Consider the following 144,179-nt stretch of genomic DNA (forward strand, 5'->3'; position numbering starts at 1 on the left):
ATTTCCTGTGATCACACAAGGGTTACTGTGGAGAAGGCCAGGAAGGCAGATACTGTTCATCACACTATTTAATCCTCACAATGATATTATGAGGAAGACAAAAAGAGAGAGGAAGAAACTGAAGCTCAGAAAGGCTTTGCAACTTGCCCAAGGCCACACAGCTAGTAGGTATTGGAGTTAGAACTCAAAGCAGTTGATTTCAGAAACTATGCTCTTGAAGGCCTAGACAGATCTCATTCAGGCTTGCCAAGTGTCCCGAAAGCACTTGGGAAAAAACACTTGTATATAGCACATGCTCAATAAATGTTTGTTGAATGAATGAATAATTGATTTCAGGAACTTACAAAATTTTTGAAAGTTTGTAACTACAATAATGTGGTACAGTTAACTGTTTCTAGTCAATCAACAGCCCTGTATCCCTATTTTATACAGAACACTTCTTTAAGCACTTAATACTCAACAAATTTCTCCCCAGAGAATACCACGTGTTGGAGCATTTTTGGTCCATGTCTTTATCCATCTGACACACAAGCAACAGAGTGTATGTGAGGCAATTGGGAAGTGTTCAGCCTGTTGCAGTCATCTGTATTTATTTACACAGCTGTTCTTCCCCCTGTTTAAGCAGAAGACTGTGGCCCAGAAATCAGAGATGGAAATAAAATTAGGGGGCTTTTTGAAGACTGCTGTGCAGTATCCTGCATCCTGAGCTCCCAGCAGGGATGTGGGGTCCAGGGACTTTCAAAGTCTTCCTTTGTGCTGTGTTAAGGGCACTGGTAGAAAGTGAATAGTGCTGAGAGCTTGGGGCTGTGGGAGAGGTTATTATAAAGTACCGATGTCCTGCTGTGAGGGCTGAATGTGTTCCCTTCTTCAGGGCTCTTATCTGTAGCCCTTAGATAGAAAGGGAATAGAACAGGACGCCTGAACTGTTCTAGGGTTGTCTTCAGTCCTCCCCTGGGAAAACTTTTAGCAATAAACACAAATCAAGAGGAAACTAAAGAATGATTTTTTTTAAAAAGGTCTTCAAACAGCCCGGCTTTATTTTTTCAAGTGGGGGGACAAAAAGAAGAAATTAGAGCCAACTTTCTTTCTAATTAAGTTCCTTGGACCTCCCAAAATACAACACAGATGCTGTGATGAACCTCTTCAGTGGAGTGTGCTTGAACTTGGTGGCACTTAGAGAATGATTTTTGAAACCAAAAATTTTTTTAAAAAAACAGAACAAAAACAAAACACACACAGAGAAAGACTATAAAAGCTTGCTGTAATCATGACTTGCATTAATTCTTTGGGACGTTGTGCAATAAAGCTGAATTCTTTTTCATTAGTACACTCAAAATAAATTCATTTTCTTTCTGTTCCAATACTTATATACATTTAAGATTATTCTTTCTCTTCCTGTGTGCACCCATCATATTGATATTAACATATCAATTTAAAAGTAAGCATTATTTTTTTTCAGAATATATGTTTGGAAATAATGTCCATGCCCTGGAATTCCACAGGGCCACATATCCCAGGTGTAAGTTTCAGGGTTAGGAGGGCTGAAATGGACCTACCAGCTAGATGACATGTGGATTAGAAGGAGCAAGGCAACCATTCATGAAACTTGCTTGACCCACTGCTGGTCAGTTTTAGTGCAGCCAAATCCCGTGGGATAAGAGTAGCTTGTGTATCTACCTCTAGCTGTGGATGATCAGCCCCGGATAATTCTAGTTTCAAGTTCGGCAAACCAGAGAGGACGCTGGTCTCTCCCTTCCAGATGCAGAGTCTGCTGCAGTAATCCTATGGATACCCTCAAGGACATGAATGGGACACTACACATGGGACCTATGCATGCAAGTGGCTTAGTATCACTTCAGAGCTAATTAAATTGAGGTTAAAAAAAAAAAGTTATACAGAGCCAGCCCATGTGGTAGATGCCAAGAAAGATGGATGATGCTATTCTGAAACAAGGACCACTGGAAAGGGTTGAACTCAATGTCTGAATTCCAACTGGAAGCAGTTGAAGGATAGATTGAGGATTATTTGTCTGTGAAATTGTATTTGTAAATCATTTCAAGGAGAAAAAAACAAAACAATGGAGAAATGTATGCTTACTATTTTCTCTCACGTTTGTGTTGGGATGAGAGAATAAAACAAAATATTAAAGTAATTAATGTAAGGAATCTGTTGAAGCCACAAAAAGCTTTGCATATGGAAGGAACTCAGAAGATGAAGGTTTGTTTCTGGGTCTCTTCTTAATAAATCTGTATGTTATGTCTCTTATCTGAAAAAGTGGGGCAATAATTTACTCCACCAGCGTCAAGTTATTAGGGAAGCCGCAGTTTCCTTCCCTGTGGAAGAGAAGCTCTTGAGGCCTCTTTCCAATATCTCACTTACTCATCTAGGGGTTAGGAGTAGTAGCTCCTGACTGGCAAATTTTGGAAGAATAAAGAAGACATTCTTGGCTCAATTCTTTCCTTCTTTTTGGAAGTGAGTAGTCCACAAGGAGCAGTGAAGTTGCTCCCAGACTGCTCCCTCTCCACGGGGCTGTCCCCAGACCATTGCTGCCTGTGACAGTGACGGGCAGCCACGGGGCATGGGGGGGGGGGGCGGCGCTATATCTACCTAATTCTGTGGTTCCATTTACAAGCCCATTTGGAGGTCATACTTAGTTATCCAACTCAACTTTGATCCCTAATGAAGGTTATATATTGATTTCCCAAATGTCTGATTCTTTATCCTTTTTCTTGGTTCATAACTTGGACAGAGAAAAGAAATATTATACATTGGATTCCCTGGAAAACTCAGCAAAATATTGGAATTTAATGAGGTATTGGAGGCCAGGCGTGGGGGCTCACACCTATAATCCTAGCACTCTGGGAGGCTGAGGCTGGAGGATCACTTGAGCTCAGGAGTTTGAGACCAGCCTCAACAAGAGCAAGACCTTGTCTCTACTAAAAATAGAAAGAAATTAGCTAGACAACTAAAAGTGGAAAAAATTAGCGGGCATGGTGGTGCAGGCCTGTAATCCCAGCTACTTGGGAGGCTGAGGCAGGAGGATTGCTTGAGCCTGGGAGTTTGAGGTTGCTGTGAGCTAGGCTGACGCCACGGCACTCTAGCCTGGGCAACAGAGTGAGACTCTGTCTCAAAGATAAAAAAAAAAAAAATTAAAAACTTTAATCAGAGAAAAAAGACCAAAATTTCCCAATACATAGAGTTTCCATAAGCCAATAAGAAAGAGACTAACACCTCAATAGATAAAGGATATGAACCAGAAATGGCTCTTGAGGATATGAAAAGATGTCCGGTATTTATCAGAAGAAATATGTCTATAAAACTATAATACTTGCCATTTTTTGCCTATTAAATTGGCAAAACTAAAGAATCTACATAAAACAATGCATGAAGGAACCAGCAATATCAATACACTATTGGTGGGAGTATAAATTGATACCTCCTCTACTGAGAATAATTTGATCATATCAATCAAAATTAAAAATGTACATACCCTTTGGCCAAGAAATTCCTCTTCTAGAATTTATTTACATAGGTGCAATATAGTTGTGAGCTGCATAACAATGTTTTAGTCAATGACAGACCACGTTACAACAGTGGTCCCATAAAATTTTAATGGAGCTGAAAAATTCCTGCCGTCTAGTGAGGTCCTGATGATCCTCAGCCCGCGCAGGCCTAGGCTAATGTGTGAGTATCTTAGTTTTTAACCAAAAAATGTTTAAGGTAAAAAATAAACAGAAAATCTTTAATAGAAAATGTTTATAAGGATATAAATAGGGATATAAAGAAAGAAAATATTTTTATATAACTGTACAATGTGTTTGTGTTTTAAGCTGAATGTTATTACAAATTAAAAAGTTTTTAAAAAATTAAAGATTTATAAAGTAAAAAAGTTACAGCAAGCTCAGGTTAATTTATCATTGGAGAAAGAAAACTATTTTTTATAAATTTAGTGTAGCCTAAGTAAGTGTACAGTGTTTATAAAGTCTACAGTAGTATACAGTAATGTCCAGGGTCTTCACATTCACCCACTAACTCACTGTCTCACCCAGAACAACTTACACTCCTGCAAGCTCTATTCATGATAAGTGCCCTATATGCCTATACCATTTTTTATCTTTTATGCTGTATTTTTACTGTATTTTTTCTATGTTTAGATACACAAATACTTACCATTGTGTTACAGTTGCCTATGGTATTCAGTACAGAGACATGCTATACAGGTTTGTAGCCTAGGAGCAATAGGCTATACCATACAGCCTAGGTGTAGTAGGCTACACCATCTAGGTTTCTGTAAGTATACTCCATAATGTTTCAACAAAAACTAAATCATCTAACAGTGCATTTCTTAGAATGTATCCCCATCGTTAAGTGACACGTGACTGTGTGTATAAGGTATTATTCACTGTTTATGATAGCAAAAGATTGAAAACCATATAAATGTTCCTCATTGGGGAACTGGTTAAATAAATTATGATATATCGCATTTAGAATATAAGCTCCTTGAGGGAAAAGATTTTTGTTTGTTTTGTTCACTGACACATCAGAGCTTAGGAAAATGCCTCACATATAATATGATTTTAATAAATATTTGTTGAATATATCTATACAAGATACTTTTACATGGCAGTAAAAGAGAATGAAGAATCTTTTCAAATACAGACATGGAATGATGTCCAAAATTTATTATGAAGGGAAAAACAGAAAGGTGAAAAACAACGAGTATAATATAATCTTGGGTGTGTGTATACAGTACATGTATTTGTTTACAATGCATAAAATGTCTCTGTAAGGATGCAAAAGAAACTAATTACATTGATTACATCCAGAGAGGGAAAATGAGCAGTTGGGTCTGGGGATTGGGTGCGAGTAGTAAAGAAACTATTTACGACATAACATTTTGTGTCTTTGAATTTTGAACCATGTGAATATATTAACCATTCAAAACAGAAATAAAATATAAGTTATCAAAAATAAAAATAGTTCGCTCTCTTGATGGTGGTGATAGTTTCATGGGTGTATATATATGTCAAAACTTATCAAATCAGACACTTTAAATATGTATAGTTTATTGTACACCAGTTATAGTACAATAAAGCTACTTAAAAAATGGTAAGTGAGGAAAAGATTGACTACCCAATTATAATGTTGGGATATTTGGCTGTCATTTTAGGAATACAAATAGAAAAGTTAGATCCTTATATCACAGCAGACATAAAAACAAATTCCAATTGGATTAAAGTACAAGATGAAAAACAAAACAAGCCAGCCATAACAGCACACACTGTAGTTCCAGTTACTCAGAAGGCTAAGGTGGGAGGATCACTTGAGTTCAGGAGTTCAAGGCCAACCTGAGCAGAATACGGAGACCCCCCCCCATCTCTAAAAAAAAAAAAAAAAAAAAAAAAAACAGATAAAATAAAATTTAAAAGAGGAAAACAAAACAAAAGCCCTATACAAATGTTAGAAGAAAATATTGGAGAGTTACAGTATGCATTTATAACTTTTTAATGGGAAAGCCCTTTCCAGGAAATACTGAAAATCTGGAAGCCATAGAGAAAAAGTAATAATAGCATACTACACCACCTAAAACCTCTGACAAGAAAATACACCATGTCATTGACCAAAGCATCAAGATAGCCAGGATCATTACACTATCTGTAAGAGAGGTGTGGTGCCAAGAAGTGGAAGGTGCATGAAAAGAACAAAGAACAGAGAACACAAGTTCAGAGATAGCAGGGTCCTCCGCCTTTCTGCACCATTGTCCCCTACCAAAATCTGCTGAAGCCCCTTCTCCGAATTCAATGAAATTCGTAAGTACATAAAGCAAATGCAAAAGATTACAGAAGAAACCAGTGACCTGGAAATATAGGTATATGTATATGTGCTTCATTACTAACACAGTAAATAATAGCAGCGAGTCTAAGAACTGCTGCAATTCTGAAATAGTGATGAGCACAGATGATGTTGGGAGATATCTGAAACAATTGTAAGGTGATACGAAAATATCTGTGATTTCTATTGATGACAAAGTCCAGGTACTGCTAAAACGAATGTAATTTGCTGCCTCTACCCATATTGAAGGAATTGCTGCATTTCAATTAAAATGAAATAAAATGAAAATAAAGATGTAATGTTTTTCCCATTCAAATTCACAGACTCCTGAGTTCTATCCACAGACCCGGTGAGGGGCTTCTCCAACCTCAGGTTCAGTGTTCCAGGGAAAGATCTTGGTGCAACCTGCAAAGTGCAAAATGCAAAGTCTAATCAGGTGGTGTAGCCCCCCTGGGGCTTACTTAAAGTTAGGTAAAGAAACAAAACCCCTGGGAGTTGAGTTATGTGACCCTCCAGCCCTCAACCCTTCAAATTCATGGCAGACAGAGACTCTAAAGAGCATCATCCTTTGCAGGGCAGTGTGGGGTGAGGCGCAGCACCAGTGTCCTGCTCCACAAATCACACTCAGCCAAAATCTGCAGACAGTGGGCCACACTGACTAGCTGAAAACAGAATCCTAAAACACCCCCTTGGGAAAGCAATCCCAAAATTGTTTGGATGACATAATTATTTTCTTAGCAGATAAGTATCTATAATCCTGCGAATATTTAGAATTAAATGCAGAGATGAAGTAAATCAAACCCATGGTACTCTATGCTTGTGCTAAGTTTGGAAAGACTCTGAGACTATTTGGTATTTTAAGATCTTGTAATATTTAAGATAATTTGGCATATTAGGTACCACTTCTGTATTTTCCTCCCTTACCTCACTGTTTCCCTTCTCATTCCCCAGTATCTTCTCCACCTCCAGACATTGGACAACCCACTGGGTCCACTCCTTGATTACCTCTTCTCCAGCTATTCACACCCTCGTGGGAACACTATCTGTATGTTGATACAACACATCTAATCTCAAACCAGACCTCTCTTCTGAATTCATTCTTTCCTATCTAACAGCCTATTCAACATTTCCCCTCGATTGTCTCAAATTTTGATTTACTGCCCTGACCACGCCCCTCACAAGTCTGTTCCTGGTCTTCCCCAAATCAGTAAATTACAACTACATTCCTGCAGGGGTGCAGGCCAAAAACTGTGGTGTGATTCTTTCTCAGCCAGTAAACGCTTATAAGAATTTGGCTAACAAAATGAGGCAAAATAATAGAGATTGGATAGATATAATTTCAGCCTCTGCAATAGTGTTTGGTGTACTAACATGCATAATGTCAAATAAAACAACTTTGACTATTTAAGTTTTAGCTATTCCATCCCACTTTGGTTATGAATCTTCGCCATCTCTGTGCATTCTCACGCTCCCTTGGCGTGCTCATGCACAGCTTTAAATTCCATGTGTGTGACAAGTCTCAAGTGAAGAGCTCCAGCTTCATCTCTTTCTAGAATGCTGTTGCCACCTGGATGTCTCCATTTGGAGAGCCGAGAATTCAAAGCAGAGCTCTTCATTCCCCTGCACTTAACCTGCCCTGAGTCCTCCAACTCATTTCAGTCAAACTGTATTTACCCAGTTGCTCAAGCCTAAAATCTTAGTTTCACCTTTCATGACTCTCTTTTCTGAGTTTGTCCAATTTTTCAGCAAACCCTGACAGTTCTTCTTTTAAACTGTACCCCCAAATTGTACTACTTCTCACCGCCTGTATGGCTAATCACCCTAATTCAAGCCACCATCATCTCTCACTGGGGCTTTTCCAGTGGCCTCCTAGCTAGTTTCTCACCCTGCTAACCATTCTCCATGATGCTGCCTGAGTTAGCCTTTTTAAAAAGCCGTTTCACTCCTCTGCATGAGGCCCTTGCAATGGCTTCCTGTCTCACTCTGAGCCAGATCCAAAGTCCCTTCCTGAAGCAGTGTGCATTTATTTGTTTAGGGTCTGTCTCCCCCTCACTAGAATGTAAGTTCCACAAGACCGAAGAGCTCCTCTCCTCTGTTCACCACTTTATCCACAGCACCTTAAACAGTGCTGGGCACAGAGTGGGCATCAACAGATAATTGTTGCACAAAAAGAGAATGAACTGCTCCATGTGGCGTGAGGGCTGGGAGTGTAAAGCAGTGCAGGAAAGAGGGCAACGCTGACATTTTATTCTATTTTTTCTGCTCTTTTGCAAAGAGAAGATGTTTTGAAGACCTAAGTCTTCAAAAATCTTAAAGGAAAGAATTGACTTAAAGTTGTTAAGTCCAAGCTCTATATACCAACTGACTGAGCTCTAGAATAAGATAGCAAAATCGGTGGGGCCAAGGTGAGTAGGGCTGAGGAATTTGAAAATGTTAAATCAATGTTAAGAGGAAGATCGGTTAGGAGCCACTCTCTCATCTGTACTGACTTCGTAATGAGAATCAAATCCCAGCTTTAGCTGGAGCCTGTTTCCAGTCTTTTGAAGAACATCTGTGCCCTTGCCCACCACTCTCTTCTCTTGTTTGTTCTTTTCTCTTTTCTCATCCTAATAACTTCAATTTCAATTCATACAGTCAATGTGCATTTCTTAATCTGCAGGCAGCTTCGAGTGCGTCAAAGCATGCCTGAAGGAGGGGACTTCTTGCATAAAGCCTCAACGTCTCAAAATAAAGATTAAAATTGAGAGAACAGTTCAAAATGACCAACAAGAAAGCAGTGAATTCTGCCCACCTAGGAGCTCCAGGCCCCAAGGATTTGTGGATTTGTGATAATTTTTTCTGTCTATGATAAGGAGTTGGCAAGACCAGACATTCCTGGTGGGTAAAAGAAATGCCAGAGAGGCAGCTCCCAGACTAACAGTAAGCATCCCCTTGGACAGGACCAGTTCTGGGGGTGTGGGATTTGCTGGGTGCCAGGTTATGGTAATGAGTTTGCAGTAAAAGGCTGGTTGAGGGAGTCAACCTGGAATAAATTTACCCCTCAGCAGGCCTCCTTTCCCTAGTGCCCCTCCCACATACTTTCATGGAGAAGTAAGCCCCAGGCTGGGATTAGATTGCAAGCACATTTTAATCACTAAACTTATTCATAACAATAGGCTCAATAGGCCTCACTTGATGGTCCCAATTTCCTGGAAGAATTTGAAAGCAGAACTAGAAAAGAAAAGAAAAAAAAAAACCCAAACTCTGAGTCCTTTTGGATTTGGAGGAGGGAAAACGCAAGTTCAAGCAGCGCTCTAGAAGGGAGGATTCCAGCTACCGTGTCCAGCTTTCAAGGGGTGAGTTCTGTCTTAAATATTAAATTTGAAAAACATACCAGAATCTAAAACGGATTCTGATTATCTGATAAAATTATTCACTCTCTTCTACATCTGGTGAAAGATCCTTTTTCTAGTTTTTTCTGTCTGCTTGGTAAATGTTAGCGATTATTATTTATCCCATGGTGAATCTATTACCCATGAGACAGGTCTTCCTCTAATAAAATAGAAGAAAAACCAGGGTTTTGGCCAGAGAATGGATGGAAGTATGTGGGGGTCTTCCTCTTCCTGCTAATAGATATTCTAGAATACGGAAGGATGTTGGCCACCTGGGGATCACTCCCGTGGTGTCTTTGTCACATTGGCTATATTCCTGTTGGCTCATGGAGACTGGGTAGTTCTTAGAAGATCTTGAGGCTGATTTCATTGCGGTTGGTGTTATTGCTTGTTTTTCTGGTTACTAGAAAAAAGCCTTTTGCAGCCCTCAAAGTGCATTAATACAAAGCTACCTGTGCTTGTGAAAGTCACACCGAAATACTTTTTTTCAATGCATGAGATGCCGTGGCTGCCTTGTCGAGAGAAAGCACTCTGCTTTCTTCGCACTCCTCGATTTGTCTAGAACGTGAGATGTTCTCTCTCTCTTCGGTCTTTTCTCTCACCTCTTGTCGTGGGTAAGCAGCCAGTCTGTTGCTGGGTCCCCTCATAGGGCTCTGTGTCTTGTTCCTGCCATTTCTTCCACCTGGCAGGGCTCTTCCTAGCTATTCCCCACTCTAGAAAAAACTTCCCCATCTTTAGACTCCTTTCCGAAGAGCTGCCTCTTCCGTGAAACTCTCCCTTTTTCCACACAGGGGGAATTCATCTCTCTCCTGTCTGCCTGGGGGATTTTAATTTTAATCTCTCTCATTAGGTCTCACTCTGTCATATATTTCATCGTGCACGTGTTTTCCCTACCATAGGGTAAGATCCTTGAGGGCTACGACCGTTCTGCCCCCCTTCACGTATTTGCCGCCTTCCCTGCAGGCCTTCAGACGTGGTGGGAATCTGTAGAATTCCGAGGGCAGAGTTTTAACCGGGACTGTTAGTCCCAGCAAAGCAGAATTGTGTGGCGCTCAGAATTGTGGCCTGAGGTTTGAATGCTGAAGGCCTGGGGTGGAATCCCAGTCCAACCACTTAACCAGCTTGCGACCTTGGCGGTTGCTAATTCTCTCAGAATCTCAATTCCTTCACGGGCAAAGCGGGAATAATAAAATTTAGTAACAATAGGATTGTTGTGACAAGTAAATGAAGCAAATATAAAGCACTTGGCACAGTGCCTGACACATACAAAAGACTTAAAAAATGGTAGCTATTTTTATTATTGCTACTATTACCATTAGCATTAACCTTCTGTGCGGGGACCAAAATATTCTTACCACATGTTAATCTATTTGAATAAATCGGGAGTGACTGGGCTGCAGAGGGGACTTCGCTGGCCCTGCCTATTCCATCCTCGTCCGAGGACTCCTCTATAAGAAGCAGTCACTTTAGAACAGTGCTGTCCGGTAGAAACACGATGTGAGTCACACAGGTCATTTACATTTTTCTGCTGTCACATTAAAAGAAACAAAAAGAAAGATGTGAAATGAATTTTAACATATTTACTTAACTCAATATAGCCGAATATTGTCATTATAATATGCAATCAATGTAAATAATTACTAAAGAGATATTTTACATTCTGAGGGGACCGGTTTTCAAACTCCAGTGTATACCTTACACATAAAACAGCACATCTCAATTCCTCCTGGCCCTATCCAAGGGCTGATTGGTTCATTACATGTATCTCATGGCTACGCTATTGGGCAGCACAGATTTATAACATAGGATTTGAACATATGTGCCTGATAAATGAATTATATCGTACCAAGCTTTCACTGAATGTAGTTGGTATTGTAGGACCATGCGTGTCTCTGAAAATGATTAGGACTGGGAGAACCAACAGTAGGTTGTGGTCTGGACTCTGCCATTCACTTGGTGGACTTTGGGCAAACCATTTCATTTGGCTGTTTTATTTCTCACATCTGTCCTGGGGCTTAGCTAGGTCACTAGGCCATAAAAAATGGGACCAACCTCTTCAATCCAGTCCGTCTCATTACTACCCCCCACCCAGGCCTCAGCCTGAGACCTGAAACACAACCCCCTCCCCGCCTCCCCCCCCTCCCGCACATTCTTCCTGTGGTTGAATTTGTTACAACAAGCTGTGTTTCTAGAAGATTTATTCATTGAGATATCTCTAGTGCTGTGGGGTTCTTAGAGTTTACTTCCTGCCTTGAGTTTTCTCCCCAGAGGTAATTCCAGTTTAAGGAAACTTTATTTGTAGGATTCGAGTACTTAGAGTCACCCCATCCAGTCATTTCCATACCTTGCCCTGGCAACCTGGCACACCCCGGGGTCCAGATGCTGGGGGTGGATAAGAGAAGGCTCCCGCCCCACTTCAGGCTTATAACTGACACGTCATATTTGTTTCTTCTTGAGATTTCTTTGAACAAAGGGTTGAAAAGATCTGAAACTCAGATCTCACCTCATCCTTTCCCTCTATGTGGGAGGGGAGGACCTCCCACAATCCTGCATTTGCCTAAACTCACACAGCCCGGGTGTCCTTGCCCCTAGTCTCGGTGCATTTTCCTCTAATGCCCTGTTACCTACCCAGGTGTCACCTGTTAATATTAAGAGATTTTTGAAGAACTTAACTGGACTTCATAGATACAGCTCTCATTGAAATAAGTTGGTATGAGTGAACTGGTCGCCAGCATTAACTTTATTTCAGCGAGTGTGACCCTCCCTTCATGGGGAGGCGGCTGGGTGAGGAGGGGGCTTGCCTGTGCCTCTTCTGCGACCCAGAATGAACCGCCTCGTGAGGCAATAGCAATTCCCCTGGCCGGCATCCCGAAGGCTTTGCTCCTGGTCTTTCAGCTCAGAATCAGTCCATGGGCGCGGCACTAGCAGGAGATGGACCTTGACTGAGGAGCACAGCCCAAGTCTTGCACATTTTAATGCATGAACTAACTTTATTCTAACCTTAGTCCCAGATTTCTACAAGAGCATCCAATGATCAAAAATTATTTCAGCCGCTAAGGTTGATTTGTGCTCAAGGCCCAGATGGTTTCCACCATTCACCCTGTTCTCTTAACTCAGAGCTGCATTTTCTGTTGCTTAAAAAATTTGCATATTTTCTCAGTGCCTGTTTCTGACTTACAATAAACAATGCCCAGACCTCCTGCCAAAAAAATGTCCAAATTGGAAATAGTTGCTATAATAGTCGTTTTGTGATGGCAACTTTGAGCTGTGTGCTTTTAAATTATAATTACTTTTTTTCCTTACAAAAGATGTGTATCTGTCTTGATTGCTGTAATTATGATTCTATACCAGCAAGCAGTTATAAAAGATTCATGTCATCACTGTGCTTCATAAAACCTGTGCCCTTCAATAAGTTTCCTTTGGTGGCTGTATTATGTTTGTGTTTAATTTGTGGCAGAGAAACCTAATGAGAAGCCATTAATCATTGAGTGTGTATAAAAATTTGTGTCCTTAACTAAATAGACCAAAGTGGATACAGCAAGCCTTTTATTGGCATGACATGATTTAGAATTGGGAAAGCAACTTGAGAAAAATAATCTAGTCTAACCTAATTTTATGGATGACATTCAAAATTGGGGGTGGATGGGGGAGTACGTGGTTTGGTGACTGCAAATATAATGAGATCAGGGACTCAAGTTCTAAACCTGAACTTGGCACTAAGGAATTATAGCACAAGCCGACTTGACTTGACTTCCTCATTCATCCTTGTTTTCCAACTGTGGTGGGTAGAATCCATGGACTGAGGAGGTGCCTTAGGGGCCTGCATAAGAGGAAGGGGACACTGAGGTAGGCTCTGACTTCCACCCACTACTTATTCAATTAGGGCAGCCCCACTTGGATCTATTTTATATAGTAATGATTAGAAAAGGAACTTAGGGCCTTTTTTTTTTTTTTTTTTTTTTTTGCCTTTTTTAAGTTTGATATTTAATGATGTTCTTTCTCCAAGTCTTAGAATTGGAGATGGATAGATGAACTCTCTTATATCTGTGACTATGTCGTGTCCACTTATTCATGCAACAACTCTTTACTGAGCACCTTCTGTTTTGGTTCCTGGGTACATGATAGTTATCAACACAAGCCCTGCTCTCAAAGAGTCTAGTCTAGAGAGGAGAACTGCAGCACAGAGTGGAGGTGATTCTGGAAATTTAAACCCAGGGGCCTTGGAAGCACACGGGAGAGGCAACCGGTCCTGTTGGATTTGGAGAGTGGGAGGTGTTTAGAGTTGACTTCCTGGAAGAAATAACAGATGGGGAGGACTTCCTTTTAATGTTCTTTACTTTCTTTCCTAACTGCCTTTAATAAAAGCTACTGGGGACTTCTTTTGGAGAAGATGGGGAAAGATGAGGCATCAAAGTTCCGAGAACTGTTAAGAACTCTTGGTCTTGTCTGACTGTAATGCTGGGCAAATTGCTTAACTTCTACTGATCTATTTCCATTTCAACATCTGGGTATACAGGCTGAGTAATAATAGAATGTACCTCAACAGATTATCATGAAGATTGAATTAGATAATGTGTGTAAAAGTACTTATAAAACCATAGGGTCCTATAAAATGTTGACCATTTTTGTTGCTAACACTGTGCTGATGGCTTTGATTACAATTAACTACAAGATCTTTCCGAACTAAACCAAGATTCTGGTCCCCTGATGTTGAACAACTGTGGAAAAAATGTCACTTTTCAATATAAATCATAATAACAATAACACTTGTGAAGTCTTCATTGTAAAGCAGACTTTCTTTGGCTTTAGAATGGGGCAAATGTGTTTGATTTTTTAAGTCACCATTATGTTCACCTCTTAGCTAATTTGTGGTAAAATGTTTAGTATGACGTCTCATTGTTTGGGGATCTATGTAGGGGCCCCTCTTGCTTGTCTTTTACCTTGTGTTGGGGTTCCCAGGCCTCTGCCCTTGCTCAGACCTCTTCTTAAGCCCCATGAGAGATCAAAACAGAACTTGCTAGAGGCACGTGCTGGCGACTAAAATGAGTGAAGCAGGCAGGCCAAGTAAGTGGTCTGGAGAGTACACATGTCGTCTAAAGAGTGACCTTGACTCAGTGTGAGCCCATCCCTTGAAGGACCTCAACATTGAGGGATGGTCTGTATTTTTCAACAGAATCTAGTTTTTTAATGTGAATGTGAACTATCCCAGTTTGCAAATACTTCTCCTCCCCCTTGGCTTCCAAAGCCAAGTCTTATTTACTCAAAGGATTTACACTCTACCTACAATTAAAGTCAATCCTGTGCTTAAATCCTGTGGTCCCCATTGCCTAGGAATAGAGTTCACGTTCTTTAATTTTGTGGTGTGGGCCCTCCCTGCCTATTCTTCAGCTTGAACCCCTACCGCTCCCTGCCTTGCTGCAGCATGCCTGCCACGTGCTAGACGCTGTGTCCACAGTGGGGACCCAACCACAGCTGTGTCCCTCAAGTTGCTGCCAGTCTTATCGGCAGATTACCTTGTAAATGGGCCTGAGTGCAGAGTTCCCACAGCTCTCTGTGGGGCCTTCCCACAGCCCGCTGCCTAATGATTATACATGTGTATTTGTGAGCTCCTCGTGGAAAGGAACTGGTGTTTGGAGCACAATGGTTGCTCAAGGTTTGTTGCATGAATGAATGAATATGATAAATGTTAATTGTAGTTCACTTCTCTGTCATTGGATTTTTCAGGCTTCATATGATTTTAAAATAAAACCCAATCAGTTAAAAATCCAACTAACCAGAATCCGTCACAGTTTTCTATTGTTTTGCTTTTTACCTTCACATTTAAGAAGGGAAAAAATTAAGACAAAATGAAAGACTCCCTACCACAAGTACCATTTCTATTACTCCTGCCTCCAGCACATCTGAGTCAGCTCCTGTTCATTGTCTTAACATTCTACAGTTTTCAAATTGTAGAAGAATTGACACTCCTTATGATGATCCTAAAAAGCAAGCTATTTAAATAAACATGACAAAAATCCCTCATGAAATTAAAAATAAAAGTGGAAAATATTTTTAAAAGGTTAAAAGTTTTTCTAATTCATTTTCTAATGGGGATGCTTCATTTAAGGATGGGTTGGATATGGTTGTTTCTTGTTAGACTGACATTTTTTTTTCCCAAAAGAAAGAATTTATCTACAACATATTTAATCATAGAATTTTCAAAGAAAAATCTTGGCAGATTTTTCAAAAAGAGCAGCATTTGCCACAGGTGTTTGTTTTTGTTGTTTTCATTTTAGAATACCAACATTAATATGATTCCCTAACTCTATGTCCCTCACCCCAAGTAGCTTTAAATTAAATATAGCATTCACAGGTTTGTTCACAATTTATTGATGTGTCATTTTTTAGTGTTTCTGTGATAGAAAAAAATGTTTTAAAGCTCAAGGATCTTACCTATGAAGTAGGAGAAAAAAGGTAGAAATATGTGTTGAGTAAACCCAGGTGGCCCCCAGGGCACTACTGATAGTTTTTCTAAAAGAGAAAGTGGCGCTTAAAAGAGGTAATTCCCAATATTTCCCCGTGACTGAAACCTTGTAATTCAGATGAACCCTGAACTGAGACTCTTTGCATCTCATTTTCTCATTAGGTTTTATTACAGCCAACAAAACTTTCAGTGGTAAATTACTTCCCTTCTCAACGGAACACCAAAGTCCCATAATGTCTGCACAAACTGAAATAATGAAATGGTTTTTACGCAAGCTTTAGGGATTAGAGAGGAGGGAAAGGAAAAAAAGAAGGGCACCAGGGTCTTCTCTATGCTAAACAAAGTGTGGTTTTCCAGCCCTTTTTCTTGACTACTAAAAAAAGAAAAAAGAATAACAAAGCGAAATGCCACTGGGCTTGAAACCCTATTTAAAATCATCAGATTCCTCTTTCAAGTTCCCTTGAAATACAAGTCATTTACACACACATATACACACACAAGTGAACAAATTACACCTAAACCCATGCCTCAGATAAGACATGGTATAGTAAATAAACACGTTAAAAAAGTAGTCATGGTGCTAAGACCTGCCCCATCCACCTAGGCCAAAGGTGCCAATATAAAGTTTTGTTCTGTAAGTTGAAAAGCATTTTGTTTCACACCCTTGTATTATGCCATCCATTTAAAAGAGTTACTTAATGTTTACTGTGTATCAGGTATAGACAGGTTCTTGCCCCTAAAGAACTTATAATTTAGTAGAGAAGCCAAAATGTAACATGATTTTAAAAAGGATGTAGTAGAAGACTGCAGTGTAATTAAGTGTTAAACAATGTGGCACAAATGTTAAGTGACCTAGGAGATCACAGGAAGGGAAAGATGGCTGAGGGCTGGGACTGTCAAGAGTATGTATTTTCAATAAACTCTTAAAGCGATGCCAAATTAGAAAGTTGTTATAATTGCTGCTAATTTGTGATTTTAAAGTATTTACATGACTCACTACTGCTTTCCAACCAATTGCTGTTCAAAAGGACATGCATGGAACCGTTGAAGCTGGCAGGAGACATTGCTTTATAATCTCCAGGGATTTGCTAATGAAGGGAAAAAAGGTATACTTTCGTGTTGGATAACAGACCAAGAATTGAGCAGATTTTGCATGGGGAATATGAAACTTAGTGAACAAGAAATCAGAATTCAGGCTGTGATTTTGGTAAGAGTTTTTTTTCTAATGAACTATTTTCTTCCTGATACACAAGTTCTAAGTTTTATGGTTGAGTCAGGCTCAAAAAATAACTTTTAATTTTTTAATATATATTTTCATAATTTATTTCCCTTTTAAGAAAAGTGGACTAGAAGTGCAAGTTATATTTTCAAGGCAATGAAAATTTTCTAACTCCTAAAAATGGTCTGTGTGTTTGGGTTGGGGAGAGGAGACATTTAGCATCCTTTAAAATTGAGGCAGCTGAACTGCGACTTAGCTTTTGAAATTACCAAACCTCAAGTGTACATTTGCACCCTTGGTCTTAAAATGCTATTCACTTTACAGTTTGGTAGAAATCCTGGTCTCTTTTTATGTTTCTTACTTTTTCAGTCTTTGCCACACAGGCAGTGTGATCTAAATTAGATTTGTTATAGTAAAGCTTAAACTGCTAAAATAAAGACATGTCTTATCTTGTGTTTTGAGTAACTTTAGACAAGTTTTGAAAATCGTAGTTAGCAGTTTTTTCTCCATACTTGATTGCATTCAGGGTCTTCTCAAGAAACGTCAGTCATTTCCCCACTTCTTAAAAAAGGGGACTTTTCCATAACAGTTGTGCAACCAGGCAAAAGAGCACACTCTCGGGTTCCTTTAAGGGGAAGAAACCTGCAATAATGTAAGGTAATTAAATTTAGCCTTAGTAAAGTCTTTGAAACGTTCTAATCAAGACTTCCAGCTTTCCGAGTGTGTGCACTTTATTTTTCAATTCTTCCTGGACCCGATTTTGCATTTCTAATGAAAGCGAACTGACAAAGCGTGAAAGTGGTCTAAGGAGCAAAACAAAGCCAGCAAGTATGCTTCTGGTGTGCCAGGATTAATCAATATTCCTGAAACCTCGGGCTTCCCCCCTCCTACCCCGTGCTGTTTTCATTTCCCCACTCCCCCTTTCCCGGGCACAGACTCCGCCCCTTTTCTTAAGTTGCCGTGATAGTAACTTGCAGTTTCAGAGCACATGCATAGTGTCAGGCTAGCCTGCCCCGCGCGCTGCGCTTGCACTCCGTGGTACCTGCCGGGGGAATTCACCGTGTCAGTGCTTGGTATCTTCCACCCGTCCCCAAATCAGAAAAGGTAAGTGTGTGTTCCTGCCGCGTCCGATTTCTGGTTCCACTTCTCGCCAGTGTACAGTGTAATCTTGTTTCCCAAGCAGAGGAGTAGCGAGAGTCAAAGCTAGCCATTTTGGTAGATAAAGTCCGCGCTAGTAAGTTACTGTCGTGAGCGTGTGTTGTCTCGTATTTACTCCGGTCCTCTCTTACCTTGGACTTGAGCCCATTCAGGGTGGGCTGGGGCAGATTGTGGTCAGAGATCTAGTGAAGAATCGAGGCTGAGCTGATCAGCTTTAAAAGTGGCAAAGAGAATCAGAGCTATTAGGAAAAAAATCTGGTCTCTTCCGTCTCTCCTTCTCCACTTCTCCCTAAGCTTTTGATCTGGTGTGAAGTCTTAAACAACTTGTAGTGTTATTACCGTTGACCCCCAACCTGCAATTTTATTTAAAAGTCGAACTGTTAAGGCAAGTCTTTTTTTTCCACCCTGGGGTTTGCCAAACGCCTGCGAGGAGTCCCTCGGTTTCCAGTTACCGGCCCCGCAGGCGCACACGCTGGCTGCTCGCGCCGCCAGCCCCACTCGGCCACAGCGCGGCCGATCTTCCCCAGATTGATCGTGGAAAAGACCGTGGATTAGAACTCCTGTAAAGCAGCCGAAGCAATCCCTTGATTTTTCAGAACAGCCGATTTCCACCAAGGAAAAAGATTTACTTGAACGTCTTTGAATTAACCTAAGAGCGCTTTAAAGAAACCAGAAACCACACACTGTAATGTTCGGAATGAAAATTGGCTTCATCTCCTCATCGCTCCTAGAAATCCTAAATTTTAAAATACTGAGAAGTCAGTGATAGTTTCCTCAGAAGACTCCAGTTTGTTTGCCCCCAAAGACAAATGCTCCTTGGTACTTATACTCGTAATAAAAATGAAAATGAATTATGATTTCAGATCATTTATAGATGTGCCAGAGCACTTTGCTTATTTCATCAAAAAAATTGAAAAATTACCCTGTAAAATTAGTCAAATGTATTTCCCATGTCCTGTGGGCACTTGTGTTCTTTTTATGATCATATTTACTAATTGAAATTATCATGTTTTTTTCTCAATCGAGAAAATAGCCAGTTACCTTACTACATGTAACAGAAAGTCTCAACCATCGCATATCAAAATATTAATCCCTTTTATTGACCTGGGTATGCCTTTAGCCATGTATACAACATAATTTATCAAGTGATTACTGAGCACTTCCTGTGCATTCAATTCTATTGAACACTAATTGAGTGCGTACATTGTGCGAGGCACTCAGCTGGGTTCTGGGGAGCAGGGTGGGGATAGGGGGGCTCAGTCACACCTAGCTTTGAGGAACCCTGTTATAGCCTCATTGGAGGCGGGAGGACAAATTTTTTTAAAAAGAGACAGCACAAGTTTCTGCTCATATATTCTGAATTAATGCACGTTTCTCACACGTGCTCTAGTAAAATATGCACATCGTAGCCTTGAAGCCTGGTCTTGTGGCTGTCCAGTCCTTGATTTCCTACTGAGAGTATACAGTTTGCCAAGAGCTTGCCTGGTATGGGGCAGCACTGATTTTTCACCCCTGGAAGCTGTAATTCTTGTCTCTTTTTCTCTTATTCTAGTTGTGTTCTCGAACACCAAAGAGGAGGTCTGGCTTTCTGGGAGTGATTCCGAGACCCTGAGACACAAAGAAGAGACGCTCGGAGAAAAGTAAAATATGACTAAAAGCAATGGAGAAGAGCCCAAAATGGGGGGCAGGATGGAGCGATTCCAGCAAGGAGTCCGTAAACGCACACTGTTGGCCAAGAAGAAAGTACAGAACATCACAAAGGAGGATGTTAAAAGTTACCTGTTTCGGAATGCTTTTGTGCTGCTCACTGTCACAGCTGTCATTGTGGGTGAGTCATTTGATAAAAAACAAAAAAACTGTATCTTGTTTCTCTGGGGCATCTGGCTGCCTTGGGAACATTATCAGATGGACTGATTGAAGATATCAAAATGATAGCCCAGGCTTTCCTCTGAACTTGAAAATTTTTTTTCTATAAAATGACAGTTTGTTGGCATATTGGGAACAATAAATGGTAAACACATGGGAATCTGAAAAAAGCATTATTAGGCATTATGCAAATCAATTGCTTGTGTAAGGAAGTGAAATAAATCAAATGTTTTCCCATTTCATGTGAGGAAAAAGGAGTGATAATTTAAGCATTAGGCATGAGCAGTTAAATAGTAACAAAAGCAGGTATGCTAGATTTGGCCAAAATGTAATTATTATACAATGTCACTTTCCCTTAAAACTAATTTATACAATGAGTACACCAAAAATGTGTCCCTAATAGTAATTATATTCTAACTGATGCTGACTTGGTGCTAAGTAGCAATGCTTAAACATAGAGGCCAAATCTTTTATGTGTTTACACTCTCACTCAGCAACTGGAAAGGTAAATTGGGGAAAAATGTTAACACAGATCTCTTTCATTCATTGCCCCGCAGAGCCTGCCATAACCAGCTATACCTTTTTTGAAACATTTCAGTCTCTTACCAATTTACCATGGTTGACAGCAATCTATACTAATAAAATATTTTTATTTAGTTTATTGGTATCTGAAGTCATAGTTTATTACTTATGGGTAGCATTGATCTTACTTTAAAAGATAACTGAAAGAACTACTTATTTGGAATTTTTGACCAAACCAATATAGAAATCCTGAAGTTGGCAAACATAAGCCAATGCCAAGTTGTAAAAAATGCTCTAACTTGAATTTCCACCAATTTGTCACAAAAAAGGCATTCATGTGTAGCTTTAATCTCTACCTTAGAGTTTGTCAAGATTTCCATCAACTCTACAAAGGTAATGACTCAATAAAGATTTAGAAAATTCTGTAGTATGTAAATATAATTATAACTTTGTCCAAGAAAATAGAATTCCTAAATGGCAGACAAATAGAAATACAGCAGGAGCGTTTGCATAAGACTTTAGATATATCCCATTTCAACATCTTTGGCTCCTTTTGAGTAATTGTTCGTGACTAATTCAGTTAATTTTAGAGATATTCAAAGAGCATGTGTCCTGACTGATCCACAGAGGTAATGGCTTTCTATAGTAGGTTCCTAGGTTTGAACATATTCCTAGAAGTATTTCAGTACCATGTCTTTGTTGTGGAAGTGAATGCAAAAATGTAATATGCTCGCCTCATTTTTTGCTCTAAATCACAGTCAGCGTCAAACCAAGCAATGGCTGCATAATAACAATAGTAAATTTTATATAGTACTATTCCAGCTACTTTCTAGGTGTTTTGCATATATTAGCTCACTTAATCTTCAAACAAACCAAGAAGTGAGTAAGAAGGGATGATTACTACGATGGTCCTCGTTTTATAGATGAAACTGACTATGGGGAGATCAAGCAACCTGCCCAAAGTCACAACACTAGTAAATGCTAGAGCAGAAAGTCTAGTGCCAGAGGCCCTAACCACTGTACCATCCTTCCTCTCTGCTCTGCTGACCAGTTGACGTCTTGTGAGAGATGCCAGGAAGAGATATTCTCCCATGTGTTGGTGGGGGCCAATTAGCTAGCAGTGCTAGATGTATTCACATAGCATTGTCATTTTACTACATAATTTACCCAGTTTAACTCAGCAGAAAATCTACAATTCTATGAACGAGTAAGCCACTTCCCTCTCATCCATTTAACAAATACCCATTTATTTTGTAATGCTAGGTGTATGATAATAGAGCTCAGTAATACTGGAGTACGTTTGAAAAAGATGCAGAAATGCTTACTAAAAATGGTATTATAAACACCAGAAAGGTTTGATTTCTAAGACAGAAATGTTTCCATTAAAGAATAGAGGAATGGAAAGTAATAAAATCTGAACGTGGAAGGCAGATTGACGGAGAAGTTAGTTTCTAAGCGATTAGTACAAAGAAATAATATAGCTAATAAAAGGAAGATAATGCCAGGATTTAAGAGTCCATTTTCTCTAGAAGTTCTGGGATCACTTCCTCACCCACTGAGGCTTTTCCTAAGATTTGTGAGAACTGCAATAAAAGTTGGCTGAGCTAGGGTAGATAAGTTGGCCCGATGCCCTCCTGGTTGGCTTTACTAATGGAAACTTAGGAGGTAGAAGCACCAAGAAGAAGGCACTAACAAAGAAACACATAAAAAAAGCTCATTGACAGTCAGAGAGACCACTGAGTCTACACTAAAGACTTGGAATAACAAATAGACAACTTAGTAACAAACAGATGTAGGAGCGAAGGAAGAACCCTTCAGTTATCTGTTGGTGCATCTTCCACTGAGGGCCCAGTGGACATAAAGGCGCTATTTAGCTTGTCACTGGGTTGCATGTCTACATCAGCCCTAAAAGAAATAACAGGAAAAGTGTATGTCTGGACACCAACTCTAATTTATTTGCTGTAGCATACGAAAAAATGGGAAAGATGCTAGCAAGGAAGAAGGAAATAGTTATTTCCCCAAAGATGAGAAGAACTCTAGCTATTACCTAGTTTTCAGATTCTTAGGTTTTGATTGTTTTTAATTAAAAAAAATACACTGGGAAAATCTATGTATTGGGGTGAATTTTTTGTTCAATCTATTTCGTTTTGTCTTTTTGAAATAAAATGTATGTGCATTTAGTATGTGAAAGTGAAAACTAGAAAAATATTATGGAGCATGGGTAGAGACATGTGAGTTTATATATTCAGAATAAAGCTGAGAATTATAAATATTTCAGAATTAACTCCTCTCTACGAGTAGAAGTATAGAACCACTTGTGCTATTTTATGTCATTTCTAAGCAATGTCAAAGTCTGAATGTGCCATGCTACAAAAGCCCATGTAACAAGAGCAGATTAGCAACCTGAGAGAACACAGTACCAAGCTCCAAGTCCCGTTAAGAGGGTTCATCATGAAAGCATTAGCTAATGTCTTCCAGGGCTGTTGCAGACATCCCTCTAACAAAAACCACACTGAGAAGAGTGGTTACTGTCTTTCTTCCTCCAGAAAGCACTTTCTCATTTCAAATGGGGTGGTAAGTTGTATTAGAGTGACCTCAGACATCTCCCTGAAAGAAAGGGAAAGTCTTTGTCAGGTTCAAGTCACACAATGCTGACTCTTTTCATGTCTGGGGAATCAATCGCACAATAAAAATAAAATCGCATACCAAAGAATTATGAAGAAATGGGTTGTAAGATCAGCTGCAAGGCATAGAAATCTGTAAATAGAATTGCATAGAACTGGATCATGGTTTTGCCTGAAGGAGTTTACAAACACAGTAACGAGCACCTTTTTCTGATGCTGGTCTTGCCACACACACACACACACACACACACACACACACGCGCTCGCGCGCGCACACACATATAGAGTTTACATCTGAGTTTTCCTTTATATGGGTTTCAGAGAAATTAGTGACTTCTCAGGGAAAAAAAACATACTGATTAAATTTTTATAAAGCATCCCTCCCACCCTGTTGTCCCATGCTCTTTGGCAATAAATTTAAATTGCACTAAAATTCAGTGCAATTCCATAATATCTCTATAAAGATATACAAGAAACTGGTCAATGTGGCTGTTTCCTGGGATAGGAGCTGGGTCTCTGAGGAATGGGGCAAAAGAAATACTACTTTCCTCTGAATAAGTTTTTGCATAGTTTGAATGTTTCTTTACCTCATTCATATATTCTCTACTAAATAAGTTCAATTATTTTTTTAAAAAATTCAGTGCTATTCACCAATTTAACAAATATCGAATGTCATGTATCTTGCCTTGTGTTATACAATGGAGATTCTCTGTTCTCAGGTAATTTAGTAAAAGACATAAATGAAAAATAAGATGAGAAAGGAACATATAATGATCAGAGACGGTAATAGAGACGTTTATAATTAACTCTAAACTTTTTTTTTAATGAGATCATATTATACATACTGTTTTATAGACTATATGGCATCTTTCTGTGTTGGTACTTTAGAGATTCCATTTCCTCATTAACAGAAGCATTGGGAGCCCTAGATGGGCCATATATGAAAAAAAAGAGTGTGACTTTTGATGAAGGACAGACCTGGATTGATATGCCAGCTGAGTGATTGACATTTAACAGCTGTGTGATCCAAAAGAAGGCATTTAACTGCTCTGAGCCTCGGTTTCCCTATCTGTCGTTATAACTATCACATATATTGCTAACCTTAATAGCTAACACTCACACTGTATGCCACGCACTGTTGTAAGTATTTAAGTATATTAACTTTAATTCTCACAACATCCTAGGGAGGGAGGTATTTTTATTACTCTCATTGTACAGATGGGGAAACGAAGCTCAGATCCTTATCTCAGGGTTGATGCATACTGAGCGGAATTCGAATCCACTCCTCTGGCTCCAGGTTCATAGTCTTATCTACCACACTGTTCTGGGTCTTGGTCCCTGCCCTCAGGGACTTCCCATTCTGATTTTATTACAGCAATTAGCTATGAGTCTGCCCTGAAGTAGGACAGGAAAGATGGAATGGAAGGGTTGAATTGCAAAGTCACTGGTGAGAGTTGGAGGTTGATTTAATGAGAGAAGGTGGACTGCAGGCTGACTGGCCAGCTTCCGAAGAGAGGCTGATGGTGCCACCGGTGAATGTAGAAAACAGGAGGAAGATTGGGGTGGGGGGTGAATGAGGCTAGTGAGTGCAGTTTGGACCTGCTGAGTTTAAGAGGCGAGACACCACACAGGTGGCTACCTGATGGAAGAGGCTCACTCTAAGTAAAGGTTTGGAAGATATTCCTGTGATCTCCAGACTGAGAGAGGATGGTACTGTTTTTGAATTTTAAGTGAATAATGATCAGTGAATAAGGTTATCCTATTGCAGAAGCTATTCAGTGTGAGTCCGTTCTCGGAACAGTTTCGAGGACTGTAGGGCCTTCGTGCCTGAAAGTAGTAATCTTCCAGAGATGCCACAGTGGTGTTCCGCACCTTGGACACATACGCACTGTCTAGCTGAGTTAGCTAATTCATTCAAATGGGTTAATCGATGTGGTTTACTATCAGCTACTGGGCTAAACCAACTGGTAGTAGGACCACTAGCCAATTGCTTGAATTAGAGGAGTTGACATCTTCTCAACTTCCTGGACCCCCGACAGTGGGACATCTCCACACAGGTTGAAAAACAGGAATCCAATGAATGGCGGACAGATTTCCAAGTTAAGACTTATGGTTTCTTCAACACTTCCTGGAAATGCGAAGGGAGAGAGGTGCTTCAGGAAGCCCTGAGGCAAGCCCTCCTCTGGTGTCACCAGAGCTCAGCTGTGCTGTCACTCAGCGGAGGCTCCCAGGGCAGAGGAGTGGGAGGGAAGGAAGCTGTGGGTTTGCAGCGCCTTGCTCTGCAGACGCAACACAGGGACAGGGTCTGATGAGGGAGGGCCTGATTTCACTCGGCTTCATCTTCTCCAGGAAGCACAAATACAGAAGAATTGTCAGGGCTGGTGATGGCAAATACCTGACACATGCTCACAGCGCACATGAATCCTGGCCCTCTCCCACCTTCTCAAAAAGCACCGCAGGGAGCTGCCTCCTATTGCGAGGTGGAGATCAGAGCTATGGGCTCTGGAGTCAGACAGCCTCGTTTATGTCCCACTTGCAGAGGTGAGCCTCTGTTTGTTCATGTGAAAAATAGGATGCTTATGAAAACTCTCTGCCGAGATCTATAGCCCAGTCCTGCCATGTACAAGCCATGTCACCTTAAATGATTTCCTTAAATGCTTGGCAGGTAAAGTTTCCGTAGAAATTGTAAACCCCTCATCTTTATGTACATCTCTGATAATGGCATCGAGCTGTTGATAAAATATGCACTGATTGATGACGCTGACCTGCCGGAGAACACAAGACCCAGGGATTTGGGGAGGATGGGGACAGGGATAGGAAATGATGTTCACGTGCTTTAGGTTTAGGAGAAGTGGCTTCTGTTTCCTTAGCTAGGGAAGAGAGCCAAGAGAGTTGTAGGAAGAGACTTAATAGTTGCAAAGGGCTTTGAGAGGCAGAAATGAAAGCCTCAGAGTAAGTGATCCGGTCATTATCTGTCCCTGGCCTACCTGGCCTCCTGAGCAGACCCAAGAGTAATCCCCAGGCAGCTGTTATCACAGTAGAGCCTGTCAATGACAATGGAGGGAGCGCCTGACAGTAGATCCTCCCTCACGAAAACGGGGACTTGCTAAGAAATGTTTTTAATAAAACACTCAAGAGTGTATTTTTTTGTTCATACTACTCGGGGCTGATCTGAGGGTTCACCACCTCCCTCGTTTCTCCTTTTCCCCAGCTTTAGTGCGTGCTGCCTGTTAACTGCCACCCCTATCAGTAGGGACTGGAGAGACGAGGGGTGCTGGAACCGTGAGAGAATGTGGCTTGTGTCCAAGAGAGTACAAGTTATTTTGAAGCAGAGCGTAGAAGGTTTAATGTTCTAAGAGTATCTTTAGATTTTATTTTGCTCTATTTTTCTTCCTGTGAATTCAGCTATTGAGAAAACCGAGCAGGCAATTTCAACTTTCTCTTTCAAGTAGGTAATCAAATAAGCAGGTGTGTTCAAAACAATTGCCTACAATAATAATGCCTTTCATTTTTGTGGTGTTGCAGTTTATGAAACACTTTCCATTGCAGTCTCTGTGGCATGTAAGTCCAGGCCAGTCTACCCTTCTTCTGATCTGTATCTGCAGATGTCTGGGATGCAACTGAGGAAGCATCCAAAGGTCCTGGGTACAGACCTGGCTCTGCCGTCAACGAACTTTCTTTCTGATTTAAGACAAATCTCTGGGCCCCGTATTTCCTCATCAGCAAAGTAAATTTGGACTAATGTCTGCTTCTAACTCCAAAATTCTATAATTTTAAGTGTAGTTTGCCTTCCTGTAAAGTATCAGAGTATGTGGACTAAGGAACACAGGTATTTGGTTTTGGGATTTTTTTTCCATCCCATGACCATTGCTTGGACCTCTTCCCTAGATTGATGGTTCCCCAACCCACTGTGGCCGCCCTCTCCAATCCAACAAGCATCTCTCCCCTTGACTTCTTGAAGGCCGTCAAGCCCCTGGCCTGAGTCCGACGACCAGTGTTTCCTAACCAATGTTTGAGGACACGAATGGGAGCCCCTTCCACCCTTCAGTTTTCCACTCGTCTCTCATGAATCAGAGGAAGAAAATAGTGGGCCTTTGTCTTGGCTAGAGAATAAACAAGATTATAAAGAGCCTACACTGTTGGGAGGAGGCAACCTAGTTTAGGCACTGTCTTTCTTTCCCAAGTTGTACATTCCCCGTGTTAGAGAACTTGATATTTATGGAACACTGGGATGCCATCATTCATCAAGTATTTGGTCTGGCAGCTAGGTGAGCTGTATCATTGCTGTGGGATGAGAAAACACACAGAGCACTTCAGGGCACACAGTTTAGCCAATTATCCTCACCAAGTATAAAAATGATGAGTTTTATGTCAAGCTCCGGTGCTATCAAAATTGCCCGGAGCTGCTTCCTCAGGCCAAGAATATTCACATCATTAGACTCAATGAAGACATGTGCACAAGAGGTTTTTAAAACCAGAAAAAGAAGGATAAAAGCCTCAAAAAGGTTTAGATAAGGGAAGATATACCCTGGATGAGTTAGGACAGCGAAGAGGGAAGGCACACCCTTTTTTCCTCTGTATCATATCAAAGATTTGAAGGTAAATTTAGGAGCAGCGAATTGAAAGACACAATCAAGTTTTGAATTTCAAGACTCAGTTCCTGTCTCTGGAGAAGGCAACTCCATTCTTTTTGTCCTCAAAGAGACCCCTGCCGTTCTCCAACAATTATTCCAGGCCACAAACCGCTGCTGCTGCTGCTTCTCGGAGAGAAGACACTGGGCTGTTAGTGAGAGATTTTTTATTCAGAACCTTGTAAGATGAGGCTCATTTATCCCTAATGAGAGTAGAGGTGGACAGTGGCTGTGCTTCTCACCCTGCAAAGATAGCTCCTGCTTTCAGACACATTCATCGCTTGAAATTCCATCTTCAAAGCAAATAAGATGAAAGCGCAGGGGGACGTGTGTTTGACTGGAAGCTTGCTGGTGTCCCCAGCTTACTGATGAATGGGAAGGGAAAGGCATCAAGAAGGAAATTATGGGTCTATGAAGAGACTGTCTATGACAAAATTTGACTTGTTTTTACCTATTTATTTTTGTTTGCTTAGATTTGCTTTTTTAGGGCAAATGAAGGAGTCACGTAAACAAGTGTGAGATTCAGTAAACTCTGCAGGGCTTTGTAAGTTCTAGCATTCAGGGTGATGGATAATGAAGGAGCTTGTCGCCTCTGCTGAGGGGTTTACAGAGTGGGTTTTGGGTTGTGAGTTTTGGGTTCCGACATCCTTGTGACTGCAAGGATAATGGACAGGAGCCTGTAACGACCGAGTTCAAAGTTTTTTCAGATTCGCTTCCTTGTCTCCAGAAAAAGAGAGCTGTTTAGTCAGAAGGTGATCTACCCACTATAAATCTGAACACAACTAGCGGCATTCCTCTCCATGGTCCAAACTAAGAAAATCTCATCATTGAAACAAATTAAAGCAGGATTGAGGAGAAACCAACCCAGACCCAGAGTGGCTTTTTAGAAAGATCCAAGCATCCAGCAGAAATGATGTAGAATAGAATACAGTAAGATTTTTTTTTTTAAGTTGTGGGCCCTTTACATTTTTTGCTTATTTATTTTGCTATTTTACATATGCAGTAAATAAATTTACATAGTCTAAAATAAAAAAACTGCCAAAGGATACATAGAAAGAAGGTATCCCACCCACCCCTGTGCCACAGGAATCCACTTACCTTGTTATTCATTTCTTGCGTGCCTTTAGAGTAATTTTATGAATATGAAAATAAATACATATTTATTCTTTTTTTTACCCTTTTGTATACAAATGATAGTATAGTATTCATAGCCCACTTTCCACCTTGCTTTTTTCACTTTGCAATATACCTTGGATATTACTCCTTCTTAGCACATAGAGAGGCTCCTCATTCTTGGCGCTAATTGTATGGGTGTGCCAGAATTTATTTAAGCAATTCCCAATTGACGGACACTTAGGTTGTTTCCAGCCTTTGGATATTATTATTAAAAAATGGTGTAATGAATAATCTTGTATGAAAGGTATTTCACCCCAGTAAAGTATATTTGTGAGATACACCCCTAGAAGTGAAATTGCTGCGTCTAAAAGTGCACACACACATTGCCGGGCGCGGTGGCTCATGCCTGTAATCCTAGCTCTCTGGGAGGCCGAGGCGGGTGGATCGGTTGAGCTCAGGAGTTCGAGACCAGTCTGAGCAAGAGGGAGACCCCTGTCTCTACTAAAAATAGAAAGAAATTAGCTGGAAAACTAAAAATATATAGAAAAAAAATTAGCCAGGCATGGTGGTGCATGCCTGTAGTCCCAGCTACTCGGGAGGCTGAGGCAGTAGGATCGCTTGAGCCCAGGAGTCTGAGGTTGCTGTGAGCTAGGCTGATGCCACGGCACTCACTCTAGCCTGGGCAACAGAGCGAGACTCTGTCTCAAAAAAAATAAATGAATAAAATAAAAGTGCACACATTTGTAAGGTTGATAAGTATTTCTGATTTGTACCCCACAGAGGTTGTAGGCATTTGTTTTCCCAAATTGTGGGACGTAAAAAAGAGCCTCACTGCTGCCCCTGCCAAAGGTAAAGCTGGGAGGACTTCACGGTCTGTGCAGGCTGGCTAAGCAGACACAGCAACAAAACTAAAGAAATCAGTGCATTGAAAAAAATGCAATTTCAGGGTAGAATCAGGTAGATATTTCTCAGCTCTCTGCTTCCAAAGCCCAAATTTAATTCAGCTATGACACCCAAAGCTTTTATTTGTATGATGCATCCATCTTTCGAAGCACTTTAACATCTCTTACCACCTATAATCTCATAACAAACAGTAAGAAAGATGGAACAGGGTTTCAGTTTTTGTCCCTCCTGGAACCCCCACCCACCACCGCCAATTTGACAAAGTTTAGAAACTGAAACATTGAGCAGCTTGTTCAAGGGACTTCAAAATAAGATCACCAGAAATCAGACTACAGAAGCATAGACCCCCGGCCACCAGGCCAGCCCTGGCTCTTTCAGGTGGAGTCTTAGGTGTGCAACCTGTCCCTAAATAATTCCCCCAAATCCTGGTGCTGATAGTGTGAGGATCTGAGCAGAAAGGGTCTCCGCTGGACTCCAGGGCAGAACATAACATCAGGAAATAGGAGAATGCTTTACTATTTGTGCTGCACAGAGACGTATAAGTTAGCAGAACGTAGGCTCTGCAAGAACTCGAGGGGGAATAGAGGGAAACGGGGCACCCTTGGGTCCATGAGCATATGACACAAAAGCAAAAGGCACCGGGGGAACTTGGGAAGTTTTAAACATATTTCATTTCCAATTTCTACTCACTCATAACAATATTTTTTTTCAGAAAGGAAGACCACAGGTTCTGAAGATTTATTGGTATATCTAGAATATGAGATTTCTTTAAATGACAGTAGGATAGGACACTTAAAAGACCGTGGGATTATTTGTAAATTAAATTACCATTTCAAACAGCCTTTGTTAGTGCAGTTTTAGGGAGAAAGAACCAGACCTTTCTCAGAACTCCAGGGTTCTTCTGATCCAGCAGTCCCACGGAGCGACACTTCATGTGGACTTCAGTGTGTGTCTGCACCCTACTTGGTCATCAGTCACCCAGAGCTGGACCGTGGGGCACCACGGGTGGAACAAGGCTGGAGCAGGTATTTTCCACCTCCAACAACAGGAAATACCAAAGGACAAAAGAATGAGCCAGGCCAGGGGCTCAAATCTCTGAAGGATGTGGGAACAGAGGAGTGGGGGAGGGTTGAGAGGTTGCCTCCAACACGGAGTAGCTTCTCACCAGGAAATGCCTGGAAGTTTGGCTGAAACAAAAGACCAGGGACCAGAGGAACTCTTGGCCAGGTAATTTCACCGTTATGCCCTTGCCCTCTTTGTAAAAATAAGCTGATGGAACTTTATGTCCACCAGGCTGCCATGAGACAGGCTTTTTATGGCTTCTCTAAATTGGGCCAAGTCCTGAAATAGCAACTTTTATTCAATCTCTCAAATAATTATTTATTGCATACCTGCCATAATAACTGTAATGGCCAAATTACTAAAGCATTTTTTTGTCTCATTAAATGCTTTCTTATGTATCAAAGAGTTTAGAATTGACTAGAAGAAACAAGATGAATTCACGTAAAGTAGCTAAGATTTATAATGCTTTGTTTTACGTGGTTCTTTTAAACTTAGAACATTTAGCTGAGAATATTAAAGGTCAAGAAGCTCTTAGATGTATGTATTTTACATACAAATATTATATATTTTTATATCTTGAATATTTTTAAAAATGAAAAAAGAGGTCCAGAGAGATTGTGATCTAAAGCTCTGGGACCAGATCTGAGTTGGAAACCCACCCTGCCACAATGCAACCTTGGGCAAGTGGGTGATTCTTTCCAGGCCTCAATGTCTTCATTAATGAGATGGTGATAATAAACCCTGTAGGTTTGAGGCGAAGATTAAGTCATTTATATAAAGTATCGACTAGCCTAATTTACTGGCAGAAGTAAGCCCAGAACCCTCATCTCTGACTCTCAGTTCACGATCTTTCTACAGCATCACACCTTTACTCTCCCGCCTGCTGAAAAATCTACTTTAGGAGAGAATTATGGATCAGGAACTGTCACTCCTCATTTGTGAATCTAGAAACCTAAGCACATGAGAAATGGAAGTTTAGTGAAGATCCAGTTTCACAGATCATATGAGAGAAATCACACAGTTTTGAACAGAGGGGACGTTCCTTGGGGTAGGTTACTATGTTCACATAGCACAATGAGGATTAAGATTTACTGAGAGCACTGAACACAGAGATTCCTGCATTCTGAAAATGTTCAACACCAGCAGGGGCCAGCCACTGGTGGACACTTGTCATCTAAAAGAAAATAAGCATGTTGTTTGTTCATTCATTCAACAATATATTAAGCACCTACTGTGTGCCAGGAACTGTTTTAGGGGCTTAATATACTTCAGTGAACAAAACTGACATAAACCCTGATCTCATGGAGCTTACATTTTAGCAGGCAGAGACGATAATAAACAAAAGCACAATACATTGGAAAGTTAATTGTATTTTGGAAGATAATAAGAACTACTGAAACAAAGCCAGCTAAGGGAGAAGAAAGTTCCGGGTAGGTCTTATTAAAAAGGTGACATCTGAATAAGTCTTAAAGGAGGTAAACCTTGTAAATACCTGCGAAGAATGTTCTAGGCAAAGGGAAGAGCCAGTGCAAGGACCAGAAAGTGGGATCATGTCTAAGGTGGTGGAGAAATGACCAGGAGGCAGAAGGGGAAACAAGTGGAGGGGGAGGGGAGTAGGAGGTGGCCTCTGGGCATGGTGACTCTCGGGAAGCAGGCCTGGGGCAGCCACTGCATGACCTTTAGCTTTGACTCCACGTGAGATGAGGCGCCAGTGGAGGGAGCAGAGGAGTGTGGTCCTGACCTAGGCATCAAAACGGTCCCTCTGGGCATTATGTTGGGCAAAGGCTATAGGGGTGTGAAGTGGAAGCAGGGAAAACACTTAAAAGACTACCATAGTAGTCCAGGCATGAAGGAGGGTGACCTTTAAATCTTGGAGGCTTCTTCATTAATGAATTAGAAAAAAACAAATTGAGGCTTAGGAGGCAAAGGACTTATCCAGGGTCACATGGAGAGTTAAAGGCAGGGCTAGGACTAGAATCTCAACATCATTCAATCACCAAACATTTGTCGAGCATCTTTTCCATGAAAATAGAGGCAGTACTGAGGAGGTTCAGAGACCTGTGCATGTTAGACAGACCCCCAACCGCCCTGTGTGGCTCACTAGTCCATCGTGCGTGGGACCTGTGACTTGCTTCTTGCCAATGGAATATGGCAAAGGTGAAAGGTGAAGGGATGTCACTCCTGAGATTTTTATTACGTTATACATCAGATTGTTGTAAAGATTGTTGTAACCTTGGGACAAATTAGTGCTAGTTTGTTTTTGTTTGGGAGTTTTTGGCTACATAAATAAATAAAAAGATCCTAACAGGGAACCAGTAGCATGTTGTCCCATAAAGGCAGTCGTGTGCTATCAACAAAAACTTTCGACAGTATGGTTTTTCCTTGAGCCAGTGCACATACAAGTAGACAACATGGTCTCCTTTCTGGCTGAAGATCTGCAGGCCAAGCTTTTTCTGCCCAAGAGTGAGAATGTCCTCTGTCTGGTCTGCAGTATAAATGCTGGAAGAGCTGGCTGCCTCATCCTGGGTGGGCACCCGGTAGTTATCTTATGGTTGGCCTCAGAATGTGAGGTCTTTCTAAAGATCAATGCCTCTATTGCTTTGAGATTTCCTTTTGGCATCTGATCTCCTCTGGGGTGGGGGGAACCTCTTTTTTTTGGAGGATTGTGCATTGTGAGTAATAACTCCAGAAGGCTTTTGTCTGTGAATTTGTTCATGACAAAGTTTGCAGATAGAGGAGGAACTTAAGTAAAATGTTACTATTTCAGACTCCAACACTTATGAAAAGTTAAATTGGGTGATTTGGTCTGAATTTTGCTTCCAACTGTGCCTCATCTTTTACTCTTAAATGTTTTCTCAATACTTTCAATAGTTTTATTAGATTAAATATGGGCCAAATTAATGAAATAGTTCTTTAACATTTAACTTATTGTGTGTGTTTGGCCTTAAAAAGCAAGCCCACGGTGTGTGCTCTCTGAGGTTGCACTGGGCACTTTATGTCTCTGTTTAGAAAGTGAGATGATATTTAATGTTCCAAAGAAGTATTTGTTATATAGACCTCCCAGGGGAAACAATGAACCCCTGAAGGACTCCTTTCTTGAGCTTTCCACATTAGAAAAGATAAAGTATTTAAGCAAAAAGTGTGTCTTTGTTCCTAGCATTCAACTGACACAGTTAGTTTTGATCACCTTTAACTTTCTAGTTAAGATACTTCCTAGATTCTAGTAATCTTATAAAAATACTAGTATAGGAATATTGTACGATTGTTAAGCAAGATTGAGCCATCTGAATATAGCACATAACATCCATATATATTAATAGTATAATGTCACCTAGATGAAAACTTTGCAAAGTTTGTTTAAGATCTAACAAATCCTGCTGGGAATTTATTTATTCTAATTTTAATTGTTATTTTTGCAGAGTAATTGATAACGAAGGATCCGCTCTTTTGCACTGAGGATCTGGTGGCCATAAAGCCTTTTTTTTTTTTTTTTTTTTTTTAGAAAGAGTCTCATTCTGTCACCCAGGCTGGAGCACAGTGGCGTGATCATAGCTTACTGCAGCCTCAAACTCCTGGCCTCAAGAGATCCTCCTGCCTCAGCCTCCCAAAGTACATAAAGCTTTTTATTAGCCATGGGACCATGAACTGATGTACTTCAATAAGTGCCTACTAATGGAGCTCAGTTTTGCAAAAGGAGAGCTGCTTTACCAAAGGGAAACAGGATTAAGACCTCATCCTGCTACCTTTCATTGGCTGAAAGGACAGAGTGAAGAGGTTTCTGGAGAGTCTGTGAATCATGCTGTGAGAATGTGTCTCTGGGAAGGCTTTTTTCATTGCTGGGCTGGGATATAATCAGAAACATCTTTGCATTTAGAGCATTTCCTCTTGATGAGATGCTGATAGTTGATTGACCCCACCACTGGCTTCACCTCTAATGCTGCTTGTGGGAGGAGAAAGGTGAAGAAAAATGCCTCTTGTTTGTTTATTCATTCAACAGATGGGTTGAAAAAGCTAGATGTTGACTTCATTAAGTAAAATCAACTGTTCCAGGAAAAGAACCCACACTCTGTAAAATAATTTAAAGAGGTTTTTCTGAGCCGAATATGTGCCACCAAGAACCCATGAGAGCCACTCCCAAGAACAGTTGGTTTTATACATTTTAGAGAGACAGGAATTATACATAAAGTCATAAATCAATACATGGAAGGAGTACATTGGTTTGGCCCAGAAAGGCAGGACATCTCAAAGGAGGGATTTACAGGTTACAGGTGGGTTTAAAGATTCTTTGATTTGTAATTGGTTAAACTAATGAAGCTTTGTCTAAAGGGTTGGAATGTTTTAAGTTAAGATAAGGAAGTCTGATAATCAGAGATGAGCCACTGGGCAGACATACAGTAGACACATATCCAGACTCAAGTGTTCGGTTAAGGAAATTGATACCTGCAGGTGTGGTTTAAGCTTTGCCTTGCGTACCCTTGGGCCTGTTACTGAGTTACAAAGGATATCTCCAAGAAGGGAGGGGAGCATAACGAGGCAAGTCTGACCTCCCTTCTCAAGGCCAGCAACTCAGCTTTAAGGTGTTTCTGGGGTCCCCTTGGCCAAGAGGGGGTTTATTCAGTTAGCTGGGGAGGCTTAAGATTTTATCTTCATTCACACAACAAAACCTTTCCCCAGTTTAAGCTCTAGATTTAGTTAATCTAATTCAAAATAGAATGAAAAAGTAGGCAAAATATTGTGTACTACCTTAGGCTCCTTAAATTAGTACTGTGACTATTGAGAGGCCATTAGTGCAATAGAGTCGAGTCTGGACTCTGGAACCGTGCAGCCTGGGTGTGAAGTCCACTTCAGCCCCTCAGCATGGCTTTGGGCAAGCACTTGACCCCTCTTTAAACCTCCTGTGGCTCCAACCTGCCAGCTATGTGGTTTTGGCAATTTACCCACCCTCTCTTTTTTTTTGAGAGAGAGAGTCTTGCTCTGTTACCAGAGCTAGAGTGCCATGGCATCAGCCTAGCTCACAGCAACCCCAAACTCCTGAGCTCAAGCAATCCTCCTGCCTCAGCCTCCTGAGTAGCTGGGACTACAGGCATGTGCTACCACGCCCAGCTAATTTTTTCTATTTGTAGTTACCTCGCTAATTTCTTTCTATTTTTAGTAGAGATGGGGTCTCGCTCTTGCTAAGGCTGGTCTCGAACTCCTGACCTCAAGCCATCCTCCCGCCTCAGCCTCCCAGAGTGCTAGGATTACAGGCGTGAACCACCATGCCCAGCCACCCACCCTCTCAATGACTCTGGTTCTTCATCTGTGAGATGTTCATAACAATAGTGCCAGTGCTATTCTAGCTGCAGCAGCATTTGTGAGCCAATGTGCTGGTGAGGACTTGGCACCTGCCATGTGCTCAGCGACTATGAGCTGTTGATGTTAAGGATGCAAACCCTGAAATGTGTTTTCATTAAATGTCTTTTTCACCTTTATTGCTGATGGTTTTCAATGATTAAAAATGTGTGCAGTGGAGGGAAAAGGCAGGCTATTTTAATTAATAAACTTCATATAAGTTTAGTTAAATCATAAAAAGGGATTTGGTGTAACCATTTTAATAAACAATGACCTGGTACTAGTAGCCATATTTTGAGATCTTCAACAAGTAAGAAGACCTGTAAAGAGTTCCAGGATGTTCTGGGTGCCTCCGGGACATCTCTAGGAGACCCAAGATTATTATTATACCAAGGGTGTGCATGATGTAGGAGTTAGAGATGCTCAAGACCATGGAGCCAGGCTCATTTGAGAAGTATCCTCAGGCCCAGGCAGCAAGGATGTGCTTCTGTTTAAGTGGCATTGAAAGTGTAATACAGAGAGCATAGGGCTTTGTTTAGAATGCCCCAGGTCAACTACTTATTAGAGCTGTAAGTTTAAGCAAATTAACTAACTTCTGAGCATTATTTTATTCATCTTTAAAATAGACAGGATAATATCTACCCGCTAAAGTTGTGATGAGGGTTAAACACCACCACTAACACATAGTAAGGGCTCAATAAAATATACTCCTTCTTCGATATAATCTCCCCTTTCCTAAGAGTAGAAATGCCTTACTAAGTAAACCCAGAGATAGTAAACCAACCAAAACATAGTCATGGACAAAAATGTTTCAAAATGTGTATCTGCAATCTACTGTCATTCTAAACAACTCTTCTCTTCAAAACATTCGTCCTAACACTATCTCCAGTAAATAAATGATGTCTCCTCTACGCGTTCCTACTATAAAGAAGAGCTTTTAGACAATGTAGGCTCTGTATTGGAGAATGTAAGGAAACTGAGGCACATCCTAGAGTGCCTGATGCCAGGACTGTACAACCATGTAAGAACGGCTTGTTGACTGTAAGGAGACAGAAAAACAGTATACCACCTCTTGAGACTTTGCTTCCCTGATTGTCTTGCTGTTGTTCTGTTAGATATCTATTTGGCAGGTTGGAGAGTTAAGGGACTTTGGCATTCACACATTGCCCAGAATTCACTCACTGAACTGGCTTACTTTCCCTCCTAATACCTAAATGAAAATTGATTGCACTGAGTAAGTGCAGGGTTGGATGGGGGAAAAGGAGAGAAGGAGTGGAACACCCCAGGGCAGAAAGAGGCTGGCATACAGCCAGTGTAGTTGTACGGAGGAGAGTAGAGTCAGCGTTGGCACAGGTTAGACTTCGAGAGATGAGATCAAGTGCACCTAGTATTTAGAAAGAATAATTGCTTCCTTCATAGTTACTGGTTTGGCTCTTGCTCCTAGAACCTATATCATTAGTAGAGTAGTTATGCTATTAATCATTTGTAAATTACAAATAAAATACATTTTTAAGACTAGCCAGGATTCTACCCACCCTTGGAAATATTGTTGTATGTAAGTAAATACATTTGTAATAACAACTTATATATGAATTTATAAAACCAAGCCTGGTCTTAAATTGTTATTTTGGGGAGATCTAAAATTCCTGGTAGCTTGATATGTTCAAATTCCAGATTTCTTGTGTTTTCTATCTGTATGTTTTTTTGCAATGGAACGGCAAATGTTTAAATGCATTTAAATTAAAATCAGAAAACGTAATCAATTCCAGTAAAATTGCATTTCATTGGAAGTAAAGCAAAACATTTATTTATTTATTTATTTATTTTTATTATAAGATGAAGCACTATCTCCGAGTGACTTGGCTTTATGTGAACAAGCAGGAAAGAACCAGATATAACCAAAGACTTTTATTAATTCCTACATGTTATAGATGCTGCTGTAAATCACAATTAAATTCCTTACCCCAAGTAGAATTTCAGGAAGATTAATGGCTAACTATTTTAAAACAAAGCAAAAAAGAAAGAGAGAAAAATGGATTAAAAGTCTATCAAACTTGAGAGGGGGAAGGGAAATTAAAATTTATAACTCTTGAAGAAATTGCCTTTAAAAAGGTGTGCAGGCATTACTTTATAAAAGTTCAGAACGCCTATGTATTTTTAAAGTAATAATATAAGGCAAGCAAATTAGAAAAATAGTTTTAGCAAATATTTTATAAATAGGCAAAGGGTAATTATCTTTATCATATAAAGAACCTATACCAAACATGTACACACACACACATATACACGTACATACACACATATATACATAAACTCAAACTATTAGGATCTAATAGATGCTTAGAGAAAATACAATTAGGAGAAATGCTTGACATTGTTAGATATAAAGTAAATACAAAATAAAACAAAATATATACTATTTACCCATCACATTAACAAATTTTGCTTGTCTTGATCTTTTTGTGGTAATACTCTGCTCCCGGGGGTTCAGGAAACAAGGCCTCATTCACTGGGGGAGTGTGAAGCTACCGGGCCATCCCATTGGGACAGCAGTTGATAACATGAATTGAGGTGGTCATATGCTTTGAGGTACTGGTTCTCTTTTTCTAAAACTACAGTAAAAAAAATTCCTTGATGTAAAACAGCCTTCACATATTCATCGTGGTGTTCTTCATAAAAGTGAAAAATGCTAAACAACCTAAGTGTTCAACAACAGAGGGAGAATTAAGTAAATGCCGATTTAGTCATTAACTCTGATATGGTCAGACCTAAAAGTTATATTTATGGGCATCATATATAGAAAAGTATACTCTCTGTGTTTTCCATATATTTAACTATGTGCTGGAACATTCTGGAAAGAACCTCACTGAAGCACTTACAGGAGAGGCAGGAAATACATAAGGTGGTTAAGAACATGGGATCTGAGCCCAAATTGCCTGCGTTTAAATCCTGGCTCTGCCACTTAAGTATATTTGACTTTAGGCAAGTTTTAAGTTTACTGTGATTAGGTTTCTCCATCAGGAAATCGGTGGTAAAATAGTACCTCACTCCTGGGGTTGTCGTGAGGACTGAGTTTGCTAATACAAGTAAAGCACTGACAATGCTCCGCATGTATCGAGAGCTCAGTAGGCTTTCGCTACTTGCTGTTTATTTAAGTGGTAGAACCAACATAGGCAGGCTTTTGCCCCCACTTTCCTGCATTTTCCAAACCAACTTTTCTCTCTTGAGCATATTACCATTGCACTGGAAAAAAACAATAAATATTTTCCTGAAGTTTCTGAGAACTGGGTCAGCAGGATGTTCTAGTCCTGCTATTGAGAGTCCGTAGATTCAGTCTCTTATGAAAATATCACAGTGTAGACTCAAAACACAAATATTTCATGGTTTCTGAGACCCAAAAGTTGAAATTGGAGTTGCAGTGATAACTGAAATGAATTTTGAGTCCCACTTCATAAGAGAAAAAGCCGATTTCCTAGGAAATAAAGATACTTCGGTTGCCGGAAAGCACGGCTTGCCTCTTCTGGAAAAGTTCTGCCTTCTCTGTAGTTTCCCTCCTCCCCCACCCTCACCCCCATCACCAACCTCTAACTTCTAGTTAATTAGTACTGGGCATTTTCTTTCCTCTATAACTTATATGGACCTTTTAAAAAAATGAAATCACACGTTTTAGTAATAATAGCAGAGCAAAAAATTTGAAAATATTTACAATATTGAAATAAGTAAATTTTCTTTGGCAAGAAAAGTAAATTAGGGAAAGGGGAGAGAGTAAATTTATACCTTTATTAATGCCAATACCTTTAATAATTTCTGAACATTACAAAAGGTATCATGTGTAATTTGATTTACATGTAAAATTATCATTCTAAAAATATTTTAAAGTTCCAGGAGCAGAAGGAACATTAAAGAGGAAATTGCTTTCTCTTTCCCCTGTTTATTCCTAAGTTTTCAGGGAAAAAATTGGGAGAAAAGTCTCTGCTCATTTTGGAGTCTTCTCTTGCCAGCAACTAACAAGTTTGTACAGTACAGTTGCCAAGGCAATGTCAAGACCATGTAGGCAGAGGGCGAAAACTCGGCGTGCAGACAGGATGATGAAAATGGATTAACAACGTGAACATGAGGGTTTTTTAATTGAAAAAAAATCACGCTACCCTTTATAAGTGGTTATGCTAGCAATTCTAACATCTATTGTTATAGAGGAACTTTATTATAATAAGGCCTTTTTCCCCCATATCACCTTGTTCATGAACGCATGACTTGTTTCCTAATTATGCCCCAATCTTTGTAACTCTGTACTGAGCCATGTCAAAATGGGCTCCACTGCATTCAAGTTACACAAAGGAATTTTTCATGTGCTCAACCCAGAAACTTTTATTTCCTATAAGTTCTACTTGAAGCCCTGGATTCATCCAGATCTTTTCAGATAATGCCTGGAAAGATAGATGCACCCCTTCCTCCCAAAGCAGCACAAATATTTGCTGCTTGAAGGAATACAACCAGTAGCCAAATACTTGCTCATTTTTCTAGGACTGTTGCCTCAGTTTCAAAAAAGACTCAATTTTTCTTTCTTTTTTCTTTATTTTTTCTTTTTTGCCTTCAGGTACAATCCTTGGATTTACCCTCCGACCATACAAAATGAGCTACCGGGAAGTCAAGTACTTCTCCTTTCCTGGGGAGCTTCTGATGAGGATGTTACAGATGCTGGTCTTACCACTTATCATCTCCAGTCTTGTCACAGGTACCATATGCAGTTGTGTTTTTTTTTAAAGTGTGCTTATTGCAAAAGATTGCTTAGAAAAGCAAACGCTTTGGGTTTCTGCTGGATGCATGCTCTGTTCTAGAAAAAAAAAAAGTCCCTTCAAAATGATGGAAAGGAGGCTTTAGTAATGCATGAATGATTATAACTCTCGTATTTTACCAATCACAAGAGGAAACGGATTTAAACAGCCACGTAATCTGGTCTGCCTCACCACAAACGAGGCGCCCTGCTTAAACACCACACGATCAGCCTTCTCTGACCACAGTGATGTAGTTGACAACAGCGTACAACAGGTCTGTTTTCTCACCCTCTTATCCCACCCAGATAACATCTGGTTGGACAGCCTATTAGCTATTGATGCAAGAATGCTTGTTCTCAGAGCCACCAGGACTTGAGCGGGAGCCTTCTTGGAAGCCTCATCAAGAGGTAATGCCCACAACACACTCACCAACTCTGCTGCCACCAACACTGTGTCTTTTCCTGGTGTACCCGCATGATTTCATTTCCTTCTCCAGTTGCCCCCTGCCCCCATTACCTTTTACGCTGGTGGGAGAATGGGGAGGGGGTGGGAGATTTCCCCATCTGGATATTTTATCAGTCGACACTTGGATTTTTAACACGTGGAAGCTTTTCAGGATAGGATTCTATTTTCTATGACAGTGAGATAACAGTCGACTCCTGCATGGGAAAAGGTTAAAGAGTCATTGGCATATGTGACTGGTGAATACAGACGGAGCCAAGAAGTTGCAGAAAAATGTTACTGTACCTTCCTTCCTGCCCACTCTTCTCTTTCCCCACAGCACATCTCTGACTTGGAGAAGGAATTTCCATAGACACTCCCCAGCGGGATGGTTTCTAGGTTTGTAGCTAAAGCCCAGAACTCAGGTATTACTGACCCTGTTCTCTTTTGCACCCTTGGCTCACCGTCCCCGCCTTAGGAAGGCCACTCTGCCTCTAAGCGAGCAGGCTCTGAGCATCCTGCCCCTGCCTGGGGAGTGCTCAAAGGTAGTTAGACTCTTCTTGCAAGATCTCTGTGTAATGAGAACCTCATAGAACAACTCAAAACTCATGGGGCAACATTCTAACTAGTACATGCCTTGGAGGACTGGCTATTACTTGGACAGGAACTATGTCAGATTTTTCCTTAATACCTTGCAGGTCTCTGCTGACTTCCACTTGTCCAGGGCCTTAAACAAGTGATTGCATGTACAGGAGCTTTTACTGGAGGATGAATTGCCCGTAAAATAGTCATGGGGTTGATTTGGGGTACTTGTTTGTGAAACTGGGCTGGTCCATTGCTGACTAGGGGTAACCATGGCAACCACAGTTCTTCTCACAGAAGCTATATTAAATGCTGACATGAGGGCACATTCTCACTTTATTATCCATGTGCTGCCATTTTTCCAGGAAACAAATTCTTTGTAGAAAATACTTACGGGACAGAATCCAGTTTTGACATTTTATGTAGTAGAGCAGTATCTCTTCATCGTGCCTACTGGCAGGGCGTCTGGATTGAGTGCCTGTAGTTTTCCTGTACACAAACTGAAGGTCCTGGTTTCCTTTATACTTTTTCTCAAGGGTGGAACCAATGTTTAGAGGTTTCTGCTTTCTCATAATTGTGCTAAAAACCCACTGAGTTACTCTTTAGAAGAGAAAAGCCCTTATACATACAGTTAGAGAAGTGTTACTTCCCCTTAGTGGCAGTCCCAGTTGACAGTTACCTTGAAGTGGAATTTCCTGGTGTTTTTATTACTTAATAATCAACTTTATTGAAAGAATGAGAGCTTTGGTTGAGTAATTTTGCAGGAAAAAAAAATACTATGATGCAATCCCTTTGCATGGCTAAAGAAAAAGTTTTGGTCAAATCTTGAAGAAATTATCAGCATTTATAACATTGTTGTTAAGAGAAAGTAATTATAAGCTGCAAATAACCAATATAAGATGAATTTTTTAAATGTAACCTAATTGCAAGTTGGGAGTGCTGCCAAATGGGACCATTAACCGTCTTAGCTCTTATCCAGGACTGTGTTAAGACAGAGAGCCTGAGGGGCATAGTTTAGTTTGCCAAAGATCTTTTTAAGGTGTTAGTCTGAAAGGAGTGATTTCCACACTACACAGTAATTTAGATATTTAGGATCAAATGGAATGGATGATTGATTCAATAAGAATTTCCTTCATGGTTTTAATAAATACAATCATGCTAAACCAAAGGGGGATGCGTGAGACAGTGGGAATGAAGAGGGTGGAACTCTTGTGAATCATGCAGAACCCCAGGGCCTCCCTGTGTGTCACAGTAGATGTTACTGGAGAATATGTTGCCTGGGAGGGAACAAAGGCAGGCCCCATTATTTCAGAACGGAAAGGCAATCTCAAATGCCTCCAGTGGCCAAGTGGGTGACAACGCTGCCCTTTCAGGCCACTTTTTGTTTTTCTACTTTGATAGAGTCATGGATGCAGAGAATATTTCCTTTCAGCAGGAGAAATAACAGGGACAAGTATCATGACAAGCAGAGAGGGACCCAGTGGCAGAATAATGTAAACAAAAGGGAGGCAAAGAGACTATGGGGACCTGAAAAGCGTAAAACTAATCAGCTCCCACCACTTGTTGCCATGTGTCAACAAGGCCAAATCTTCCTATTTCTCAAGAGAATCTAGAAATCCAAAATTTTTTGAAGAACCTCCAGATTTTTTGATACAATTTACAAAACGAAACACTGCAAGCCAAGCACAGCACATCTGCAGACCCATTGCAACCCTTGGGCTACTAATATTGGAACTCAAGTTTGAATGTCTGGGCTACTAATTATGAGAAATGCACTGCTAAACTTGTGCACCCGCCAGGCTAACAACTGGGTTTCATATGTGGCCTTTCTTAAGCATTGGCAGTCCTGTGCCAAAGCTTAAACTCATAATGAACGCCATGTTGACTGACAACGGAACAAATAGCTATCGGAAAGCTTCTCCTCTCCATTTTTCTGAGTATAACCACATTGTGCAGTAGTTGTCCTGGTCTTCTCTGCCCCAGACAGGAAGACCAAAGTAAGAACTCAGAGGTCATGCTCCCATGGAAGGGTATTTCCCAGTGTGAAAACGCATTATAGATTTAGCACTCCTACGTTCAAACATCCCAAAGTCTGTGCAGACAGAAACTGAAATGCATGAAATCATTACTGCATTTCCTGGACTAAGCATTTTGTTTTGGAAGATTCTAGGAAACATGCCATACATTTAATTGTACTAAAGTTACATTTAACCTCTGAGAAATCTAAGTTAGATTTTTGTATTTGAAACATCTGTTCGTGAATTACGGCTCTATAGCCCCTGTAAGCCACGTTCTCCTTTTCCTGAATTTGAAATTCCAATCTTTCCAAACATCCTTGGTGGGTAACATTCTAGAAGCTGCCAGAGAGAAGCTGGGAAAAAGCCTAATGGCTGAATTTGTACTCAAGTACCTATTTTTTTTTAGTAAGAAGAATATGTCTATGCCAACACACCACACAATAAAATAGGGGGTTTTGGCACTAATTTCTATTGATTTGGTCAGGATAGGCAGCCAAACTAGATATTTTATGCCAGAAATATGAGTTGGTTTGGCTGGCTTAGGCAGATTAAATTTACTGGATAATCATTAAATTCCGTATCTGGTTGTGCTGTGTAGACGAAACTATCACCTCCGGCTCACTTCTGAATCTTTTCAGAAAACAAGTGTTTTCTCCTTTTCGTATTCAGTTGGGCTTTCCCCTTCAATCAGTTACCTCAGAAGGAATCTTTGCTGTCACCCCAGCTTTCTGAAAGGGGGGAACATAACTTTGAAAATCTCTGTGGAGTTGAGCATATTGTAAGAGGTGAGAGAGGAGTGTTAACAGCAACAGTAAAAGCAGCAGCAGCATCCAGGCTGTGCGGCAGGGCACACCGGAGGGAGGATTATAAAACAGATGAAATTCAACCTTTAACACTCATTCATTCATTCACAGCTGTTTATTGTGCTCTTACTCTGTCTGACACTGAACGAGGCACTGGGGATACAAAGATATGGTCCCCAAGGAGATGTATGTTGGGTACAGAAGAGGGAGCTTCTCGCATCCCTCAATTCACACGATACACATAAGCAAGTTCCCATTCCACTTCTAACTATAAAGCTGGTTCTCTGTACTCCCAACAAGAAAGAGACAATTTGATTTCTAAAAACATGACCCTAATCTGATTTCCATAGAATCATGGCATCTCCATCCCAAAGTCAACTATTCTAGACTTTTCTAACATGGGCACCATCCCTAGTCTTACTTACTTAAAAATTTTTTTTAAATCAACCTACTTTTCTTCCAATGCCTTAAATCATTACCAAAAATGTGAACCTCCTATTACTTACCTTGTGAAGGAGATAATAAATTATAATGATATAAAATTCTAAATTGATACAATTACCTGACAAAGGCTTTGAGAGTCAAGACTCCCTCCCACTCTCATAGTTTAAAAAAAAAGAAGAGGGATTAGCAAATATTAACAAATTGTGAAATACACATTAGCACCAAAATATTACAAAATGTCTTTCCTGTAATCTGAAGAACTGAAAGAGAGTTGAAAAGAATGACTTTCTTACTGTGACATAATATTAACTAAGAAAGGATTCCTGTACCACCAAACCACTGTACTTACTCTGCTTTAGGAGATTCTGATCTGGTCAGACCATTCCTACAGGATCCCTTCCAAGTGATTGTCCAGATTCTGCCTGAACATTTCCAAGGACAAGAGATCTTTGGAACCCATCTGTCCTTGTAAAACTCTAACAATTCTTTTGTGTATCCAAAATCAAACAAACATATTATAAAAAAAAAAAAAAACCAAAAAAAAAAAAAAAAAAAAAACCAGAAAAAAAAAACCCAAAACCCCTGCCTGCTGGATCATCTCTTCTCCATGTGACAAGCTCTATGATGTGTCATATGTTATTTGAGTGGCTTCCTTTCAAGTCTATAGACCAGCAAATTCAGTGGAATGTGGGACTTAACAATGGTTGGAGCCAATAAGCTGGAATCACCAGCAAAGGGCTTTCTTACCTGAGAAAATAATAAAAGTATAAACAATAAATGTTGGACCTCAAAGTACAGTCCTTTGGCTTCAGAGAAATGACAGTTACAATAAGAGTGAAATAAAGTTTTGCCATTTCATTTAACACATGAGGGCAAAAAATGAGTTAGACAATTCTTAATTCTTGGGCATCTGAAGAGTTTGTTGAGGGCTTGCAAAAAATGACAGCCAGAATCATTTAAGAGAAATTTATTATTTTAAACTATTTCTTTCCATGGCTCTGGTGTATAACTAAGGCCTGTTTGAATACTCTGGGCACTTAGGGACAAAAAAGGGATTTCCCACCCCTAAACACACACGCACATTGTATTAAAAATATATCTATATCTATCTTGGTTGGGAGGAGTTTCTTTAGGCTTCCCTTTCATTCTCTGGAATGGAGGTGATATGATACTAGTGTCATGGGGTGGGTGCAAGGATTTATGCCTGGCATATATTATGTCCTCAATTAGCGGTTGCTGTTGGCAGTAAGAGTAGCAGCAAAGGCTGTCCTCTGATGGTTCGCATTGTATAAATGAAAATTCTAGAGCAAGAAGAGAGAGGGGGCTCGTAATTAAGGCTCCAGATTCCATGAGTCTCATTTGTCTGTGATCCTTGCAGCAATCACTTTCCTATTAAGGTAAATTAAAGAAACCATGAAGTTAATCCAGTAACAACATGGGAGCCGGAGAGAATTCTTTTCTCATTACTGGAGGGGTTTGGTTTCTGCCCTGCGGCATGGAATTCAATTACCTTATCACAGCTGCGTAATGCTAAATATTATCATTGGTTATACAACTGCCCAGTCTTCCCCCAGAAGCTCGGCCCCAGTGTGTGGCACCCTGCATTCCACGGGGCAGCAAATTCCACGCGCTGCTCACACACGGTGAGCGGAGCCTTTCTGACTAACCAAAACTTGAGGCAAACTGAGCCTCAGTCCCAACACTCACACACACTTCATGGCAGCCTGGGAACAAGGCAGCCCGGAAGAAGCTTCAGCCCAGTTCACCTGAAGCCCACAGGCTGCCTCGTGGTCTCTACAGGGCTGTTCACAGACATGGGAAGGGAAGCCCAGCGATGCTTATCTAGAGAGGAAGGTTGTACCATACAGTGGGAAGAACCCCTCTGTGGGGTAAAGCAATCTCCTGGCTTTTCTGCATCATATAGAAAGGAAATCTGGGTAATTAAACGTGTGTGCGTGGTTGGGGGGGTGTGGATTTGGGTTTGCATGAGGTATAAACAAAGTCATTTAAGTCTAGGGATCCCAGAAAAAGTCAACTCTTCTGTTACAGACGACTTCATTCAGCAAGCATTTGTGGAGGCTATTTGTGTGCCAGGTGCTTTTGTAAGAGCTGAGAATACCAAAGTGAAGAAGACAAGGTTCCTGCCCTCCAGGAGTTCACAGTCTCACTGGGAGATGAACTCGGGATTGCAATACCCAGGGTGACGGGATGCGGGCAGTGCAAGCTCGGTGGGGGAACGACGTGCCCACTTCTCTTCCCTGCCCCTCCAGTATTCACGTGCCCTGGCCTGGAAACAGCTCTATTAGCAGAAGAAGGGGCAACTTTTTTTGTCTTGCATTATTTTCCTCACACCTGAGTATTTCACCATTAAATGCAGTAAGAGCCAGAGGTGGGGCTTTGTGAGGTCCTAGCCAAAGTCACCCTGGAGGCCTCACAAATGGGAAGTCAGGGAGACGAGGTGCTAGAAGGGTTTCAACCACAGAAGCCTTCCCTTTCAGAGGGGAGCACTCAGCCTGCTGGAAGGGAGCCAGGGCATAGGGGTCCCCTGGGTTGCTGTGCAACCGTGCTCCCACAGCAGGACCCCCTCTCCAGCACCCCTGGAAAGTGGCTGTCCAGCTCCACCTGAGCGTTCCATTCTGAGATGGTTTCAGCTGCTGAGCTGTGAAGTCTTCTGTAAGGCCCACCTGTTGGATTGTGCTGTGTGGGGCGATAGAGGATGACGGTTCTTCAGATGGTCTCAGGAGAGCACCTCAGAGAGCCTTGGGCACCTGAGCACAAGCTAGATGTCCCAATGCTTCTCCTGTGCCTGTTCCCTAGGCCCTTGCCATCCTGGTGGCCTCCGCCAGCCCCCACTGTGTTCCCAGAACTGATCCCAGTGTTCCCGATGGCACGTGACTGGGTAGGGACAGTGATCTGGACTCAATCCTCTATTAAGAGGGGCCGAGGTTGGGTCAGCTGTTTTACCAGCTGCAACAAACCATTGGTTTAGAGGAGTTAAGCTTGTGATCAACTAAATCCCACAGAACTGAATGTTTGTGGAAAGATTTTTGTGGTGAAAAGGGAACAGTTCTTCAGTTGAAAGATCAGAGGCAACGGGCTGGAGGCTCTGTGTGGGATGCCGCTTTTCAAAAGGCTCTGGTCTGTGTGAGCTGGAAATTCTTATCTGGTAATTTCAGCAGCTTCAAGTTAGCCTGTGGTTTTGATCGGTTCTGGTTTGGAAGAAATTTTTGAAAGCTTTTAAAAAAGTAAATAAGAAAGAAAATTAAAAAGCTTCCTTTATCTCTAAGAAAAATAAGATTCCCTCCACCTACCGCTGAAATCATCGATTTGATAATCTCCTTCAGAATCTCCTGTGGATATGATGGTTCTCGGGAGAGCGAGCTACCTGATAAGTTCTGACTTGGAGGTTTGTGCTTGAGGCCTGACGTGGCGGGTGGGGGTTGTGGGTGAAGATTGCTTCTGAAGTGAAACAACATCTTTTGCACTTAGAGTTCATATTCTGAGAGTAGATACTGTCCCATTCAGATCAATTGTACTGTGTGGAATTAATCCTATCCCCACCCCCACAGGGGTTCTTTAATTAACTGATCAAAATGGGGCTTGGGAATTGATGTTTCTTTATTGTTCTCCAGATGATTCTACTGTGCACCCAGAATGGAGAACTACCACTGTATAATTTTTCTAGAATTCTTCTTTGTTTTCTAGTCCACTGTACCCCAATGTTACCGCTTAGTTCAGGCCCTTGTTCATTTAGCTACCCCCTCTTCCAGGAAGCCTTCCTTGGTTTTCCCTGGCCCTGCTAGCACATGCTCCCAGAGGCTTAGGTTCACGTCCATCTCAGTTACTGCACCGCGATGGAGTTTGCTGTTAACTTGTCTGCTTCCTCACAAAGGCTTCTGGAAGGTACTTTGGCTTTACCTGGCACATTCTTTGCATTGCCTAGAGAACAGAGTCTGAATTCTTGGATGGCAAATGAGACCCTTTGCAGCTTTCACAAGCCCCTTTCCCAGCTTTTTTTGCCTGTTGCCTCCCTGACAGAAACTCTGCTCCCCCTTTCAACATTCTAATGTTCTCAGCACTTCATCTTCCCTTTTGTGTGTTTCCGTCTGGAAACGACCTCTTCCCCAGTTCCATCAGAGTTCTTTAACTCCTCGGGGTCCAGCTTAGCTTTCAGTATTTCCATGAAGTTGTCCCTGCTTGCTCCAGATGAAAGGAAGGATCCCCGCCCGGAGAACCTACTGCCGTCATTCGTATAGTACCAGCACGGGCTGCAGTGTCTTGTCCTCTAAACTAAATTGGAAGCTTCCACGAGGACCATGTTTTATATGTTTTTGTGGCACCTATAGCAGTTCACCCTGCCTGACAGCATACCATTTTAATGGCTACTTTTTTAAATCACAAAAGCAATGGCCAGTGTATTAAAAATGACACATAGATATGGATGTGATGTGCATACCACGAACAGGGAAATGCCACCCTGCAGAGGAACCACCACTAACAGAGTGAGACCTGTCGGAGGAGCAGTGTGTGGTGGGGGGTAAGGTTTCAGGCTAGAATGACCGAGTTGGAAGCCCAGCTTGGCCATATCCCAGTTAAGTGACCTTGGGCAAGCTACTTTATCTTGCTCTGCCTCAGTTTCCTCATCTACAAAATGGAGGTAATAGTAATACCTACCTCTTTGGATTGTTGTGAAGATGCAAATTAATACCCGTAAAGTATTTAGAACACTGCCAGACACAATAGCTGCTAAAAATGTGAGCTATTAATCTTTCACACTTTTTTAGAAGCTTACACACAAATATACCACTGTGTTTACAAAGATAGAATCGTACATACTGTTCTGTAATATGCTTTATTTGGAGAAATATATTTCATGGGTATTCCCCTCTATCCAGATATGCCTCCTCACTGAATGGTTAAGTGATCTCCAGTATTTTGCTCTTTCAAGTAATTCTGCAGTAAACTTCATTATGTGTGGATCTTGTATTCCATTTCTGAATGATTGATTCCTAACAGGAGAATTGTTAGAGCACCAGGTATGTAGATTTAAAACCTGGAGAGATGTTGCTAAATTACCTTTCAAAATTATGCTCCTAAAAGAATGTTCTTTTCTCCTGCTCCTTCAGAAATACAAGACACTATCTGTTATAAATTCCACACAGTTTTACTTAAAGTCATTTTTATGACTTAGGTGGTACATGAATGCTTACTATTTGTGTGAGTACAACAATATAGAAATGTTTTATATGGAGCAAAACATGAAGTACCCCCCTCCAACACACACGGACACCCAATATATTGACGGTGGTTTGAATAGACTTCTGAATTGCTTGTCCTTGAAATGACTGGGAAATTGCATTCATTATAAAACATTTCTGTATTCCATAAAGCCAAGTAAAAAGATGCTGGAGCCTCTGCCAACAGAAAGAGACAGAAGGACAGAGAGAGAGAGACAGAGAGAGAGAGAGAATCTATAGCCAGACGAGGCTTTCTGTGGCCGTGGTGTGGATTGTACACCTCCAGAGAACAGAACCCAGATTTCCCTCTGTTCAGTGAGTAGTGGTCATTTCATAATAAGCACAAAGAAAGCTTTGGGGTAACGATATTCTCTGCGGGAGTATTAATTCACCTGAATGATCCATCCAATTTTGAGTCTGGGTAGAATGTAGGTTCCCAAGTCTTATGTTTCTGCAAACTCGTTTCAGCAGGCAAAATAAACAACTTTTAGCTTCTTCATGGAGAAGATCCTTGCAATAATCTCAAATCTCCAGGCTAGAGGCCAGCGCCGTACCCAAGACTGCACGTGTTTCACTGACCCAACAATATATACACTCCCAGTGTAACACTGTTCTCATCTAGACTTCTTCATATGGGGAAATAGGTTTTGCCATCTTTGTGGGCTTTTTTTTTTCTTTTGAACAATTATTTGAGTTTCTATCTGGATTTTCTTTAGAGGGAAGGAACTTCTCTTAAATCACCAAGGGAGTTTCCTCTCACAGGGCATTGGATTAAGGGTGGCCCCTGGCTGGGCTCTGTGATTCTGGGGATAAGTAAACAAGCCAGAAGAAACTGTTAGCTAATCTTTTGGGAAGAATTCTGTAAGAGGAGCAAGATGACTGTAAACTTCCTAGATCCAGCTTGTTAAAATGACATCTGTATTACCAACTTATCAGTACTGTTGGGGGAAAAATAGAAAGAAATTATATATAAACACACATTCTTGTTTCATCTACAAGACTCCTGGACCCCCTCCTCCACCCAGCCTTACCCCCAGCTACACACCTTCTCCCTACTGGATTATTTTGAAGCAAACATACGGTATTTCATTACATTTTTTAAAGCAAAGGAAACATAAGGCAGGTGTAATATTTTAAGATGATTTTAACAGATTTTATGTTTCTTTAATGCCCCATCACACACCAAGAGCTGTCAGTCACTTGAAGAAATTGTTAACCAAGCTCTTGTCTTTCTTCCAATTTATAGTACAAGCTTTCTGTACCAGTGTTTTATATTAATTACCAAAACCCTCCTGCAGCCAGATCATGATACATCTTTAATATAAGATAATGCAATAAAATGTTTATGCTCTGAAATTTTGGGACACAACTTTTCATTATAGCACAATATGTGTGTCTGTGCACACATAGCTTTGTATGTTTGTTCTTTTATCCAAAGTCCTTCCAACTCTAAAAAGCACTGTAGTCTGACAGTGCCTCTACTGATGGTGATGCTTCTTTAGTTTTCCAGAATTTGTTTCTGTACGTTAAGCTTTCTCAACCATATTAATTTCTAGTTAAGCTGTAATTTGAATGTATTGTTCTCAAGGGCATTTGTGCTAAGAGCTGCAGTTTCATTATTTTAAAGCTAACTTCCTGGAAGTAGATCGCAAAATTTTTCCAAATCATAATATAGTGATCCATTTTTTTCGCTTTAGAATAGAAGTTGGTAATCTTATCTTAGGACCCTGTGCTTAATGACATATCTGAAAGCATTCTTTTGGCATGGACCCGAAAGATAGTTGTAGTGCCAGACACCAGTGTAGTAGTTCTCAAGCAAACTGAAAATTCATAACACTCTTATGGGTACAGTAAAAAATGTTTCTATTTTTATTGAATTCTATTATATGAAGTAGGAACACATTTACTATGAGAAAATATGGCTCTTATGCAATATAAAAGCAAAACTGTAAGCATATTTCCATAAACAGTAAAAGCTATTGAATCTAAGCATGATCGACAATCTCAAATTTTTTAATATCATTTAAATATAATACTTCCTAGCCTTCAAGGCCCTTTTTTGTTAGCATTCAGACAAGTGGAGGGCAAGAAAGGCTGAAGAAAAATTTACAGTGAAAAATCTTAAAATTGAGAGAATTTAATCTATTAACTTGACCAATATTTTTTTTCTCTGAATCGGGCACATGGCACCATCCGATTTTAGCAGAAAACATTTGGCTTTAGCTTATGGAATGCAGATGTCCTGTGGGAACATGACTTGAAGTCACTATATAATTTCCCATTAAGTAAATATCTAAACTTATTTAACTGCCTGAGGTCAAGTGCCTGGAAAGTGCAATTTACATCACACAAATACATTTTCCTTCTGTGAAAGATGCATTTGTAGCAATGGATATCAGACTTTCAAGTGCTAAAAACACACTTGTTGACAAACTTTGCTACCCACCACCAATCTCCGCTTGTTCCTTAGAAGGTAGAAACTTACTTTTCAGGCAAAAGAGAGGTTTCATTTTATTTATAAGAAGTCTCTAAAATTATTCCTTGGTGTTGGTGAACCTTGGTTTCTCTTATTTCAAGATTGCACTTATTTTTTAACAGGCTTATTGAGATATAATTCACATACATACAATTTACCCATTTAATGGCTGTTTGTATATTTACAGATTGTGCATCCATCGTCGCAATTTTATAACACTTTCATTACCCTAGAAAGAAACCCTGCATTCCTTGGTCATCATTCCTCAATTCCCCTACTCCCCCAGCCCTAGGCAAACACTAAGCTACTTTTCTTCTCTATAGATCTACCTATTCTGAACATGTCATATAAATGCATCATATAATATATGGTCCTTTGTGAGTAGCTTCTTTCACTTAGCACAATGTTTTCAAGGTTCATCCATGTTATTGCATGTACTAGTACTTCATTTTTTGTAGCTGAATAATATTCCATTATATGGTCATATCACATTTTATTTATCCATTTGTTAGTTGGTGGATGTTTGAGTTGTCCCCATTTTTGTTTTGTTTTCTATTATAAATGATGCTGCTATGAACATTCATGGACATATATTTTCATTTCTCTTGGGTATATACTGAGGAATAGAATTGCTGGGTCTTATGGTATCTCTGCTTAGCCTTTTGAAGAGTTACCATACCGTTTTCCAAAGTGGCTGCACTCTTTTACATCCCACCAACAGTGTTTGAGGGTTCCAATTTCTCCACTTTCTCACCAACACTTGTTATTATCTGCCTTTTTGTTATTATCTGTCATTTTGTCAGAGTGGGTATGCAGTGCTCTCTCACTGTGGTTTAATTTGCATTTCTCTGATGGCTAACGATGTCGAGTATCTTTTTATGTGCTTATTAGTCATTTGTGTATCTTTTTTGGAGAAATGTCTGTTCAGCTCCTTTGCCCATTTTTAATTGGGTTGTCATTTTATTACTGAATTGTAATAGTTCTTTATGTGTTAAAGTTGCACTTTTTAAAAGCTCTGGACACTAGACTACATAGGGATTACTGTACGGCTTGTCCTAAGTCACAGTCATGGTTATCCTTGAGAAGGATTCCTTACTGTAGTTAATATTGACTATAAATAAGCATTCGTAAGTGCTCATTACAGTGTAATGCAAACAGTAAAACACTGGTGAAAATGAAGTTCTGTACTGTTATGTACTTTTGAAATAGAATTTCTCCCTCCCCTGAAAGTGGCACTTCATTAGCAATACATTTAGTTTGTCCTAGGTGTGGGAGGACTCTTGCTTTTATCTGTGTAGATTCGTGTTTCAGCTGAAACTTTGAAGTCATAAGATACGTAGTCTGGGTATTATAATTGTGCATTTACATTTCAAAAATGGTAAAATTCAAATGTTGAAGGCTTTGGCTACACTAAAATAATTGTGGAAATCCTTTAAAATGTAGATGGTAAACTCGTCAATTATAACTTTTGTTGCATTAAAATACAGTATGTGTTCGTTTCTTCAGTTAGAGTGGATAAAAATAAATTTTAAAAATAAGGCAAGTAACACAACATTTTAAATATACTTAACACTACTGAACTGTGCACTTAAAAATGGTTAAGGTGGCAAATTTTGTGTATATTTTGCTACAGTTACAAATTTTTTTAAAGGCAGATATAATAATTTAATATCATTCTTTTGAACAGGGCATTCCAAATGTTTATATGCTCATTAGTCTAAGCTACCACAGAGTTTTTATACAAAGCTTTCAAAGCACATTACATATTGCTTTGAGTTAGGTAGCTTCTCCCTATCCACATTTTGCTTCATGAGATGAGTAACACAGATACTCGAATTGTCCAGAATGTTAGTTCTTCACTCAGATATCTCTCTAAGTCAATACATTCCTCAGCCATCCCCGTGGTTGCCCTAAGGAGGTGGTTGAGGGGTAGAGTGGTGCTGGGGGAGGCATAGACCGAGACATAGAGCTCCTTTAAGGAGTGTCAATACTAAGTCTACAGACCTGAGACAAGTCTCCTGGTATGAAGTGGATTTTACTAGATGCTTTGGTCTCTTGGTACAGCTCAATTTACAGATGCTCCTATTGCTAAAAGTTTTGTTTAGGACTTTTACGACAGTATTGAATTATATATTCATTATAATGCTTTGTGTTATGAGTTACGATTCTAAGTCAGTTATTTGCAATTCAGAGAAGAAAGTCAATGTTTGGTTTCCATAGGTATCTGCACTTGAGTGTCTGCAAGAAGAGCTCCTCAAGTTGTGTTCTCTTGGGACTGTTAAAAGAAAAAGCTTAGACAAATTAAATTTAACAGAGTTTAATTGAGCAAGAAAACATTTGTGAGGCAGCTTTAGGCTAAATTTAACAGGACTCTTTCCCTTTGAAAGCACTCACGCCCAAATGTGAGTAAGACCTCACACCCAAATCTTGAACGGTGCGTCTTTGAGGAATGACTTCCACTGCCTTTTGACTATCAATAAGGAAAGGCCACAAGTGAAGCTCGCCAGAAAGGCTTTCTAAAGTCAACCATCGTCAATAATTCTGGGGTTGTTTCCTTTAGCTTCTATTTCATCCCTTGAACTCCTAGCAGGGCCTGTACAAAATTTACTTTTACGTGATAAGCGAGTTTATCGTGGTACGGATTATTGCTAATTTTTATTCCTGAACAGAGCTACAGCCCAAGCAACTTCTTGCATCAATGTTGACGTCCTCTTTCAGATATGGAAGTAATGTATGTGCTGACTACGAGTCATTCCTTTGGTTTGTTAAAGAAAACCCCCAAGAGACTCTTTGGAGTAAGCTAAATGTAAGTCACTGAATACTCTGAAGAAACAAAACTGTTGTTAAGGAAAAACTAAAGATGATTGAGTCTTTTGAAGTCGATGTCAAGGAGGGCAACACTGCTCTGTTGATGCAACTGCTGGAGACAGGATGGATTATTGGTCTGACCAGGGATGCACTGGAATTTTAAATAGCGCTGATAGAGTGTTGCATGGAGGTTCCTAGATAACAAGGGCTGACTTTTTTTCACGAAAAATTGGTTTCCTCTGTTTATTTTGCTTTTTCAGATTATCGTTTCTGTGTTGAAATCCACACAAGGGACGTAAAATAAAAACCCTCAAAAAATAAACAAAATATCCCAAACTTTTTGGAAATCTAAATGTTAGACATTGTTCAGTAATGTCTGCTCACCGTGGTTGGACAAAACCACACTCTGGTATGTGTGTCGGCTTTGTTCTTCAGCCCTGTGATTTGCTTTGGGTGGCCCAGAGCCAGTGTCCCCGCCAAGTGCAAGCTGCATGAAGGCAGACAGCCTGTCTCCGCTTTGATTAGGCCTTGCAGTCAAGCTCCTTAATAAGTACCGCAGAGGCATGATGCTCTGCGAGTCTATGTTTGCGTTAATAATAATGATATACCTCCCTGATGGGAAGACGGGACCTTCTCCAGGAAAACACTTTGCAGTGTCATATTTGTGGTCTCTCTAAGGAGAAAATTCCACCAAGTGGTTCCTCAGTCTTTGAAAACTTTCTATTTCAATAGCACCCACAAGTAATGTTCAAATTCCTCAAAATTTTGCAGATACAAGTCATTTCTGCCTCAGAGCTGATGGCAGGACTTTTTAAAGTATAACTGTATTCACCCCATGTTAATTGTACCACTGGGGTCTGAAGGTCAGGGATAGAATTGGTCCCGTGGGATGTTTCTCATTGAAACCATCACTATTCCAAAACCCTGATGTCACTAGCCAAGATGTATCTATTCTAATAAAATATAGGTCCTATATGACATCTTGGTAAAAAAATACACATTTTTATTTGTTTTTCTTTGATTACCCTATTGGAAATTGTGTAGTTCTTTTTTAGTTTCAAATGAGAGCCTCATTTGGTTGTTTTCCTCGTAAAATACTCTTCGAGCCCTGTGAATACTCAGCAAACACTCACTGTTGACCAATTTCTATTTTCAGCCACATACTGGCCGGTCATAATGCAACCTATTTAGAGTATTTGAATGAAATAATTTAATTATTTTTAATCTACAAAAGGCAAAATTATTTACCATGAATTTCTCTGGAGCAAAGCACCCTTGATCCTTTCTAATAAATGTTTTTATTTTTGACTTTCAATCAAGATACACTCAAATTCAAATGTATTTTTGTTAAGGAAAATCCTTCCTTTAGCATTCAAAATGATTCCAAACATTGCTCAGAAGAGAGAGGCAGGACTGTGCCACTCTGAGCAACAGACTTAAGTTTCAAAAATTTAACTTAGGAACTTTTCAAGGAAATTTGAGATTTGTGTCAAGAAACCATATTACTAATGATTAGTGTGATTTGGAACGCAGTTCAAAGTTGCAAGGTCATTTGAACCTGCAAAATCTACCATTTTTACCCCCATAATTAGTCAGACCTTTGTACAACCTCAAATGCATTCTGTATTATACCTCGTACTATCTCTTCCCCAGAATAGTTTGAGAGTTTGGCTTTTATAACCTTTGGTTGCCCTTGGAAGGTATTTATGGCTTGGATGGGCTTTGTTCATAATCAGAGTGTTCTTGTAGGATAACCCCCCTGGCCTTCTTGTGACACTGAGCTACTGGTATCAACTTCCCACATGTACAGATAGTCCAAATCCACATTCAAAAAGTGCAGCCTCATCAAGAGAGAGACTTGAAAAGGACTTTTTAGGCACAAACAGACCCAGAGTGCAACTGGTTGTTAGAGATAGCAATTCTCACCAGTTTTCCCTTCAACCACATACATTGTAAAAGGACTCAATGGGGAAACATGTAGAACTTTGATCTCTCATGGCCCTAACTGCATTAATGACCTATGGTTCACAGGTTACTAAGATTTCAATGGAAGCAAAATAAAATACAAAAAAAAAAAACCCATTCAAAAAAACTACCACAAGTAGACACTTTTATACTATATATAATGAACATTCCTTACTTCACAATGCAGTTATTATATTCTTTATGCATGTTTAATTGTAAAAGTCACAAATCTACCCTAGCTGAATGAATTTATCTGATTGGCTCATTGGTAAAAGATTCTCTGAGAATTTCGTTGTTTCTATCACAAAAAAAAAATGGACAATTGGTGTAAATTCCTATTTTTAGGCTTCCCAGAGAAAAACACCATCCTATCTTCTGTTGGTTGACAAGACCAAGATTGAAAAGTGACATAAAGAGCAGGGCTGTAGCCTTTCTCTAGCTTCTTATTTGTCTGCTAAAAAGAAAGATACTTCTGTTTCTTTCAGGAATTCATTCTAACAGATTGGTTCTAAAACAACTCCTGACTGTGTTGAAAGGACCAGGTATAGTTCACTTTGAGAAAATACCCTAAAGAAAAGTTGAAATCGATGGTTCTCAAAAAGTATGTGTTCCCAATATACTTATGAGATAAAAAGTCACTCTTCTCAGTAATTAGCAATAGTTAATATAACCTCTTATTTTGTTTTTATTGTTGGTGTGGAGGGAGCAGAAGGAGCTATGTAAACTTGCATGGCTTTAAAAACTCTAAAGATTATTTTGATTACTCATTTTGCCCACTCCCCAACCCTTTAATGACATGTGCCTTCCCAGTTGAAAATCATTTTGTGAGTTTTCCAAAAATAATGAATTATAAAATTCCCCATCATGGATTACTTTAGTGCACTTAAAATTGGACTCAAAATTTTAGGAACATTAATTTCACTTTCACAAATACATTGCTGGAGAGATGTGAAATTTGCGTTTGGGACTGTCATCTACCTTACTGTTTTGGAGGCATTCAACTCTTAGTGTAGAGGCAGGTGGGAAAACTAGATTAAATGTTGGGTGACCTTATCCACTGTTTCTACCTTGACCTCTAACTCTGAGACCAGAGTGGAAGTCTTTCCAGAATACAGAACAGGGACTTTCTATAGTCTAAAGAAAAGGCTGGTTTCTGTTGAAGTCATTTGTTTCTTAAAAAGGATTTTTTCCCCTAGATATAACTGTAATACCCATTATCTGATAAATAAGAGAATTAAAAGGCTTTGTTCTATAAAATTTGGATTCAGTCAAAAGGCTACACTCAAGGATCCAGAAGGCCACATGTGGCCCCAAGGCCTCAGGTTCCCCACCCCTTAATTTCTCTTTCTCTTTTCGTAGTTTGTTGGTTTGAGTCAAGCCACGTTCATGCATTGAATTTGTTTGACAAGGTCTCTTAATCAGTAGGTTTATGCATGTGTGCACTGGCACACGCTCTCTCTTTCTCACTCTCTCTCAATCTCTATCTCCATGTCTGTCTCTCTCTCTCTTATCTCTGTCTCTCTCTCTCCCTCTTTTCTTTTGTAAGTTGTTTGTTGAACAGACCAGGTTATTGTCATGTAAAATTAGTTTCTCACAATCTGGATTTTGATGATTATATCTCCACGGTGGTGTTTAACATCTTCCTCTGTCCCCAAGACCATTGTTTTTCTGTCACAAGATTCACAGGTAGAACTCCGTAGCTGAAAGAGGCCTTGAAGAGCCTCCATAACCACTTTTACCAGCTTTTAGGAGCTTTTAGGAGCTGGTAAAAATGAGTTGGCCAAAGAATATTGAGTTAGATAGGGCCAGCCTTTGACAATGCAATTGTATGTCCTTAGACCTACAAAAATTATTTCTTTTCTTTGAAAATGGGAAAGAGCTTACAGGACAAGTCCTCAGGTGTATGTATAACTAGAATTGTCTGCAAAATAAGCTTATAGATGCAGTAAAGACTTCATAATTCTAAGCCCATCTCCCTGCCTATAAAAGCTCCATTGGTGCCTTTCAAGTTACTGAGATTTACAGAGCTGGTTCATTATGATGACGGTGAGTGCATGTAGAATACATGTATTCCTGGTAAAAGAACATAAGCTGGAGTGGAATTCAGCTATTTTAGATTTAGGAAGAAAGAGTAGGAAAACTATTGAAAAGTGTGTTTTTTGTTTTTTTTTAATCAAAAGAAATGTAGAAACTCAGGGCTAAGCCAGAGACTCCTCCCCCAGGCCAGGCCTGTTGGTTCTTCCTCCTTGACTCTACTGACCTGACTATGGCCACCACCTGCACCCTAGTCCAGGCAACACCATGTTGATCCTGCTCTGCAGTAACTTCTTTCCTGATCTCCTTGCCTTCCACCTATCCCACACCCAGGGTCTTGCTCTTGTTCTTTTCTTATCTACTTTTTTTTTTTTTTTTAACACAAAGGCAGTATGTTCTTCCTAAAACTTAGCTCTGAGCTTACTCCCCACATTGGTATTGGAATAAAGGTTGGACTTCTTTTTTTTTTTTTTTTTCATTTCAGCTTATTATGGGGGTACAAAAGTTCAGGTTATATATATTGCCTATGCCCCCCCATAAGGTTGGACTTCTGAGCATGTCTGGGTGGCTCCTACTTGTCTTATGTCTCATGCCCCATCCCCGTTCCCACCCCAGGGTCTGCCTGGACTCTCGTCCCCAGCCTCTGCACCTGAAGGTCCCCCTTACTCTCAGGCCTTGCCTTGCATGTCAATTCTTCCAGGAAACCTTTCCTACCTGTGGCGTGTGGCGATGTGGCCCCATTGCCAGTCTCTGCCTCCTCCAGCCAACCCTATGTTGAAAGCAGGGACCATGTTGTCCAGCACACCATCCCTGGGGACTGACAACAGTCATGTTTTTGAGATTTCAGAGAGGCTTATGTTATTTTATAAAGTGTTGTGAAAGTCTCCGCTTTCATGTGAAATGGTATTATACACTGCGTAACATTTTTCAGAAAGGTCATTATGGGAGGGAGGAAGGGCCAAAGTTCCAAGATCCTGAAACTATTACACTGCTTCCTCGAGTAGTATCAGACCAGAAAAGCCAGCATTTGGACTCCTGACTTAGAGAATATTGCACCCTACTGCCAATTTATGTGGTTGGCTTGTTTTTTTTTTTTTTTTCTTTTTAAGCAGGCAAAGAGAGCTTTGCTATGCTTTTCCTGGAAAGATTCACTGATTCAATCTTTCAGTTAATATTTGGTGGAATGCCTGCAAAAGCCATGGCATGTAATTCTGCCCTAGGACATGAGCGTGTGTATGTGTGTGTGTGTGTGTGTGTGTGTATGTGTGTGCCTGCCTTGAAAACAGTGAGCATTACATGGGAGTTTTCTGATTGCCAGCTAGTTCGCTTCCCTGACAGGCATTTCCGGATGTGAGGAAAGATTTATTTTGGCACCTACAGCTCCAACTGGCATGGGCGTGTACACACCCACACACACACACACACACACACACACACCCCATTTACTCACCCTCAGTATTTGGGATCCTCTGTCTTCAAAGTTTGGAAATTGAGTTTATGCTACAGCAGAACAGCTGGCTCTTGGTAACTTCCAAGGGGAGAAAGGGCATCTTTCCCTCCCCTGGAGCTGAGTACAATAGCTTAAAAATAGAACAATGTGTGTTTAGTGTGTTCTTTTCATCCTCTGCATAATAGCAGGTGTACAGTTACAGACTACAAAGAGCTGGACTCACGTCTTCCGCTGGCCTCCGGAGAATTCCCAGAGTTACCCACAGAGCAAGAACTGGGCCTAAAATGTTTTAGTAAAAAGAAAGTAACCCAATATAGCTATGTATTACTAACACTGCTGTATCACATGGCTTTGTTATTCTCCTCCCATAGTGGCTCTAGGATGTAAGTGCACAGTGGAAGAAAATTTCGCCAAGAACACTTCATAGCAACCTTACACACACACACACACACACACACACACACACACATTTTCCAGAAATCAAAATAAAGTTAATACCTCTAAAAGTTGAGTTAGAGAAATTGGCATGGCTGCTGTAAATTGCAAGCTTTGAAATGGTTTGGGCGAGGGTACAGTACTGAAAATTTAAATGCTTCCACTGGAGAGTGCAGGTATCGCTTCGTAAACCCAACGCGAGAAATCAGATGGGCCAGTTTGCTTTTTAATGCATTTTCTAAGATGTAGTTCTTAAGTTGTTTTATGACCTCTTAGAAGTATGGACCTCACATTTACTTTGTGATTGAATTCCTCGTCCATTTTGCAGCATGTCATGCTCGGTAATATTACTCAATGAATAAGTTTGCACGTAAATTTGCAGCGTGGAAGCAGCGTCCTCCGCTAGCACACTTCCCGGCAGCTGCTCACCATTCTTTCACGTTCTCTCCCCGAGGAAATGGTTCGTAACAGAATTGAACAGATGCTAGGTGTTTGGCAGCATAGTGAGAGATACTAGTTTTCAAAATGTTGGTTATTTCACGTCTGATAATTAGAATTTCAACAGTCTTTAGGCCTTCGATGTGTTCCAGCGTTAATGTAAATACTTAACCTCTGACTGCACACCTACCCCTCATGCGTTCTCCTAACCTATTTGTTCTGACAACACCACTACTAAATTCTTGGCCCTCAAAGTCGAGTCTGGTAAGCGTGCACGGGCAGATCTGCTTTGGCACTAAAATTGCTCTTTCTTTTTAGATGAGCTTTTCCAGTTGTCCCTGACAGTAAAGTCAAGTGTAGCCAGAACTGCAAAGTATAGGTTATTAGAGTTTCCCAAGCCACCTTCTCCCGGCCTCTCTCTTCTGACACACACGTATCCCTTCTTTCTCAACCCAACATACTGTTCTGTCTCGAGGAATGCTGTGCTCCCCCTGGGCTTGTGAGCTTTGAGAGCAAACACCAGGTTGTATTTCTTTCTATAGCTCCCGAGCCTGGCATACAATAAATGCTCAATAAATGTATCTCAAATGAGCCAAGGTTGGTTAGCTAAGAATAAGGAAAATATTTATGTTTTATTCTTAATCAGCTTTCATGAGTCAGAAGACTCAAAATCCACCCCAAGGGGGTTCTTATGCCCCTGCAGGGTCTGTTTGGGTGTACTAAAGTTGCACTGCGGGCGGCTGAGCCGGGGGAAACGTTCTCACACGTCACAGCGTCACAGCACTCGTGGTAGATAGAGGGTCGTTAGTGTAACCTGAGCCCTGATTCCCTGTTCGTGTAGATCCCATTCACTCCACTGCTTTACACAGTTTATCTCCGTACTAGAAATATTTTAAGTTTCTACTCATTTGAAAGTTATTCCACAGGCATTCATGAAGCCTTTTACATGTGCTATGGCCTCTGTAAGACTGTCGATAATACTTCTCAGAGGCCCAGACTGCACCCTTTCCTGTATTTCCCGGGCAAACCTTGTGTAGCTCTGTGCCTTCACTGGATATGCAGTAAACGGTCCTGACAGCATCTGCCGTATGTTCTCATGCTTCATTCCCTTCCTTGTGCTTATTGCCTTTGTGCTCTGAGTCATGTGCTGCAGCTATCGTCTCAGTGCTGAGCTCCTCCAGTGAGCCGTGCTAGGTGCCGGAGAAGGAAGTCACAGCGCCATTCAACGTAGACTCCGGGTCCTGCATCTCCCTCTTCTGCAGAGAAAGGAGATGTTTACATCAGAAAAGTTGAACAGGGGCCAGCTGAGTGGTGCGGAGGATGCTCACTTTGGCTGCATTTATTTGTGGTAATTCCTGTTCGGTTCTTAAGAGCACAAACTTCGGAGCTACCAGACTGGTTTCTATGCCAGTCACAGCACCGGCTAGCTGGGGGAGAAGTCTTTTTGGCATTCATGGCTTTTTTTTAATGGAGAGGAAATAATAGTAGTGAGAGTAATAAAAATATTTGTCGTATGTGCCTTGTGGGGGCCCCGAGGTAAGCTCAGTGAGGCTGTGCGTGTGCTTCTAGGGGCAGTGGACTGATGCTGGTGATTACTGCCACTCTGAGATTCCACTTCAATACTGTAAACATCAGTTTCAAAGGCCCTTTTGGCTTCCTTGCCCGAGAGTATCAAGTGTAAGACCCCTCCTTGCACTTGCATGTAGGGTCTGCCCAGAGAGGATCATTTCCTCAGCCTTGGCCTGGGTCATCTGAAGGCATTCTCCCTGACCGCGCCTTGGCTTTGTCGCTAATTGGTAGCCAGTTTCAGAGATCATGTTGCACGTTACTTCACCCCCTTCCCTTCCCACTGACAGGCTGCCTCCTAAATACTTACTGCTCGCTGCAGCTCATAGATATTTCTGAATGAGAAAACTGCTGATGGGTGACCCTTAATAAACCATTGAAGGCACTGTATTTTCTCTGTTAGAATAAAAAACCCACTTTGCCAAGAAGCTGGTGAACTTCCAAGATTGGGAAAATGTTATTTGTTGTAAATTTAGCCAGTTTCAAGTTGGTATGTTAAAGTAAAGCTTTAAACTGCTTTGCATCATCAGAGGGCCACGAAACTTGCATTCTAATTAGTGGTGTCATTTTGTACCTCATTGAGCCTTTGGGGTTCCTTGGCCTCACTCGCCAAACCTGGAGGGCCTCAGCCGTGACTTAGCCCCAGTTTTAGCCATTTAATTTTGACTTTTTTGTTGACAGAATTGGTTTCCAAGGGTGTTTGCCGATTCTCTGTAGGATCATGTTCTCTGCACTCCAATCATTAGATTTAGATGAGTGCAAGTTGCAGGCAATGCTACAGGGTTTCCTTAGCCTAGACCAGAGTTTGGCAAGTGGCTGCTTCTCAGTGATTAGCTAAATAATGTGTGATTTACATCTGAAGCTATAAATGTTAGAGAACATTGATATTGCAGTTCAGATCATGTTTACTCTCTTCTACCTTAAAGTGCTAAAATGATAATCTTGATTGCAGGTTTATTCTATGATTGGTTGGTGGTATTTTTTATTTTACTTGCCATAATAATTGCTGGCAGTTATCAAGTATAAAAAATGGCTGGTTATTGAGCACAGATACTTGCTGTCCCTTCTGCAAGGTCATTATTATTGTCCCTATTTTACAGATGAGAAAATTGGGTCTCAGAGAGGTTACACAACTTCCCAAGGTCTCCCTGCTAGCAAGTGGCTGAGCCTAAATTCGAACTCAAATCTGTTTCACTAAAGCCCCCCTCTCTGTAGTGCCGTACAACCCCTAACACAGTGTGGCCTCTAGGCTTGTCCTGGGTTAGCTTAAAATGCCAAAATGCATTTGTTGCCTTAATTTTGCTGCCTACGACAAAGTCTTTTCTCCACCTGAGCTAAATATTTTCCACAGTTTTCCCAGACCCGTGTACTTAACTTTTTATATCATGTGTAGTTGAACATTTGATTATTTGGTGAGAATATGATTTGTCTCATTGTTTGGTGAGACTATGACTTGTCTATGCAACAAAAGAACTCCTTGAGAATAGGAACTACTGTTTATATATTCGTTTTTCAGCCCTACTTGCAGCCATGAGCTCCTGTTGTAGTAGATGTTACAGAAATAACTCATTGATTTATAGGTTAGGCAAAGTTGCTTAATTATTCTCCCCTGCTAAATTTGCAGGATTTGTCATTCATCACTCATTCAACAAAGATATATTGAGTTTCTTCAATGTTAGCCACTGGCATATAGTGATAAATACAGACCATCATATATTATTATAGTTGAAGGTCTGTGACCTGGAAAATCACAAGCTGGTATGTTATTGTAGAAGGAATAAAAATGAAGAAGAACTAAAGGCATATACTTTAAGATAATGGACTTTATAATAATGTAGCACAACCAGAATTTTTTGCTAATGAATTATCCAGTGAATTTTTCTGAAGCCTAAAATAATTATGATGTTATTTCTTTCACATACGAGTAATTTATATTTGTAATAATCCTTGAATTAATGCATTTACATCTCTTCCCAAATACATGACATTCCTATTTAGTAGGGAAGGATATTTATCAGATTATACTTTTCTAGATTGATACTACTGATTCTTTCAGGAAAAGGGGGTTATCCCTAAAGTTACAAAGTCAGGCTTACAGTATTCTCAAAAAGCATCTTGTAATAGCTTCATGTACAATAAGAAATCTTTTTATAGTTTAAAAATGCTTTCTTTCTATAATAGCTTTTTGGCTATGGAATTCCTGATACAATTTGTCTTGGTTATTCTGAAAATTTTTGAGTCTTCCCTAATATCTTTGATAATAAAATAGGGCCTGATAAAAACAGTGAAGTGGATTTGAAGCTGGCTGAACCTTTAGACGTAATGAGTGTTTCAGGCTCCATGTCAACCTGGAAAGACACCTGGCAAAGTACCCTGATGTACTTTTCAAAAAATCCTGTCCTGTTCCATGCTTTTATCAACGACTCAAAGACATAGAAGGCACCTACATAGTGTTTTCAGATGACATAAGCCCACAGAGGATGGCTTCTACTCCATATGCCTGTGATCACGATTCAGAATGACTTCAATGCTGCAATAGGCTGCAATGCTGGATGGAAACCAACACGATGAAGTTGAGCAGGGGATAAATGTACATTTCTGCTTTCAGATTCAAAAGGGAATTGCGCAATTACAGGATGGGGAGCAACTGAGCTTGGCAGCAGTTCATGTGACTAAAAAGGCTTAATGTGAACCAACAGTAGGAAGTGGTGGCTAAAAAAGAATGAATATAGCCGTGTGCTTCCTCAGTAGAAATATTAATAGTTCACTGTACTCTACACTGGTCGCATTGCGTCGGGAGTAATTTGTTTAGTTCCGAGCACATTCAGGAGAGACTTTGACAAAGCAGAATAGCTACTAAGAGGATGCTGAATCCAATCCAAGATACATTTATTAGACTCCTTTTGGGGCAGGCAGTGTGCTAACGGGTGCCAGCAATAAAGATGCAAAGAGACATTGCCAGTCTCTAGCCTCAAGGAGTTGAAAATTTAAATGGAGAGCCGGACAGGTACATACATGACTGTAAACCAAAACAGACTATGAAGCCAAGAAGCACAAAGAAAGTGCTGTGGGAATTCAGGGGCTGGACTAGTGGTAGGATTTCCAAAGGCAACGAGGATGAGGGCAGAGGAAGCCTGGAAAGCAAAGATGCATAGACAGGAAAACTCAAAGCATGTCTAGGGAATACTGAATAATCTGGGTTGCCGGGAAGAATAGGGTAGGTCTGAGTAGGAAATGAAGCTGAGAAAAGGTTTGGGCCAGAGCATGAGGGCACTGAGGGGATTGACTGGTAGGCAGCGGGAGGCACTGCGGGATGGTATACTGGAAATAGTGATACATGAGGATCAGGTGGGAGAAACAATGATGCACATTTACTCTGGAGAAAAGGAGATCAAAGTCCCCCTGGTAAATGTAGGCCAGACTTGCTTTGGGTTCCTCCAGAAGCAAAAATTTATATCAAAGGGCAAGGATTAAAGGAACAAAATTTCAGGTTTTTTCTAAGCACATTTTTTTTGTTTGTTTTGTTTTGTGTTTGTTTTTTCATTGAGACAGGGTCTCGCTCTGTCGCCCCTGGTAGAGTGCAGTGGCGTGATCATAGTCTTCAAACTCCTGGGCTCAAGCAATCTTCCTGCCTCAGCCTCCCAAGTAGCTGGGACTACGGGCATGCACCACCACCCCTGGCTAATTTTTCTATTTTTGATAGAGATGGGGTCTTGCTCTTGCTCTGGCTGGTGTCGAACTCCCGAGCTCAAGCAGTCCTCCTGCCTGGGCCTCCCAGAGTGCTAGGATTACAGGAGTGAGTCACCGCACCCAGGCACTTTTTTAAATCAAAGCTGGGGCTAGGTGCAATGGCTCACTGCCTATAATCCCAGCAATTTGGGAGGCCAAGGCAGGAGGATCACTGGAGGCCAGGAGCTTGAGACCAGCCTGGGCAACATAGTGAGACTTTGTCTGTACAAAAAAGAATTTTTTTTTAATGGGCCAGGCATGGTGGTGCACAACTGTAGGCCTTGCTATTCAGGAGGCTGAGGCAGAAGGATCGCTTGAGCCCAGGAGTTGGAGGCTACAGTGAGCTATGATCATGCCACTGCACTCCAGCCTGGATGACAGAGCAAGATTTTGTCTCTAAAAAAAGAAAAATAAAATAAAATAAATCAAAGCTACCCAATAATGAAGAATTAACCTAGGAGATTGTGCACATGATCATGGATGGACTCAGAAAGTTTAATAATTAACACACTAGATGGAGTTGTGGGAGAAATAATACAGCTTCACCACGTGGCCTGGGAGTTCTAGGAATTACCCAATTACACATTGCAAAGGTAATTACACATATGTAATTTGCAATATGTAATTATCCGTGGTTCAGTTTTTCTTTCTTTCTTCTTTTTTGTAGGCTATCCATTAATATATCACCTTCTGAATAAAGCTGCAGTTCAAAGAGAGATGTCAAACTAACTCCAATGCGGGGTTGTCCCAGTGCTGGGACAGCAGCCACTTACACTCACTGCATTATTTTACAACACACACCTTTTTCTACTGTGATATACGCGTCCTTTCGAATATAGATTTAAACAGATTTTTGTCACAATTCTCCGTTAGATGGATCAAATGCAAATCAATGATTGATACAAATCTAATGTGAAGAATTTACCTTACAGATAATCTCCAAAGCAATAGGTGTAGTGGGTTCTGGAGGTGGGAAAACGTCAGATGTCCATAATGCTCCCTCTTCGCTGTGTGGTTCTGAGCAAGTGACTTAACCTCCCTGTTTCCTAACCTATAAATGAGGATTGACCACTGTTAGTCCCTTGGAGGGTTATCTGGGGAGAGTAAAACTAATAATGCACTTAGCACAGTGCCTGGCAGTATAGGCTCTAATTTTACTGACTTCTCATATTTTACAGATATGCTCCAAGGAGTCCTTCAGAGCTAAAAATATTTTTAAGAAACAAAAATAAAAACATCACTGTCACCGGGCAGTGACTCATGCCTGTAATTCCAGCACTTTGCGAGACTGAGGCAGGATGCTTTCTTGAGGCCAGGAGTTCGAGCCCAGCCTGGGCAACAGGCTGAAATCTATTCACAATTAGTGAAGTTTGATGGAAGGGACTATCCATAATTTTCTTTAGAGAATTTTTGGGAATTCCTAAATACTTCTTGAAAAAAAAATCAAAATATGAATCTGAGAAGCAGATAGGAACCATGCACATAGGTGTTATAAAACTGAAGTAGAATATAGAGACACAACTCCCTTCTATAGAAGGAAGAAAACTGTAAAAGTGTTGTCACTACTTGTGGAATATATCAGGAATAATTCAATTCCACTGTTGCTCTTGAGCCTGGGGGCGATAATGCAGCTTTTCCTGTTCCAAGGAGAAAATGCTCTCAGTGCGAGTAAGGCAGAGATGAGGGAAGCCAACCACTGCCAGAGTTCACTACTAAGTTTGTTTCACTCTATGAAATGATGCTGCTTTATTGTTTGGCTCAGGTAGCTGGGAGAATAATCTCCCACTCCCTGGGTGTGACTATTCCTTTATAGATTAGATAAGAACAATTGATGAGTTTTTAAATGCTGAGAAAACTAATCACAACTAAAGGGGGTGTTTTTGGCTACAGCCCAAGCAATCTGCTGACTGAGATAAAAGCACCTACTGAACTTTTTCTCCATTCCATACGCCTCTGCTTTTCAGTCCCCCTTTCTTTCTCCACTTTTTGTCTTTTCTTTCTCTCCGTCTGTCATTCTCTCAACTCTCTTATCTCCACTATCTTCCCTTTCTCTTCTCCTCAGCCCCCAGCTCTATCCCCAGAGATTTAATTTTGCATACTCTCTCTCTTAACTGGCCAAACTGTGGACCTGCATTTTAAAAAAATGTTTCTTCTATATAGTAGATAAGATTCACATCTCTGGATTTAATTTAGAAAATAGATAAGGTGAACATGTTTTATTCTGTGGTGGTTTCTCTTCTTTATAAGAAATACACCTTCCTGAAAAATCTTAATTTTGGTTTCAAGCAACAAACTTAACCTCAGTCCATTTCAGAGTGTTCAAGTTGGGTTATGGTTCCAGAATCTTGATGGCAAGGAATGGGGGCTGGGGAGGTGGGTGGACATCAGTTCACACAGGTGTGTGTGGCTCTCTTGGGCCAGGGAATCTGCTGCTTCCCAGCCGCATTGCTAGGCCTGGAGTCACACTCCTGTTTCAGCTGTGCTCTGGGGAAGCAGGGCCAGGTGGAACCGGTCTTGTTTAACATTTGTATATTGCTTTTCAACTTCTATGCAGCTTTCATTTCAATTCCTTTTCTTCTGTGAGAGACAGGCCTTCTATGGGAAGAAAGGGCGCTCCTTGAGTCTGACACGTCTTGCAGTCAACTTGAGACACCCTTTGGTTAATTTTGGACAAGTCAAGCCCAGTTGTGGAATTCGGTCCAATTCAGCCTCCTGCCAGCTGGGAAACGTGCTATCTTGATCATCTTCCCAAGAAAGTCATGCGGGAAGGTCTACTCTTTTCCATAACAAGAAACATAATCCCAAGGAAAGAGGGCTATTTTGGAAATTACAAACGATTCATCCAGGGGTTGGTTGTAAGTCATGACTCTTTGGGAAAACAGACCGAGGGGCTGGGGCTGTGGCCCTGCAAGCACTTCCTCTCATTGAACCAAAGCGGTTTGCTGCTGTCCCCACGCTCGTCTGTGACTTCACCGACGGTGCCCAGTACGCTCCTGGCGGGTCCCGGGGGTGCCCGCCGCGGGGAGGCGCGTCTCCCTCTCGGTGGAGGTTTCCTTTCGAAGCCAGCTTTGCAGGTATAACCAAGAGTTGCTTTGGTCAGCCCATTGCCCCCACTGCCCAACACACACTTTTCTTTTTGCTGCTATTTTCTGTGGTCCTGGGTTTCTAAATCTTGGCAAGAGGACAGTCATTCCTTTGTGCTCGGCTATTACAATGAGGTAACCAAAGAAAGGCTCTTGGTCTGAGGCTGTCAGCTGTTACTAATCACTACTCCCCAGCCCGTCGCGGGTCCCGCTCGCCTCTCCCTCTTGCTCTGCTTAGCACACATAAAGAAGATGAATTACTCTCTGGTTCCTCTTCAAAAAAGCATATTGTGAAGCGCATTCCAATACTGTGAGCGAAGGATGGGCCAATGTGAAGGGTAATGGGTATCTAAATCACCTCACAGTGGGTCTTGCGCGGCAGCTGGGGGGCTCTGGGAAGTGGATTTCAGAGCTGCCCCTTCTGAGAAGCGCTTCCGGCAGCCTTGCTGAGAGCGAGAGGAAGTCCCTGCGGCGAGCCCTCCCGCAAACCGCGTTGCCGGGACGATCCGGGCTCTGCTGGGCTGTCGTGAGAGTCTGCCGAGTGATCAAGACCCGCCTAGAGACGAGCGAAGCCTGAGCACTGAAAGGACCGCGCTGGCTGGTCCCCCAGGAGAGGCAGTCACCACCCCAAAGGTTAAGCCAACAGGCACTAGAAGCTCTTTGGTATCAGAGGTGGTGGTGGTGGAAGTTGGGCCTCAGTTTCCTCTCACTGCTTCCCTATGCAAGTTCATTCTCAAAGGAGGGCTGTAGCCAGAGAAACGGGATAGTCTGCTTAGTCTTGCCTCACTGAGGATAAAAGTGATTTGTTTACTTTTTCTGCCACTAGTAATGTCTTCTCCACTGATTTTTCCATTTAACAATGTTTCACAAGAGAATGTTTCTCTTTTGCTTTTCTACACTTCATTTTCCTAGTGCTCAAAGAAAAAGTCTTGTTGACAAGTTTTAAGGGTCAACGAGCAGCCTATCTGTAAGGAAGCTTCACTCGTCTTCATGCAATATAACCCATAAAGCTAAGTAGTGTTTCAGGCTAATGCAATGTTGAGTTTTGTGATATTATGAACAGCCATAATGGGAAGGAAACTTTGGCCAGGGTGAGAAGCCATGTGAAAATACTTGTGATTTAATTGACTGTGAATTCTACAAAATCATTCTCAGCTCTTTGTGGAGATGGTTTAACTCTCTTCACCAAGAATCACCAATGAAAGTAAATTGCCTTCTTTGCTCAAAATTCCATGAAGTGAACTTTTTCCAAAACATTTTCCCTTGTTACAATGCCCATAAAATTTCGGTTCAAATAAATTGACCAGATCCCAGAAATCAGCCCCCTCATTTCCTTGGTCTCCGCCAGTGAGAATGAAGTAAGTTCTTGGGTTGCGTGGGCGGCCTAAGGCGTTGGAAGGGAAGACCACAGCTCATGGTTCCTTTTTAAAGCCTCTGCCATTAACTGAATGGGGGTTAATGCCAGTGTTTGCAAACTTTTTTTTAACCAGAACCTACAATAATAAATATATTTTACACTGTGACCTGGCACACACATACACACACATAGAGAGCTGAAAAAATTTCCCACAAAACAATTCTTACCATATATGAGGCACTCTGATATTTTTCTATTCTATTCTCTGTCATTAATTGATAAAAATGCTAGTCATGACCTAGTAAATTGATTTCATAACACACATAGTAAGCATGCATTGAGACCCCTCTGTTCCATTCCCTTCTCTGCATTTTTTTCATTTATTCACTCATTCTCCTGTTAATGTGTAGACAGATAGAACTATAGCAGTTACTTCTATAGGCTTATTTGCAAGAGGGAAAAATGTTAGCAAAAGAGAGAAAATAATATTAGGAGTGGGAGAGGGAAGGCAAAGGAAAAGAAACGGGGTGGCCGGGGTAGGGAGCTCTACTTAATGTAGAGTTTTGCCGGCCTCCGGCCTTCCTGACCAGCTTGGAGACCCCCTGCCATGAATTGGTTCCCAGCTCTGGAAATGAAGCTCCCAGTGACACTGGGTTTGCATTGTCACTCTTTCCCCACAAAGTTTGTCTGTCATTGTTCCAGACAGAATGAACCTCATATTTTGGATTAATTGGGGGAAGATCAACAAAAATTAGTGAGTCAGAATTAAAGAGTATTTTAACAAAAGCAATTTTAGAACTTATAATTCACACAGTAACCCAATGTGTTTTTTTAAAAAACATGCGGTCTCTACCCAGCACAACAACAATAACAGTAAGAAGAATGATTGCTTATTCGAAGAGTAGTTAGTGGACGCCTCCTGTGTACAGGCACTGTTCTAGGCACTGAGGCTACAGCAATGAATAAAACAGATGGTCCTTCTCTCTTGGCACGAAAATTCTGATAGAGGGAGATTGTAACTGTCATTTATCAAGGGCCTACTTTGTACTGAGTCTTTATGTATGTTTTCTCTATCTTGCAACATACGTATTATTAGCTTCTTTTCTAAATGGGAAATAAAGGCTTAGAGAGGTAAAATAATACTTTGTGAGCAGCTTTTTAATTATATATCTGCTTAATTAGAAATGATGACAGCTAACATTTCTTATTGCTTACCATGTTCCGAGCACTATGCTAAGTGCTTTCTGTATGGAAGCCCCTTTAATGCTGGTGAAAACCCTGTGAGGGAGCTTTTATTCTTTTATTCTTCCAATGAGGAAACTGAGGCTTAGAGAGGCCCCGTGGTACCACAGCCAAAAGTGGAATCCAGGTATTCTAATGTCGGAGCCTGAACTCTTTGTGCCATAAATAATTTCTTTTTAAAGAATGTTCTTCTAAAAATGCCTGAGATTGGCCTTAAGTAGTTTGAATATTGTCTTTCTAGAACTTCTAGATGAAGTTCTAAGACATAACCTGCTTACTAACTATGATTCAAAATTGTGATACAACCATTCTTTACAAACAATTTAGAATCTAACTTTTAAGGATTTGTGTTCAGTTCCAGAACCTCAGTATCATAGACCTTTACAGGGTGTTTTGTTTTGTTTTGTTTTGTTTTTACAATCTAGTCTACAAAGGGGCCAGAAGAAAATATGTTAGTGCGAGAAAACTTCATATAATTCTAGAGAGATTGAAAGTGACGTGCTTCGTGCTTAGTCCTCTCCCTCGGTGCATGTCCTGGGTGAGCTTTGGCCCTCTGCCTCCTTCTCCTTCCTGGGATGACGGTGTTCCCTGGCTCTGGCCGTGGGCAGCTGCTCAGGACAAAGGAGCCCATTTTTCAATCTGTAAATATGAAGTATATTGTATTTTTCGGGTTTCATTTTCTTATTAAAAAGCCATCACCTTGTATTCGCATGAATACGGTACATACTGGAGCTCATCCTTGATTTCTTTGTTGTAAGTTTGCCCATCTTGAAATTCTAGGAGGGTTGAGAACAGGCGGCTTTCATTAGATGAGTGTTTGAGAAGCGCATTGTGGAGAAGGAGTACATCTAAAATAAAATAAAAACTGAAACAGAACAATCTTCCTGAATCAGCAGTTGCCATCACCCTTTTCTGTTCCTTCTGGATCTGGTCCAGTGACCCTGAGAGGGCAATGAAACATCATGGGGATAAGTGGAAAAAGAATTCAAAACAGAAGGCTGCTTCTCTAGACACATGTTTCAAAACCAGAGACAGGAATTGCTGGGGGAAGTACACTAAGACACGTTAATGCGTAAGACATAGATTTTCAGCAGATGGGAGAATGACATCCATGCAAATGACAGAACCTTGGCAACTTGGCATTATTTATGTTGTCCTTTAATATTTGGATGAATACATGTTTTATTTATCCAAGAAGTCATACTAGTTATTATACCAAAAGAGATCTAATTTACAATACAGACTCACAGAGTTCCACATACATATTTATGAAACACTCCCTCCTCCTCCCCACCGCCACCAATGGTATGAATTCAGTGCATATTTGTTGTGCTAAACCAATTACCAAAAGACTGTCTTCATAAATAAAGAGGTAATTACCTATGTGCTTCAAGAAATTATCTTCTCTTCCTTTCCTCTCTCTTCCGAGTGACTCTTGCCTAAAATACCCAGCTATTTGAAGCAAAGTTTTAATCTTTTGCATTCTGGAAAGTGTCTTACTCAGTCTCCTTTTGATGTTTAATTCATTGCTAAACATAAATAGATTTGCAGAAATGATTGCTTGCTTGACAGCTGGTTATTGATGGGTAGCAGTTTAGAAAGGAAAATAAGACTCAAGCGCTCACAGCCAGGAAGTATCCATGGCCCTACACACTCTATTAGAACATGCTCTGGGCTGTTTTTCTAGGTATGGTGAAGAATTTGCAGTGATATATCAGCTCTCTAGCTGGTCCTTCTGGTGACCAGTGTTACTCAGCTGGGCCTTAAGTAGGTTTAGGGAATGCTGTGGAATTGGACAGTTTTCACTCCACAGAATTTTCCTCAAGCCAAGTGGCTCATCTCAACATTGAACTCAAATGCAAGAAAGTTAAAAAAAAGTCAGCATGGATAACAAGCAAATTAAATGTGGTGACTCCTATCTTGTCCATAAGAAGAAAGGTATAGTGATAAGGGTACTCTCTTGGAAGTGTGGGTTTAAATTCTGCCCTTCATAAATTAGCTGTGCAACACTGGACAAGTTGTTTGACTTCTCTGGCTGGCCTCTTGTTTCTTCATAGTTTATCATTGTTGATGAAACAGTATCAGCAATATCTGCATTATAAACTTGTCATGGAATTAAATGAATATGTACCATCAGTCAGAGGAAGGACTTGGTGAGTGAGTCAGTAGAGCAGCATAAAAGGTAACTCAAAATATACAAAACACACAAACATGTCATTGTGACTGGAAGAGCCATTGTGATACTCAGCTATAGTACAATATAATATTTCTTTGGATTTCAAGAGGGTCTTGATTCTGATGGCAGGTTGTTTTCATAATACAGATGTCAGGATATTTTGAATGGAGTTGGTTTAGTTAAGCCCAGATCAAATGAAAAAAAAGAAGCTAATCAAGGTCATTATTTTTGCCATTTTCTGTGGAATGTGTTTCTCAAATACATATTTAGATGAGTGCATGGTGGCTGTAACCCACTCCCACAAGCACCTACATTCCCAGGTGACTTTCTATCTCCCCAGTGCCCCGGTGCCCAAAAGAGAAAACTCCCATATATTTTAAAGTGACAAGGCTCAATGTAAACTTTCTCCTTCTGAAACATTTAGGGCAGTTCCTGCCAAAGTACCCTTTTCTCCAAAGTGATTTAGTACTTTAACTTGCCCCAGACACCCTGACATTTGTGTAAAGGTTAGTTTCTCGTATTTCATGTGGTGAGGGAAAGGAGATGGTCACAGAGTTTAGGTGAGGGAGAGGAAGAACAATACCCTGCTCTTTTGGGGTTTTGTCTTCCACAGTTCTGCCTCTGTTTTCTTGGTTCCACCAGTATCAAAGCCATTGTGTATGAAGCAGATTGTACACATCTGTCCTGCTGTTGCCCTGACAACAGCGTGTGGTCTTGTTAGTTTTACAAGCTGGAGTACCTGGAGCAGAGATGGGCAGGTAGCCAGCCCCATGTAGGACATGGACTTCCTTTAGGGGGAGGACCTACATGGAGAATTGGTTAATGTATATACTCCCCCTCCCCTTTCTTGGCAGAAACAATGGCAGCGGTTGCTTAACTCCCTTTCAAAGGAAAAGGGCCAATATGCAGAGGGAGGGGAGGCTTCTCATTTGACTACTGATTCTCCCTCTGTGCTTACGGCTAAAAAATGCCTTGATGGTTGTCTTCAACTATTTCACAAGTAGAAAGTATAGGGAAATGCTTTCATGTTGGTTTTTATTTTAAAAATACATTAAAAAAAACTATAAACTTCATTTCCTAGAGTTTAAAGCCAATAGCTGTGGGTATTGGGATAAATTTCCCCAGCCCCTCTCCCCATGGTGGGGGAGGGAGACTTGAGCGTCATCCTTTGTTTGCCACTTTGGTTTCCAGTGCTTGGCCTTGACCACTTAGTGCTCTTTCTGAATAGCTATAGGTCGGGAATAGTGGGCAGGAGCGTCAGCGAAGAGTTGGCGTGAGAACCGAACAGCACCACAGAATAGAAGGCAAGAGGGAAAGCAAGCATCTTGGAGGAAGAAAATACTGCTGCCTGGTGGTACCCCCTGGTGCCCAGAGATACCCGGTGTATTGTGCTTACAACACTCGCCGGGTCAACAGGGAGAGAGCCGGAAGAATTGCAGGCTTCAGTGGCGACAAGTTCAGGCAATCACGGGAAAGAGAGTGGGCCCCTTCTGAGAAAAATCATTTCGAGCACAGCCAAGCCGAGACATTTTGGGATGTGATTCAGACCTGAGAATGAAAATGGGGGGATGAGGTACTTGGGTTGAGAACAGATGTAGCCCATTTTTAATGTAGTTAAAGTATTGAAGTGGGGTCATTCCAATAAATAAATGCCTAACCCTTGGTTTCAAGAACGTGGGCAATGATAAAAGAGGCTAAAAAGCTCATACACTAAAGCCAACATTGGCATCCTCATCTGTGGGAGCTGCAGTTGGTTCCCTCAGAGACAGAAAGTGCACCTAAACCAAGTTACATAAGGTCTGAGTTCAAGCTCCCACTCCATTCTATTTGGCGTTAATGAAGACCTTAGACAATTAATTGGTTTTTAATCTGCCTTACAGGTTGTTAAAAATAAGAACATATCAGGTACTAAGTAAATGCTTATTAAGAAAATTATAAATGATACCATTCAAATTCAAATGAAATTATAAATCAAAGATCATGGCTTCAATTCCACCTAAGTTAATTACCTTTGTATCAAAAATTTTGAAAAAACCCAGTTGGTTATCTGGCAATCAGGAACACTGTTTTTTTCAATACTTTACATTACTCTAAATATGTTTGTGTGAACAGAGTCACTATTTAAATGGTAGAATCTGATGCTCATCATTGAAATACAGTATAATCCTTTAATACATTTATGGAAATGCAATTTTTTAAATAGTTTGATTAACTGTAATCGGATTTTAGTATTTTAGTAGAACAGAAGGAAGAAAAGTGAGGAAATAGCTAATGAAACTGAAGAGCCTATAGTATTATAGATAATTTAATCTTTTGAGAGTGTTGTGTCATTTCCAATCATTTTCTGGCCTAAGAAGAATTGAGAAGTATTCCATTAGCTAGAGCCATTAGGGAAGGCTTAAAAGTCATGCCTCCTTTTTTATCTAAGATGACACCTTGTCTGAGGTAGACTTTGAAGATGTCCTGAAAATGAAGGAAAGAGAGGTTTTTAGCATGAGATGAGGTATCCCAGACCTGTGGGACAAGGCGGAGAAAGACAGGGTGCAAGAATGGGAATTACTGCACCAAAATGATTTTTTTATTTCATGTTTTTTTAAATTTTTTAAGTGATTGGTAGGTTTTTGCTTTCTTTCTTTTTTCTTTCTTTCTTTCTTCTTCTTCTTCTTTTTTTTTTTTTGAAACAGGGTCTCACTCTGTTGCCCTGGCTAAAGTGCAGTGGCATCATCATAGCTCACTGCAGCCTTGAATTCCTGGGCTCAAGCAATCCTCCTGCCTCAGCTTCCCAAATAGCTGAGACTATAGGCATGCACCACCACACCCAGCTTATTTTTGTATTTTTTGTAGAGAGAGGGTCTCACTATGTTGCTCAGATTGGCCAAAATAATTATTGTTTAAATTTTGATTAGGTGAGATGAAATGAAACAACAGAGAAACTATTTGAGAACTTTGGCCTTATTACCCAATGTCTACTTTAAATGCAAATTGAAAATAGAGCAGCAGATGATCAGAATAATAGCTTAAATTTTACATTAAAATCATCCAAAAAGACTCCCAAATATGTATACAAATAATACTTCTTTTGAAAGAATTTAATGACAGTTATTCTGTGTGAATCACCACAGTGCTTGAACTTGAGGTAAATTTATATCATCCTGCCAGAAATTTTTAAAAAATATTTGTTTATACACAAACGCACTGCTCACTACTAACACTTGTAGCTTCCCAATTAGAAGTAACCTAGGAAAGAATTTGATTGCACTTTCAGACAATTAGAGAGCAATTTTTATTTGGCCATGTGACATCAACTCTTGGGGCGGAAAACGAGTGATTGAGTGTTCGCTGACACAGCTGATGCCTAGCCATTCTATGGCTTTTTCTCTTCACCTTTAGTGATGTCCTAATTACATTTGGGGCTACGTTCTCAGGACATGTACAGAATCCCATTGCGGGCTGGGATGAGGGAAGGGGAGTGTAAAAGTAAATGCTGTTCCCACTGTCTTCCATTGGAGAATTCCCTGGACTGACTTCCTGAAAATCTTCTGTTTGCCTTCACCAGGAATGGCGGCCCTAGATAGTAAGGCATCAGGGAAGATGGGAATGCGAGCTGTAGTCTATTACATGACTACCACCATCATTGCTGTGGTGATTGGCATAATCATTGTCATCATCATCCATCCTGGGAAGGGCACAAAGGAAAACATGCACAGAGAAGGCAAAATTGTACAAGTGACAGCTGCAGATGCCTTCCTGGACTTGATCAGGTATGTCCTTGCAAGCCCCTGTCTTTGGGTATGTTTGGACCCACCCAACACCTCTTATTTTGGGAAGCTAATCAAACCCTGGAAGGGGTGTCTGACTGACCCAGCCTTGCCAGACTTAAAATGAAGGTCATATCTTTACTTCTTTCTAAAAGAAATTGCAGTAAGGATCCTTTTTCTGATCTTATATGAAAGAGGCAAGAAGAACAAGGAAAGGATATAGAGTTTGAAAGCCCTGCTTTTAGGACTCAGAATCTGGTCACTCAGTTCTCCTCTCAACTATGCAGTTCACCTTGGAATTTTAATAATTCTTAACCTATTTTTCTTAAGTCCTGCTCCTAAGGCTAATTTTTATTCAAGTATGGCCTGTTCATTTGACTCTTCTTTTTTTTTTTTTTTTTTTTTTTTTTTTTTTTTTTTTTGAGACAGAGTCTCACTCTGTTGCCCAGGCTAGAGTGAGTGCCGTGGCGTCAGCCTAGCTCACAGCAACCTCAAACTCCTGAGCTCAAGCGATCCCCTGTCTCAGCCTCCCGAGTAGCTGGGACTACAGGCATGTGCCACCATGCCCGGCTAATTTTTTCTATATATATTTTTAGCTGTCCATATAATTTCTTTCTATTTTTAGTAGAGGTGGGGTCTCGCTCTTGCTCAGGCTGGTCTCGAACTCCTGAGCTCAAAGGATCCGCCCACCTCGGCCTCCCAGAGTGCTAGGATTACAGGCGTGAGCCACCGCGCCCGGCCTATTTGACTCTTCTGATTTAGAACTTGTGATCTGTATCATTCTCCATTATACACAGATTAGTTCCAGAAGGGATGTTATAGATCATCTGGTCATACCTGTCCCAGGGCTTTCCTTTTGTACTATTTATGAAGAAAGAATTTGGCAGATCAGCAATAAAAGATTTAAAGGATGGCTTCTTAAGCATTGTTTTACGTACAAACCACACACTGATTACAAATGAGTTTTGTCTAATACTTGGAGCAGATTTGGTCCTAGAGTTTGTCTTGCACAGGGCTGAGAAGTAAGACAAAGTTTGATCCTGGCTCTTCCTGCTTTCTCTCTTCACACACCTGTCCTGGTTCATTCAGGTCCCGGCAGGAGGCATACTGCGTACTAGAAAGGAACATTGAAGAAAGTTTGCAAAGGTGCAGGCAGAGTTAAGGGAACCCATGGGGATGGTGAAGCCCCAGAGCACTAACAACAGTAGGAAGCTGTTTTGTTACCACTCCTGGCTATGAAGGGGCAAAGGAAGGGAACTGGTACTGGAACCCACCACAAAGAGCTGGAGCCATGGGAGAAAGGGCCTTCAGGGTAGAAGCCATAGCTTTAATTGGAGAAAGGAAGCTGCCTCCAAACCTGTCAAAGAGAGAGCTGGGAGAACATACACATGGACTTCTTTCTCCTGGTACCCTGGGATCTGTCAGTGCATACCACTAGATAAACCCAATGGAAGCAAGAAAACCCACAGGCTACACGGTCCATAGAAGTCAGCATCCCTGGGCTCAGTGTCCCAGGGCACAGAGCAGAATGGAGAGTGCATCTGGAAGGGTGAAGGGAAGATATCCCAGCTCAGGCCTCTAGATCCCCCACCTGTTCAGCAGCCCCCCACTGTGCAGCCCTTCCCTGCCTGTCCTCCCAAACCCAGCCCTTCCTGCCCATCTTTACAACTTACCTGCAAAGGGCCTGGGGTTGCCAATCCTACTCTAAAGGGTGCTCCATTGATCATCTGAAGGGAACTCCTTCAAGGGATTGATTTCACCTGCCACCTCAAGGAATGGGTCTGTGGCAGGTAGATTCAAGAGCTATTTGGAGAACAGACCATCTCTTCAGCAGCACCTCTCAATTCCCACCATGGGTGACCCTGTACCGTCTATACGTAAACACCACCCAACCTCATGGGGCCTCTTCTTGAAAGCCCTTTTTCAGGGAATTAATCACAATGATCTGAATATAACAAGCCACCCTATAACATTATTTCATACCAAGTGGGTACCTGATAACCATGCTTTTATTTAGTTCATACAATTAATTAAGGCTTTTCACTATTTCTTCATGAGCTTTACCCTCTGGTAGTTTGGATTAGGAATACATTATTATATTTTATATTTTCTTCCCGTATAATTTTTACTCCTTGTTTGAAGAATTGAGATCTTATCATCCCCAGTCTGGTTGATCCGTCAGAGCTCTGTGTGTTTCTGCCTCTCCTTCCCTCAGTGACAAGTGTATGATTATCCTGTCCCCATCCAGTCACTTAGCTTGAGCACTTATCCTGGAATCTCCTGAATGCACACTTCTATCAAGGTTATAGAAACGAACCCATGAGCATAGATGGGAAGGAAAAGAAAACAAGATGGTCTTGGTAGTAGGACGAAAGGGACAAGAGTTTATAACCATAAAATATAACTTGGATAACACAACTGGTATGATCTTGAACTTGAGATAACTAACTGCCCAGGTCATGTCTTCTTCTCCCACAGTCTTCTGTCTTGGAGCCCTAATGATAGTTTAATCCAATCTCCTCTTTAACAGATGAATCAGCCGAGACATAAATGGGTGCCATGACTTGGCCAGTGCCACATAGCTGCTTAGAAATCCACACCCAGAGTGTGGCTCCTCCCTCACCATCCCCACAAACTCAAACACTGCTCTGACATAGACTCTGAGGAAGTGACAAACCCTGCCATGTGGGCCTCAAGTTCAAATGTTGTGTGCCGTCTCTCCATTGGCCACCAAAGGGCCACAGAAGCTCTAGCAGTTCAGTGCCAATATCCCATCCCCCAGAAGGCTTTTAGGAGGAATTTTTGGAGAACGAAATTCCATAGTCTGACCATGACTTTTGATTCAGAACATTCAGTTCCTAGACACATGGTACAATAACCAAAATGACTACTATTGAATAATACCTCAGTTAGCCAGAATGCTAATGATAAAAGCCCTTTCCATTCTCACTTCGATTCTTCCTAGGAGCAGGGTTCCGATAATTTAATGACTGCACAAAGAATCTCATTGGCTGACAAGAGGATAGAAGAGTTGAACTGGAAACTTCCTGAAAAATATGAACTACATGGCCCCAACTTAATCCACCAAAATCTTTCTCTTTTTTCCTTTGCTGCTTGGTTCAATGCAATCTTTACCTTAGATATACTGATACAGTATTTAAGGAACAAACATTATTTGGAGAATTTTTCAACTTACTGTTATTTTCTTTGCAGGAACATGTTCCCTCCAAATCTGGTGGAAGCTTGCTTTAAACAGGTAAATACTCTACAGCCACTAATTCACCTTTGAAATTCCTTTTTGGCATACCACACCAAATAGGACCCCCCTTTTTTTTTCCCCCATTTCTCTACAATAAGAAACACTTCTCTTGCCAACCAAATGGAAAACACAAGAGTTTTCTGGGGAATTTTGTGGGGAGGGGTGGTTCTTACCTTGTACTGAAAGCGTATTAGTTGCCAGACACAGTATGTCTTACATACAAATAGTTTATTGAGTCTCTGTTACTGTTAAGAAGACTGATCACAAGATCCCCTCACTCTGCCCACACTTCCCACATGCAGAAGTCTACCAAGCAAGCAAACTCAAATACAAAATACATTTAAAACTTGTTTTAGAGAATATTTGAGAGATTATTCAGGTTTCTGAGTTTGATTTTAAAATCCAGTAGACTGGTTTTTAGACGTCTACTAAGGGGCCTTGTGGGTTCTAAAGGAGAACCACATCAGAAAGGAATGGCATCATCATTTATGGAATGCATGCTATGTGCCAGGCACTAATGTTATATTTAGTCCTCACATAAATATGGTGAGTATCATTGTCTTCATTTCACTGATGAGGCAACTCAACTGTAAGAACTCAGGGGGATTATGTAACAGGCACAAGTTCTCACAAGTAGTAAATGACAGACCCAGAATTCAAATCCCTTGTGTTGACTCCAAATTTTATCTTCTTTCTACTACTCCATTCTGCTTCCAAGAGAGGAATATCCAGGGTGACGAGACACCTACCTGGAGGATATAGTGAGATTTGATTCCTTTTGAGCTCATGTCCAAGCGACTCTTGGTGTTCTATGCTTTGGATGCAAATAAGTTTATTATTATTAGGGGATAAAATCAATAAAGTTCATCATAACCTCATTTGAATATAAAAGCTTTGTTGCCCAAAATATCAACAGGGAAACAGACATTCTGGGTTAAATAATACTTCCCAAACATTTCTCCAGATGGTGTCAATTCTCCCTGTTGTAATTCCCTAGCCCTTCTGCTTAGGATCTGTAAAAAACCCAAAATAAAACCCCAGCCCCATGGAGGACCAGGTTTTATACAACTAAGTACCCCCTTTGTTCTTTTCCCCTTTAAAAATTTTTATTAAGTCTATTTTAATAAGTAATGCATGCACACATTGCAAAATTCAAACAATTCTTTCTTTAAAAAATAAAAAGCTTAAGAGGCCAAAATCTAACTTTATTCAAAAACAACTGTAACCATAAATAATAAACCCCTTTCAATCCGACCAGCCAACCCCAGCACCATGGGGCTGACTATTCCAGTCAGTCAGCTGGCACTGGGTGATAGCAAAAATGCTGATTTCTAGATCTTTCAGATGGGAAAAGTGATGACTCGTGCAGATTTATTGTGTTTGGTTTGGGATTGCATTTACAGGATTTTGAAGGGGAAGCAAATGTTTTTCCCCAGGTCTAGTTGGCTTAGACAGAATGCAAACAAGGTTGCAGTTTCTGTGTAGGCTACAAACAGTGTCTAAGGGAATGCAGTTGGAGACATAAGAAAGGCTAATCAGGACTGAAAATCTACCCCACACAATCCATAAATGCATAAGCACCCGACAGAATAAAGAACTTTGAGAGTGGATTAGAATAGGAGATGAACAGGGGCCAGTTTTTTGTTGCTTGAAATTGCCAGCAATGGTACTGATTGTTTGGGAATGTGTCCACAGTGTTGACAGCTGGGCATGTCCTTGTTTGGGAATAATGGCTTCCCAATGGACGACACACAAATGATCAAGCACTTCATATATGCAGTGCTCCCCCCCACCCCATTCTAGATCCTGTCACCACCCATACGTTATTACTCTCGCTGATGCTTTACTACAATCGCCATCAAGACCAGGAATTCTACTCTCATTAAAATCATAAAGGGATGGGTTCAATTGTTTCATATGGCCCCAGTAATGTACTCAGCATCTCCTATCTGGGGCATCTGTGGAGAAACTGTGGGGCAAAGACCATCTCTTAAGTTAGAAAAGAAAGAGAAACACAACTACAGACTTGGAGAAAGTGAGTTGTCATCACCAACTGTTAATCAGGTACCTATTCTTAAGAATTGATAATATCAGGAATGGCTTGAAGATTGTTTGCTTGGGGATTGTTATTTTTTTATTTTGTATTATACTTTTTATTTTTATTTTTATTTTTTTAGAGATGGAGTTTTGCTATTTTGCCCAGGCTGGGCTCAAACTCCTCGGCTCAAGTGATCCTCCTACCTCAGCCTCCTGAGCTGCTGGGATTATAGGCATGAGCCACGATGCCCAGCAATTTTTAACTTTTAGTACCCACTGAAATATCTAACTAAGTCAAATCCCTGACAGGCTTTGTCATTGGGCACCATTAGCCATCACTAGTATAGTACTTTCAAATTTATAAGATGTTCTCATATATTCTGCTTAATTTCATCGTCACGACAATGCTGTGAGGTGGAGCCAGTACGGTTATTCCTGTTTCACAGCTGCAGAATATAAAGAAAGGATGTCAGGTGATTTGTCCACGATCCCATAGCATGATCCTCATAGAAAGTAAAAGGATTATTGAGACTATTTGGTGTTTTTAATCCCATCATAGTCATTTTATCAGGGTTTCAGAAGAAAGCAAAAGCACATGTGTGTGTTTAGTCTAGCATCTTTAACCAAATATCTTTCCCATTATGAGTCATTATTTATTTGTGTGTGTGTCTGTCTGCCTGTCTGTGTTGAGGAAACAGTAGGGGTTTGCCACAGATTAGATAGGTGGATGTTGTCTATGACGATATTCTCTGCATACAAAGTAATGTATATAATTATAGAAAATCTGGACAACAGGAAAGCATAGAAAAAAATAAAAATCACCTTTAATTCCTGTCATTCTTTTTATTTTTCAGTTTAAAACCAACTATGAGAAGAGAAGCTTTAAAGTGACCATCCAGTCCAACGAAACGCTCATCGGGGCTGTGATAAACAACGTGTCAGAGGCCATGGAGACTCTTACGCGGATCACAGAGGAGCTGGTCCCAGTTCCAGGATCTGTGAATGGGGTCAATGCCCTGGGACTAGTTGTCTTCTCCATGTGCTTCGGTTTTGTGATTGGAAACATGAAGGAGCAGGGCCAGGCCCTGAGAGAGTTCTTTGATTCTCTCAACGAAGCCATCATGAGATTGGTAGCAGTGATAATGTGGTATGTATTGCCATTTGCTGTATATGATGCATACAAGATGCTTATTGCGATCAACATGTGTTCTGTACTGAGGATGATGCCACAAGGCAGCATGGCCAATTGCAGTTATCTCACTCTGGTAAGCACAAGAAAATCAATGAATTTCTGGGCCTGCAGAGACATTGAACCTATCAGCAAGCCTCTCTTAATAAGTTTGCTTCCTTGTTTTCAAAAGGCATCAGCTCCTTTGCCCCAGTGCTGATGGAATCCCATTCTTAGTTATTCATTCAAGACGTACTTATTGAGTGTCTACTATATGCCAAGTATGCAGTGCCAGCCACTGTGTGTATAGCAATGAAGAAAATATACAGGAATACGCTGGATCGATCTTACATTCTTTTAAGGAAGACAGATGATAAACAAACAAATCAATCATATGCTTTAGTCACAAGTGCTATGAAAAATAAAATAAGACAAAATAGTAGGTGACTGGGGAGAGGGCATGAAATTTGTGCTAGATGGTACAGAAAGGCCTATGAGGAGGTGACATTTTTTGCTAAGACCTGAATAACCAGAAGAGGCCAGTCATAGAAAGTGCCAGGAGAACAGCATTCCTAGCAGAGGGAAAAGCAAATGCAGAGGCCCCTTGACTACCAGGAAGACTGAGGTCTCCTCACTCTGTGTCAGCCCTAACAAAGAATTGAAAAAGGCAGTTCTGCTGCAGAATGTGAAGGAACCAAAGGAAGTATTACAGAACACCAGGTCACAATTTATAACAAAACTTTCTTTAATAAAATTGAGAGCAGGAGAAAAAGGAAAAGACCAAATCCAAAGAGGAACATTGACCTTGAAAAGTTAACTCTCCCAGCAGGGAGAGAACCCTTTGATTGGCTTAGGCCTGACGTGGGGGTTGCCTGTCTTTTATGCCTTATTTTTAATCTAGACTCCTCCTTGGCACCTGAGGCAGGAAGACATCCATTGCTAAGAAAAGCACTCCCTCAGCAACATGATTAAAAATGTTCTTTGTCTTTAATGCCACCAAAGCCCAGAGAAATTCATTTTTCAGGAGTTTATATAAGATGAATATGAACTTGCGCACAAAGACGGATCAGAATGTGGTCTCCACGGGAGCCCCCAATGGGAAGGCTCCTTTGAAATCCTGGCAGGAATGAAAGTGGACATTTATCTTCATATTATTAAAATGCCTCCACCTTTCACCTCTTTTATGAAAGAAGCCCATTCAAGGCCGCTGAACGAACCTCACGTGTAGCCTTTCTAGCTGTACATTTTGCCTGCACATTCAATATTGAGTTATTACATTTCTGAAAACAGGTACTCCTGTGATTTCCTGGCCTGTGTTTTTAAGACTTTTGAAAGAAGCATTGTACTTTTCAATTTGAAATAAGTTCTCCACAGTTCCCGGCAGACTCTACTCCTTAAGGGTGATTGGTTTGTCTGTGTTTGGTAATGGGAGTTTGGTTGCAGTTTACTGCACACATCAGACAAAGGGAGTGGAAAGGGGGCAGCAGGGCCTTTGAGCAACCAGGGTTATTTCAATATGTACAAGTCATTTTGTGTCTCAGTTGTGCATTCTCACAGTCTGCAGGGGAAAAGCTCACAAAAGGCAATAGCCGCCTGTGGGTGATAATTGCTAATTAGAACACCTATAACCTGATATGGCAGTACAGACAGGCACACGATTAAGTTTATGGACACCTTCTATTTATGGAAGATGGTACTAGTTTTCCGTTTGCACTATAACATAAAATTTTCTCTTAAAGTAAATTGACTTAAGTGAAAAAGGTGTTTTTAATAATAATACTAAGTCATACCACAAGTGGTGTGTAGCTATTGAAAAACAATAATAAAAGTGGTCGTTGAAGAAGTGAGCTGACTGCGAACCTGAAACACTGACGTAGCACTGTGTGCCTCTTGCTGTAACTTGGGAATCAGGCTCTGATGTGGAAAATGTCTCCAAACTCTGGATATCAGTCCAGTGGATTCTGGCAGTTCAAGGTACTTAGCAGGGAAGCAGGACGCAGGGGGAGTGGGTAGCATCTGAGGATCAGAAAAGTGACCCAGGTCTGGCGAAAGGAGAACTGTCTAGGAAAACAGAGATGAGTAACAATAGCTGGGTACCTGCCTTTTTTCACAGGTTTAAAAGGAAAAAAAAAATCGTGTCCTAGAGCAATACTGAGTGAGGGGAAAGCCCGATTCTGCAATAACCAGGGGTAATTTATATTTAAATAAGACAAGAAAGAAGCTGGCGGTTTCTATAAGTCCTAATAAGTACCATGGGCAGAAAAGTTTGGAAATCAACTCTCTCTCCCTTTTTCTTATTACTTGGAAATTTCTGCAGACTAGCTTGGTGGAAGCCAGACTCTGACTGTGTGTGTGTGGCTTCTCCGCAGGTACGCCCCCGTGGGCATCCTCTTCCTGATCGCCGGGAAAATTGTCGAGATGGAAGACATGGGTGTGATTGGGGGGCAGCTTGCCATGTACACCGTGACCGTCATTGTTGGCTTACTCATTCACGCAGTCATCGTGCTGCCCCTCCTCTACTTCTTGGTGACCCGGAAAAACCCTTGGGTTTTTATTGGAGGGTTGCTGCAAGCACTTGTCACAGCTCTGGGGACCTCTTCAAGGTATGCGTATACGAGCAGCTTACTCCTATCAGAAATTGTGTCTGAAGCTTTACTTTGAACCAGAGCCTCTCAAGTTGGGGGTAGGAGGAGGCATTTTGTTCTGGGTTTTAACTTCCACAGAACAATGAATTGGCTTTTTCGTGTCTGATGCTCATCAGACCTTTTTTAGGATTCAGGGAATGGCTGGCTATGTACTCTTTTGGGGGACAAAATGGAAATCAACTATCGTTTCCTGCCCACTCTCCTCTCTCTCTTCCAGTTGGTATTTACCATAGGGAGAAACGCCAGAGGGACCCGGCACAGGCTGTTGTGATGGGGGAGTGATCACAAGTCGTGCCTCACAGAGGAACCCAGAAACAGGAGAGCTGCCAAATGACCCCGTGAGGGGACCACACTGTTCCTAACCCTGCTCCTTTATTTATACAAGTGCTGACTTAGTTCCCTTTAAGTTAGGATGTAGGAGAGGAAGGAACTGTCTGTCCCAAAGACCAAACACAGGGACACAGTCTGAACTACCAGGACCCTCAGCTGACATGCTCTGTTCCACTCTTCTCAGTTCTGCCACTCTGCCCATCACCTTCAAGTGCCTGGAAGAGAACAATGGCGTGGACAAACGCGTCACCAGATTCGTGCTTCCCGTGGGGGCCACCATTAACATGGATGGGACTGCCCTCTACGAGGCTTTGGCTGCCATCTTCATCGCTCAAGTTAACAACTTTGAACTGAACTTTGGACAGATTATTACCATCAGGTACAAGGAATGAGTTCTACACACATTTTCTGAAGACTGTCTTTAAAACACCGGAGGGTGATCAGGATTGGGTGAAGAAATTGATTGGGAAAGGGATCACACATAATCAGGAGATTGGGGTAGGGGGGAATAGTTTTATTTTTATACTTAGATATTTTTATTAATTTTAAAATTAAAGATGTACACATTAGTAACAAAATTCAAATAAGACAGAAGTATATAAAATAAGAAGGGAAACCTGCCTGCCACCATATCACTCCACATCTTTCTGTAGGTGTGTGTGTTTGGTTTGGAAAAACCTTTTCTTTCTTTTTTTTTTTTTTTTTTGAGACAGAGTCTCACTCTGGTGCCCGAGCTAGAGTGCCATGGCGTCAGCCTAGCTCACAGCAACCTCAAACTCCTGGGCTCAAGGGATCCTCCTGCCTCAGCCTCCTGAGTAGCTGGGACTACAGGCATGTGCCACCATGTCCAGCTAATTTTTCTATATATATTTTAGCTGTCCATATAATTTCTTTCTATTTTTAGTAGAGACGGGGTCTCGCTCTTGCTCAGGCTGGACCTTTTCTTATATGTAGACATGCACACATTTCTTTTTTGTAGTTAATGGAATCGTACTGTACATATTGTTTGCTCCTTGATTGGTTTGCTTATCAATATACCATTTATAAATATTATCTAGCTCATTCTTTTTATGATGTCTGCAAAATACATACTATGGATATTTCTCATTTTTAAAAGTGTTAGATTATACTTCAATTTTACAAAGCATTAAAATATGTTAGCTTTTATAGATAATATTAGAAAATAAAAATACACTTGAAAAACTGGATTAACTTTTTCTCCAGGGTTAATTTTTAGCAAGTAGGTTGAGATTCTGATTTTTGTGGAGAATTTTTTTTTTAACTATTATATTGGAGATGTCCAGTGAAAAGTAATTTTCCTTTCCATCCGTTCCCCCAGTCTCTTAGTTTCCTTCTGCAGAGGCAACCAGTGTTACTTGTCCATTTTTTTTTATCCTTCCAGAGATAGCCTATGCACATCCATGTGCATATATTAATATAATCCCTCCTCTTTCCTTACTGAAAGTTACGATGCACAGCAGACCAATAAGTCTAAAGGCAACAGGAGACTTTAAGCCTCACAATCTAGATCAGCCTCTGCTCTTCATTGTTGTGGGTTTTTTTTTTAATTATTATTAATAATATATTGTATAGATCAAAATAAGTCAGATTTTGGGGTTTTTTCCCCAAAACATTTTATTATGAAAGTTGTCCTATAATACATACAGAAAAGTTAAACATCCTCTACCTAGATCTAAAAATTGTGAACGTTTTACCATGTTTGCTTCTTCTTTCTCTTTCTCTGCCATTATGACGTTTCATGTGTACATAATTCAGTATGCACCTCCTAAAAATAAGGATATTCTTCTATATAGTCACAATAGCAAGAATCTTAAAAATACTTCCAAAATATCTAGCCTATATTTAAATTTCCCCATTGTCCCCAAAAATGTCTTTTACAGCTTTTCTTCCAGACCAAGATCAAATGCAGATTTATGCCCTGCGTTAGGTTTTTTAGCCTCTTTTAATCTCTATCAGTCACCCCACATTTTTTGTTTATTTAGAAATAAGTTATGTTAGACTCTGTATATATGTTTTGTGTTGTTAGAAAAATGATGGTATTTATAGGATGCATGGGAGTAAAAAAGACATGACCAATCATGGTCAGAGGTCACTGACTGATCTGAGGGTTCCAGGAACCCTAGCTAGAAATATAATCTAGCTACTTCGCTATCCTGGGGCTGGGAGATCATTATTTCAGCTCACCTGTAACTTCTTCTTGGGTGTAAGTTGGCATGTTGGTTAAAAAGCCCTGAGTTACGAAAAAAGTTTCAGTTTTATGAGACAGTTAAAAATAATAACAGCAACATGACTTAAACAAGATAAAGTATTTCTCTTTCATGTAGAGCAGCTCTGCTCCACAAAGCTCTCAAGGCTGGTAGGGGTTCTACGGTACACAGGACAAGGCTGGTGGTTCCAGAGTCACTGGGGTGTTATCCTGTCTCTTTCTCTTTTTTTTTTGTTTTTTTTTTTGAGACAGAGTCTCACCCTGTTGCCTGGGCTAGAGTGCTGTGGCATCAGCCTAGCTCACAGCAACCTCAAACTCCTGGGCTCAAGCAATCCTCCTGCTTCAGCCTCCTGAGTAGCTGGGACTACAGGCATGCACCACCAAGCCCCACTAATTTTTTCTATATATTTTTAGTTGTTCAGCTAATTTCTTTCTATTTTTAATAGAGACAGGGTCTCACTCTTGCTCAGGCTGGTCTCAAACTCCTGAGCTCAAACAAGCCACCTGCCTTGCCCTCTCAGAGTGCTAGGATTACAGGCGTGAGCCACCTCGCCTGGCCTAGGAGGTGTTATCCTTATCCAAGTGGTCCAGGATGGTTCATCACCACCTCCAAGTTTTAGCCAGTGTGAAGTGGGGAAGTGGCAGAGCCTGCAAGTTGCTCCATCACTTCCACCCATGTCTCATTGGCCAGAATTCAACCTAACTTCCCAGGGAGGCTGGGAAGTATAGTCTTCATGCTGGGGCCATACACCAGCTAAAAGTTCTACCACCATAAAAGAGAAACAGAATGGGGAACTATGAGCACTTCCTGCCAAAGTCTTAATACATTAGTAATAATACTTTATATCTAGGTAATACTTTATTTACCAAACATTTGGAGCCAGGCATGGTGACTCACGCCTATAATCCCAGCAAGTTTGGAAGGCTGAGACAGGAGGATCGCTTGAAGCCAGGAGTTCAAGTCCAGCTTGGGCAACATCGTGAGACCCCATCTCTAAAATTTTTTTTTTAATTAGTCAGGCATGGTGGCATACTCCTATAATCCCAGCTGCTTGGGAGGCTGAGGTGGGTGGAGGAGGATCGCTTGAGGCCAGAAGTTGGAGGCTACAGTGAGTTATGACCACACCACTGTGTTCCAGCCTGGGAAACCCTGTCTCTAAAAAAAAAAATAACAATTTAACAAGACACTATTTGCCTTGAAAACCAGGTTCACACTACATCTGTAAAATATTTATATTTATAGTGCTATGGAACTTTGTTCATAAATTATTTTGCTTTTGAATTAATAAATTTGATTTTTTTCTGCAATTAATGATACATGTTCAGTATCTTTACAGCCCTCTGCTTGGATAGGGGAATGATTAGAAACAAATTGTTATTGTAACTCAACAGCATTTTAGACCTTACAAAATACTTCCCGGGATACAAAAAAGTATATAGCTATCAGTTTCTTCATTTAAAAACAGCTATCACAACTGGACCAACTTCATAAGGGTTGCTGTGAGGATCAAATGAGATGAGCCATGTTTAGCATATCAGATGACACATAATAAGCACATGATAAAAATATTAGTATGATTATGACCTTAATGACTTTTTTTAAATGTCATCTACATTTTCCTGAAGCACATCCTCTTCTGTTACGTGGCCAGCCGGCCACTGGCACTGAGCATGTTTTGCAGGGTATACGCTCTACTTGGAGAGCTTTGTAAAAATGTTTTCTGTTTTGTTCTTCATTCAACAGCATCACAGCCACGGCCGCCAGTATTGGGGCAGCTGGAATTCCTCAGGCAGGCCTGGTCACTATGGTCATCGTGCTGACCTCTGTGGGCCTGCCCACCGATGACATCACGCTCATCATCGCAGTGGACTGGTTCCTGTGAGTACGCTCGACTGCGCTCTGGCTCACTGTCGCAGGGCCCCCCTCTGTCATTCTAGGGCACCAGGCAGCCCAGCACGCCTGCCAAAAGAACTCCAAAAGAGGATTAGGTTGGCTGATAATTAAATTGTCCTCATCGCCTGATCCCTGGCCCTTATCTGGAGACCAAGCCCCAGACGCCATGCGCGCTCACTCCCCTGTCAGCCTGAGGGGCACATCTGGCTGCTGCACTTCTCACTCCATAAAGCAGCTCAGGGATTGGGAAACCTGCTCTCTGTGAAGCCAACATAAATCAGCAAGGCCGTTTCTGAATTGCACAACACAGTGCCACGGCGGCTGGAGCAGAACTGCAGGCCCCGCACGCTGGCTCAGGCCCGGCCCCCTTGAGCTTCCCATCCCAGTGGCAGTGATGTCCCCATCTGAGCCCAGCAGGGTGAGGAGTGGTGATGCAGACAGTGGGAAGAGAGCTAGCACCATTAAGTGGAATCGATTTTTGGCTCTGGGGAAAGTTCCGAGAAATGGACCCTCCATACCCTCCAACCCTAACCTCCAGGGCCCATCCCACTGTCCTCTTCCCTCGATTATCCAGCTGACATTCTCAGCCCCTTTTCTCTCAAATTTCCCTTCTGCTTTTGAAAATTTTTCCACCAAGACGCCCAGAGCAAATGCCTAACAGAACACAGTAGGTGTTGGAGTCAATGCGTGTGGACTTTACTGAAACTAATGGACACAAAGAGCTCGACAGTGTGCACGAGCTCTGTGCTTGTAGGGGGCGGTGGGGAGATTTATTCCCCGGTTACTTGGACCTGTGTTTGCGTCGTGGCCCTGGGTGACACGGAGCAGGTTACCCAGCCACTCTAGTTTCCACCTCCGTACAGCGCAGATGCTCATGTACTCTAGCTCCTGGTGGTACTGTGAGGGTCAAATGCAACGATGCATAGAAAGCGTTCCACACACCTGTCTGGCCCATGGTGAGCACTCAGTTAATGTGAACACTGGGTTCTCAAAGGTTTTGATCTTTACATTAAAAATTCTTGAGGAACAAAAAAGCCTTTTATCTACGTGGGTTATACCTATCATTACTTGTCACATTAGAAAAACTTACAAATTTTAAAATGGTTAAATAAAGTTATTAAATAAATTTTACATTTATTTAGTGGTTATATTAATAAATTCATTGCATGTTAACATAAATAACTTTTTTGTGAAAAATAACCATTTTCAAACTAAAAATTTAATGAAAAGAATGGCACCCCTCTACATTTTGCAAGTTTCCTTACTCTCTGGTTTGGCACAAGATAGCTCGAGTTTCCTAACTGCTTCTGCATTCTCTGTGTTGTGATAGCACACATGGTGGGTGGAGTCTCTGCAAAACTCCACCATATGTTCATGAGAAAATGAGAGTGGAAGGGGCAAAGGACAGCTTAGTGTTTATTGTGAGAATAGTTTTGACCTCAGGGACACCCAGGGTCTCTGGACCACACTTTGAGAACCTCTGGTATAAAGGAGTGTGAGTTAGGGGAAGAGAAATTTTAAATGAAAGGAAAAAGTGAAGGGTCATTCCCCACTGTTGGGACTCTAGCTACAGTCAGACTAGTATCTTAGTGAACATTGTTCACCTATGTCCTTATAACTTTTAATAGGTGCTATTATAAATGTTATGTGTCTGTTGTATAATCATGCAGCTGATGGATACACCAAACTGAATTTTAAGAGATGCTTCTAAAGACAGTGCCAATCAGTTCATAGCATAAGCTGAAATCTCGTGATGTTCACAGGAGCCTCATGTTTCCTTCCTCCCCACCCTGCCTGCAGGGACCGCCTCCGAACCACCACCAACGTGCTGGGAGACTCCCTTGGAGCTGGGATTGTGGAGCACTTGTCACGACACGAACTGAAGAACCGAGATGTTGAAATGGGTAACTCGGTGATTGAAGAAAATGAAATGAAGAAACCATATCAGCTGATTGCCCAGGACAATGAAACCGAGAAACCCATCGACAGTGAAACCAAGATGTAGACTAACATCAAGAAATGCTTTCTTGAGCACCAGGTGTTTGAAAACCATTATAAAATGTCTCCATCTCGTTACAGCTCGTTCTCTCCAGTAAGCCCCTCATCTCCCTCCTTACTCTGAGAAGACTGGACAGTATTCATCCAAAAATAAGGGAGCATTTTGCAGTGGCCAAAATGTGTAATTTTCATCCCACATTTGAAATTTTTAAATCATTTCATGTTAGTCTTACTCAATGAGGTACTGAGATCAAAACTAGTCTTGATTGGATCTTACAAGTGTGTGTGTGGCACATAATCCTATAAATGTGATTTTTTTATAAGTTAGAGAATCAAACAAATAATAGGCTAAAAGTATTTTTAAATCAATGTTTGCAATTTAAAAATCCTTCAGAACATAATTGAGTTCTAGTCTCAAGATATAACAACGTGATGAACTGCAATCTGTTATCAGTGGGATACTAGAAGAGTTTTTTCCCTTTCTCTTTACAATGCTGTATGTATTTTATTAGCAGCCAGGTGAACATACACACCTAGCCCAGCAGTGGGGAGGGGCAGAAAGTGAATTTTTCGCATGGCTTTGAGTAAGTCATATGTCATCTCTAGGCCTCAGTGTCCTCATCTATAAAATGAGTGACTTCCCTAGATGCCTCCCTGGTCGCTTCTAGCCCAGACATCCTGTGACATTATGAAAGAGCCCGCCCTCTATTTCCCCTTGGAACACCCGGTAGCAAGTACCAGTCCACGCAGCACCGGGCTTTCAGAAAGGACACTTAGTGGGAGTGAATATTTCTCACTAGGGGCAGGATGGCTGTGTGGTTGACCACGTTCTGTGTTCAAAATGCCAGTTACGTATGCAAGTTGCCAGGTGGGAGGCCATTCCAGGAGTGGGATTATTCATAAAACCCTTTGCCCAGTTCTTCCCAACAGAGAAGGTATTCCCTCCTTTCCTACTCTTCCCAAACCGAAGGGACTGTGTTGGGAAGGATGTGTCTCCCACCATTCCTCAACTGATGATAGACTTTTTGAAAATAAAACAGAAGACTAGTTATTAGCAAGGGTGCTCGTGGTCATACTATGGAACACTAAAGAGCTAGGAAAGAATGGAGCAAAGTTGACCTTATAAAAAATGGATTTTAAAACATTAAGAGTATAGGTCTTTAAGGAAGAATAAAAAAGGAGAGGTTCACTTTTGGTTTGTTTTGTTTTACCTGAAACACTTTTTCTCTTCAGTTCAAAATCATTCCCCAATGAAGTCTGCATACCAAAATATAAGATCATTTATATATTGTAAAGAAATGAAATGAATGAACTCTCTGATAGGGATCTATGAGTTGGGTGAGTGATCTGGTATTTGAAAATGTTTTTTTACTTTAATCAGAAGTTCTTAGAATGAGAGAAACAAGGTATTTCTTTGTGTTGGAATCCCACTTACCAAGTCATTCAAAACTTTCAGCCAGAGTGGAGTTTGCTTTTGTTTTGTTTGCGTCCCCAAGAGGACTGGTAGAAGATGAATCAGTGTGAAGACGATGTCAGTGAGATTGCAAGAAAAAACAGCAGGGGCATTAGTTTCAGGCAAGGGAGCTCCCGGGTTTAGAGGAGATTAATTTTTACCCCGTCAGGAATATCCAGTCAGAGATGCTGAGTGGGAGCTGTCAGACAATACCAGCTGTGTTTGAGTTTCTGACTGAAAATGGTGAAGAATGGACTTAATTTTGCTAACAGACTGAAAATCTAGACATACATCCTTTGATATATAATTAGAAATATTTTTATATAGATCCCGAGCATTATATGTGTATACAAGTTAACATTAGGCAGTGGTGGAGTAACCATTTGATGTCAAAGCTCTATTTGGGAAATACACTACAAAAGATAATGTACATGGCTGTCATGACACTAGTAGAGCAAAAATTAATCCTGTCAAATTAATTCTGTTACACAATGTGATTTTTTTTTTTAATACTAACCATTTCTTATGGAAAGCAGGTCCTTTAGGGTGACCCTGTCTCCAGCCCATCACAGGCTCTGCCTACACGTGCACCCAGTGTGGACTGGGAAGCATTACTTTGTAGATGTATTTTCAATAAAGAAAAAAATAGTTTTACATTAATTTCTTTGCATGTTGTTGTTATTCTTCTCCCCAGAGGAAAATAAATTTTCCATTCATGGAAGTATTACAATGAGCGCAGGGCATGCTGGGGAGGGATGCCACGCAGCAAGGCAAGATGTTAGCTGAACCAGTGGGGTGGGGGGAGCCACAAGAAATTAAGGAAGTACATGCCCCCCCTGCTCAACTCCAAGAACTGGAGCTGGAAACAGCAGGAGGTGAGGGAAGAAGCACTTTGCTGTAATAGCCTGCACTTACTTGTCCGTATCAGATTTAAATTTCTCAGGTAAATTGAATCATTTCCATGTTGGTATTAGAAAAGTGTAATGCCACCATGGGTTCTTCCAAAAAACTAATTTCCTGTCTGACCTTCAAATTAGGTAGATTTATCTCTGTGATTACTACCACCATTTATGAAAAGAGCTGAATAAGATCTCAAGGGATTTCCAGAAACAGCCATTGTGCCAGTGAACCACTCTACTCATTAAGAATGACTTATGGACGACTACTTATTTCCTTCATGCTTTTTAATAAAGAATCGGCAGGCGATACCATGAAATCTCCAGACTGAAGTTGTGTCTGGAGACCCTTTAATCTAACCCTCTACCTGCAGATGGCAGCCACCTAGAGGGAACACTCTTAAGTTGGGTTGGTCCTTGGACCCGTAGGTCCTCCACATGAAGATTTCAAGGTTCAGAGCCCTTGAAATTGTGGGAAAAGTTTTGTGCATTTGTCTTTTCCCGGGGGGGGGGGGGGTGAAATCCTTACTTTCCATCAATTCCTTAAAGGATATATGACCCCCCCAAAAAAATCCACAAATCATTGTGTTTGATCCATATACACCCCAACTTTTTTGAAGGCATATATGAAATTCACATGACCGATTTGGAAAAAGGTCCCCGCGTGGCCTGAGGGAACCAAACCTGGCCCCCTGAGGGGACCAATATTTGCAAACTTGTGAAGCATTCTGGACACTGAGCAGCATTCTGGGAAGTGCCACAAAAGATCAATCCACTGCTAGGAAGTGCTCCCTCCTGCAGTGACCAGTTTCCTTTCCCTTGGGCGGCCTGAGCTGGGTTTAGCCCAGCTCCTCCGTGCAGGTCTGTGGAGAGGCCCTTGCGGCCGAGGGACAGGCTGCCCAGCGGGAGTTTCCGTGCGCAGGACGGACAAGCGGGCATGGAGCTCTACCTACACGTGGCAGTCACCGATCTGTTCACAAATGCAGCTATGAAAAATGTTCAGGTTAACGCTTTTTTCTGATAAACACATTTAACAAATTTGTATTTTAAATTTTAAATTTTCTGATAAATACATTTAACAACTTTTTAAAATCCTACCCTCAGAAGTTGGGAGTCATGTCCCCAACTTCCCGTATTCGTCCTGTCACCAACCCACTGTCCGACTCAAGCAGGATTCCCTTTCCCCGGCGAAAGAATCTCACTTTACCCATGAAATCCTTTTTTCTATGCCTTTATTTACATACACCATGTTGAAAACAGAAATTTTAGTGCTGCTAATGGAATGGGTCTGAAAGAAGCCTGGAGGAGAAACTCGTTTCCAGCTGGAGGGAGGGGACGAGGGGACGACCCTGCGGGGACCGCAGCGCAAGGCCCTTTTTCCGGGCCGCCGCGCAGCTGACCCCGGGCTGCTGTCACTCATCCGGCCTCCCCGGCGGCCGCGCTTCCCCCTCTCCCAGCCGGGTGGTCCCAGCACTGGGGCAACAATGCCCAGCTCTGTGTGGCCTGGTCCTGGGGCCAGAGTGGTTGGGAGGTGTCACGCCGAGGGCAGGCCCCGAATGAATGAGCCGACAGGAAAAGAAGGAAGGGAGAGCGAAGGGAGCTGATGGGCAGCGTCCTACGAGGGGAAGGGAGAAGTCAAGTCTCAGGGATGAGCGAGGCAGGGCCGGGGGCGCCATGCTCACCGTAGCCACCAGGGGGAGCGCGGAGCTCACGTGGTAGTCACAGGTCTGTGCACTAATGGAGCTAGGAAAATTTTTCAGATTAACGTTTTTCCGCCGGGAGCCCTCTGGGGAGCGGCTGAACTTCCTCTTAAAGAGATCCCATGTGCGTAACATCGAACTCTAGGGTCTGCAGAGCAGAGACGGATCAATCTGTGAAAGCCATCAGGCTGTTTAAAATTCTTCAGTGCCCTCATTTCACATTTCCCTCTGGTCTCCTTGCTTCTGTATTCTCTCCAGTGAAGCCCCTTCCTTTCTGGGTATTCTGTTTTACCTCCCTTGCGCCTTAACTCTCTTCTCTCCCATCTCCTCTTTGGGATTCTCATCTTCCCACTGTCACTTAGGTTTCCCAGCCACAGACAGGTATTCAGAAGGTGGCATGGTAACATTTTCCATCGTGCCTACAAAACTGCTATCTCGTCCTTCAAATTTGAAACATTCACATTTTGCTGAATTGCACATATAAGTAGGGTTGCCAGATAAAACACGGGACATCCAGTTAAATTTGAATTTCAGACAAGTAACAAATAATGTTTTAGTGTAATTACGAAATAAGAAATAATGTGTCAGTGTAAGTATGCAAAATATTTCGTGTATTTTTGTTAACCTGGCAACTCTACATTACCAATGAAAGAAAAAACTCAAGACAATTTGTTTGCCTCAGTGAAGTGAATATTATAGGTGAAAGAGTTTATGTGGTGGGGAGGAGGGTCTTGATTATAAAATGATCATCCTAATTTTGAATTTCTCTCTGAAGGCAAAAACATGCTCAAAAAGGCAGTTTAGATCTGACATTTTCTACTATTTATTTGTTCTGAGGACATTATCACTCACCATGTGCTTGTAAATCTTGTGGCCACAGTTAACAAGCCTGAAGAATCACCTTTAAGAGTTCACAAAACTGTCTTAAATAAGTTAAACAATGTATCAGTTATCCATGCTTGAAATATTTTAAGACTCACAACTGTTTTTCTTTTCTTCCCTTCCCTATTTTCTGCATTCCTTCTCTCATTTCTTACTCTCACCCTCCCCCCACCTCAACATAAAATGTTTTATGTAATCCATTACAGGGCTGAAAATTTTGGCATTTGCATACCGTTTTCCAATGATGGACACATTTTTTTTCATTTGGGAGGGCATCTTTTAGAAAAAGCACCTATTTTTTTTTTTTTTCATATTGTGCTACTCAAAGTCAATCATTTGCCAGTCACTGTAAAGCTGGGAATGAAGCATTTTCCAAAGTCTTTTCAGAGAAAACTCCAGCCTTCTCCATGGATGAGAATCATTCCCACAAAAGCCCCTTCTTTAAGGCAAGGCTGAAGGATATGAAAAGCAGGCCCAATTGATACTGCAGAGAGGAGAAAAATAAAATCATAAACTCTTCCCCAACAATGACACATGCTGTACCATGTTAAAGATGGCAGTGAGTCTACTGGAAGAGGGTGTCAGATGACAACCTTTGGATTTCTTTTTCAACTCCTTAGCTTCAGGAAATCATAAATGTCCTGAAAGCAACCAGCCAGGAGCTTCCAGACACAGCTGTCGCCAGAGAAAATAAAGATGATTTGGGAGTTAGCTCAGCCCAGCACAATGCACTGATGATCGGTCTGCCCTGGGGAGTACTTAGCACGCAAAGGTTTCATCAGCAACACAAGTCTGAAAACTGTCACCAAATTCCACTGCCTTGGCACTGCAGTGACTCGGTGAGGCATTCTTTGATTTAAGCTGATGAGGAGCTGTTAGCCAAAGAGGTAGGAAACAAACTTGAGAAAATATGTTTCTTAGAAAAATAACATAGCTAGACTAAAAATAGCTTCATGCTTTCTGAAACCTAAAGGCCTTCAGTTTCAGAGTGGCGGTTGAATCCACACCTGTCACACCTGAATTCTTGAGCAGTTCATCAGGGTCCCTGGACAGTGCACCTCAGCGTCCTTATTTGCATGTGTGGGGGTTGGATGAAACCCACCATCTCCAAACCAACTTTCGTATCAGGTTGTCGTGTATTGGAGGGGACACTAGACTTAAAGTGGACCTTAAATGGTCAACTATCCTTGGCAAGTAATAGGTTAAACGGCACCTCCCACATCGTAAATGGTATAGTAATACTTTCTTCGTGAGGGTGTAATGAGAATTTAGTAGATGATATCTAGATATAAAATTCTCAGCACAGTTCCCGGCACTCAGAAAGATTCTTAAGATATTCAGAACAAACCCTGCTCAATTAAGGAGGAAGAAGCATGGGGGTGATGCTGGAGGAGGGGAGAGTGGCTTCCCCTCCATCTGGGCCTGCTGTGAGCTGGAAGGAACTCCCTGAGGAGGCCGCAGACCTACATTTCCCGGGAGGGAGGCTTTGCGGAGCCGTCACCCCTGGAAACCGGCGTCATGAGAAACTGCCAGGCCTCTTCACCGAGGGGCCCAGGCCTCTGCGCCCGGGGCGGCCCGGCAGCCCCTGCCCATCTCCTCCGAGGCCTTTTGTCCAGCCGGCTCTCCCAGCAGCCCCGCACTGCATGGCGGTTTTGTGAAGGGCACAATCCGATGCTCTGAGGAGACCACCCAGCTTCCTCTCTCAGAGTCTCCCAGAGAACAAAACCGCCCCTCTGTGTGCCAGCGACCTCCCCCTCTGCCAGGCCCCCCCCCCCCCACTGTCCTCCTGCCTGCCAAGGGGAGATGGAGAGCCAGTCAGGCCCCCGCTCGGTGGGAACCCAGGGGACGGTGTGCTAACGAGCTGTCCAGAGCCCGGGGCCAAAGGCTCCTCTGTGCCCGGCTTGCTGCTGCCACCCTGTGGCAAAGGTCTTTCTCCAGGCGCCTGATGGCCCAGAGCTGCCCAGACCATACCACGCGGAAACACAGAGCATTTACGGGAAACTAGTCACTGATGGGCTCAAGGAAGGCTATAGAGTCAGAAAATAGTTCAGAAGATGGAAGGAAAAAGGAACTTGAAGTGATCTGCGGCAATGGCACTGATTCTTGAAGTGTGGTCCCCTAACCAGTATCAGCATCCCTTGGGAACTCACTAGAAATGCAAATTTTCAGGTCCCACCCTAAACCTACCGAATCAGAAACCCAGAAGGTAGAGCCCAGCAACTTTTTTTTTGTCCAGTTTTGTTTTGTTTTTAGAGTCAGGGTCTCGCTCTGTTGCCCAGAGATCAGTGGCCATTCTCAGGCGCAGTCATAGAGCACTACAGCCTCAAACTCCTGGGCTCAAGCCACCTTCAGCCTCCCCAGTAGCTAGGACTACCAGCATGCACCACCGGGCTCAACCCAACAAACTGTTTTAACAAGCCCTCTAGGTAGTTCTGATGCACACTGAAGTTTGAGAACCACTGGTCTAGACTCTCAACAGAAATGGACTTTGGGGTTGACAGAGTAAGGTTCTAATCCTGGCTTTGCCTATGAGCTGTGTGACCTCGGGCAAGTTACTTAACCTCTCCATGCCTCATTTTGCTCATCCCTGTGGTGGTGATAATCATTACTACTTCCTAGGATTGCTGAGGATTAGATCAGAAACAAAGGTAAAGTCACTGGCATATATACATGCTTGGTAAAGGGTGCTTGTTTGGGGTGTTATAATAATGGGGTCACAAATTTGCTCACACTACCACTAGTATACAGAGAAAATGCAGTTCCTTCATTTATTTAACAGATATTTATGGAGGGCCTACTATGTGCCCGGCACAGGCATGGGCAATGTAGATAAAGTGCTTCCCTTCACGGAGCTACATTTTATGACATGTGTAATACAGGATGCTATGGACTGAATTGTGTCTCTTCACCCCCCAGCATTCATATGTTAAAGGCCTAGCCCTCAATCTGACTGTATTTGGAAATAGAGTTTATGAGAGGTGATTAGGGTTAAATGAGGTCATAAGGGTGAGGGTCCCAATCCAGTAGAACTGGAGAGAAATCTCTCTCCACAAGCAAGCACCAAGCAAAGGCCATGTGAGGACACAGTGAGAAGGCAGCTGTCTGCAAGCCAGGAAGAGGGCCCTCACCAGACATCAGTCATGCCCAGAGGGTCAGAGGGTCAGACAGGGGCAGCCCAGCGAAAGCAACACTGTAAACTAAAGGCGCCTTCTTCTCCCCAAGAGGCAGTTAGTCTAGCTCTCTGAGCCACACCACCAGGATTACGCTATTCTTAAAGATTTCCAGTCGCTGGTTTTAGTACTTAATTCCCCTTTCACTTCAGAAACGTCCTCGTTAGTTAAATTGTAAAGTTTCTCTTACCACATATGATACACAAATCTTCGAGGACAGAAGGGGAGAGCATATGCTGAAAGCCTGTTTCATGCAAAGGCACCTCACAAACAGCCCAGTGAACAGGCATTATTCTATCCATTTTACTTATGGGAAAGTTGCGGTTCTGAGAAAAAGTAACTTACTCAAGGTAAAGTTGCAATTTGAGTCGGCCTCTAAATTCAGAGCAGGTGTTTTCCGCCTTAAACTGCTCTAACCCTGGGAAGTAAGTCTGGCCAAGCACTGCCAACCAGAACTTCATCTAAAACACGCTGTGGGCTGCTCTCCCAGGTAGGCGTTTTACAAGCTGTAGTTTTCAGCTTAATGTGTCCCAATTAGCATTTTTTTAATGAAAGAATAGAATAGAAAATATCACATGTGTCAAAGTATTGCTTCAGGACATTTTTATTTGAATTATTTACGTATGTGTAGGCTTGTCTCTTAACAAATTTAAAGCTGCAGTTCCAAGCTTTTGCTGATCAATAAGCAATCAATAACTTTTTCACCCTGTGAATTCAAGAGTTTGAGTGCCTTTCAGTTTCCAGAACTCACCACCTTCAAGGGACTTTTTCATCTTCCAAATACAAATTATTCCTTAGGAAGTGATGCTGCGGAATTTTATTAATATCTTAAAGAGCCAAGTGTTCCACCAACAGACATTTCCCAAACTCAGTTCTGGGCTCTGCTGACATATGTTCCTCTGACCCAGCCCCCCCCAAATCACCTCACACTGGCGAATTTGAAGGCGACCAGGTTAAATTTCTCTTAGACAGCAGTAGCCGGCCGTGCCGCTTGCCAAGTGAAGAAATAAGTGCGCGCTGGCACATAGCTCTGGAAGCAGAGCTAAGCGGAGGAATTCCTTGTTAGCACTGACATCTGGTGGTCGTCAAGAGGCTGGCACCCGAGTCTCGAACTTAAAGGAAAACATCCACCTGGGAACCAAGTACCAACCCTGACTCCGGCAAGTTGATTCCTGCTGTCCCCACACCCCTCCTGGATCACCTCCCTTCTCCAAGCAGCCGGGCTCAGCAAAGTGGAGGGAAAGGACAAGGATCTAGAGTCAGACGTAGCCAGCTGCCATAGCCTATCACAGGATCCTGGCAAGCTACTTAAACTCTGTAGGACTCAGCTGCAAAATTAGGGTAAGAAAACAAGCTACAGTGGGCACTGGGGTATCTTATTTTATTTAACCTTCAAAAACAACTCCTTTGATGTTAAGTTCCAGATATTTATTAAGCATCCAAAAAATACTGTTTTCCTTCCTCCTTCTGTCATTATTTAAGGCACACCCTAGTCCCTCCAAGTCTAGAGTCCTACTTCCTTTTCATCACTGCTTGCCTGGCTTACTTCATTGAAATAGCAGCTAATATTTACGGAGAGCTTACTGTGAGCCAGGTTGTTCTAAGAGATTTACATGGTAAAACCAAGCAGTGTCAGCCCTCTGAGGTAGAGGGACTTTCATCTTCCCCAATTTTATGGATGAGAAAAATGAGGTGGGTGAGTTTAAGTAGGTTGACCAAGGCCACACGTTTTTAAACTCGATAGTGTAGCTCCAGGGGTACACTCTTAACCTTTGCGCTAAATTTAACTCTGCCTCCTGTTATAATTATGATCACTATTTCTATTCTATAGATGAGTGAACTGAGGTTAAATAATTTGCCTGAAGCCAGGCATGGTAGCTCATGCCAGTAATCCCAGCACTGTGCAAGGCTGAGGTGGGAGGATCACTTGAGGCCAGGAGTTCAAGACCAGCCTGGATAGCATTGTGAGACCCCATCTCTACAAAAAATAGAAAACTTAGCTGGGTGTGATGGCACGCACTAGTAGTCCCAGCTACGAGGGAGGCTGAGGCAGGAGGATTGCTTGAGCCCAGGAGTTTGAGGTTGCAGTGAGCTATGATGATGCCACTGCACTATAGGCTGGGCAACAGAATGAGAGCCTGTCTCAAAAAATAAAATAAAAATAATTTGCCTGAAGTCACAGGGTAAACAAATGGTGAAATTAGTATTCCAACTCAGGTAGTTCGATTCTAGAGTCTTTGGTCTTAACCAGTCTTCTCCTTAGTCTTTCAATGTAATTCCAGCCTCCCACCTAGCATGTGATCTCAGAGCAGAGCCATCTCTGCCCATAGAAGGCATTTCCTCACCAGGTGGTTGATGACAGTGGTAGCAATCAGGTCATGCTGGCAAGGGAGGCTGGTCCAGCCTTTGTGACCGCACACTAGTGCGACCTCAAGGAGATAAACAGAGAAGGCCCCAGTCCCAGGTGACTCTCAACAGATTTCCTATCCAGTGTGTGAGGGCAGGTGACAATAATACTGGCACTAAGGAAGTTCTCAATTCATCCCTGACAGGGGTTCTTATCACTCCCTTGATTAAAACCTTCCAGTGGCTTCTCATGGCTCCAGGATAAAGCCCAAACTCCTACACAGAGTTCCAGGGCCCTTTATTATCAACCCCCTGCCTCCCTCTCCATCCTCATCCTCACCCATGTCAGAGTGGAAGTGGCGGCAGAATGAACTTGTGTTATTCCCATGGCACTCTGCTCTCTTAACTCCAGGCCTTAGTTACACATGCTCTTCCTCGCCTAGAATCCTCACCTCCCTGCCCTAACTGTGCCCCACACCCCCACACCATGCTGCCCACCTTCTCCTGGCTGACTGCAACTCTGACTTCAATGGAGGCAGCATGCCCTTCAGAAAGCCTTTCTGGTCCCTTCTTTGTTCTCGTTGGTCTCCTGGGCTACTGCTACCATGGCAGAATATGGTCCATCTCCCACCAGCTACGTGCTTCTTTAGGGCAAAAATGTGTCTTTTTCACCGTTGGACCCCAGTGCCTGACACAGAGTAAATATATATATACACACAAAATGAGGAATTCCAAACGGCCGGCGTTAGCATCTGTTTGGGTACTGTGCCCTTCCCCTTCAGTGTTTCTCAGCACCAGTGTTACTGGCATTTTTGGTGAAACAATTCACTAGGTGGAACTGTTCTGAGAAGTGACCCCTGGACACCAAATGCTGTTAGGTCCCCACCGCTCTACCTTCCCCTCCACCCCTCCCCATTTCCCACCTTCTCATCCCTGTTGCTATGACAACCAAAAATACCCTTACATACACATTTTTAAGTATCCTCTTTTAAAACTACCTCCCACAGGTCAAGAACCACTGTAGCTAAAAGGTGGTTCTGATTCATATGGGATGTACTTTCCTTGAATCAGGCATTCACAATGTTTATGGAGTTTTTATATTTCATCTCTACGGCCATTGCTTCTCAGTTACTTGTCATGTGTAAGCTGCAGGAGACCCTCTTGGGTCACAGTGCACTTGAGCTGCCCAGCAACAGCATTGTCCTGATGAGTCTGCCCATGACAGGGATAAAGGGTCCAGAGAGATGTGTTGGTCACCTTTCCAGGGCATGGATGACATAGTATTCACCATTTTCTACTTGACTAACTTGGTGAAAACTATAAAAATCTTTTTCTGATTTCTCATTATCCATGGTTAACATCAAATACACAAGCAGTAGACATCAGGAGCAAATGGCTAGCCTGAAGAAATGCCGTATGTGCTTTGAAGATGGCGCTGGGATTTAGAAGGCTTACAAGTTCCGTTGAATATTCAACATTGCTGATACCCAGTTGTGTCAGGAAAGTAAAAGTCCTTGATTTGATTGATTGGTGGTCTTAGTTTCCTTCTCTGCAAACAGAGATTTTTTTAAAAATGCCTCTCTTTCTAATAAGGTAGAACAAGAAGTAACCTCAAGGAATTTCAGTAATAAATGTGCCAATTCACCTTTGTATTTTGAAGGATAACCATTGTTTAAGTCAGGCCTTGTATCTTCATTATCAGTGTCAGCACACGAAATGGTTAAGTATGGGACATTGTTATGAAAAAGACTGTGACACTCTACCATCATTTCTTTTATACTCATAGGTGCTGATCACTTTAATCAAAGATAAAACACCTTGATTAAAACAATTAGCTTTGCCAATACATGTATAAGCAGAACATTACATTGCAAATGTAATGTTCATTTTCTTCTTTCCTACTACACATATTGGATAGTAGGGACAAGAAAAGCGGATGGAAGATGATTCCAAGTAATTTCAGGGCATTATTACAGAATGAGGCTGGTAAGATTTTTGTCTTTTTGACAAATTCAAGGGAGCCAGCAGAACAAATCTCGTTTCAGGAGTGCGTTTTCACTTAGCTCTCCTCTAAGTGAAAATGCATTACTCCTAGAAAGAAAAGTGAAAGTTCTTCAACTGCTGAAGATGAAATGACAGATTTGGCTTCCAGCAGTACATTCTTGACAGCTACTAGAGTTTCAGGAAAAGAAAACAAGAAAATTAAATTTGACAGAAATGAAGGAGAGGAAGAAAAGAAGGAATTTTTTCCAGTTAGTTTTTTCTCAATGTCGTTGAAGGAATTTTAGGGCAATTCAATAACAGACCACTTAAGCATCTTCCCCATGATCCCCTATAGATGTGAAAGTTATTTTAAATGGAGCTGCCACCCTACAGACAACAGGTCGTGTCTACACATTAGTCTACAGATTGATTGCATGATCACTTGCTCAAGACAACATGAGGACAAATGTGAGCCACGACCTGCCTGGAAATAAATTGTGCAGCTTTCCATCAGCCTTCGTTTCTGAAAACTCAAGAATACACTTCTGCAGAATTTTTGCAAAAGCCCGTGCTCCAGTTTAGGCTTAAGATTGAGGAGCTTGTTTGTTCCATATTTGGATATCTGTGCTATCCAATATGTCAGGAGCTATTAAAATTTAAATAGATTATTTAAATTAATTAATCACTTTTATTTAAAATGAAACTGAAAAGTCAGTTCTTCACTCACACTAGCCACATTTCAAGTGCTCCATATCCACACAGGGACAGCACAGACAGAGAACATTGCCATCCTGGTGGAAAGTCTTATTCATTGAGTTATCTCTGAGCTCTGGACAAGGACATGGACAGAGAAGGGTGGGAACTGGGGGTGAGATGGCACAAAAAGAATACAGCTGGGGAGGAGAGGTTGCAGTGGACTTCCGTGAGCAACTAGAAGGCAATTCAAGTCAAGAAATAATTGCTGACCGCCTACTCCATGAGAACAGAATCTGAGAGAAACAAAGACAAATGAATGAGATCTGGTTCCCATCCTCAGAAAATTCAGAGTAGGACAAAAGCAACAGAAATACCCATTACAAAAACACTTTCACACAAATTACATACAGCGCCCAAAGGGACAGAGCAGGAGAGCCATGGAGAAGCTCATGGAGTTATTAATGGAAATGAAAGATGAAATTATTAAATGGATGAAGGATGGAAGGAGAAGGGGATCAGGAGTAGGAGAGGATTCCTTAATGGAGATGACAGGGATTGGAGGGACATGTGAGAGTGGAAATACTGACAAACACAAGCCCAGTGTGGAGCCGGGCAGGCAGAGGGTGTAGATACCCCCAGATTACCAAAGACCACTTGGTAATAGTGGGCTACTGTTTTGAGAGACGTTTATTCTTATTACCTGACATGATGCAAGAGGCATATGCTTTGGAGTCAGAAAGACTTCGGTTTGAGTCCTAGCTCTACTACTGTGCACCAGATATGTGACCTGAGGCAACTTACCTAATGTCTCTGAGCCTACGTTTTCTTCCTCATCTACACAACTGGGGATTATAATAGCTGTTTTTCAGAATTTATATGAGGATTGAGTGAAATAATGTGTGTGAAAGTGCTTAACAGAGTGCCTACCACATAGTAGCTAATCCACCAGGCTGAGTTTCCCTTCCCTGTCCTGAAGGCAGGGGCTAAGTCTGCAGGCTTTGGGGACAGACTGCCTGCTTCAACTCTTGACTCTGCCCCTCACTGGCTGTGTGATATTTGGCACATTACATTCCAAGAGAGGCATTCTCAGGTGACAGGTGAGTGTGGACATGTTACAGCGGAAGCCTGAGCATACCACTCTTTGCAGCAGGAATGGGAACTATTGGCAAAAAACACTTGGTAGGAATCCATTCAAACTTCTTATGTGGAGGATAAATGTTTGCCAGCTAATCTCACAGTAACAGTTTGAGAATAGGGGAACCAATATTGAAGCAAGCACTCAGAACAATCGGTGGGGGGAGAATTAAGTAGGGTTCTGTTTTATTTACACGTATGTGGTCAGATCTATTGTAATCTGCATCAGTAGTGACACCTCACAACACTTTATGTTGGTTTACACTTTTAAAACTTAATCACATACATGTTGGGCTTATGGTGTTATCTCTTCTATAACAGATCATCTGCTTCCTTTTCAGTTATCCTATCTCCCAAGCCAATATGTCATGTTCTTGAAAGCAAGAGCCAAGTATATGTTCTTTATATCCCATGTGGTACCTACCATAGTCCTGCACTTGTTGTAGAAAGAAAGGAAGGAGGAAGGAAGGAAAGAAGGGAGGAGCTTGTGTTAGTGTTAGAAATCTGAAATAAACAGGTATTTGACAATAAAATGTCCATACTGAGTAAGACTCACGTGGTCCATTTCAGTCTAACATGTGGTATATGACAGTGATATCATGACAGCAAGTGCTACGTTGTGGCCAAGTCTGGTCCGTCTTCATGTCAATCTCAGATAAGCAAGACTGCATCCTGGAAACATGCCAGAAATATCCTTTAAGGTTCTGCAGCCATCACTTCTTCTAAACTATTTTAAAGAGGTATATTAAATCCTTTTGCTCATATTTTATATGTCTTTAAAAATAGTGCATGAATTCATTCCCTTGTAAAAGATTTGAACCATAAGGAAATATACAAAGTAAACCATAGAAGTTGCCTTCACCCCTTTATCTCACTTTCCACCCCACTGACAAGCCCTGTTAACTATTCTTGTTTCCCCGAAGCAATCTAACTCACTGGGCTTAAATGAGGAACATGTATTAGTTTCCTGTGGCTGCTGTAACAAATTACAATAAACTTAGTGGCTTAGTAGAACAGAAACTTATTCTCTCAGTTCTAAAAGCCAGAAGTCCAAACTCAGTAACACTGGGCCAAAATCAAGGTATCTGCCAGGCCGTGCTCCCTCCAGAGGCTCTAGTGGCAGATCTGTTCCTTGCCTCTTCTAGCTTCTAGTGGCTGCCAGCAATCCTTGGCTCGTGGCCACATCACTCCCATCTCTGCCTCTGTGGTCACACTGCCTTCTCCCCTTCTTCTGTGTGTGTCAGGTCTCCCTCTAATGGCCTGTTATAAGGATTGCATTGTGGTTACATTTAGGGACCACTGGATAATCTCTTCATCTCAAGATTCTTAATCACTTCTGCAAAGACACTTTGTCAATATATGGTAACATTTACAGTTTCCAGGGATTCGAACCTGGTATTTTCAGGGGGCACCTGTTATATTTAGCCCACTATAGTAAGTTGGTTTTTTTTTTTTTAAATGAATTTTCAAATTAATGACAACAACAACAAAAACAACAAAACTGTTTTCCAGACCTTGTTCGTGTTAATACAACTAAGTAAAGCTAATATTCTGATGAATATCTAACAGCCCTCATCATTTGTCCTCTAAGTGACTTAATGCTATTCCCTTTAAAGTCACCATAAAACATACGGGATGTTCCCAGGTAATATGCAGCTGGTAATTTAAATTCAGTGCCACCAGATATTGTTTTTAATCTCCTGTCTTCTCTTTCACAAAGGTAACTTAACTCCCAGTGCTACCAGCCCCTTCCGCCCTGTTGCATCAGTTGTCAATTGCGGTTGTTCCAGCCTCATTCTCAGAGCAACGTGATGAAAGATCTTCGGCGTCTGATGCAAGACTGCGCTCCCTCGGTGCCCTCGTGCCTGAACAAGTTGGCTCTGAGCCCCTGTGTGAAAACCAGGCTGTCTGACTGTGGAACATTTGCCTGTCCCTGGAGCCCTGGGGTTCTGACTTTGAAAGCAACCTCTAGCTGTGAAGCTGGAGAGCTCTGTACACAGGTGGGTTCGCTAGGACAGTGAAGAAGGTGGAGGTAATGAACACTCCAAATGGACATAAAAACAAAAACAAAAATCCCTGCCTCCACTGACCTTCCATCCTCTCCTGATTCATTTGTTCCAACTCAAAAGTTTGGATCTTGCAGAGACAGCCTCGAAGGTCTTGCCCGGGAATATACAGTGCAGAGACTTGGTACTTTCGTTTTCTCGTATGATCAAGCATTGAAAATGATGGTTACTATCGAGCCTATCAGGAGGAGTTGAGTTCAAAACTTAGCACCTTCCTGCATCCAACACTCTGACTCACCCAACTCCATCTCACGAGTATCTGTTTTACTGTTGGGAAGGAAGCAGTTAAATTTCAATGTGAAACAATGGCTCCCAGAACTTTCATTTACCAGCGGTAATTACTGCTCAGGGAAAGGGTAAAAAAAAAAATAATAATAATAACAAAGCATAACTCCAATTCCCCGCAGTCGGCCTGCTAGCTCTTTTCAGGGCCAGCATCATATTTATCATTATATTGTAAGTCAAGCATGAAAAAGATTAAAATACCAATAACTGCATTATTTGGAGTGCTGAAAAAGGATATAATAGAGCAATTAAACACCATGTCAGACTGAGCTCATTACGCAAAGATGCCCATTCTCCTGGAGGGCTGCTGGGAGGAATAAGTGAGGTAATGTGTCTAGGGTGCCCTCACAGTGCCCCGTAAAGGCTTGATAAATAGCAGCTCGTGCTATTATTAGCACAGCAGTGGGGCCCGCATGGAAACGGCATCCAGTACCAGGCAAAGGGAGGAGACGACATGAGCAGGAATGCACAGTAAGGGGTGGGGAGGGAGAGACAGAGGAGAGAAAAAGAGACACCAACAATCAGACAAGTTTTAAAAATTTTCCCTCAGGATAACTTTTACCCTAGATGCACATTCCAAAATGAATATTTGTATCTGATTGTTAGATGCTGCCAGTTGAGCTAAAATTGTCATACTTTTTACTTACGTCACAAAACATTTTCCAAGATGCAAATGCAGTTAACTCTCTTTATTTTCTTTTCTTTGCAAAAATGAAAGACCCAGGTGATGATTTTTTTTTCCTCACCCCTGAGGTTCTCTTCTAGTTTTATGGTTTCACGGTCCATTTACCGATCTGGACTATCTGGAAAGTGTGCCTGACTGAGTAAAGCTTCCCTCTCTTGGCCAGACAGCCAAGACCTCCCTTGATGGCCATAGTGAAATCGGTGAAATCCGCACCACCTCCCTGCCCTTTCAATGTGTTGGCATAAAATAAACAGTTGACATCCGTCACCAATCTTTCACTGGGGAGAGGGACATTAACATTAACATTCTGTTTACTTATTTGTATCCTGTATTGGTCCATGGAGGGTTTGAAGAGCTTTTCAGGAAAAACACGTACAGTAATATTATGACATAAATTAGAATAAAGAAGCAGCAGCAGCAGAGGCAATATAAATAAAAATAGAAAGCAGAGACTGGGAAAGCCCACGACAGCTTACATAGGGGCTATAATGGTGCCTAAAATTTAGCTAGAAAGAGAAGTTTCCAGGCAGCCAGAGCTGCAACCTAGGAGCCAGGGGCCAGGAGGCCGACCCCAGGATGAGAGAGAAGGGAATGGTAGGAGCCACTGGAATCACCAGGAACACTGCAGGGCTGAGCACAAAAGGAGGGGAGGCTGAAAGGCCCAAGAGTCTGGACGGAGACAGCCAGTGAGCGAGCAATACCCAACTTTGTTCCTGTTACTGCAGCCTAACTCCACCCCTCATCACCCTTTAGTGTGGCCCCAGGGAAGCACAGGTTACTATTAATAGTTTCCAGTTAAGGGCTGAGCATGTAGATAGTCTGAGGTGCTGGCTAAACATGGATCCAGATGCTTTTGAGAGCAGACAAGCAAGTAGCAAAGTGAGTACCAGCAGGGTACCTGTGGACAAAGACAGGAATTTCCTGGAGAAAAAGGGACCACTCTAGCACGGCAACACGTAATGCTAAGCCTGGGGCATTCTATGCTATAGATCATGGCTCTGATACTCTCAGCACGGGAAATGCTTAACATGGGTTTACTAGTCATTTAGCAAGGTCAAAAAACCAAAAAATCTCAGAAATACCCTCATGAGCAACAGCTTCCCAGTGAATCTGCCGGGATGAATTAGCTGCACAACATGCCCCCAGAGGAGCCAGATGAACTGGCCTGTAGCAGGTGGGTACTAGATACGAAGCAATACGTTTTGGAGGTCATCTGCCAAAAGAAGAATTTTCAGTTTAGAATGGTTAATATTGAATGGCTCTTTAAAAAAGAAAAATAATTAGCTAACAGAACCACCTGTTTGTGGTGGGCCCCTCCTAGTCCCTAACATGAAGCCACAAATCAGCACATTGGAAGCTTTGCATGTTTGCATTCTCTCGTCATCTATAGCCAGGCATCCAGGTGACTGCAAAGAAGTTTCAAATCATTGAAATATAACTTTGCAAATAGATGAGAGTAGCAAGGCAAAACGATCTCAAATTATTATCTAATTTCTTGGTAATCCATTCTGACTTGGCTAACCCTACTTCTTACAGAAGTGTGAATATACTAAGTACCAGGCTTCCCCATCTCATCTAAATTAATAGCATAACAGTTCTTGAGTGCTGTGGACCCTCCAGCTGCTTCTTCTGATTCAAAAAATGGGAGTGGGGGGCACATTGGCTCACACTTGTAAACCCAGCCGTTTGGGAGGCACAAGCAGGAGGATCACATGAGGCCAGGAGTTTGAGACCAGCCTGGGCAACATAGTGAGACCCTGTCCCTAAAAAAATTTAAAAATTAGCTGTGCATGGTGGCATGCATCTTGTAGTCCTGGCTACTCGGGAGGCTAAGAAGGGAAGATCATTCAAGTCTGAAGGTTCAAGGCTACAGTGAGCCTTGGGTACTCTAGCCTGGGTGACAGAGTGAGACCCTGTCTCTAAAAAAAAAAAAAAAAAGTGGGGGAGGAATCCCTAGGGTGTCTCTTCCCCAGTGCCCTTGTCCCTTATTGCTGCAGGGTAAGCAGAATAATGCCCCCCTCCAAAGATATATGTATCTTAACCCCTGGAACCTAGGAATATGTTGGGTTACAGGGCAAAGGAGGGATTAAGGTTAAAGGTGGAGTTAAATTGTTAATCAACTGATTTTGAAGTGAGGAGATTATCTGGAATTATCCCAGTGAGCCCAGTGTAATCACAGGGTACTTAAAAATGGAAGAAGGAGGCAGAAGAGTCAGAACCAGAGATGGCACTGTGAGAAAGACTCGACCAGCCTTTGCTTTGAAGATGGAAGGGGGTCAAGCACCAAAGCATGCAGGCAACCCTTAGAAACTGGAAAAGGCAAGAAAACGGATTCTCCCCAGAGTCTCCAGAAAGGAACTCAGCTTTGCCAGCACCTTGATTTAGCCCAATGAGACCTTATTTCATATTTCTGACTGTAAGATTGTAAATTTACTACTTGACTAGTATGTTATTTCTCTCCAACTGCAACTCATACATGACCTAAGAATTCACTTCTTTCTCTTCCCAGATGGCAGTGGTTCTCCAGTCTTGGCTACACTTTAGAATTCCTTGGGAAGCTTTCAAAATACTGAATCCTGGGCCCCAGACCCAGAGAGTCTGATTTAATTGGTCTGGAAACAAGTCAAGAATCAGGAATTTTAAAAGCTCCCCAGATGATTCTAATGTGCAGGTGAGTTTAAGAATCACTGTCATTAACCCCTCAGTGTCTCACTAGTTTTCAGTCTCATATTCTTCAGACCATAACTGTTTCCTATCAAAGGCTGATGAAAGAACAATAAAAGATATAAACTGACTTATAATTGTTGACAGATTTCTCTCCGGAGTAACAGAGGATATAACTATAATCAATAGTAGAGAAGCCACACCTGAATCTTGTTTGCTCCTTGTATAAAATATTGGCACAGGACAGTGGGTTCCTAAAGCCCTACATTGATCAGAGTTTACTTGCAAAGAACTGAATCCGCTGTAGCTAGTTTAAGCAGGAAAAGATATTTATCACCGGGTATTAAAAGGCTTACTGAATCATTGGGAGAGTTGAAGATATAGCCTCCAAAACAAGCTTTCAGGAACAAAAGCCACAATGTAGAAATGGTTACAGAAGGAGCTTCTGCCTGTCATGTGACCAGGAAGTAGCTGGCTCTGGAATCACACAACATTGCCACAATTAGGAAACTGCTACAAGGAAGAAGCTGCCACATCAGGAAGTTGCACCATGCCTGCTGTGACACATGCCAGCAGAAGAAATGCTTGTGGTCAGCCTCTTAGTACCCACCAACTTGTTACCAGATGCTGGTATCTACACTAATGCTGCTGCAGAAAAAAAAATCCTTCCGTGACTGTGCTTTCTAGAGAAAAAGGCAGAGCAGCAAAAGTACAGCCTCCCCCTCACTTCTGCTTTCCAGATCTTGCACAAGTGTATTTAATTGGCTCAACTTAAATGGCATCCAGAACCTTAGCTGCAAGAGAGTCTGGGAAAAATAATTTTTTACTATCTAACTTCTGTAGTTGACGAAAGTTCTCTAGGAGAAAGCTTGAGTACCAATCTACCACAATTCTATAAACTATTTCTCTGGCTATTTAACATCCATACCTACCTTCTCTCCATATTTAAAGTTCCAAGTAATAACAATATATCTGTCCCTTGTACCAAAAAAGAAAATGCTCACCATGCTCACTCACCATCCCTTAAAAGGAGAGATCCAAAGTCCTATAAGTCTTTGCATCTGTCTCTGGGTGATATTCATTGCTTCTCTAGTTTGGTCCAATCCCATCATGAATTCCATTTATATATTCTATACAACATAAATTACCTTATAAAGTTAAGCAACATCAGTAGACCATTTATAAAAATTGAGGAAGAAGGAACAGAGAAGAGGAAAATAGTTAATAGATTAAAAATATACATAACAGAGAAAGGAAGAAAATGTTGGTGTTTACGATAGTTCCAGTTTCAGTCACAAAGCTATTGTTGGTATTTACAACTTTTTTCTGTCATCACCTATTATAAGTTACTTTTGCCTCAGTCAGCATCACAGCTGGGCCAGGTTATTTAGCTGGTGGAGTCACCCAAGTCTTCATTCCTAGTGGATATGAGTCCTTGGTGATCCTGATTATACTAGATTTCTATAGTCTTCCATTAAAAGTTAATGTTAAATATGTAAATTATATACACACATTAAATATATAATGCTAATATAAGGTGGCTTTTACCAGCATGGCACTACTTTGAGGTAGTGCCTGGGTTTCAAAAATACTCCTCCCTACTCCCACTATATAGCAGCAATCCTGTTTCCCCTTGATCATTGGGATTAATCACCCAGCTGACACAGTAGTGACCCCTCTTTTGCCTGTTGGTTCATCACCACACTTTGCCCAAAATGGTCAGTGATGATCTCAAATTCCAATTCAATGGGACAGACTGAGATCATGTGCCTCTTGATGTTTTACATTAAGAATGACATAACATTGGTTAGGTGGTATTCCTGCCAAAAATGCATCCCCTGAATCTAATCATGAGGAAACTCAGACTGGGGAAAGAGGCACACATACATTCACAAAACAGGTCAATGCGTCCAATTTATTTTTCAGCAACTTCTTGTCAATATCTGCCCTATTGTGAATAAACATATAGGTCACACATATCCTCATTATTCTATGCCATTCTACAAGTTCTTCCCCAGTCCTTCTTGACACCAACCCTCCAATCTTTGCCTCCCAAATTCCTGACCATCCAGCTAATCCAGTGCCTGTTAGCCATTACCGATGAATCTGTGTTGACCTGGACCTCTGAACATCTTTATTTTCAGACAATATTGACAAGTTCTGCCCATTAAGAGGTTTTCTCTCCCCATTGTACTGCAAGGTCACCGCTGAATGGTGCTATAATGCTGTATCAGTTGACTTCCAGCTAACACAAGCATGTCATGTGGATGCATCCATAAACCAGGCTTGATTTTTTTCTTTTTCAGGTAACTTGTTAGTTGGGCACTCCCCAAGAATCTATAGGTATTGATTGAGGGAGAGGGTGATGCAGCAGTAGATGATCCTCGGAGAGTGTGAGCCCTCTGCCCATACAATGCACTATGCCTTCAAGACCACTTAACAATGACGTGTTGAAGAATGAAAAAAATGAGAAGACCCATTCTTATAGCATGGTTCATCAGATAACACCCTGCTCATCACAGACAGCTCATGAGAAGCAAGCCAGGCCTGTTTCTCAAAGGGAGAATAATCAACTGACAAATGGGGCATGGGTTTGCTCCACAGCCCTAGGGATCAGCACTGCAATTCTCCTGTAGAGGCTTGCTATAGGCTCCATATACCATCCTCGTCCGACACAGACACTTCAACCACCACTAGATCAGCTGGGTTACTAGGGCCAAGCAGCAGCACTGCTTGCTCTGCAGCCTAGACCATCTAAAAAGCCTTTTACTACTCTGGGCCCTACTCAAAGTTGGCAGCCTTACAGGTCACTCAGTAAATGGGTCTGAGGAGCACATCCAAATATGGTAGATACTGTCTCCAAAAGCCAGGAGATCTGCCAGGCTTGTGCCTCTTTCCTAGCAGAAGATGCAGCACCTAGTCTTTCACTTTAGATGGGATATATCAAAATGCTCCAGACCACTGGCCTTCCATGAACTTTACTGAGGTGGCAGACCCTTATATTTTTATGACTTTTAAAACATTCTCTGCCATGTATGCCTCTTACTAAGCACATGCTACTTCTTCACCAGGCCCAGTAGAATGATGTTATTCATATAGTGGACCAGTATGATGATCAATGTCCTTGCAAACTATAAGTATGACTGAGAACTTAATAGTTGACATAGCCCAGAGAGAGGGAAAATGTACTACTCTCTCTGTGAGGTAAAAGATAACTGATTCTGATATCTGTGCTAACTAGCACAGGAAAAGAAAGTATTTGCCAAATTTATAGCACCATACCAATTTCCAGGAACTATATTAATTTGACATGTAGAACAGTAAATACAATTGAAGTCACCATCTGAGTAAGTTTACAGTAATCCACTGTCTATCTCCAAAACTCATAGTTTTTCTGTAAAAGCCAAATAGATGAATAGCTATGAGAGGAATCACCACCCCCACACTTTTAAAATCTTCTAGGATGGTGCTAATCTCTGTGATTTGTGGGGGTGGGGGGAACTTGTAGCATCTGGGGGAGGGAGTATTATTTTGATACATAGGAGCAGTTCCAGCTTCCACTTGACTCTTGATAGTTACAAGCCTTTATTCCCCAAAGCCAATGTGGCAGTTCTCCAAATGCTGAATTTTCTACCCCAACTATGCACTCAAGAGTTGGGGAAATAATCACAGGACAGCTTTACAACCCCACTAGGATTAGTGAGAGATACACTCAGACTGGAATTTCATTTATCACCTGTAGAGAACCACAGTAATACTCTTGGTCTTAAGGGATTAATGTTAATGAATAGAATCTAAGAAGCCCTCAAAACTCTTGGTTTTTCACTTTTCCTAGTGCGGAACTCACTTATTAAATAGCTACCTGTTTCTCTGAGGAAGGTTAGAAGGAAGATTTACAGTGCATTCTCTTAGTAGGACCTCAGGGTCCTGGCTTCCCCTTCATTCAATGGCTCTAGGTTCATAAACTGCCTAGGTCTGGAACTTTGACATTGCACCATTGCAATTGACGCTGGGCCTATGCTTTCCAGATCTACAGTACTTTTATTATGTATATGTATATATATAATTATATACATATATATATATGTATATAAAATCAAGTATGATCCTGGTAGACTGGCCATCTATTCATTCCTAGAAACCCGACAACAGAGGAGAAGCTGCCTCTACTGACAAGGGAAGTTCAGTGGAGTTTGGGGACTTGTGTACTCTGATTCAATTGAACCCACCCATATGGCCCCATTTTAGTTCCCAAGTTCCCAGTCTTTCCCAATCAATATCCAAACTTTCACATAAGAGACCTAGTGATGCTGTGAGTTCAGATCATCATTTAATCATCATCCCACAGGATTAAACTGCATTTGATGTGAGAATGCATCAGCCCTTCAGCTACATGAAATGAATGATTCTTCTAGAAAGTCACAGAAGCTCCTTGGTCCTCTGATCCCACCTCATACCAATAAATTTAAAATATTTAGCATATAATTTTCTTTCTTGAGGTTCTCCAGCATAGGTAGAAACATCCAACTCCACAGTCCTGTGTCCTTTGTTCTCACCATTGCAACTGGGAGGCACTCAGTCCACGAAAATCTTGCCTTCACTGTGCACGTCATTCCAAGTGACCAGTGGGTGATATTTTAAGCAACTATTTTGTTACCACATGTCATGCACTGCCAGTATTCCATATTCTAATGCTAACCTAATCATTGTTCCTTTCAAATCCAATCACATAAAAAAAAAAAAAATCCAGAGCTCCATTTTTTAGAGCCTATTGCCTGTATCCCTCCTGATACCAATAACAGTCATAGTCAGGGTTCCATTGCAGAGAACATAAGCCATTTTAGCAAGTTTAAGCATGAAGGGATTTATTAGTGAGCATTAAAAAAGCTCACTGAATCATTGAAAAGGCCAATAAAACAGACTGAGGTTGAGATTTCAGAAATGGCTCCCAAAGCCACATGGTAGAATTAGGTCACCAGGAAACTCTTGGGTCACTCAAGATTAGGAAACCGCCACCTCTTAAACCACTGTTTGACTGCTAAAGTCAGGAAGCCACAGTATATTCCCTACAGTGTGGAAACCCTCATGGACAGGAAGCTGGCTGTACACCAGACCAGACATGCTTTAATCCTCACCTGCAGTCTGAGATCTCTGTGACCTGCCTCTTGACACCCACAAACTTCTGCTAATGCTGCCACAGAAAATGCAAATGTCTCCACAACCTATTCCAAAAGAAAAAGCAGAAGCAGCAAAAGCATGGCCTCTGCCACATTTCTGTCCTCCCCACCTTGCACCAGTGCGACATAATGGCTGGCTTTAAATCACATCCAGAATCCTGAGGGCAGGGGGTCTGAGAAATGTGGTGTTTAGTCCTCCAGCCTCTGCAGTGCAGGAAGACATATTAGAAGGCAGGTGGAGTGGACATTGGGAGCAGGTCTACTAAACCCATCACAAACCCCACATACTGGGTTCTAATCTTAAGCTCTGACAAAGAACCCATGTACATGTAACTCTATCTGCAAGCAATGAGTCCACAGCTTATACTTCTTTGTATGCCCCACATACCTGACATGATACCTTGACAGTTATAGGTAAACTGTAAGTTCCAGTTGATTGAATTATGGGCTTGGAATATGTTATAACAGGGAAAGGCTTTGTTTTTCTCCCTGACCCTTTGCTAGAAATCACTGAGAAATGTCTCCTCCACCCAGCTGCCACACAAAATATTTGCTGTTTATCTTGACAAGATCCCACAGGGGCTTCTGAATCATCCAAGTAACAGTAAATTATTAATATATTCAGTAGCATTGTAGTCTGAAATACATTGTACAATATACTTATTTCTGGAAACTGACATAGGGAGCCAAAACACCCCTTTTTTCCATTTGCTTTAGAAAACAGAGAGTTTACTGTCTTAAGGAAAGGCACTTTCATGTCCTCTTGCCTTGAAGTCAATAATGTGCTATACAGAAGAGTCCCAACGGGGATGAACAGTCTATCTTCTCCAAGATATCCCCTTTCTTATCTTGCATTCAGTTGTCTTGAAACTCCCAAGGTCCCTGGAGTAATCATTCTGCCTGAAACAGAGAACATATTTGTGGATATTTCTCAGAGGAACAACTGACCCAGAGAACTCTAGCCCCCTCCTTCACAGTCTGCTTTCAGCACCAAGACCTATTTGGGGTGTATAAATATCCAATTCACACAGTGTGCCAAGTATTGGGCAGAACCCACGCCTGCTCAGAATTGGGGAGATCAGAGGTTGTCCTAATCCTCCCCCTGCCTTCAGTCAGGACTATGCAAAATCATTCCCAATCTATAAGAAACCGATTGTGACTTGGGAATGACATGAGACACTACATCGCCATTTTCTTCTCAAATCAAGTCTCCCCTGTTACTCCCTAAGCCATTGATTGAAAGAAAACTAGCTAATGAAGGTGAAAATGTTCAGTTTCAGAAGCACCAAGGAGATCTTGCCAAGGCCCATATGAACCCAGAAAAAGGCTATTTCACAACTATGGTGTTTCAAAAAGCTAAGGATTTAGGAGGCAGTCCCAGCCTAGTGATATGGCACACATTGATAGGAACAGACAAGATCTCTCTCACTCTCTGCAAACAAAAGCAAAGAAAGGAAGTGAAGATAATTATTCTAATTATTCTAGTAATTCAATAGCACACCTCCTCCTGAATTTCCGAAATAATTGCCTCAATATTTAGTGAAGACTGGTTTACAGGCTTAGTAGCTGCTCTGGACTTGGATGCTAAGGTCGTCTTCAGGGTAGAGTAGTCTTCCAGTCCTATATTCCTACTGCAAACTTCATGTCCCTCAATAGTGTGAGTACAACCCCCTCCATTTTCTGTCCTGAAACACACTCAAATCCTCTCCTGTCTAACCCTAAATTCCCAAGGCTTGTCTATCTAGTAGAGCCAAGCCCCACAGCATACTGGCTAGGATGGAGGTTATAGCTCCAAAGGAAGGTGTTTAATATTGTATTATTTTTTAAAAAGATGCCATTTCTGCTACTTTATAAGCAGCTGGGGGCGGGGGGAATGAGTAAGAGAAACCTCCCAGGACCTCTTGCTAGAATGCTGTGTGGCCCTCAAGGCAAGCCTGTCTCTGTCTTGCTGCTTTGTGGCATCTGTCACTATCGTCCCGCTCCCTCCCCCAACACGTGCCAGTGGAAGTTTCTACACATTCTTGCCTTTCTGACCTACAGTGTGTCCTACGTTCTCCCTCTTATCACTGTCCTCCTCACCACACACACACACACACACACACACACACACACCTCTTCATCACGACCGCAACAGTCATAAAGAACAGCGGGTTTGTAGCTAAACTGTGTGGGTGTGTGGGTTTCAGTTGTGGAATCATTTACAAACTGTTGGGCAAGTTCCATGCCAACATTTTTTAATCTGTAAAATAAGGACAACAAAACATCTACCACAAATAGTTGTTTCTTAGGATTAAATGTGTGTATGAGTGCTAATGAAACACTTAGGAAATATGTCTGATGCAACACATATTAGCTCTTATTATTATTGGACATGGCATCTAAATGGTACATTGAGTAATTATATTCCCTTCCTGTCCTAACAAAGAGTAAAGCACTAAGTGCTGGCCATGCCAACGGCTCTCTACAGAGGACAGTAGTCATAAGAAATCCTTTCCTAAGAGGCCATCGCTGATGGGCATTGAACCAAAGAGGAGTACCTAGGTCAAAGGCAGATGTGTGTAACCGAATATGAGTGAGACCAGTTTCCAAGGAGATAACTTTGCTTGAGATGCTACCCAACTGGGGCACTCCACATTGGGTGGTGACAACCCAGCCTGATTAGATCTTCTCTCCTGAAATATCTGAATGTAAAAGCACACAGAAAAGAGAGCAAGAGAGGCCTGCTCGGAAGGAGATAAAAAGATGACGAGATCAGTAGAGAGGCCAGCATAATCGGAATGGCAGTGATTCACTGAGTTATCCACGAAGCCAGCTGTACATTCACACCTGGGAAGCAGAGGATCCAGGGACGGCATAGGTGCTGAGATGATTTCTCACACTTCTTTCCTACTGGTGTATCTTTCTCTTAAAACCTATAATCTAAGTGTAATTTTCAAACTTTAGTGTTACTAGGAAACTGTGATATTTGTCAAAATGTAGATTCCTGGGTTAGCTCCCTAGAGATTCCGATTCAGTAGATCTGGGGTGGGACCTCAGATAGGGCCAATGTTGGTGGCCACACAGGTTGTTCACTGCACTCCTCCAGTGGGCACATACCTACTGACTATGACATGAATGTCCCCTGAGAGTTGTGCAGTACACAACCTGCCCAGCTGAATGTGGCAGCCATGAGTAAGTCTAATGTAAGTGACTCCAAGTTCACATTAAGAAATATTGACGGTAACTTGGTTATCTTGCCATCTAAAAGAATCTGGCAAATGCTAGTACCCTGCAGACCCATTGCAGGTCCTTGTCACCGCTCATACCTAGACAGTATCTATAGCCAGCGGGGGCTGCAGTAGAGAGGGGAAAAGTTAGGCAGAGAAAGGACCAGCACATTTGTGTTTCATTATATACAAAAAGCTTCAATAAGAGGCTTGGAGTTTAATCTAAATATGCGTCCCTTCTGAGTGCTACTGGCTGTGAAGCACTTGGAATGAAACCACACACAAAGAGTGCAGAATGAATTGCTGATGAAAACCTTACAACACCCTGAGGCACTGGCATTGTGCTTCCTGCTCCCTTCCCCTCATTAAAAATGCTGCTTTCCAAACCCCTTTAATTGGTGAGGGTCTCCATATAGTTAGGAAGTAGGAAGACTCCACAGGCCCCTGAAAACATAATTGTGAACACAGAGAAAGAATTTGTCATCCACCAAGTAAGCTCAAGTCAATAGGTTCTTGCTGAGTACAGTTAAGTGCTGATAGGATAAAAAGGAATTTAAAGACTCAATCCCAAGCTAACCAAGGAGCTTGGTGTCTCTCATGGCAAAGGGGGACACAATTAAAACATATAAAGACATTATAGGACAAGTAAGAGAGTACGTCAAGTGCCAAGAAGTTACTGAGCCTATACAGGCAATTAGAGTTCAGAAGACCAAGAGAACAGCAAGACTATCCATAGATGCAGCTGAAGAATATTCTAGTGGTCACTTTTATAAAAGGTTTGAAAAGAAAAGCAGATTTGCTCATTTTTCTGCTGACTGAGCCCTGCATTGCACTTGGTGTAGGTTCAGTTCACATTCTCTGGACCTAACATTTTACTCCAGTTTTCCTCCGTGCACTCACTTTTGCTGCATGCTTGCCTGGGGCTTCTCAGACACCTGGCCTGGGACACTTAGGCCAGGAATACCCAGGAATGGGAATGACCCAGAACTTGCACAAACCTGGCAGTGTGAGGGAGTTAACTCCTTGGGGTTGATCCTTGACTAATCGGGGACGGGAACGTGTGGATGCCTTGCCCCCATTGTGTCCCTTGAGTGGACAATTGTGAGATGAATTCTTCATGTCTTTCAAGGAGTCCCAGAAGGATCAGGCTCCAGTCTTCCATGACTGTGAACAAACTCAACAACAATTTTGTAGCTAATGTCTTCCCATCTTTCCCTGTCTCCCCCTCCCCAGGCCCCTAATCCAGTTCCATAAAGTCACTTCCAAACATAAGCTACTTGCATGCAAACCCTTGTCTCAGGCTCTGCTTTCTGGAGGGAACCCAGGGGTTAAGGCAAGCCCCTAGAGAGACGATGATTTCTGTTTTTTAGAACTCAAATGTTTTATGCTAAGTTTGCAGTGAGCTCTGACACAAGACTTCTCCCAAGCAATTTGCCACCTCAGGAAAGTGTGAGCCAAAATGTACTATCTGTTTGATTTACAGGTTTACCAAAAATGAGACTGTATTTCATGAAGGCCCAGGATATGAGGACAAGGACAAGAAGGGAGCATTTTACATGTTCTAAGTCTCTCTGATGGGCCAGCACTGTGCTGTATATATTTGTATATTATTAATTGTTACATAAACTTGATTAGGTAAGTGTGGTTATCTGTCTTTTAGAGAGGAGGAGACTGTGGCTCAGAGAGAGCAAGAAGTGATAGAATCGGGATTTGAAATCGGATCTAGGAACCCCAAAGCCCGTATCCTGCCCATTTACCCAATGTTCCCTCCCACACAATTTAACTTGCGGGGTTAGGTGCATCTCTCAAGTGTGTCAGTGGTCTTCAGAAATTTGTTTTCCGGGTTTTGAGCTAGGTATCAGTGATCTGCGGCTATTAGTTGACATTTTAATCTCTCCATGTTGAGGGATCTAGTTTGCCCCTTCAAAAAGAGTGAAAACACAGAACCCTAGAAAGCTGCTTATACCTGTCTACTACATCCCAAAATTGAAAGCCAGCCTTAGTTTAGCTCTGAGAAATGCAAGGCAGCTGCCTGGCTGGTAGTCAATACAGAACATGAGTCAGGCCTATGGCGGCCCTAGGTTCAATGCTGAGTATGCAGTAGGTGCACAAGAAACATGTGCCAAATTACCTAGAAGCTCTGAGAGCCACGATTCCATTTTCCTCCAAGTGCCTGCCAAAGGTAAACCACTGTAGGCCACTTAACACATATCTATGCTATCTATGCTGCGCCCCACACTTATGCCTTTTACATGTGAATCCCCGGGAATATAGGGATCTAAATACATTTATTAAAGCCACACAATAGCATTTTGAGACTGAGAATCGCCTTGTGCTCACTTAGCTCCTGGAGCATTAAAACTCACAGCTCTCTGGGTTGTCACTCTTTATCTTGCTCCTACGTGATTAACTAGATCCCTGCCGCTTTATGTCATCATCCTCTGTGTTTCTCCCGATTCTCTGTTTATTTACTAATTGGCTGATTCCAGTGGTTTTTTATTGGTTTACAAGTCAACACAGGAAAAGTAATTCAAGTGTAGAATATTGAAAGCTTGGATCTACATTCCCACATTGCAGTCTTTGATCACCATGACCATGTCACATCTCTGAGACTATCTACTCTCACCTTGCATCTCCCAACCTTGGCAAAGAAGGAATCAAAAGCATCAAAGCCTCCTAGAGTAGACATGACACATTTGTATTTGTTGAGACGGAACTACATTATTTCTACACAAGGAAAAGGAGAGACTTTAATAGCTACACTCAATTTTCTTGAGCACTAGGGTGTCATGGAGTTAGGACTCTCTCTCTGCAGTGTTTCTCAAACTGTGGTCCTTCAACCAGCTGCATCAGAATTCCCTGAAACGATGGTTAAGAATACAGAGTCCTGGCCGCATCCCAGGAATGGATCAGGATTTGTTTTTTGGTTTGTTGTTGTTGTTTTCCACAAGGTAACTGATTGTTAATCAAGACATTCTTATCACACTGAAGTTTGAGATCCCTTAGGTCAACGGAGACCTGCAGGGCCCTAAATGGCTGAGCAGAGTTCAGTGGTACACACCACCCCTGCCTTGTCCAGTCCGGAGCTCTCAGCCCTGTTCTGGCATTTTGGCACCTAACACTCCTTCATTATATGAAGTTGAGTCAGTGTGTGCATGGAGGCGAAAAAAGACTGAGAAGAGAAGAAAAATCAAGAAATTACAATTAGAGAAGTTCACTGATGAACTATGAGAAGGAAATTGACCCAAAAGTAGATCACAACCGTAAGTCGCTACAAGCTCATTCTGTCTCTCAACTAATTCCCACATCTCTGTATGGCCCTCAGAAACTTCCCTGCAGGTACCCTGTTTGGGCTCCAAAACCAAGTTATCCAATTATACTCTGGAAGCAGGGAAGAGTTAACCTAATTTTCTAATTTCCATTGAAAATGTAGGAGAAATCTGGCTTTGTATCAAAGCTGTATGTTGTAAAAATAACACCTCCTTACGTTTGCAAAGTAATTTATGGTTTCAAGCATCTTTTAAGGACAGTGTCTCATTTAAACTTTGCATTGTTGGAAATACAAAAATTATAATTTATAGACTAATAAGGTAAACAGCAAGCCAGGATTTGGTAATCTCTCCCAAATAATTTCTTTCAAACATATGGAGGTCCTGAAAACCAGATCAGAAGACATTCTTTAGCTAGGATGTGAGAAACATGCAAATTCTGACTCACAAAACGAGTTTTCCAAGACAATTCTAATCTCCACATATATAGTCAATGGCCAAAGGAAAAAAAAAAAAATCATGATTTGCCAGAATGAAAATTAGCTTCTCTGAGTCACTGTGTTTGAAGTGTATAAATTTTGTTAATAAAAGTACCTGCTGTGGATTGGGTTCTAGGAGACACATCATGTCTTAAGTCACTTCCTGAATTTATTCAAATATGCTGTCAAAGAAAGTTTCACTCTCAGACATAATGCTTTTGACCACAAATAAAGTCTCTGCCATCTGTTTTCACACTAGGAAAACTCTATTTGGATTCAGTGATGAAATAAAGAATCTTATTCACATAAATCCTGGTCTTGTTCTCTTACCCTGGGATACCTCCTGCTGAAAACGAACTTTGTTAATTAAAATGATGAAGTGTGAACATATGTTGTTCAAGAATATCAATACCTCCACCTACATCTCCAAATTATTAATATTCACATAGCCCTTGGTTTTTATTTGTTTATTAGCAATGAGAGCTTTTTATAACCAAGGCTTTAGATATCATCCTTTTATCAAGCACCAAAATACTTGGGAGGGTGGGGGGGTGTCTTTATTTTTATAGCTCCTTTTAGCTCTTTGCCTCAAATATTTCAAGGATATTTATCACCATTCAGTATCTTATTGAAATGAGAAAACACAGGCAGGTTAGGACACAAAAGAGCTGGAGAGGAGAATTAAAGTTTGGGTAGACAAAAGAAACATTACGTTGGTAAAGGTAGATTCTGAATTCTTAAATCTCACCCCACTGATGACTTCTCTGGGCACAGAGGAGGACGCTGCTCAAGGGAAAATGTATAGTCTTCAGCACAGGCTGAGCTTCAATCCCAAAGTCCTAGCCTTGCCCTGGGGAGCTGAGCTCTGAGGGCCCCTGTTACCTCTTAGCACCAGACCTACAGTGAAGTCAGGTTAAATATCCTGTTACTTGGCTTGTTTCTCTCCCACCCCCACCACGTTCCCGACTAGCACATCTTACCATTTTCCCTCCAGAGGAGGAAGTAGGAGGAAATGGGAAAACGTGAACATGCCCTTCCCCTAAGCCACCCCTCCATGCTTCTTTCCCCTGGCCCCACCTGTAAGGACTTCCAGGGGAATTGGGGAGACTCGGCCCAGAGGTGTCTGGACCAGACTTTCCATAATCTAGCACCTGGCAGGGAAGACACTGAAGAGAGTGCACCCGGGGAAGACAAGGTGCAGGTGGTTCTTTTTATAATCTCTTCACTTCTCCCAGCAAGAGCCCCATCCCCTAGCATGCTGGCCCCATGGAGTGTAACCAATCCACAGCAGCATCCCTCCTCGGGAGATACAGCGCTGTGGGGAGGGGCTTCCCCTCTGCACCTTTGAAACCTTGTCAGCCCGATATCTCAGGGCCACACACAAGTCAGAGGCGCTTTCTGCCACCCCTATTCTCTCAGGTAGAAGGCCCCAAACCATGCTCTTCCCTCTATGTTCCAAATTAGGTCAAATGTGTCTTTCCTACCATCTAGCACATCTATAGCTTTCTTCATTCTCTTTTTCTACCCCAATTCGGATTTCAATTTTCACACACCAGGATTATTACCAGAGACTCTGTTAATGGATTCCTGGATTTTGCCATCAATCACTCTATCTGTATCCAAATGACTCTTCCTAACCCTCATTGTCTTCAGGTCATGCTTACTTACCAACCTTCCATAGCTCCCTGTACAGGGAAGTATTAATAGCACAAATTCTGGAGCCAGGCTGCCTGGGCTCTAATCCTGATTCTGCCACTTCTTAGCTCTGTTTCTTTAGGCAAGTTGCTTAACTTCTCTGTGCGCCAGTGTTCTTCTCCTAAAATAGGATAATATAGCACATACTCCATGGGATTAATCTGAGGGTTAAACAAGTTAATACAGAACAGTGTCTGGCACTTAATAAGCACCCGTAAGTGGTAGCCATTATTACTATTGTTACTGGATGTGGTCCAAACTTCTCAGCCCAGCATCCATTGGTCCTTACAACCTGTACCCTGGAACTGCATCCTTGAGAGTGTAGATGCTAATCCGGGCCTCCCTAGTAGCTCCTGAAACAAATTAGAAACCCCTTAAGGTGATAGATAGGCTTGGTGTCCAATGAGTAATTCTCTGCTCTAACAGAATAAAGACTTAATGTGAGTCAAGAGCCTAGAAGAAATACTGAAAGCTGGTGAGGAGAGGTGGTTTTCTCCCCTCTGACGCTTCTGGAGACACATGTTATGCTCTGAGAAGCCAGAAGGGAAGATTTTAGTTGATTATAATCTAATGAGGCTGCCAAATCAGTTTTAGTTTTCAATATGGCATAATGACTGGTGAATCTCGTGGGGCCTGAGCCAGGATTATTTTAACTGGTGGCATTAGCTGGGTCAAACCGGTCAGCCTCTACAGAAAACACTTTGGGAACTGTCATCTTCCAGGCCAGAGAGGAAGCAGCCTTTGCCACTGAATAGATGGCTATGCATGTGGTATTACATGGCATTTGGAGGGCAAATCTGATTCTTGTGCAATAGCAGGGGACTACATAATGGGGGGAAAATGAAAGGGAGAGAAGAAAGGGCAAGGGAACAGCACAATAAAGGAAAAAAAGAACAATACAAGTGGGATAGTAATTAAGGGGAAGTGGGAATAAAATTTTAGAAAGAAAACAAAAAAACAAAATCAAGAGTGAATAAAAGGAACTGAATACTGGGGAATGGAAGCATGTTTAAGGGAGAGAACCAGAATTGCCAAGGAGCTTGAGTGCTGGATGGATTCCGAAGGCTTAAATACACAAGACCAAAAAAAAAGTACACAAGACAACAAGGACACCTCTCTGTATTCTAAGCAATATCATTTGTAAATATTTGTTAATAAGCCTAGTGAAGTGCTAAATGAAAGAATGATCTGGCAGACTAGAATAACGTGCACCAGTCAGTTGGATTCTTGAAAATTTGGAGTCCTCTTTTTCAGCCACAGCTAGTGACTCAGGGGTTGAGCTACCAGAGACTTTCTCCAATGCTCTAGTTCCTTCTATTGCTTAGAAACAAGCCTGGTTCAATATGCTTGGCAGCCCCAGACAAACCCATTGCTGTTGCCCAGAGGAAGTGCAGACCAGTGGGGCTTGACTCCAAGGTTAGCAGCAGAAGGGCGGGGCCTCCGCCTCCACCACCAGGAACACCTACACTCTCAGCCTGCATGAATGAAGGAGGCCTTGGCAGCATCCTTTGGGGCAATGATTTAGCCACTCCAAATTATTGCATCTCCACAAAATAGTCACTTTGAGACCATGCTACATTGTGGAGAGACTATGAAAGAGCTTCTATTTTTGAGTTCTCTTTTCTTATGTGAATAATTTCATGAAAGATACATGAGAAAATAGCTTCCCTCTATCACCTACAGAATCAGGAACAGGAACCAGGTTATCTTTTAGATACCCACCCCCAAAGGGAATAAAAAGAATGGAAATATGGGGAAATGCCATAGTGGACATTCATTTTAGGCAATCTTTTTCAAAAGCCAAGAAAGAAATCCTTCTCTATTTAGAGATGGATTTAAAATTGGTAGATGGAGATGGATGCATTTGTTGAAAATAAGCAAGAGGGAGGGAGAGGTTAAATAAGAGGACAAGTCTTCTGACTAGAGGACACCACTCAGTTTCCTTGTGATCCCCCTAAAGTTTCCTAGTGCAGCAATGCAATTGCAATGTAGTTTTGTTCTGGGGGTTTCCTTAAACCTAGATCAGTGACAGGGACTTGGTGAGGATGAGGTCCGTGTACAGTGGCAATGGCTTAGGTCCTTAGAGGACTCTTGAGCCTTTTCCACTTCTCTCCAACTCTAGGGCCACCACTCTGATCAAGCCACCATCATCTCTGACCAGCTCCCCTGCTGTGGCTTTCACTGCTGCCCTCTTAACAACCTACTCTCCAGCAGCAAGCATGGCACTTCCTCTTCCATGCCCCCTCCCACTGACTGCACCTTGTGCTGTTCCTTCATGGCACTCTCCACAGTTTGTAAATACCTGTATGTGGAGCCATGTGACTAGCGGCTCTCTCCCCTTGACTGCAAGCCCGTGAGGGCAAGGACTGCTCGCCATAGCATCTTTAGTGCCTGGTGCTACGCCCATCCCCTAGTAGGCCGGAGCTTCTAATCAGAAGCTCATGGGTGTGTGGGAAGGAGTAGGAATGAAGCAACAGCTGCCAATCAAAGGTCTTTTGGGTCATGTGACCATTAGCTAACCAATCAGAATCCTTTCCAGAGTTGCAGACAACTGAAGCCGTAGGCACCCTTTTATCTTGGGTTGGGTTCTCCCAGAAGTAGAGCCTGAGTCAGTGATTAAGGTGCAAGTGCTTTATTAAGGAAAGGCTCCCAGAAGAAACCAGCAAAGGAGAGGCGGAAGCAGTATAGAGAAGAAGCCAAGCAGTGGAGCCGGCATCCGATCGGGAAGAGGAGTGGGAGGCTGCCATTTGCCCCGCAGGTCCTCTTTTGTGCTGTTGAGGAAGGTTAGTACCAATATCAAGGTGGGCCCAGTGGCTCTAAGTTCCCTTCTCCTACCTCCTTGTCTCTACCTGGGGCCACGGGCTCTAGATAAAAGGCTGCCACAGCCACCTCCCCAGCCTTTGGTTCTGGCTCACTTTTCATCTACCTTCTCAGACTCTTTCTGCCTTGGCTTCCCTCAACTGAACCCACAGAATTTGCATTTTGCTCTTTTCCATGTGCACTGGGTAAGCTGGCTCCAGATGTCGGAGAAGCAAATGCAGAAATCCCAGTCCAACAGCCCAAGAGAATTCTCTGCTCTGAGGCAGTTTAAATGGCTGTGGAGAAAACTGCCTTTTTAAAATTCACTGCTCCATTTCTTTCATCCATCTCCATCAATGATACAAGCTACCACTTGGCTTCCCACATACATTTCCTCCTCAGACTTGGAGAAGATAATTTCCCCAAAGTCGCACAGCTGGCATGTGGAAAGGTGTAGATTTGAACCTGGGTCTGACTCCAAACCCATGCTCTTAACTGCTTCACTTAACTTTTGCCAGCAATCATATCTCATGAGCTGAATGCCAAGCCCTAAATCCATAGAGATTTTGGAGCATAAGGAGGAGAAACAGAGGGTGTCTTTTGAAATACTTCAGAACGGTTTCTACATATCTGAGCCACATTCCACAACCAAAGGATCCCAAGGCCTTTACCACATGTATTAAGTCCATTCATTCATTTAATAAATACTTACACAGCTTTCCTGGTGTTAGGCCCTATTCTAGGTGCTGAGTGTTGTTGTCATTGAACAAAACAAACAAAAAAACCATTATTCTCATAGAGTTTACATTCAGGAATGCATGAAGAAAGGTGAAACAGGAGATAGGCAATAAACATTAAAAATTAAGAAAATTTTGTGGTATGTTAAGAGGTAATGATCAGTATGAGGGAAAAAAAGCAAAGTGAGGGAAATCAGGAGCATAATTTAAATTAGCATCGTAAGGTTAGGACTCCCTGAGAGGGTGACTTTTGAGCATACTGAAGGAGGTGAAGGAGTGAGGTATGTAGCTATCTTGAGGAAGAGTGGACCAAGCAGAGAGTGGAGCCAGTGCAAAGGCCCTGAGGCACATTGAAGGAACAGCGATGAGGCCAGTGTGGCTAGAAGTGAGGGGGATAGGAGATGATGACAGAGAGATAACAGCAACCAGAAAGGCCAGACATCAGAGGCACTATTTCGTGTAGTGGTCTCTTGAAGGATCAGTAATGTGGTAGCTTTCCCAGCACCTGCTAAGCCCTCAAGGACTTTACATACCTGCCGTGTTCAGGACTCCAAATGAAAAGAATAATGTAGTCTTGATGGTAGCAATGGGGCAGCTTCAGTTACCCACAGAGCTATTCCTATCCCACCCACCCTTACCCCAACACCCACACTCAACTCAGTTTTTCAAGAGCAGAGGTGATTGGAAACCAGAAGAGGCAAAATTCTCCAGCTCTCAGGCCATCTGCAGCTGCCACCTCTGCCTGCCTTCTTTCCCTGCAGCCCATGAGCCCCTCGTCCCTTCCCTGCTCAGGGCGGCCAGCACTAATCCTAGGCCTTACCGACGCTGACCTTCCCCAGGAAGACTTCTAGAGAGTCTCTGCATTGCTCTTGAGACCCATCCCTACCCTGGAGCCCAGTCTGGATAACTTTATTTCTTGTGTCTGAATTTTGGCTATTGACCTGGTACCCCAGACCCTCTACGACTCAGATCATATCTTGGTATCCGCCTGGCATGTGCTCAACATGTCCCCTCTCAGCCTGCTTAGAAATCACAGTGATCTGTCCACTTACGGGGACCAGTTTTTCTCTAGAGCCTGGGGCTCCCACCTGAAGTCTGGGGAATCTTCCAGATGCAATTTCTGGTTTGCTGAATTGGACTTTCTTCCACTATGCTTCCTAATTTATTACTGCACTTAACTGGGCCGTATCATCTTCCCTCTCCACTATGAATTCCTATTCATGGTGATGTTTCCGAAGGCCTGTGCCAAAGCTGGGGGAAGAGGGAGGGGTGTGAGGTATGGCAGAGCGAGAGGCTCCTTGCCAGCATTGACCCCTGTCTGGCTTTCACATGCTTTGGTTCTCAGGCCCATCTGAGGCAAGCTTGAGGGGCATTAGCCAAGGCAGATCTGAGACATATGACTGGAAAAGGGAGTCCTGGGAACATGCAATAAAATGGACCCATAATGCTACATGTCATATTCATTATTGTCAGAATTTTGTTTCAAATATTTTTACTGCAGTTAATATGTAGAAAGCATTTTTTCTCTTTTAATTCCAAAACTCATGCATGCTTATTATTCTTAGAAATTCAAATAACCTGAAATTTTATAAGTAGAAAACAGAAGTTTGCTCCCCCCTATCCAACTCCTTCCCCCTGCTCAATCCCACGCCCCAGGAGGTTACCCCCTGGTAACAGTTTGGTGAATATCATTCCAGATACTTTCCCTATGAATATACAAACCCATATAATTATTTACTACACATACTACTCTGCCTTTGTTTTTAAAATCAAACAGTACATTATAGAACCATTGCCAGCCTTATACTGTGGGAACACTGACACATATATCCATCTCATTGTTTTTTAACAGCTGCTTGATTCTATAGTATAAACATATTATGGAATTAAGTAGCCAGAGTTGCTTAATCAGTATTCTATTAATGGATATTAGAAGGTTTTTTCCATTTTTTTTTTTTTTGCTATTACAAACAATGCTGTAATGAGCATTCTTATATATGTATCTTTGAACAGATGCATGAAGTAATTATATAGAATAAATTCCTAGAAGTGAAATTGCAAGATAGCAATTTATATAGAATAATTTCCTAGAAGTGCTACTGTAAGATAGCCAGTGAGAAATTGTCCTCCAAAGAGTCTGTTTACCCTCCTACCAACCATGTATCAGTGAGTGAAAAGATGAGTTTTGTCAAATTTTTTACAAAGTTCTTCTCCAGGAAAGGGAGGCAGAATTGCCATCGGGAGCTAACATCATTAACCAGAAAAGCGCCAAAATGTATCAGATCTCAGGAACAGGATGGCACATGAAGAGCAAATGAGCAATGAAGTCAGGGGCCAAGAGCCATACCCCGTGAAGTACAAGTTTTGTTTGGGTCTAGTGGCTGACTGCAGTCCCCTCCTCAGGAATTCCAACTGTGCCGGAAGGACAACTACTGTTGTTTAAAGGAGCTGTGCCATCTGGACAGGTGGCTCTGTGCAAATCTCACTGCCCTAAGTACAGGCCATCAATATGTCCGATCTTAACTTATTAGCAGGGGCAAAGCATAGCTTTGTGCTCCCCGTGGCTGTGTAGAGGTGACATTGCCACATGTCAGCAAAGACTGCTTAAACAAACACATCAGCCCCACTACTCCTCTCAGCCGAGAGCACGTAACACAGCCATGCTCACAGTTTCTGTTGGAGATTTGAGCTTATCGTGAATATGACCCAGAATTTGGAGTGGTCCACAGGAAGAAGGCAAGGCCATTAACTGCTAGGTCAGAGACTTGAGGTTGGATCCCTGTTCTGCCGCTTAACAGTTGAGTGGCAAGTTACTTAAGTTCTCAAAGTCCACTTGTAGAAAATGTGGCTAAAAATCATACCTCAAAGGACTGTCATGAAGATTAAACAGCCTGTAAAACACCTGACACAATGGCTGGCCCATATGTCTGCTCACATAACCCATTCAGGAAGAACACCTTTCAGGGTATCCCCTGGACTCTACAATTAGATTAGATATTTGAGAAACTGAGGGAAAATACAGAAATTTCAATGATATTCTACTCAGAAGCATACAATTTACTTTCAGCTCCACCCTTAGATTCCTGAGCATTTGAAGGAAAATGGGATATTCAGCCTTCAACCAAGGACTTTGGAAAAATGGTTCCAGACAAACCCAAGCAAAATCCAACTGAGATGTCTTTTCTTTTTTTAGTGTATTTTATGGAGAAAAGATATAAATAAATGAAAAGTTTATTCCAATATACCATTCTCTGCAATGACTCTGTGGAAAAAGCATCAAGGGAAAGTCTGTAGGCAATATTTATTTTCCTTGACATTAATTCACATAACATAAAAGAGCTGATTTCAAAATATTTTCCACCTTAAAACCATTAAAGGCAAATGTAGCCAATGTTTGTGTAAAAGTTGCCATTTTATTACAGTTTTGAAACTTTATAAAGACATTTTTATGTGGAAAAAGGTATGACAGCTTTTACTGGTTAATATTTTAGCAAGAAATGTCAGAAAGATCTTGAGAAAATTCAGTTCTACATACAGTTAAGAAAGTGAATGATTTCCAAGATTAACCAGCAGAGGGCACTGATGCAAAACTGAGTCACTAAGTCACATACAGTGTACTTGGCTTTACGATCATTGAAATGCTCTTTTTTCAAATAAAACGCTCCCTGTTATTTAAGTAAAACTTTGACTACAATACCTCACAGTAGCATTGACTAAAAGCAAAATGTCTGACTACATGCAATCACGGATATAAAAGCATATTTTTCTGGAATAGTATGCATAAGTTGTTTTCTTATTAAAAGTAGCAGTGCATAAAATTAAAAACAGGGTGGAACTGAGAACATGTGCAGAGTAACCATGCCCTCCTCTCTTGGGCTCATGCTCTGCGTTCTCTAGTTCTGGCTGTTGTTTGTAATTCTCCTTTTTGTTTAGCATCTAAAAAGCTCCAGTGGGGCTGCACTGCCAAGAACAGAGTATCTAGACAAGAGCTGGATTTGAATCCCAGCTTTTCCACATAATAATTTTGTGATCTTGAGAAGTCTTTAAGCCTCAGTTTCCTCACCTGTAAAATGGAAGCAGTCAGAGCTTGCAGAGCTGTGCTAAGGTGTAGGAGATTATTCTTGTAAAGACCCCAGCACATTCTGGGTGCCGGATTCAATGCTGACATTTACAGGGATTATGTGTGAGATTCACGTACATGAAGATGCTAAGAAAGAAGTATTGTTATTATTCCTATATTACAGATGTGGAAACTGAGGTTAAATAATATGCCAAAGATCACAGAACTAGTAAAGAGCAGGGAGGGTTACCAAGCTCATGTTATTTTGACTTTCCACACTGCTTCCCCTCGCAGGGTGGAGGCTGGGTGGGCGAACATTGTATATTAAGTTTCTTTGCCTCTCCAGGGCTGACAAATATGGTAGGTTCTCAGTAAATGCTCAGTGGAGATCATGAATATGCATATGTAGCAGTTTCTGAACAAAGGGGGCGGGGTAAATACAATTTGCTCTGAAAGATAAAAACAATTTTACCAAAGCAAGGTATTGTCATCATCATTATTATTATCATTATCACTGTGATTAAATGCATCACTGGTTTGGAAGACTGCAGGGTAATGATATGCAGAGACTGTAATTTAGTCTAAAAGGTGATACATTTCCAGGAAAGAGAAAGGAGAGCTGAGCTGGGGCCCAGGTAGCTCAGAGTTGCTGAGCTGTGAGAGGAGCTGGGCCGATGCAGGGAGAAGGACCAGAGGCGGTACTGGGCCACTCACAGGTGAGCTGGCGGAGGACCCAGCAGGAAGCCACATCTGGATAAGGATGGGCAAGCAGTGACAGGGCGCCAGAAACATATTCTGCTTAACAATGTCCCATTTCTGAAAGGGAATACCTTTCCCCAGCAAGCCCCAAAGAACAGTCTGAGCGTGAAGTGGCTTCAGTACTGGAGTCAGCGAGGAAGATGTATTCAGTATTTGCTTCCTGGTCTCTGTGTGTCCATCCCTGCCCCCATCCCCATCAGAGTTCCTTATGATTAAGGACTGTGTCCAGCCCATCTTTGTATCCCCAATGTCAAGCCTAATAGCTTGCTCAGTGACTCTCTGCAGCCTGAAAAATAAAAGGCCCCATGCTCTCCGCCACCAGCACATAAAGAGGCTTTGCCAGCATCTGTCCTAAAGCATCAATGTCAAGTGCTCTCTGCAGCAGCACCCTCAGAGCTCTGGGACCAGTGTTGTCTTGCTACACAGGCAGTAAGAAGCACAGGCCTGCTGCTACAGCAGGCCAGACAGAAGCTAATTGCAGCAACCCGAACCTGCCATGACTAACATGCTTATTTAATTCGAATGTTTGTTTGTTGACCTACAGAAATAAATATAGGGGCCTCACCGGCCAGGCTGCCACCGGGGCCCTGGGAGCAATGTCTGTGTGCAGAGCAACTGCGCAGACCTGCATCCGGGCAGGGGCTGGGTTGCATGGCGATCCCTGGAACAGAATCCACTCTGGAAAGATGTCAGTTCTGTGGGGAATGTGGTTCCACTTGGGCAGACAATGAAAAGCATGAAGCTGGCCATGAAGGCTAATTTGTGGAAATAAAAACAGTTCTCTTCGCCAAGGACCTACTGCATATCGTGTCCTTTATGTACATGATTATATCTGTGTCTCCCATATTTACGAGACAGATATAACTTTTCCAGTCGTACAGATTAAAAAAAAAAAATTGAGCTTGGAGAGGTTAAATAACTTTCCCAAGGTCAGATTGCAATTGTAATAATTGTAGCAAGTATCTTTTGGGTACTTACTATTAATATAATTCTGAGCTGAGCACTTAATATAATGCCACTTAATACTCACACCAGCCTATGAGGTAAAGATTATTATTAACCCAATTTTTCAGATGAGGAAACTGAGGCTTGGGGGAGGTTAAGTAGCTTGTCTGAGATCACAAACCGCTACTATACAGCAGAGCCAGGGTTCCTATGATGATAATAACAGCTAATATTTAAGGCAGATACACTGCTCTGTGTCATTTCCATTTTCACAACAGCCTCATGGGGTAGGAATCAGTATCCCCATTTTACAGATGAGGAAACTAAGGATCAGGGATATTAAGTAATTTATCTAGGGATTAAAGATTTCAACACAGACTGTCTTACGCCAGCACTCAAGCCTGAAATCACTGTTATGCTGGCTCCCTGGGCTAGACTTGACCATAACGTGTGAAACTAAGATTCAAACCCAGTCTATGTGGCTTCAAAGCCTGTACTGCTCTCTGGCTCAAGGTTATACAGTTTTCCAAATGAAGCTCTTGTCTGAGAGGCAACAGTTGTCCTTTAAGTCCGAGCATGTAAGCACAGGCTGCTCTGATCCAAAGACAGTCAAAGCAAGCTTTCAAAGGATGACAGCACATGGAGCTAGAAGGAGACTGGAATAAGAAGGGAAGGAAGAGAGTAGAAGTTAAAGCACATCACACAAATCAGCAGCCGAGCAGCCCCATCCCACCCAGAGGCAGTGAGATTCCATCCAAGCATGGAACTTGGAGCAGTCTTCAGTTAATAATAATGATGTTAATGACTACTAACATTTACTGAGCATTAATTAGGTACTAGATACTGTTCTAAGCCCCTATATGCCTTTCACATCTATTATGTCCCCATTTTACATACAAGGCAACTGAGACTAAGAGACCTAGAAGACCTGCCCCGGTGACTCAGGCAGGAAGGGGCAAAGCCAGTATGTGGATCTAAATCTCACTCTAGAGTCCCCCAGCTGAGCTGTTTCCGCCACTAACATCACCAGGGTGTGCGCTAACTCAATGCCCGGTTAATTCGGTTGCTTCATTTACAAAATGAGTTCTTTTTTTCTTTTAGCAGAGAGGGAAGACAAGGGCTGTCAGGAAAGGTATCCAGCTATGTAACCATTCTCATTATATTAACAATGGCTGGATACTTTCTGAACAGCCCCCATATATTAAGGCAGTTCTTTAAAAAAAAAACTGGCCAAAGGTTTTAAAGTTTTCCAAGTTGTCACTAAATAAATAATATTCCTGTCACAGGAAGGAGGCAGGACATTTAAAGAAGATAGCCACAACATCAAAAGATACATTTATGTTGTTTATTGTAATAAATTAAACCCACAAAACATGAAATGGAATTGTATCATATCTCATGAAAATATGCTAGTTACACACACACACACACTCCTTCAGTACCCTATAATTAATGAAGATTCCTCCCTTCAAGGAAGTAGGAGGTCTGTGTGGACTGGGTAGTGTCAAGTTAAATTTCAAGGTGCATTTAATGCATTTTAACTCCTCTACCTTTCATAATCTGTTTCTGCCCACAAGTACCAGGGAGTTCCTGGAGAAATGTCTCTAAAAGATTCAATAGGACTAGGAAGATTCAACTGGTGCTCACTGCTTTGTTACTTACTTTCAACACAGTCGTAAGTCATGAGTTAACAGAGCACAATTTAAAAGTTGTCCCAGAAGTTCCCCATCATGAGAGAGAAAGGGCTCTTTTCTCTTCAGCAGCCTCTCCCCTGATTGCAACAAAAAACCCAAAAGGTTCATGTTAATTTGACACTTGCACTTGAACTCAGGAAACACGTTTCAATTCACATTTGCCTACCTCAGAGTCACAATATCAAGAAAAGAAAATGCTAGCAAATATTTCTTCCAAAATAATTATGTCTGAATGTTTTCCTATACCACCAGAATTGCATTATGGTTGTAACAAATGTGGATTGAAGTCCACATATTTAGCCATTCTGTGCAATGGGTTTATTACTCCATATATTGCTGAATCCCCGAAGATTGTCATTTAATTAAATGCAGAGAAGTCTTCATAGATAGATGTCTAATTTACCATATCTATGTCAAGAGTCTCAGAGGTCTCATCTCCGTTCAGAAAATTCTGCCACAAAAGGAGGGATTAATGAAATCAAATGTCTACTATCTTTCCTAAGACTGAGATCTGCTTGTACCTTCACATTTAAGGTACAAGTCAAAAGAGCAACCTGTCTTCAGGGAAACGCCCTTCCTCCACCAACTTAAGCACACACCCTCCAGCAGCATTCTTTAATTTCACAATTCCATATAGGGATATTGCAGGGGTATTGGAACTGCAGTGCTAAACATTCTTATGAACACATTTCTCCATCTCAGCCACCACCTTGGCAGAGAACTGATGAAAAAAGTCAAAGTCAAGATCTTGTGAACACATTAAGGTTTGTCATAGAAGGATGTGTGCAGCATTGTTAAGTCCAGAGGACAGTTCCAACTTCTGGTCCTTATGTCAGATTCCCACATCTTTCTAATGAGTCAACAAGAGTGTCTAACCTCTGGGGTGCAGTGTTGGACAGCTTAAAACAGAACATGAGCCCAGGTCCCCAACTCACTTACACCAGTTCTGCTCTCCACATAGCTTTCCTTAGTCTGAAGTACTGACAGCCTTTGGTTTTGAAAAGGCATCTTTAATGGAGCAAAAGTTTGTTTAATTGGGCATTCTATCAACCAGAGTGCTTTAAAGTAACTGGCCCTCCCATAAATGCATAAAGATTACTACTGTTTACAATGAACATTTTTGAGGTCCTCTCATCCTGTTGCATCGCTGAGCAGCCACTCAGAACCCAGGTCCTGTGGCTTGTGTTTTCACAGTCCCTCTGGCTGTACCTCCCCTCTGTTTTTACTGCCTTCCTTAGAAGAGGACTTCATCATCTCTCACCAGGTCTGCCATCACCTCCATGTGTTCTTGCCAGCTCATCCCACACAACACATACTGCCTTATTATTTGCCCTAAAGCACAGGTCCAGTTTTCATCATTCCCCAGCTCACACACTCTCAGGAGGCCCCACTGCCCTCCACACTCCTTGATCTGCCAGTGAATCCTGTCCATCAGATGGTACCCAACCTCTGCCTTTGCAAACCCATCCTCCAGCATCCCCTTTACATGTAATTCTGTGATTTCTTGTCTTCCCCCCTTGACTCCTGAGATGTAAAATCACCTTCTTGCTCCCATCTCTGCCTGTCAGAATCCTATCCCCATCTTTTTAAATGCTACCTCCTTCTGACCCCAAACCCACTCACCCACCCGCTCCCAACAAACATACACGGACATGACCTGGTCCTCCACGAATCCCCATCACACTTGCACGTTTCTAAAGATGCCATCCCCTACCCAATATCAGAGCTAGAAGTTGAACTTACCCTAACCACAAAAGCCTTACAGGGTCACATTCAAATTTGTATTCCTACAATGTTCAGGCCAATACTCTGAGTGAAGACCAAATACTCAGGAAATATTAGTGGATGTATTCATGCAAGCAAACAATGTACATTCGTTTTGCTTTCAAAAATTTGGAAAGACTTTCTAATTTTCATACTCATTAATGAAGACTTTTAAGACAAAGCACCATGTGCTAAAAGGCTTAATACCATAGGATACCATTCAAAATAATATATTTAATCAGTGGAGTCACCTTGCCCGTAAGCGACCCAGATCCTGCAGGTTTGACAATTCTAACACGTGACATTATGAATGCTGCTAGTTAATATATCCCCACCGCCTGAAGCCGGCCTTATATGTGGTCTACAGCTCCAATCCTTTGTCCCTTTCCTCCGTGGAGCTTCTTTAAAGGCTTTTTTTGTTGTTGTTTTAACTCAAGTTGGTACTGAATTTTTGGCACTTACAAATCTATCACTTCAAAAACGGAGCTCAAAAAGTAATAAGCAGGCCCAGATTTATGTTTGGTGCCCAAAAAAATATGCAGTTTCTCCACTTTAATCTCATCCAGCCAAATGGCCAGTCCAATGCGCAACATATGTCCAGCCAACTGGTTGGAGTCCATGCATTTAGTTCCTTCTGTAGATTAATGAGATTATGGCATTGTTAAAAAGAGGCAGAAAATGCTAATTTGACATCTACCATGATATACTTTACAGTTTGGGGGGTTTCTGCATTTTAAGACATTTTTAATTACTTTGTTATACTGTGCCAATGAGGACCATATGCCCATTCTTGTCCCTCCACTCTGTCTCCATAGTCACCTGCACGTTCCCAGGCAGCGCAGACTGTCGAGACCTTGCTTATCACAGCCTCTGTCTAGAAGAATCAAAAAGCAGCCATCTCCTTCCACTTGTATATGTACCTTCTGGTTAAAGCTGTTTCGGAAGAAAATAAAAGTCACCTACATATTCAGAGCTAAAGAATGAACTGACCATGAAAAGAAAACTTACTTCAAAACAATAGGGGTTCACCTGGTTTTAAAGGAGAGCCAGCCACTTAGCAATAGAAACAGTCACCAAAGGTACATTCCCCTGTAACTTAGAAAAAATTGGAATTTTACTCATATACATTATCTACATTTTGAAAAATCATTTATTACTGGGCCATGTGCTATTATTCTGCCCCGGAAGATTGTTGGGTATGATTGATGTGACAGGTGCTAACATACAGTATATTAGTCTGTCTTTTGCAAATGCTTCTGAACACCCCCAAAACTTAAGCAATGCAGAAATTGGACCTTATTCCTTTGATCCTCAGGAGAGCTTCATCCCATACTCCTCTCCTTGTGTGGTGATAGACTTCATTCACATGGAGGGAGCTCCCAGCCTGACGTGCAGCACAACTTATCTTTCCAAAGCCTTTCCTAAAACTCTGTTTGGAGCTGACGACTAGAATCTCAAAAACAAAAATAAAAAATTACCCATGCTAAATCATGAATAATAACAGTGGCTTGATACTTATGAAGCACCTACTAAGTGCTAGCCATCATTCTAAGCGCATTACCTGTATGAATGCATTTAATCTTCATAATCATACTATGAGATAGATATTATTGTCATCTCTTTCTGACAGATAAGGAAATGGAGGCACACAAATGTTAAGTAATCTGTTCCATGTCACCCAGCTAGAAAGATTAGTGTCAGGATTTGAACTCTGGCAGTCGGAGAGAGACTGTACCCTTAGCCACTACACCATATGAAACGAAAAAATGAACAAAGACAACCATTGCATTGAAAATATAAAGATGGAAAGAACAAGCTTATTTTTCCAAATTGAGCAATTGTTGAAAATGTTTTGTTTACCATAAAAGAGTTTTTAACATTTTGGGGTTCCAAACTATGAAATAATGACATATAGATTTAGTTAAACATTGGCATGGTGGCAGCCCTCCAGTGAGGAGGTATGCAGAAAAACAATGCAAAAACAAAACACAAGCATATGCACCTCGGATCTACCCAGCAAGAACACAAATGGCAGGGAAGAGAACGCGAGCCTCTCCTCTTCCCCACCCAACACCTGCTCCTCTTCCCAGATGACTCCCCTGTCTTAGGAAGGCAGTAAAAGGCTCCCAGAGGCAGGTGGAGCCAGAAGCTTCCCCACCACTTGGAGGCAGCCAGTCTGCTTCTTGGAAATGTCACCCCAGGAAAAGGGTGGGGCGAGGTCAGAAGGCACAAGTGCTGTCATAGAACAGGCTCTTTGGCACCAGCCCTCTTCCAGGGCTGGAGCAGGCCCAGGAAAATAGAAGATGGAAAGTCCTGAGGTGAGGAGGAATTGGCAGAAAAACACAAGTGAGTCTCCATCTTTTCTTCTCTAGCTCTTAGGATGTTTCCTGATAGCGTGGACCAGAGGCCATAGGATGAGCTTTAGAGTTAGACTGAACCTCGGATCAAATTCTAAGTGTGCCACTTTTCGGTTATGAGATCTTGGACAAGACACTTAACCTGCTCTACTGTGTTCAGACCACCACTACCTTCATCCTTTTCCTGGTTGCCTTGAGGTCAAGTTTAAGCTTTTTATGATAACCTATAGGATCTGTCCCTGCTTACCTCTCCAGCCTCATTTCTCACTCAAAATCTATGTTCCAGCCAGAATTAATTTTCAGGGATCATGCTAGTTCTCACCTCTGGGCCTTTGTTCACTCTGCTCCCTCTGCCTGGAACACTTTCCTTCCCCCTCCTTTTTTTTTTTTTTTTTTTAACCTAACCAACTCCTACTTACCTTTCAGGTTTGAGGGAATGTCACTTCCTCCAAGAAGCCTTCCTGACTATCTCCTGTGTGCTCCTATAGCGTACACTCATGGAGTACTTATAACCCTACATTGTCACGTAGCTGTGATGTAACAATTATAACCAAGCCCACTGTGGTAGGCTGTTTGCTGCTCAATGTATCACTATACTGTGAGCTTCTAATGGGAAGAGGCCGACCTTCCTGCTGTAAACCTCAACAGAATCCCGTTAAACCATCTCTCTTACCTCTTTTATGTTTCTCCTTTCTGCTAAATTGTAAGCTCCATGGGGCCACGGACTATATGTATCTTGCCATTGTTGTATCCCCAGAGCCTAGGACAGTATCCAGCACATAGCACAAACTTAATAAATGTGATT

General features: G+C 41.7%; 1 protein-coding gene across 4 annotated transcripts; it reads left to right on the forward strand.

Moving 5' to 3' along the window:
* Positions 1–17,866: 17,866 nt before the first annotated feature.
* Positions 17,867–96,586, forward strand: SLC1A3 (solute carrier family 1 member 3). 4 transcript variants are annotated; one of them, XM_069492166.1, is made up of 10 exons: positions 17,867–17,989; positions 19,596–19,871; positions 40,696–40,833; positions 78,714–78,918; positions 82,129–82,171; positions 85,066–85,358; positions 87,749–87,982; positions 88,539–88,733; positions 92,326–92,460; positions 94,276–96,586. In XM_069492166.1, the coding sequence occupies exons 2-10, from the start codon at positions 19,691–19,693 to the stop codon at positions 94,478–94,480; spliced, it is 1,629 nt and encodes a 542-aa protein (XP_069348267.1). In that variant the 5' UTR covers positions 17,867–17,989; positions 19,596–19,690; the 3' UTR covers positions 94,481–96,586. The 4 variants fall into 4 exon arrangements, with proteins under 4 accessions (XP_069348267.1, XP_069348268.1, XP_069348269.1 ...); XM_069492167.1 differs by lacking the exon at positions 92,326–92,460; XM_069492168.1 differs by lacking the exon at positions 40,696–40,833.
* Positions 96,587–144,179: the final 47,593 nt, after the last annotated feature.

Source organism: Eulemur rufifrons, chromosome 17 (assembly GCF_041146395.1).
Source record: "Eulemur rufifrons isolate Redbay chromosome 17, OSU_ERuf_1, whole genome shotgun sequence".
NCBI classification, from domain to species: Eukaryota; Metazoa; Chordata; class Mammalia; order Primates; family Lemuridae; genus Eulemur; species Eulemur rufifrons.

Bases quoted from the DNA above. Each gene is read 5' to 3' on its own strand.
- SLC1A3 (XM_069492166.1), top strand. From the start codon at position 19,691: ATGACTAAAAGCAATGGAGAAGAGCCCAAAATGGGGGGCAGGATGGAG. The intron at 82,172-85,065 runs GTAAATACTCTA...TTTATTTTTCAG, and splicing joins TGGAAGCTTGCTTTAAACAG to TTTAAAACCAACTATGAGAA. The intron at 88,734-92,325 runs GTACAAGGAATG...TTCATTCAACAG, and splicing joins GGACAGATTATTACCATCAG to CATCACAGCCACGGCCGCCA.